This window comes from Xenopus tropicalis, chromosome 9, assembly GCF_000004195.4.
Source record: "Xenopus tropicalis strain Nigerian chromosome 9, UCB_Xtro_10.0, whole genome shotgun sequence".
Lineage (NCBI taxonomy): Eukaryota > Metazoa > Chordata > Amphibia > Anura > Pipidae > Xenopus > Xenopus tropicalis.
Window position 1 is genome coordinate 4702959 of NC_030685.2, and position 113832 is coordinate 4816790.

The 113832-nt window shown below is 47.0% G+C and overlaps 18 protein-coding genes and 1 pseudogene across 19 annotated transcripts; 10 read left to right on the top strand and 9 right to left on the bottom strand.

Moving 5' to 3' along the window:
• Positions 1 to 791: 791 nt before the first annotated feature.
• Positions 792 to 6485, bottom strand: LOC108648782 (gastrula zinc finger protein XlCGF53.1-like). Its single transcript, XM_031893001.1, has 6 exons — positions 6223 to 6485; positions 3937 to 4059; positions 3689 to 3826; positions 3462 to 3591; positions 3016 to 3213; positions 792 to 2880 (listed from the first exon to the last, which is right to left on the bottom strand). Exons 2-6 carry the CDS (start codon positions 4051 to 4053, stop codon positions 1208 to 1210), a joined length of 2256 nt encoding a protein of 751 aa, XP_031748861.1. The 5' UTR covers positions 4054 to 4059; positions 6223 to 6485; the 3' UTR covers positions 792 to 1207.
• Positions 6486 to 7090: 605 nt separating this feature from the next.
• LOC108648856 (zinc finger protein 271-like) lies at positions 7091 to 20073 on the bottom strand. Its single transcript, XM_031893336.1, has 4 exons — positions 20066 to 20073; positions 19594 to 19720; positions 17171 to 18750; positions 7091 to 10933 (listed from the first exon to the last, which is right to left on the bottom strand). The coding sequence occupies exons 3-4, from the start codon at positions 18479 to 18481 to the stop codon at positions 9296 to 9298; spliced, it is 2949 nt and encodes a 982-aa protein (XP_031749196.1). The 5' UTR covers positions 18482 to 18750; positions 19594 to 19720; positions 20066 to 20073; the 3' UTR covers positions 7091 to 9295.
• A 5472-nt stretch (positions 20074 to 25545) lies between these two features.
• Positions 25546 to 27407, bottom strand: LOC105947141 (gastrula zinc finger protein XlCGF17.1-like). The gene is made up of 2 exons (XM_031893069.1): positions 27280 to 27407; positions 25546 to 26956 (listed from the first exon to the last, which is right to left on the bottom strand). The coding sequence occupies exon 2, from the start codon at positions 26823 to 26825 to the stop codon at positions 25701 to 25703; it is 1125 nt and encodes a 374-aa protein (XP_031748929.1). The 5' UTR covers positions 26826 to 26956; positions 27280 to 27407; the 3' UTR covers positions 25546 to 25700.
• A 4561-nt stretch (positions 27408 to 31968) lies between these two features.
• Positions 31969 to 36044, top strand: LOC100487628 (oocyte zinc finger protein XlCOF7.1-like). The gene is made up of 5 exons (XM_031892994.1): positions 31969 to 32200; positions 32591 to 32711; positions 32822 to 32959; positions 33102 to 33186; positions 33789 to 36044. Exons 2-5 carry the CDS (start codon positions 32598 to 32600, stop codon positions 35894 to 35896), a joined length of 2445 nt encoding a protein of 814 aa, XP_031748854.1. The 5' UTR covers positions 31969 to 32200; positions 32591 to 32597; the 3' UTR covers positions 35897 to 36044.
• A 2211-nt stretch (positions 36045 to 38255) lies between these two features.
• LOC100498222 (transmembrane protein 248) lies at positions 38256 to 41582 on the top strand. Its single transcript, XM_002939879.4, has 6 exons — positions 38256 to 38362; positions 39087 to 39295; positions 39377 to 39590; positions 39713 to 39845; positions 40451 to 40592; positions 41373 to 41582. Exons 2-6 carry the CDS (start codon positions 39143 to 39145, stop codon positions 41505 to 41507), a joined length of 777 nt encoding a protein of 258 aa, XP_002939925.2. The 5' UTR covers positions 38256 to 38362; positions 39087 to 39142; the 3' UTR covers positions 41508 to 41582.
• A 1454-nt stretch (positions 41583 to 43036) lies between these two features.
• On the top strand, positions 43037 to 43783 carry LOC101734707 (annotated as a pseudogene).
• Positions 43784 to 44355: 572 nt separating this feature from the next.
• On the top strand, positions 44356 to 44852 carry LOC116406469 (histone H3). Its single transcript, XM_031893093.1, has one exon. The coding sequence runs from the start codon at positions 44388 to 44390 to the stop codon at positions 44796 to 44798; it is 411 nt and encodes a 136-aa protein (XP_031748953.1). The 5' UTR covers positions 44356 to 44387; the 3' UTR covers positions 44799 to 44852.
• Positions 44853 to 45686: 834 nt separating this feature from the next.
• LOC100497984 (histone H4-like) lies at positions 45687 to 46120 on the top strand. Its single transcript, XM_031893118.1, has one exon. The coding sequence runs from the start codon at positions 45702 to 45704 to the stop codon at positions 46059 to 46061; it is 360 nt and encodes a 119-aa protein (XP_031748978.1). The 5' UTR covers positions 45687 to 45701; the 3' UTR covers positions 46062 to 46120.
• An 822-nt stretch (positions 46121 to 46942) lies between these two features.
• LOC116407581 (histone H2A type 1-like) lies at positions 46943 to 47408 on the bottom strand. Its single transcript, XM_031893102.1, has one exon. It carries the CDS (start codon positions 47391 to 47393, stop codon positions 47001 to 47003), a length of 393 nt encoding a protein of 130 aa, XP_031748962.1. The 5' UTR covers positions 47394 to 47408; the 3' UTR covers positions 46943 to 47000.
• Positions 47409 to 47748: 340 nt separating this feature from the next.
• LOC116407588 (histone H2B 1.1-like) lies at positions 47749 to 48427 on the top strand. Its single transcript, XM_031893109.1, has one exon. The coding sequence runs from the start codon at positions 47802 to 47804 to the stop codon at positions 48180 to 48182; it is 381 nt and encodes a 126-aa protein (XP_031748969.1). The 5' UTR covers positions 47749 to 47801; the 3' UTR covers positions 48183 to 48427.
• Positions 48428 to 49178: 751 nt separating this feature from the next.
• LOC105947139 (histone H4) lies at positions 49179 to 49595 on the top strand. The gene has a single exon (XM_012962051.3). The coding sequence runs from the start codon at positions 49225 to 49227 to the stop codon at positions 49534 to 49536; it is 312 nt and encodes a 103-aa protein (XP_012817505.1). The 5' UTR covers positions 49179 to 49224; the 3' UTR covers positions 49537 to 49595.
• Positions 49596 to 51815: 2220 nt separating this feature from the next.
• On the top strand, positions 51816 to 67061 carry LOC101734910 (oocyte zinc finger protein XlCOF6.1-like). The gene is made up of 4 exons (XM_018097406.2): positions 51816 to 51846; positions 56511 to 56555; positions 65075 to 65134; positions 65808 to 67061. The coding sequence occupies exon 4, from the start codon at positions 65828 to 65830 to the stop codon at positions 67016 to 67018; it is 1191 nt and encodes a 396-aa protein (XP_017952895.2). The 5' UTR covers positions 51816 to 51846; positions 56511 to 56555; positions 65075 to 65134; positions 65808 to 65827; the 3' UTR covers positions 67019 to 67061.
• A 6336-nt stretch (positions 67062 to 73397) lies between these two features.
• Positions 73398 to 79559, top strand: LOC100487959 (oocyte zinc finger protein XlCOF7.1-like). 2 transcript variants are annotated; one of them, XM_031893011.1, is made up of 5 exons: positions 73398 to 73545; positions 74096 to 74236; positions 74347 to 74484; positions 74627 to 74702; positions 77217 to 79559. In XM_031893011.1, exons 2-5 carry the CDS (start codon positions 74120 to 74122, stop codon positions 78809 to 78811), a joined length of 1926 nt encoding a protein of 641 aa, XP_031748871.1. In that variant the 5' UTR covers positions 73398 to 73545; positions 74096 to 74119; the 3' UTR covers positions 78812 to 79559. The 2 variants fall into 2 exon arrangements, with proteins under 2 accessions (XP_031748871.1, XP_031748872.1); XM_031893012.1 differs by lacking the exons at positions 74096 to 74236; positions 74347 to 74484; positions 74627 to 74702 and having other exon boundaries at positions 73410 to 73545.
• A 6898-nt stretch (positions 79560 to 86457) lies between these two features.
• LOC101731177 (zinc finger protein OZF) lies at positions 86458 to 90288 on the top strand. Its single transcript, XM_031893043.1, has 3 exons — positions 86458 to 86492; positions 86635 to 86713; positions 87374 to 90288. Exons 2-3 carry the CDS (start codon positions 86680 to 86682, stop codon positions 88834 to 88836), a joined length of 1497 nt encoding a protein of 498 aa, XP_031748903.1. The 5' UTR covers positions 86458 to 86492; positions 86635 to 86679; the 3' UTR covers positions 88837 to 90288.
• A 4032-nt stretch (positions 90289 to 94320) lies between these two features.
• Positions 94321 to 97273, bottom strand: LOC101735065 (gastrula zinc finger protein XlCGF53.1-like; the record flags this gene model as incomplete). Its single annotated transcript, XM_018097396.2, has 4 exons — positions 94321 to 96484; positions 96688 to 96817; positions 96915 to 97052; positions 97163 to 97273. Coding segments are annotated over 4 exons (2451 nt in total), but the record flags the coding sequence as incomplete, so codon positions are not given.
• A 990-nt stretch (positions 97274 to 98263) lies between these two features.
• Positions 98264 to 102838, bottom strand: LOC108645245. The gene is made up of 3 exons (XM_031893337.1): positions 102514 to 102838; positions 99927 to 100264; positions 98264 to 98640 (listed from the first exon to the last, which is right to left on the bottom strand). Exons 1-3 carry the CDS (start codon positions 102818 to 102820, stop codon positions 98317 to 98319), a joined length of 969 nt encoding a protein of 322 aa, XP_031749197.1. The 5' UTR covers positions 102821 to 102838; the 3' UTR covers positions 98264 to 98316.
• LOC108648862 (histone H2B 1.1-like) lies at positions 101328 to 101880 on the bottom strand. The gene has a single exon (XM_018097421.2). The coding sequence runs from the start codon at positions 101826 to 101828 to the stop codon at positions 101448 to 101450; it is 381 nt and encodes a 126-aa protein (XP_017952910.2). The 5' UTR covers positions 101829 to 101880; the 3' UTR covers positions 101328 to 101447.
• Positions 102839 to 103701: 863 nt separating the features above from the next.
• Positions 103702 to 104195, bottom strand: LOC101733224 (histone H3). The gene has a single exon (XM_031893098.1). It carries the CDS (start codon positions 104164 to 104166, stop codon positions 103756 to 103758), a length of 411 nt encoding a protein of 136 aa, XP_031748958.1. The 5' UTR covers positions 104167 to 104195; the 3' UTR covers positions 103702 to 103755.
• A 694-nt stretch (positions 104196 to 104889) lies between these two features.
• LOC100498235 (histone H1B-like) lies at positions 104890 to 105623 on the bottom strand. The gene has a single exon (XM_002942855.5). It carries the CDS (start codon positions 105606 to 105608, stop codon positions 104943 to 104945), a length of 666 nt encoding a protein of 221 aa, XP_002942901.2. The 5' UTR covers positions 105609 to 105623; the 3' UTR covers positions 104890 to 104942.
• Positions 105624 to 113832: the final 8209 nt, after the last annotated feature.

The following is a 113832-nucleotide window of genomic DNA, read 5'->3' on the forward strand; positions in this document are numbered from 1 at the left end:
TCCTCACGGCAGGGGGGATTAACCCATTGGTGCCCACTGCCATGTTCCAGTCCAGGAAACGAAAATCTCGGTAAGTATGATATGATTTTCCGTTTTATTGGCCATAAGCCTTATGAGCACTTCCTGCCACACAGTAATATAGTGTTTAGCAGGGGGTGGAACTTCCTCTGAGTGCGGGACCAACAGGGCCCCAGTAGCTGCGCTGCCCCAGAGGGACCAGTTCCTACGGTGAAGTTGGGGAGCAGGGACCCTAAGAACGAGGAATAGTAAGAGCAGGTTTGTTCTTTCATAGCACTTTCTAGGAACACGCTGCTTTAGTGTAGGGGCTGCTTTAGTGACAAGGGGATCAGGCATAGTCTTCTCCCTGATTCATGTCTTCTGTTTGGGATCCGGTCCATGAAAGGAGACATATAGGATAAATTAAAAACCCCTAACCCTGTAGGCAATTATGAATAATATCCGGTGCTGGTTTCCCTTTGGGCTAAACATTAATCCTATCTGTAACAATGGCCCCTTTATTGGAGGGTGATGTTATTGACTGTGAGACAGAGGGGCAGGGGAAGTTGTTGGAGGAAATATAATGAATTCTGTTTCAGATGGTGCTGTGACACCCAGGAGGGGAGAGCAGACAGTCTGTAACTTGGGAAAGGACAGGAGGAGAGAGGTGCGGAGGAGACAGGTAGAGTTGGCTCTCATTGGCATACAGGTGGTACTGAAACCCAAATGAATGAATACGTTTCCCTAGAGAGGTTGTATAGATTGAGAACAGGGGCCTAAAGCAGAGCCTTGGAAGCTAGAATTAGAAAAGGCAACTTTTAAGAAACAGGAAGATAAGATTTAAACCAAAGAGCAGTTTGAGTACAGAATGTGTGGGAGGACTGGATGGTCAACTGTGTCACAGTAGGGAGTTAAATGTGGCAAATAATGGCTGCAGTTTAGAGGACACGGAGGAGAGTAAAGAAGAGAAGATGTTTCGCTATTGATAGAGATTGTAGCAGGAACCTGAAGTGGTATCAGCAGTGTAAAACTATACAAAATGCAGTTGGGTGGGGAATTCTCTTCACGCAGTGGCTAATGTTTTCTGTAACTGACACTATTTTTTATACAAAATATTCAGTGTAGTTTTACCTCTGAAGATTAAATATTTATTGAAGATTAAGAATACATTAACCAAAAGGAATCTGATAGCATCATAATCATATGTTACTCACTTGGTATCAGTACAGTTACTGTCAGGCAATGGTTCCTCCCCTGTGTGTAACTGGGAATGTGCAGTGAGCTGATAACGATACATAAAACATTTCCCACATTCATTGCAAGCAAATGGTTTCTCCCCTGTGTGAATTCTTGTATGGAATTTAAGGCTTGTGCGATCACGGAAACATTTCCCACATTCACTACAACTGAATGGTTTCTCCCCTGTGTGAATTTTTATATGGTATCTAAGGCCTCCGCCCTCAGAGAAACATTTCCCACATTCAGTGCAAGTGAATGGTTTCTTCCCTGTGTGAATTTTTTTATGAGAATTAAGGCAAGCCCGATCAATAAAACATTTGCCACATTCAGCACAAGTGAACGGTTTCTCCCCTGTGTGAATTCTTTTGTGTACAGTAAGGTATGAGGAATACTTAAAACATTTCCCACACTCGGAACAAGAGTACGGTCTCTCTACTGAGTGAACCTTGAGATGTACATTAAGCTGTGAGGTAGACATGAAATGTTTCCCACATTGAGAACAAGCAAATGGTTTTTCTCCTTCGTGAGATTTCAGGTGTCTGTCAAGATGTGAGCGATAAGGGAAACATTTCCCACATTGGGAACAAGAAAATGGTTTTTCTCCCTTATGAGATTTCAGGTGTCTGTTAAGATCTGGGCGACAAGTAAAACATTTCTCACATTGAGAACAAGTGAATGGTTTCACCCCTGTGTGAATTCTTCGATGGGCACGGAGAGTCCAGCTATCTTTAAAGCACTTCCCACATTCGGGACATGAATAAGGTCTCTCTCCGGTATGGCTTCTCTGATGCACAGTAAGTCTTGAGGGAAGTTTAAAACATTTCCCACATTCAGAACAAGAATATGGTCTCTTTCCCACGTGACTACTTTGATGCACAATAAGCTCTGAGTGAGACGAGAACTGTTTGTTACATTGGGAGCAAATACATAATTTCTCTAGTCTGTGAATTCTGCAGTGTCTGTTGAAGTCTGAACTGTGCGAAAAACGTTTTCCACAGTCAGAACAGGAATAGGGTTTCTCTCCTGTGTGGGTTCTGTAATGCTCAATAAGATGTACATGCCGGGTAAACCTTTTCCCACATTCAGAACAAGAGAACGGTTTCTCCCCTGTGTGACTCCTCTGATGTAAAATAAGTTTTGACTGATACTTAAAACGTTTCTCACACACAGAACAGACAAATGGTTTTACCCCTGTGTGAGTTTTCTGGTGCTTGAGAAAACCGACCTTAGTTTTACAACGTTTATTGCACTCAGAACAGTTATACGTCTCTGTGTTGGGAGTAGGTGTGTCTGTTCCCTGTATCTGTTCTGTAAGGGGGTTAATGCTGCAATCTGATTGGTTTCCTCCTTCCCATGAAGATTCTTCCTCTTTAATAACTACCGATATATAATCCTCTGCCGAGCTGTTATTCAGGCTGCACCCCATGATAGGAGTAGGTGTGTCTGTTCCCTGTATCTGTTCTCTATGTTTATTAATTGTGCCATCTGAATGGTTTCCCTCTATACATAAACTTGGCTCCTCTCTGATAGTGTCTGTTAAAACAGCAAATGAACTGTAATTGCCACTGCAGTCCATGTTGGGAGCAGGAGTATCTATTTCCTGTATCTGTTCCGTAAATGAATTAATGCTGCAATCTGATTGGTCTCCCCCTTCCCATGAAGCCGCTTCTTCTTTAATCCCATTTGATACATCGCTGTCTAATAAGCTGGTATTTAGACTGGATCCTATGATCGGAGCAGATGTATTAGTTTGCTGCATTGACTCAAGGTCAAGAAAGTTTCCTTCTTCCCATGAAGCCGCCTCCTCTTTAATCCCATTGGCTGGTGGGGGCTTCGCTGGAGAAATTTCAGGGTTTGTGAGATTTCCGTCGGCACAAAAATCTGCTCCTTCAGCCCCAATCTTGCTTGGCTCATTATTATAACATAATGTTCCTCCCAGATCAGCTGGAATCTCTCTCTTATCTTCATATTCACCGTCTGGCAGAGATACAAGCATGAGAAATCATTATCACATTTTATACATATATGTAGGGATTCATTGTGTCAGGGAATGCAGGAATAGAAGGAGCAGAGTCCAATCTCACTGTGACTCAAGCAATGAATAAGAGCAGGAATGATACTGGCACAGGAGTCAGACTGACCAACCAAATGGATTGGATAGCTCTCTAATGCCAACAACACTCAAGAGATCAACTGGATCTGTCTGGTCCATTTCTGCAACTTACCTGGTGGACGGACTTGCTGGGGCTCCTCCTCCTCCTTCATCATTATTCTGAGAAGGGCCTTGTTTCCTTTTATATACTCCCACTCCTCCAAGGAAAAATAGATGGAAACATCCTCACACCTTATGGCAACCTGGCACACACAATGTTACAGTCATCCCCCAGCCAGAGAAAGGGATTATCATACACTGTTACTAAACAATAAGGGGGGATTGGGGGGCCGCACCCACCTCTCCAGTCAGCAGCTGGATGATGTTGGAGATGAGTTCCAGGATCTTCTTGTCATTTTCCTTCTGTATGACGGAGCCAGGGGCATGCAGGGCCCCCAAACCCACAGTTGGGCTCTTCTTCTTAGGGATGACGTAGCCCTATGTATTGAGAGGGAGAGAGAATGATGAGTGTGTAACGCAGCAGAGAGACCCCCTTTGTACAGACAGACAGTCTCTTCTCACTGTGCCACTCACAGTGCCCCCCTCACCTCTCCAGTCAGCAGATAGATAATCTCCAGTGTGAGATTCAGGATTCTCTCCTTCCGCTCCTCATTTTTATCCTTCTTCCCCATCACTGGGTCACTCGCTTCCTCCCACATTCCCATTGGCTCCTTGTGGGAGGGACTGGCCTGGAATTAATGGGTGCAGATATGGGTGATTTAGAAGCATAGTATAAACACATATATTAGTTGCTATCAAAGAACACACATTATAGAATGGGACACCGGCACAGAACTGCTGGGTTTATAGAAAAATTTTATAGGTCGTTCTACTTGCCAGGGTCCCGGCACAGAAAAGACCCCCCAGTTGCTCTCTCCAGTTATAACATTCCTGTTTTAACTGTTACATCCCACTGCCATTTAAATTTATGATCATAACCTTACCCAGAAACTGTCTGAAGGAATAGAAACATAAATTCAAGCCGAGGGGGGGAAGGGTAGGCCTATTATTAGAGATGTTTTGTGGTGAATAAGGTTATCATATATTTATATGTTAATGTTCCTTTAAAGGAGAAGGAAAGGTACAAACTCAGTAGCTTTATCAGAAAGATCTATGTAAATACAGCCATAAGCACTCACAGAAACACTGAGTCCTCTATCAAATGAAACAGGATTTCTGTCTCCTTTTTTCCTGTACCAGCCTGCATTGCTCTCTCTCCTGATCCGCCCTCCCTCAAGAACCAAGAGCTCTCTCTCCTCCTTAGGAATGTGGCTCAGAGCCAATGAGGCTTCTGATGATCTGAACAGGCGAACAATGAGGAGACTTAAGGGCACTATTGAGAGAACTGAAGGTATGCCTGCAGCTTGGGATTAACTCTTTACTAGCCTTTCCTTCTCCTTTAAAGAGCTAAAATTCAGGGTCTTTGTTGACTCAGTGTATTTTTGTTTCCGGGACCCAACATCAAATAAAATATTATGGTCACTATCCCCAGGGGTTCAACCACTTTTGTGTAATTAGAGATCACTAGATCCAGTACAGCCTGTACTTATTTATGTACTGACAATTATTATAGAATTGGCATCACTGAGACCTGCTGGGATGGAGCATGCGACTGGGTGGGGAATTTAAACCCAACTAGTGGGGGGGATGTTTTTTCCACATAGTAAAAAATACAACAAACAAGCAGCAGCTCCCACCAACCCCCAGTCCCACAGCTCCCGCCGACCCCCCAGTCCCACAGCTCCCGCCGACCCCCCAGTCCCACAGCTCCCGCCGACCCCCCAGTCCCACAGCTCCCGCCGACCCCCCAGTCCCACAGCTCCCGCCGACCCCCAGTCCCACAGCTCCCGCCGACCCCCCAGTCCCACAGCTCCCGCCGACCCCAGTCCCACCGCTCCCGCCGACCCCCCAGTCCCACCGCTCCCGCCGACCCCCCAGTCCCACCGCTCCCGCCGACCCCCCAGTCCCACAGCTCCCGCCGACCCCCAGTCCCACCGCTCCCGCCGACCCCCCAGTCCCACCGCTCCCGCCGACCCCCCAGTCCCACAGCTCCCGCCGACCCCCCAGTCCCACAGCTCCCGCCGACCCCCCAGTCCCACAGCTCCCGCCGACCCCCCAGTCCCACAGCTCCCACCGACCCCCAGTCCCACCGACCCCCCAGTCCCACAGCTCCCGCCGACCCCCCAGTCCCACAGCTCCCACCGACCCCCAGTCCCACCGACCCCCCAGTCCCACAGCTCCCGCCGACCCCCCAGTCCCACAGCTCCCGCCGACCCCCCAGTCCCACAGCTCCCGCCGACCCCCCAGTCCCACAGCTCCCGCCGACCCCCCAGTCCCACAGCTCCCACCGACCCCCCAGTCCCACAGCTCCCACCGACCCACAGCTCCCGCCGACCCCCAGTCCCACAGCTCCCGCCGACCCCCCAGTCCCACAGCTCCCGCCGACCCCCCAGTCCCACAGCTCCCGCCGACCCCCCAGTCCCACAGCTCCCGCCGACCCCCAGTCCCACAGCTCCCACCGACCCCCAGTCCCACCGACCCCCAGTCCCACAGCTCCCACCGCCCCCCAGTCCCACAGCTCCCACCGACCCCCAGTCCCACCGACCCCCAGTCCCACAGCTCCCACCGACCCCCAGTCCCACAGCTCCCACCGCCCCCCAGTCCCACAGCTCCCAGCAGGAGTAACCCCAGTGCCACACACACAGCCCATAGTACAGGAGAGTGAGGGGGGTAAATGGCGGTCGGTCGGTGCCACACAAGGTAGGAATAAGGGAGGCAGCAGGGGATTTAGCAGCACATATGGGCTCAGTATATTGTGGGGGGTCAGTACCTACCTGTGCGGAAGTTCCCAGAGTTCCCTGCTCCGGCTACAAACCAATGGTCCCGGGGGCTTGGGAGGTGGGAGTGAGAGCTGCTCAGTAAGGGATGGGAGACAATTCCCTACATATCTATGTACCGCACAGATATCTCCCAGCTCCCCTCACCCACACTGTATCAATCTACTGTATATCCCAGGGTTAATCAGATACCCGCCAGTCCCAGCGGCCCCATACTAACTAAATGCGACTGATTCCTTATGTCTGCGGGTAGATAAAGTTATCCTCAGTCCCAAACTCACCGTCCCGCCCCTGTGACTATTTATCCAATCATGTCGTTCGTTCTTCATACGGAGAGTGTGAGGCGGCAGTGACGCTTTCAGGTTGGAATGGGAGGGCACATTCCGTGCAGCTTGCACTCTGTCCCGCCCACTTTGCTCTTACCCAATGAGTGAGTGTGCCCCGCCCCCTACTAGCAGCCTGGCATGATTCGTCACAGAAAAACTAGGGAGCATGTTCCAAATTCCATTTTCAAGAAAAGCAAAAAGGCCACTGTAAAAGCTACTTTTTATTCCTGTTACATCAGTCATTCTGCATGTCTAATTAGTTTTATAAAGGAATGGAAATGGCCTACTGAGAACTTCCTGTATGCTTACATCATCACGTCTAGGCGTTGCCCGTACTTTTTCCCTATTGGACATTAATACTGCCCTTCCCCTAGTTAATTTTTTTAGTAACTTGTGCAATATAACCACTTGTATAAGCACCCAGAGCTCAGGTTCATTCAGACCTGCCTATACCCCCTGTGTCCGGTTTCCCTTTCTTCACCTCCATGTAAAATTTCCTTGCAGAGTGTGGGCAGGGGCAAGAGTAACCCCCATGCAGCTGACAAGAGGGCAGCACTGAGGGGCCTTTACTGAAGAGCAGGCAGGTTATGTGCCCCTTGTTGGGGAGCTGAAATGGGTCGGATCCAGGGAGTAATCAGGAATTAATATAATTTCCCCCCCAGGGAGGCTGAATTGACAACAGGAGTGTTTGGCTGCTTCCATAGGATGAACATGTAGAGGGATATGGAAGGGTTGAACTTGGTTCTCGTGTATTTATTCAGCCTGACTTACTATGGAGCTGAATGATCCCCAGGCAAATCCATAGGTGAGTGCAGCAGGGAAGAGCCATAAGCAGCAACAGAAAGGAGCTACAGGGGAACACACAGAGTAGTGATGTGTAGGTTGAGTTTTACTGGACCCGCACGCTCCCAGCCCTAACCCTACCCGACCTGGCTAGCCCCCTCTATTTATAGACCTGCACCTATAAATAACAGAGTTGGAACTGGGAAGCCGGCAGTGGAAGTGCCGCAACCCCAAAATAGCTCATCTGAGAAGTCAGAATATTCAAATATTTCATTATCTCAACAACCTACAGATGAGGGACGATTTAACACCCAGCTTCAGTCTCATGTAGGGAAGGTGTTTCAGAATCAAGGATGGATATTAAGCCAAGAGAAGAGTAAACTGAAACCTTCTCAGAGATTTCTTGGGGCTAAGGTGGATACAAGGCAAATGTTTCTGTACTTATCAGATGAAAAGAAGATCAAAATAGAAGTAAATCTCACACAGTTTCTCACACCTCCATTAGTGAAACTGATCATTTAGATATTAGGTTGAGGAAGTCTTGTATCAAGCCAGTCCCTTGGGCCCAATGGCACCACAGACGTGTTTCTTAAAGAAATGGGATAGGACCAACATTTACCAAAAGATAAAGCTACCATCCATTGTCTGTCAAGAACTGAATTGGTGGAGAGGTCCAGAGGATTTGGCCAAGGGTTGGCCAGTAAGGAGACCTCACTGTTTTTCACATTGGGTTCAAGGTACTTGGAATCACCCAAGACCAGACTTATCGTCAAATATACTACAGATGAGAGTTCTTTGGCAAGCCATTCAGAGTTTTGCCCTGAATCGGGGGTCACTCTCATATTGTCCATCTCAGGCAAATAAATCAAATTTTTTATGATGTTCCTGTTCTCCATAAAATAAGAAGGTATCTTGAACTCTGTTGTTTTTGAAGGGTAAGTGAAATCACCCCCTGCCTGTGGTTATTTGCTTGAAACGATAGTGGCCCACGGCTGTGCATAATGATCTGTCTAATCAACAGGAAGGCCATAGGTTCATAGCGGTGGAAGTTGGGTTGGAAGGGCTTTCCTGGTCAAAACTGCTTGCCCGATATGGGCAGGACTCTTCAAACCTGACGAGGTGATCGCAGAGCTGTCAGCCTTGGCACATGCAAAAAGTCGTCACTGAAGTCGAAAAAATTCTACCCACGCATGCGCAGATGTATCAAATGACATCACCGAATGCTTACTACATATGCACACCCGGAATCCATCGAAGGAGTTCTGGACAATTTGTAAAAATCGGGAGATTGCTGCTGGGGTATGGAAAACCAGGGGAGAACCACCAAAACTGAGTAATTCCCAAACAAATTGGGGGGGCTTTGTGATTAACATTATTATCCCATCCCCTGCAACGCTATGTCTCCACCCACTGACGCCACGTTTCCACCCCCCCCCCCCATCACTCAGAGTTAAGTCCTCAGAAAGGTGGCAAACTTAGGTAGAAGAAGAGTAATACTGGGGTATTAGAATATCAATGCCTACATCAAATTAAAAGGAAATTTAAAGATCACTTGCAAAAGCTGCTGCTATTTGCATTTTTACAAATGGCAGTTGGGAGGTGCCCCATACAGATTACATAAAGTAAGGAGGAAAGGGGTGAGCCTTGTCTTGTCCTATGCCTATGTTCTAATCCAACAGTTATTGTATTTTAATGAGGAAAGTCAGACTCCATCACACCATATTGTGTTGGATAAAAACATGGGAAGCAGTGTCCCTTCCTGGCAGTTGTGTCGGCTAATGTGTTTTCTGTTTTTAGACCTGCAACACTACATCTGACTTGTAGGATGCGATCTGTCCATCCAACCCCTTATACAAAATATTCTGTGCAGTTTTTCCTCAGTTGCTTAAACGTTTATTAAAAATGAAGAATACACTGACCAAAAGGAATCATAATTTAATAGCGTCATAATCGTATGTTACTCACTGTGTATCAGTACAGTTACTGTCAGGCAATGGTTCCTCCCCTGTGTGTAACTTTAAATGTGCAGTGAGCTGATAAGGATGCATAAAACATTTCCCACATTCAGTACAAGTGAATGGTTTCTCCCCTGTGTGAAATCTTTTATGGTATCTAAGACCTGCGCTATCGCTGAAACATTTTCCACATTCAGTACAAGTGAATGGTTTCTCCCCGGTGTGAATTCTTTTATGCAAATTAAAGCCCGCGCGAGCACGAAAACATTTCCCACATTCAGTACAACTGAATGGTTTCTCCCTTGTGTGAATTTTTTTATGGAATCGAAGGCATGCGCGGTCATGGAAACATTTCCCACATTCAGTGCAAGTGAATGGTTTTTCCCCTGTGTGAATTCTTTGGTGTGTAGTAAGCTGTGAGGGTTGTTTAAAACATTTCCCACACTCAGAACAAGAGTACGGTCTCTCTCCTGTGTGAACCCTGAGATGCACATTAAGGTCTGAGGTAGAAGTGAAATGTTTCCCACAATGAGGACAAGAAAATGGTTTTTCTCCGTTGTGATATCTCAGGTGTCTATTTAGATCTGAGCTATAAGCGAAACATTTCTCACACTGAGAACAAGTGAATGGTTTCTCCCCTGTGTGAATTCTTAGATGGGCATTGAGAGTCCAACGATCTTTAAAGCCCTTCCCACATTCGGAACATGAATAAGGTCTCTCTCCAGTATGGATTCTCTGATGTACAGTAAGTTGTGAGTGACGTTTAAAATGTTTCCCACATTTACAACAAGAGAATGGTCCCTCCCCTGTGTGATTTTCTATACACTGGGAGCAAGTACATGATTTCTCTCTTCTGTGTATTCTGCAGTGTCTGTTAAAGTCTGAACGATATGAAAACTTTTTTCCGCAGTCTGAACAAGAATAGGGTTTCTCTCCGGTGTGAGTTCTCTGATGTACAGTAAGTTGTGTGCGATAATGAAAACCTTTCCCACATTCAGAACAAGAGAACGGTTTCTCCCCCGTGTGAATTCTCTGATGTTTAATAAGTTCCGACTGCCACGCAAAACGTTTCTCACACACAAAACAGACATATGTATTTGCTCCTGTGTGAGTTTTCTGATGCCTCCCCAGACCGGTTCTAGTTCTAAAATGTTTATGGCACTCAGAACAGTTATACATCTCCATGTTGGGAGTAGGTGTGTCTGTTCCCTGTATCTGTTCTGTAAGGGGATTAATGCTACAATCTGATTGGTTTCCCCTTTCCCATGAAGCCACCTTCTCTTTAATAACAAATGATACATAATCGAGTGGCGAGTTGGTATTCAGGTTGCAGCCCATGGTGGGAGCTGATTGGTCCGTTCCCAGGGGCTGCTCTGTATTTATGTTGCAGTAATTATGGTCTGTTTCCCATGAATCCGATTCCTCTTCAGTACCACTGGCTGTATCCTTAGGGAAGCCGCTGCTATTCAGGCTCCGCCCCATGAGAGTCGCTGTGTCTGTTCCTTGTGTTCCTTCTGCGAGGGGCTTTTCTTCCTCCCATGAACTCGCCTCCTCTTTCATAACAACCGATTTATAATGCTCTGCCGAGCTGTTATTCAGGCTGCACCCCATGATAGGAGCAGGTGTGTCTGTTCCCTGTATCTGTACTGTAACAAGCATGAGAAATCATTATCACATTTTATACATATATGTAGGGAATTGTTACACAAACATGACATATGACATGATCCAATTTCACTGTAGCCTAGAAGCACATACAGCTCTGAGGGGAATAGAGACACGAGACTGACCAGCTGAGGAGTCTGGGTTGGTCTAAATGGCTACAACACTTGGTATATCACTGGGTCCATTTCTATCCATGGGGGACATTTCTCTCAGTTTCTTATAAGCTTTCCTTATGTGCAAACTGCTCCTTAGTATCCTGTCCCCATATCCTCAGTATCACTGTGCCGCCATCATATGTAACTCACTGCCCCTGCTCTACTGTCAGCAGCGCATTTGTCTTTCTATTGTTCCCTCACAGCCCTTGTACTGTTCCTGTTAATAAGTTCCGTTACACACGGGGTTCTGATATTTTTGAGCCCTGCACCCATTACTCACCCAGTGGGCGAAGCTGCTGGGGCTCCTCCTCCTTTATCCCTTCCCTGTAAAGGGCCTTGTTTCCTTTTATATACTCCCACTCCTCCAAGGAAAAATAGATGGAAACATCCTCACACCTTATGGCAACCTGGCACACACAATGTTACAGTCATCCCCCAGCCAGAGAAAGGGATTATCATACACTGTTACTAAACAATAAGGGGGGATTGGGGGGCCGCACCCACCTCTCCAGTCAGCAGCTGGATGATGTTGGAGATGAGTTCCAGGATCTTCTTGTCATTTTCCTTCTGTATGACGGAGCCAGGGGCATGCAGGGCCCCCAAACCCACAGTTGGGCTCTTCTTCTTAGGGATGACGTAGCCCTATGTATTGAGAGGGAGAGAGAATGATGAGTGTGTAACGCAGCAGAGAGACCCCCTTTGTACAGACAGACAGTCTCTTCTCACTGTGCCACTCACAGTGCCCCCCTCACCTCTCCAGTCAGCAGATAGATAATCTCCAGTGTGAGATTCAGGATTCTCTCCTTCCGCTCCTCATTTTTATCCTTCTTCCCCATCACTGGGTCACTCGCTTCCTCCCACATTCCCATTGGCTCCTTGTGGGAGGGACTGGCCTGGAAGTGCTCCTGGAACAATTATATTAGTTGCTATTTAAGATTACAGAATTGGACACCGACCCCCAGTCCCCCGGCTCCCACCGACCCCCAGTGCCACAGCTCCCACCGACCCCCAGTCCCACAGCTCCCACCGACCCCCAGTCCCACAGCTCCCACCGACCCCCAGTCCCACCGCCCCCCAGCTCCCACCGCCCCCCAGTCCCACCGACCCCCAGCTCCCACCGACCCCCAGTCCCACAGCTCCCACCGACCCCCAGTCCCACAGCTCCCACCGACCCCCAGTCCCACCGACCCCCAGCTCCCACCGACCCCCAGTCCCACCGCCCCCCAGTCCCACAGCTCCCACCGCCCCCCAGCTCCCACCGCCCCCCAGCTCCCACCGACCCCCAGTCCCACCGACCCCCAGTCCCACCGACCCCCAGTCCCACAGCTCCCACCGCCCCCCTGTCCCACCGACCCCCAGTCCCACAGCTCCCACCAACCCCCAGTCCCACCGACCCCCCAGTCCCACAGCTCCCACCGACCCCCAGTCCCACAGCTCCCACCGACCCCCAGTCCCACAGCTCCCACCGACCCCCAGTCCCACCGACCCCCTGTCCCACAGTTCCCACCGACCCCCAGTCCCACAGCTCCCACCGACCCCAGTCCCACAGCTCCCACCGACCCCCAGTCCCACAGCTCCCACCGACCCCCAGTCCCACAGCTCCCAACGACCCTCAGTCCCAACGACCCCCAGTCCCAACGACCCCCAGTCCCACCGACCCCCAGTCCCACCGACCCCCAGTCCCACCGACCCCCAGTCCCACCGACCCCCAGTCCCACCGACCCCCAGTCCCACAGCTCCCACCGACCCCCAGTCCCACAGCTCCCACCGACCCCCAGTCCCACAGCTCCCACCGACCCCCAGTCCCACAGCTCCCACCGACCCCCAGTCCCACAGCTCCCAGCAGGAGTAACCCCAGTGCCACACACACAGCCCATAGTACAGGAGAGTGAGGGGGGTAAATGGCGGTCGGTCGGTGCCACACAAGGTAGGAATAAGGGAGGCAGCAGGGGATTTAGCAGCACATATGGGCTCAGTATATTGTGGGGGGTCAGTACCTACCTGTGCGGAAGTTCCCAGAGTTCCCTGCTCCGGCTACAAACCAATGGTCCCGGGGGCTTGGGAGGTGGGAGTGAGAGCTGCTCAGTAAGGGATGGGAGACAATTCCCTACATATCTATGTACCGCACAGATATCTCCCAGCTCCCCTCACCCACACTGTATAAATTTTGTTTGCGGTTAGAAAAATATCTTCCTCAACCCCGAACTCCCTTTCCCTCCCCTATCACTATTTATCCAATCATGTCGCTCCTTCCACACAGAGTGTGAGGCTGCAGTGACGCTATCAGGTTGGAGTGGGAGGGCACATACAGTGCTGCTTGGCTCTCTGTCCCGCCCTCTCTGCTCTTAGCCAATGAGTGAGTGTGCCCCGCCCCCTCATACACAACTACATGCAGCCCGGCACTTTTATTCACAGGAACACAGGAGCTTGTCAGTGGGGGGCGGAATGTGCATTTTACTGGGAGATGGATATTGGTGAATGGGCCACTTTATTCAATGGGAAGAAATCTGAGGGGCAGAAAACTGGTATAAAGGGAACGTATAGTCTCAATGGGTTAGAGATGTGGGCGGGCCTCAATGGAAAAGAATCAAAGAAATAGTGAGGGGAAAGGGCCACTCCCAGGGCAGGCATGTTCTCCCTGATTTGCCCCTCACCCTGTCACCCACAGTAACAGCCCCCACCTTACAGCCAACCCTGCCATTAGAAAGCATGGGGGAAAGCAATAAACCCCCAGAAGCAGCAGAGTGTGGGCAGGGGCAAGAGTAACCCCCATGCAGCTGACAAGAGGGCAGCACTGAGGGGCCTTTACTGAAGAGCAGGCAGGTTATGTGCCCCTTGTTGGGGAGCTGAAATGGGTCGGATCCAGGGAGTAATCAGGAATTAATATCATTTCCCCCCCAGGGAGGCTGAATTGATAGCGGGAGTGTTTGGCTGCTTCCATAGGATGAACATGTAGAGAGATGTGGAAGGGTTGAACTTGATTCCCGTGTATTTATTCAGCCTGACTTACTATGGAGCTGAATGATCCGCTGGCAAATCCATAGGTGAGTGCAGCAGGGAAGAGCCATAAGCAGCAACAGATAGGAGCTACAGGGGAACACACAGAGTAGTGATGTGTAGGTTGAGTTTTACTGGACCCGCACGCTCCCAGCCCTAACCCTACCCGACCCGGCTAGCCCCCTCTATTTATAGACCTGCGCCTAGAAATAACAGAGTTGGAACTGGGAAGCCGGCAGTGGAAGTGCCGCAACCCCAAAATAGCTCATCTGAGAAGTCAGAATAGTAAATTTTTCATTATCTCAACAACCTACAGATGAGGGACGATTTAACACCCAGCTTCAGTCTCATGTAGGGAAGGTGCTTCAGAATCAAGGATGGATATTAAGCCAAAAGAAGAGTAAACTGAAGCTTTCTCAGGCAGTGAGATTTCTTGGGGCTAAGGTATTACTGGTACTTACCAGATGAAAAAAAGATCAAAATCTAGAAGTAAGTCTCTCACAGTCTCTCACACCTTCTTCAGTGAAACTGATCATTTAGATCTTAGGTTGAGGAAGTCTTGTATCAAGCCAGTCCCTTGGGCCCAATGGCACTACAGCCGTGTTTCTTACAGAAATGGGACAGGACCAACCTTTACTAAAAGATAAAGCTACCATCCATTGTTTGTCAAGAACTGAATTGGTGGAGAGGTCCAGAGGATTTGGCCAGTAAGGAGACCTCACTGTTTTTCACATTGGGTTCAAGGTACTTGGAATCACCCAAGACCCGACTTATGGTCAAATATACTACAGATGAGATATCTATGGCAAGCCATTCAGAGTTTTGCCCTGAATCTCAGGGGTCACCCTCTGTTGTGCACACTGGACAATACTGTGTGTACATTTATGTAACGGTAGTCTGCTATAAAAAAAAAACAAAAAAAAAAAACAAGGTGGTACCAGGAGTAGAGCCCTGAAGGAGGAGTTGTGCCAAATTATGTAATGGGGAGAACAAAATCTGACCAGTGTGTCAGCTACCAGTAGTGTCTTACTACGCAGACTCTCTGAGCCGGGACCCTGAGGAATGGGAGCTGAAATGGCCAGCCTTTCACTTGATAACACAGATCTGGGGGAATCCAGAGATAGACTTACTTGCCACAACAGGAAAGTCAGCATATTTATGTTGAGATATCCAATAAGGGAGTCAGAAACAGTCGATGCTCTAATAGCACCTTGGATTTTCAGCATAGGGTATGCCTTTCCCCTCATTCCTCTGATTTTGCCAGAGCAAGCAACATCTCAATCACTCCTTACTGGCCTTGCAGAGTCAGAAAGAATCATGTTGTGTTCGCCAATTCATCTTTCTCAGGTCAAGGTTTATCACCCAGACCCATTTTTTGGCTTTCAGGAGAGCTTCTACAGAGAATATTATAGAATCTGGAAATGATCTGTAGGATGGTGTCAAGAGAGACAGCTAAACCCGACTGATGCCAAGATACCTGACATATTGGAGTTCTTACAAGTTGGCCTGCGCATCAGTGCTCTAAGTCAGTGCTGTTCAACTTCTGTTGTACCGAGGGCCGGAATTTTTCCGACGTACGTGGTGGAGGGCCGATAATGGAAGCCAGTTTTGACCACTCCCCTTTTTGAAACCGCACCCACTTGAAACCACACCCATGTTATCACATGACCATACCCATATTAATGGTTGTAGTACAGCAAAAACCTGCCATACTCTGTCTGCCCTACCCTGCCTGTGTGTGCCATACTCTGCCTTCACTACCCTGCCTGTGTGTGCCATACTCTGCCTTCCCTACCCTGCCTGTGTGTGCCATACTCTGCCTTCCCTACCCTGCCTGTGTGCCATACTTTCACTGTGTGTGCCATACTTGGCCTGTGTGTGCCATACTCTGCCTGCCCTACCCTGCCTGTGTGTGCCATACTCTGCCTTCCCTACCCTGCCTGCGTGTGCCATACTTTCACTGTGTTTGCCATTTTTGGCTGGTGTGTGCCATACTCTGCCTGTGTGTGCCATACTCTGCCTGTGTGTGTCATACTCTGCTTGCCCTATGATGCCTGTGTGTATGGCACACACAGGCAGCCTACAGTGACACAATGCTGGCACTGCTCCTACAGTCTGCACAATAAATATATATTAAAAAACTTTTTAATTGAAGTACCACCTCAGTATATGTTCTTTTTGTAGTGTGAGGAGATTATTTGTGGGTTTCTACTGCTCCTGAGGTGTGAACAGGGGAACAATATGGGTGATTACAGCCTGAGCCTGAGGTGTGAACACTGCAGGGGGTGAACAATGCAGAGATTAAAAGGTGTGAACAACACAGGGGATTACATATTTAAACAATACAGCCTGATTACAGCCTGAATCTGAGGTGAGAACCATGCAGGGGGGCAGTTAATCTCAGTACTGATACCATTTAAAGCTTACACAAGAGTAAGCCATCAAAGCAGCCAGACAGGTGGGGGGCCACACAGAGGGGGGTCGCGGGCCGCCAGTTGGACAGCACTGCTCTAAGTGTTCAGAAATCGGCAATTTTAGCCCTGACGGGTGCATCCCTGCTTTGCACATACACTTGGTGTGACACCCCTCTTTTCCTTCCAGTAGTGGCCCTGGCTACAGAAAGTGTCTCCTGACTTCTAATATATTTAGATAAAACAAGTGGACAGGAGCAAAAGAACTGAGGAGAGGGAGTCAGGAGAGGCTTCATTTTAATTACCCATAGGCTAGACCAAGCAGTAAGGGCCAGTCTTGAAGTATACATGAAATAAGTAGTGTGTAAGAGGTGCATTTTCATGCATTTAAACCCAACTGTCAATGTATTTCAACGAGGAAAACCTTTCAGACCTTATTGAGTTGGATTAAAACATAAGAAGCAGTGCCCCTTCCTGGCAGTCATGCCGGCTAATTTGTTTTCAGCTTTTTGACCTGCGGCACTACATCTGATGTAATCCATCCACCCCCATTATACAAAATAGTCTCTGTAGTTTTACCTCTGAGGCTTAAAAGTTTATTGAGGATTAAGAATACATTAACCAAAAGGAATCATAATTTAAAAGCATCATAATTGTATAATACTCACTGTATCAGTAAAGTTACTGTCAGGAAATGGTTTCTCCTCTGTGTGTAACTGATAATGTGCAGTGAGCAGGGCACAACGCATAAAACATTTCCCACATTCAGTACAAGTGAATGGGTTCTCCCCTGTGTCAGTTCTTTTATGGAATTTAAGGCAGGCGCGGCTATTGAAACATTTCCCACATTCAGAACAAGTGAATGGTTTCTCCCCTGTGTTAATTCTCGTATGAAATCGAAGGCAGCCGCGATCACGGAAACATTTCCCACAGTCGGTACAACTGAATGGTTTCTCCCCTGTGTGAATTCTTTTATGGACTCTAAGGCATGCACGGTTATTGTAACATTTCCCACATTCAGAACAGGAAAATGGCTTCTCCCCTGTGTGGGTTCTTTCATGTACAATAAGACGTGAGCGATCATTAAAACTTTTCCCACATTGAGAGCAGGAAAACGGTTTCTCCTCCTTGTGACTTCTTTGGTGAGTAGTAAGGTGCGAACGATGTTTAAAACATTTCCCACACTCAGAACAAGAGTACGGTCTCTCTCCAGTGTGAACCCTGAGATGCACATTAAGGTTTGAGGCACAAGTGAAATGTTTCCCACACAGAGAACAAGAAAATGTGTTTTCTTTTTTGTGAAATCTTAGGTGTCTGTTAAGATCTGAGCGATAAATAAAACATTTCTCACACTGAGGACAAGTAAATGGTTTCACCCCTGTGTGAATTTTCTGATGCGCGTTGAGACTCGAGCGTTCTTTAAAGTCTTTCCCACATTCGGAACATGAATAAGGTCTCACTCCAGTATGGATTCTCTCATGAATAATAAGTTGTGAGCGACGGATAAAATGTTTTCCACATTCAGAACATGAGAATGGCCACTCTGCTGCGTGACTTCTTCGATGCACAATAAAATCTGAGTGAGATGTGAACTGTTTGTTACACTGGGAACAAGTAAATGTTTTATCTCTTCTGTGAATTTTGCAGTGTCTGTTAAAGTCGGAACGATATGCAAAACTTTTACCGCAGTCCGAACAAGAATATGGTTTCTCTCCTGTGTGGGTTCTGTGATGCTCATTAAGTTGTGAGCGCTGATAAAAACATTTCCCGCATTCAGAACAAGAGAACGGTTTCTCCCCTGTGTGGCTTCTCTGATGTAAAATAAGTTGTGAATTACAAATAAAACGTTTCTCACACACAGAACAGACAAATCGTCTTACCCTTGTGTGAGTTTTCTGATGCTTGAGAAGGCTGCGTTTAGTTCCAAAGTGTTTATGGCACTCAGAACAGTTATACGTCACCATGTTGGTAGTAAGTGTATCTGTTCCCTGTATCTGTCCTGTAAGTGGATTAATTCTGCAATCTAATTGGTTTCCCCCTTCCCATGAAGCCGCCTCCTCTTTAATCACATTGGCCGGTGTGGGTTGTTTCACTGGAGAAAGTTCACGGTTTCTAAGATTTCCGTTGGCAAAAAAATCTGCTCCTTCAGCCCCAATCTTGCTTGGCTCATTATTATAACATAATGTTCCTCCCAGATCAGCTGGAATCTCTCTCTTATCTTCATATTCACCGTCTGGCAGAGATACAAGCATGAGAAATCATTATCACATTTTATACATATATGTAGGGATTCATTGTGTCAGGGAATGCAGGAATAGAAGGAGCAGCAGCGCAGGAACTGTCACCCCGACAGGCTCTGATACAGGATGAAAAGTCACATATAAATCCTTAATGTGGCGCTGAGTCCAATCTCACTGTGACTCAAAGGCATGAATAAGAGCAGGAATGATACTGGCACAGGAGTCAGACTGACCAACCGAATGGATTAGATTGCTCTTTAAAGGGGACATTGTGTGAAAAACAATATTGTGCCAATGTATTGTACTCATCTAAATATAGAAGGATTGTGCTTAAAAAAGTTGTGTTTCGGACTGATTTATTGGGAAATTCCCCCAAAACGCCACTAGACCCGCCCATTTTTCCCTATTTCCTGCTGCCTCCTTTCCCAGGCTGTGGAGGGGGGGGTGCACTCAGCACACTGCAGTTTAATATAAGAACCAATCAGCAGCTAGGCTGACCTGATAGGGAACTGAAGCCTGTCTGTGCTTTTGTGACTGCAGGGCTGCGATTGGCTATCCCCCTCCTACTGTGCTTCTGGCAGGGACCGTTAGGACACGCCCACCCCTCATTTGAAACACAGACAGGGACCTGTGAGGATCTATAGGGAGCTCCAATAAAGGGGCCATTGTTACAGATAGGGTTAATGTTTAGCCCAAAGGGAAACCAGCACCGGATATTATTCATAATTGCCTACAGGGTTAGGGGGTTTTGTTTATCCTATATGTCTCCTTTAATCCCAATGACACTCAGGATATTAAATGGCCATCAGTCTGTCTGGTCCATTTCCATTACTCACCCAATAGGCAGAGCTGCTGGGGCTCCTCCTCCTTTATTGTTTTTCTGAGAAGGGCTTGATTTCCTTTTATATACTCCCACTCCTCCAAGGAAAAATAGATGGAAACATCCTCACACCTTATGGCAACCTGGCACACACAATGTTACAGTCATCCCCCAGCCAGAGAAAGGGATTATCATACACTGTTACTAAACAATAAGGGGGGATTGGGGGGCCGCACCCACCTCTCCAGTCAGCAGCTGGATGATGTTGGAGATGAGTTCCAGGATCTTCTTGTCATTTTCCTTCTGTATGACGGAGCCAGGGGCATGCAGGGCCCCCAAACCCACAGTTGGGCTCTTCTTCTTAGGGATGACGTAGCCCTATGTATTGAGAGGGAGAGAGAATGATGAGTGTGTAACGCAGCAGAGAGACCCCCTTTGTACAGACAGACAGTCTCTTCTCACTGTGCCACTCACAGTGCCCCCCTCACCTCTCCAGTCAGCAGATAGATAATCTCCAGTGTGAGATTCAGGATTCTCTCCTTCCGCTCCTCATTTTTATCCTTCTTCCCCATCACTGGGTCACTCGCTTCCTCCCACATTCCCATTGGCTCCTTGTGGAAAGGACTGGCCTGGAAGTGCTCCTGGAACAATTTTATTAGTTGCTATTTAAGATTACAGAATTGGACACCGACCCCCAGTCCCACAGCTCCCACCGACCCCCAGTCCCACCGACCCCCAGTCCCACAGCTCCCACCGACCCCCAGTCCCACCGACCCCCAGTCCCACAGCTCCCACCGACCCCCAGTCCCACCGACCCCCAGTCCCACAGCTCCCACCGACCCCCCAGTCCCACCGACCCCCAGTCCCACCGAACCCCAGTCCCACAGCTCCCACCGACCCCCCAGTCCACCGACCCCCAGTCCCCACAGCTCCCACCGACCCCCAGTCCCACCGACCCCCAGTCCCACAGCTCCCACCGACCCCCCAGTCCCACCGACCCCCAGTCCCACAGCTCCCACCGACCCCCCAGTCCCACCGACCCAAAGTCCCACCGAACCCCAGTCCCACAGCTTCCACCGACCCCAGTCCCACAGCTTCCACCGACCCCCAGTTCCACAGCTCCCACCGACCCCCAGTCCCACCGACCCCCAGTCCCACAGCTCCCACCGACCCCCCCAGTCCCACAGCTCCCACCGACCCCCAGTTCCACAGCTCCCACCGACCCCCAGTCCCACCGACCCCCAGTCCCACAGCTCCCACCGACCCCCCAGTCCCACCGACCCCCAGTCCCACAGCTCCCACCGACCCCCCAGTCCCACCGACCCAAAGTCCCACTGAACCCCAGTCCCACAGCTTCCACCGACCCCCAGTCCCACAGCTTCCACCGACCCCCAGTTCCACAGCTCCCACCGACCCCCAGTCCCACCGACCCCCAGTCCCACAGCTCCCACCGACCCCCCAGTCCCACAGCTCCCACCGACCCCCAGTTCCACAGCTTCCACTGACCCCCAGTCCCACCGACCCCCAGTCCCACAGCTCCCACCGACCCCCAGTCCCACCGACCCCCAGTCCTACAGCTCCCACCGACCCCCCAGTCCCACAGCTCCCACCGACCCCCAGTTCCACAGCTTCCACTGACCCCCAGTCCCACCGACCCCCAGTCCCACAGCTTCCACTGACCCCCAGTCCCACCGACCCCCAGTCCCACAGCTCCCACCGACCCCCAGTCCCCACCGACCCCCAGTCCCAGAGCTCCCACCGACCCCCAGTCCCACAGCTCCCACCGACCCCCAGTCCCACAGCTCCCACCGACCCCCAGTCCCACAGCTCCCACCGACCCCCAGTCCCACAGCTCCCACCGACCCCCAGTCCCACAGCTCCCAGCAGGAGTAACCCCAGTGCCACACACACAGCCCATAGTACAGGAGAGTGAGGGGGGTAAATGGCGGTCGGTCGGTGCCACACAAGGTAGGAATAAGGGAGGCAGCAGGGGATTTAGCAGCACATATGGGCTCAGTATATTGTGGGGGGTCAGTACCTACCTGTGCGGAAGTTCCCAGAGTTCCCTGCTCCGGCTACAAACCAATGGTCCCGGGGGCTTGGGAGGTGGGAGTGAGAGCTGCTCAGTAAGGGATGGGAGACAATTCCCTACATATCTATGTACCGCACAGATATCTCCCAGCTCCCCTCACCCACACTGTATCAATCTACTGTATATCCCAGGGTTAATCAGATACCCGCCAGTCCCAGCGGCCCCATACTAACTAAACCCGACTAATCCCTTTTGTCTGCGGTTAAAAAAATTACCCTCAGCCCCTAATTCCATATCCCGCCCATTTGGCTATTCAGCCAATCACGTCCTCTACAAAATTCTTCCCGCCTCTCTTAGGAAGGTGAAGCGTCTCAAATGACGTGTGTTGATTGGCTGACGGAACGCGGACATTTTAGTGGCTGTCTGTCCCGCCCCTCCCTAATTAGCCAATGAGTGAGTGTTTTCCTTCCCAGTTACAGGCAGCACCTTTCCCTCAGGGAATCAGAGGCGGGCAGTAGGAGCAGGTCAGTAAGGGACAGAGTGCTGAGTCTATGGGGGAAGTCACACAGTATCCTGTACATTACAAGCTATAGAATGGGGCACACAGGTAGCACAGACAGGCTGCTGTGGCTCCAGAAAGGTAACATTAAGGGGCCTGGTAAGCTCAGAGCTTTCTAAGTGCTTTTTAAAGGCAGGACTATTATACTGTGTACATTACAGATCATTCATTCTGATACTTTTTTTTTTATACCTGTAATATTGTTTTTTGTTCATCCAACTCAGGCCATTATGCCTGATCCTGCACCATAGCACAGTGGAACTCCTTTCAGCCGGCTGTTTGTGGGTTCCCCCTACAATGTGTACCTCATAACCAGCATTTCTGCCTTTGCCTTATATATGTATCAGATTATAGAATTTCTCCATACAAAGCTCAAACCTTAAGCCTCTGGGTAATCTGCTTTTTATAAGGGTTAGGGGCATCTGAGGAACCATTTCCTCTCATTGTGTTTCATGTGTTTGTTTGGGGCTAAAGTTCCCACTGCCTCCCTGAGGTCAGAACAAATACACACACAGTGCACAACGACCAGAGCAAGGCCCAGCCTCATCTCAGCCAACAGACCAAACAGCCTCTCTCGAACCCTCCCCAGATGATCTACCAGGTGTCATTCTGGAGAATTATACCACCGCCACTGGTCGTTTCAGGATCTAAAGATTTATATGTCCCTGATTAGGCAAGAGCTGCCGGCCAGCTGTGAAAGAACCACTGTGGTGAAAAGCAGGGTGTCAGTGTTGGAAGACCAGGTAGCCCCAATCCCTAAGGGCTGTGACAGACGGGGAGATTAGTCGCCTGCGACAAGGGAGATTTGTTGTGCAGCGACTAATCTCCCCATCTGTCACAGCCCTAAAGGTTGCCATACATGTTACAGTTACGATCTTTTGTACCCTCCGGGCTAAATCGTCAGATATGGAGGTTGAAACGGCCTTCATCAGCACCCGATTAAAATCTTTTGTTCCTGCCTGGTCGATGAGATGACCAATATCCAAGGCTTTTGCCATTATCAAACAAACTTATTAAGCCGCACACCCGTAAATTTCACATCCACTGCCCTAGTGGTGCAAGCCTTCCGTAGGACTGGCAGGTCCTTATCCTCAGTGATACTGTTTTTGTAACGGAGCCGCATACACAAATATATGCAGTCGGGGAGCTTACCCCATTCATTGTGACCACCTTGATCAACGTTTCGGGGGGATACACCCTCCCTTTGTCAGGACAAAGCAAAGGAATTTTGGGAGATTTGTTGCCTGCAGGTAAGACAAATTTCCTGTGGGCAGTTTTGCCAGCTTCTCCTCTTGCTAAAATACAGGATGGTATCTCCCCCAGAATATACTATTAGCACCAGAGTAGGGGCCCCAGCATAGAAACATGGAGGCAGTTTAGGCAGCTTAATCCTTCAGTAGAGGTGTCAGGCAACAGCTATCTTGTTTCCTGATCATGGTTCTGCTGATTGGCTGCTGGGGTGAGGGGTGAAGTTTATCAGCGCTCAAGTCACATGGCTAAGAAAACCTGGGAAATTAAGAATAAGTCAAGCCCCATGTCAAATTTCAACATTTAAAGAAGGTAAAAACTCACTAAGCTTTATCAGAAAGGTCTATGTAAATACAGCCATAAGCACTCACAGAAAAGCTGCACTGGGTCCTCTATCAAAAGAAACACAGGATTTCTTGTCTCCTTTTTTGTAGACATGTTCTTCATTATCAGACTTCCTGCTCTCAGTTTGCTCCTCTCCCCCCTCCCAACTGTGCTGTAAACTAAGCTCCCAGCAGCCAGAGCTGCAGCACAGAGGTTACTGAGACCAAGCTAAAATAGTAGCTGCTATCTTAAACAAACACATGGAGCTTCTAGGGCTGATTACTCAGGCAGGTAAAGCTTTCTGCAGAATAAATATAGGTTCTAATATATAGGTGGCACTAATATGGCAAATCTATTGGCAGTAAAATGCCTTTCCTTCTCCTTCAAACCTAAATATATATTTTAAATATAAGAAAATGAGTATTGCCTGATGCTCCTCGTCAGGTTGTTAAATCAAAAGGACAGGAGCGGAAAAAACTGAGCAGAGATGAGTCAGAAGATGGGTCCTTTACATGGCCGGCCAGACTAAACAGTAAGGGTCACTCCTGTAGTAAATCCATGATATCAGCAGTGTAAAGAAAAATAAAAAGCATTTAAAGAAGCCCCCAGTGATTTTACTTTTCCTTTACATCCAGTAAAGTGTTTCAGCGGGAAAAGTATGGCTACACCGAATCCAGGACTCGACAAAGATTCTGCCTTTTTCAGCAGGAATTGGATTTGGTTGAATCCAAGTTTCTGAATAAACCGAATCCGAAAAATCACGTGACTTTTGGTTACATGAACACGGATGTAGAAAAATCTTTAATCACGCTTCTATTTAAACGCTTCAAATTAGGATTCGGATTAGTATTCACCTGAATCTTTCACAAAGGATTCGGGCGAATCCAAAAATAATGGATTCGGTGCATTCCCTAGAGAAAAGTCTTTCAGACTTCATTAGACCTTGTCTTGTTGGATAAAAACATGGGCGTTCCTTTCCAACTGTTATGGCATCTCAGATGGCAAAAGTTTTTTTGTAGTTGATGCTTCAGATTTTCTTACCTGTTCAATTATGGAAGTACATCTGACACGTAGGATGCAATCTATTCATTCAACCCCATCCTACAAAATCTCCTCTGTCGTTTTTCTCTGAGGCTTCAATATTTATTGTAGATTAAACATACAGAAATCATAAGAAACTGTAATTTGATAACATCATAATCGTATGTTACTCACTGTGTATCAGTACAGTTACGGTCAGGCAATGGTTCCCCCCTGTGTGTAACTGGGAATGTGCAATAAGCATATAACGATACATAAAACGTTTCGCACATTCAGAGCGCAAGTGAATGGTTTCTCTCCTGTGTCAGATCTTTTATGGCCTAAGAGATCATGGAAACTATTCCCAAAATCATAACAGGAAAATTGTTCTTTCCCCCTCCCCCATTCAGAACAAAAATAGGGTTTCTCTCCCGTATAAGTTCTTTGATGCGTAGTAAGGTGCAACTGACATATTGTGTAAAAATCAAGAATGTGCCAGTGCATTATACTCCTCTAAATATATAAAGAGTGTGCTAATAAAACCTTGTGTCTAATGCGGATTTATTGGAAATTTCACCAAAAACCCCACTATCACCGCCCATCTGTTCCACTTCCTGCTGCCTCCTTTCCCAGGCTGGGCAGGGGGTGGCGGCACTGTAGGATAGGAACCAATCAGCAGCTAGGCTGACCTGATAGGGAACTGAAGCATGTCTGTGCTTGTGTGAGTGCAGGGCTGTGATTGGCTCTCCCCCTCCTACTGTGCTTCTGGCAGGGACCGTTAGGACACGCCCACCCCTCATTTGAAACACAGACAGGGACCTGAGAGGATCTATAGGGAGCTCCAATAAAGGGGCCATTGTTACAGATAGGGTTAATGTTTAGCCCAAAGGGAAACCAGCACCGGATATTATTCATAATTGCCTACAGGGTTAGGGGGATTTTAGCTATCCTGTTTGTCTCCTTTAAAGCTTTTCCCACACTCAGAACAAGAGTAGGGCCTCTCTCCTGTGTGAACCTTGAAATGTACATTTAGTTCAGAAACACAAGGGAAATGTTCCCCACACTGAGAGCAAGGAAATGTTTCTTCTGCTTTATGATGTCTCAGGTGTTTTATGAGATTTGAGCGATGAGCGAAACGTTTATCACACTTAGGACAAGTGAATGGTTTCTCTCCTGTGTGAATTCTCTTGTGGACAGTAAAGTGAGAGCGATGTTTAAAATTTTTTCCACATTCAGAACAAGAAAACAGTCTATTTTCCGAGTGAATCCTTCGATGCACAACAAGATCTGAGTGGGATGTAAATGGTTTGTTACATTGGGAGCAAGTAAATATTTGATGTCCTTTGTGTCTCTTGCAGTGTCTGTTAAAGTCAGAACGATATGAAAACCGTTTCCCACAGTCTGAACAAGAATAAGGTTTCTCTCCTGTGTGGGTTCTCTGATGCTCAATAAGATGTACACGACGAGCAAAGCATTTCCCACATTCAGAACAAGAGAATGGTTTCTCTACAGTATGAATTTTCCGATGTACAAGAAGATCTGAATACCACGCAAAGCATTTCTCACAAACAGAACAGACAAATGGTTTTACTTCCTTGTCAGTCTTCTGACCGCCCTTACTTCTAAACTGTTTACGGCGCTCAGAACTCGGAGTAGGTGTGTCTGTTCCCTGTATCTGTTCTGTAAGGGGATTAATGCTGCAATCTGATTGGTTTCCCCCTTCCCATGAAGTCGCCTCTTCTTTAATCCCATCTGATCTGTCTGACAAGCTGTAATTCAGGCTACAACTCATGAAAGGAACAGACTTATTGCTTTTCTGTTTTGATTTTGAAAAAATACGGTTTCCTTCTTCACATAAAGCTGCCTCCTCTTTTATATCATCCGATACATAATTGGCTGCTGAGCTGTTATTCAGGCTGCACCCCATGATAGGTGTAGGTGTGTCTGTTCCCTGTATCTGTTCTGTACATGGATACAAGCTGCAATTTGGTTGTTTTTTTCGTTCACATGAAGCCGCCTCCTCTTTAATCCCATTGGCCGGTGGGGGCTGTTCCGCTGTAGACATTTCAGGGTTTGTGAGATTTCTGTTGGCACAAAAATCTGCTCCTTCAGCCCCAATCTTGCTTGGCTCATTATTACAACATAATGTTCCTCCCAGATCAGCTGGAATCTCTCTCTTATCTTCATATTCACCGTCTGGCAGAGATACAAGCATGAGAAATCATTATCACATTTTATACATATATGTAGGGATTCATTGTGTCAGGGAATGCAGGAATAGAAGGAGCAGCAGCGCAGGAACTGTCACCCCGACAGGCTCTGATACAGGATGAAAAGTCACATATAAATCCTTAATGTGGCGCTGAGTCCAATCTCACTGTGACTCAAGGCATGAATAAGAGCAGGAATGATACTGGCACAGGAGTCAAACTGACCAACCGAATGGATTGGATTGCTCTCCAATGCTAACGACACTCACGAGATCAACTGGGTCTGTCTCGTCCATTTCTACTACTTACCACCCAGTGGGCGGAGCTGCTGGGGCTCTTTCTCCTTTATCGCTTCCTTGAGAACGGCCTTGTTTCCTTTTATATACTCCCACTCCTCCAAGGAAAAATAGATGGAAACATCCTCACACCTTATGGCAACCTGGCACACACAATGTTACAGTCATCCCCCAGCCAGAGAAAGGGATTATCATACACTGTTACTAAACAATAAGGGGGGATTGGGGGGCCGCACGCACCTCTCCAGTCAGCAGCTGGATGATGTTGGAGATGAGTTCCAGGATCTTCTTGTCATTTTCCTTCTGTATGACGGAGCCAGGGGCATGCAGGGCCCCCAAACCCACAGTTGGGCTCTTCTTCTTAGGGATGTAACTCTATGTATTGAGAGGGAGAGAGAATGATGAGTGTGTAACGCAGCAGAGAGACCCCCTTTGTACAGACAGACAGTCTCTTCTCACTGTGCCACTCACAGTGCCCCCCTCACCTCTCCAGTCAGCAGATAGATAATCTCCAGTGTGAGATTCAGGATGCTCTCCTTCCGCTCCTCATTTTTATCCTTCTTCCCCATCACTGGGTCACTCGCTTCCTCCCACATTCCCATTGGCTCCTTGTGGGATGGACTGGCCTGGAATTAATAGGTGCAGATATTGGGGATTTAGAAGCATAGTATAAACACATATTAGTTGCTATCAAAGACCCCCAGTCCCACAGCTCCCACCGACCCCCAGTCCCACAGCTCCCACCGACCCCCAGTCCCACCGCCCCCCCCCAGTCCCACAGCTCCCACCGACCCCAGTCCCACAGCTCCCACCGACCCCCAGTCCCACAGCTCCCACCGACCCCCAGTCCCACAGCTCCCACCGACCCCCAGTCCCACTGACCCCCAGTCCCACCGACCCCCCAGTCCCACAGCTCCCACCGACCCCCCAGTCCCACAGCTCCCACCGACCCCCAGTCCCACCGACCCCCCCAGTCCCACAGCTCCCACCGACCCCCCAGTCCCACAGCTCCCACCGACCCCCAGTCCCACAGCTCCCGCCGACCCCCAGTCCCACAGCTCCCGCCGACCCCCAGTCCCACAGCTCCCACCGACCCCCAGTCCCACAGCTCCCACCGACCCCCAGTCCCACCGACCCCCAGTCCCACCGACCCCCAGCTCCCACCGACCCCCAGTCCCACCGACCCCCAGTCCCACAGCTCCCACCGACCCCCAGCTCCCACCGACCCCCAGTCCCACCGACCCCCAGTCCCACCGACCCCCAGTCCCACAGCTTCCACCGACCCCCAGTCCCACCGACCCCCAGTCCCACAGCTCCCACCGACCCCCAGTCCCACAGCTCCCACCGACCCCCCAGTCCCACAGCTCCCACCGACCCCCAGTCCCACAGCTCCCACCGACCCCCAGTCCCACAGCTCCCACCGCCCCCCAGTCCCACCAACCCTCAGTCCCACCGACCCCCAGCTCCCACCGCCCCCACGACCCCCAGTCCCACAGCTCCCACCGACCCCCCAGTCCCACCAACCCCCAGTCCCACAGCTCCCACCGACCCCCAGTCCCACAGCTCCCACCGACCCCCAGTCCCACAGCTCCCACCGACCCCCAGTCCCACAGCTCCCACCGACCCCCAGTCCCACAGCTCCCACCGACCCCCAGTCCCACAGCTCCCACCGACCCCCAGTCCCACAGCTCCCACCGACCCCCAGTCCCACAGCTCCCAGCAGGAGTAACCCCAGTGCCACACACACAGCCCATAGTACAGGAGAGTGAGGGGGGTAAATGGCGGTCGGTCGGTGCCACACAAGGTAGGAATAAGGGAGGCAGCAGGGGATTTAGCAGCACATATGGGCTCAGTATATTGTGGGGGGTCAGTACCTACCTGTGCGGAAGTTCCCAGAGTTCCCTGCTCCGGCTACAAACCAATGGTCCCGGGGGTTGGGAGGTGGGAGTGAGAGCTGCTCAGTAAGGGATGGGAGACAATTCCCTACATATCTATGTACCGCACAGATATCTCCCAGCTCCCCTCACCCACACTGTATCAATCTACTGTATATCCCAGGGTTAATCAGATACCCGCCAGTCCCAGCGGCCCCATACTAACTAAACCCGACTAATCCCTTTTGTCTGCGGGTAGGAAATTATTATCCCCGATCCCTTAATCCCTGTCCCGCCCCTGTGACTATTTATCCAATCATGTTGTTTGTTCCTCAAACGGAGAGTGAGAAGCTGCAGTGACGCTATCAGGTTGGAATGGGAGGGCACATACCGTGCTGCCTTCAGCCTCTGCCCCGCCCATTCTGCTCTTAGCCAATGGGTGAGTGTGCCCCGCCCCCTGTATATGCCTTGTAATTAGCAGTGTTTATATTCTCAGGCAGTTTCACCCAAGTTACATTACTTTGGTGATAATTTAGAGCATAAACAAAGTGCAAACCCCACAATTACTATATATACATAAGGCTGGACTCTGTGGCAATTTTAATAAGACTTTGTGGGTCAGAATTTGCTGATAAAATTGCCCCATCCGGGCTGTAATGTTCTGTGAGATCTGATGGGGTCGGGTGGTGCTCATTTTTCATGAATTTAAATCCAACTGTCTTTTTAACAAGTGATTATCAGAAAGAATATTCTTATTTCTGCCTTAGGCGTCAGATGTTTTTTTGTAGTATAAATGTCCCATTATACTTTGTGCAACTGCAGCCGACAAGATCTCCCATATAGTTTAGCTCTGAAGCTTTATTATTAACTGATCATAATTAATTTATTGACCAGAATGAATTGTAATTTGGTAGCGTCACAATTGAATTTTAACATACTCTGTATATGTACAGTTACTGTGAGATGATAATTTCTCTCCTGTAACTGGGAATGTGCAGTGAGCGGGGAACGTCATGCAGAACATTTCCCACAGTCAATATGAGATAAATGGGAAACCCCTAACCCTGTAGGCAGTTATGAATAATATCCGGTGCTGGTTTCCCTTTGGGCTAAACATTAACCCTATCTGTAACAATGGCCCCTTTATTGGAGCTCCCTATAGATCCTCTCAGGTCCCTGTCTGGGTTTCACATGAGGGGTGGGCGTGTCCTAACAGTCCCTGCCAGAAGCACAGTAGGAGGGGGAGAGCCAATCACAGGCCTGAAAGCTGCTATTTGTAACAGTGTGGATATATTTAGTACAAATGATGCACTTTGGGTGAGGGAAATGTGGGTTTATATGACCTTTTAAGTACGATGTGACCTCCTTTGTGTGTATATAAGAGAGAGGAGAAGCCTACATGTGTCACATGTAGTGATGGGCGAAATGTTTCGGCAGGCATGGATTTGTAGCGAATTTCCGCGTTTCGCCATTGGTGCATTGTTTCGTGAAACAGATGAAGAAAAATGGGCACGGAAAAATTCGCCGCACGTCCAAAAATTGTCGCCGGCATCAAAAAAGAATTAGTCGCGAGCGTCAAAAGAATAGCCGCGCAACTAAATAATAGCCACGGGCGACAATTTTTTTTGCTGCACAACATTTTTGCCGTTTCGCAAATTGTTTGCCGTTTTGCGGATCTTTTGAAAGATTTGCGAATTTTTTGGCGAAACGGAACATATTCGCTCATCACTAGTCTCATGTTTTTCCCATCATGCCTGAGGGTGGCTGTATGAGGTGTAAGGCTTCAGCTTGGGACCCTATGAACGAGGTTTAGGCAGTGGAAGTTTAGAAACTATGCTGAGCTTATCAACACTGAGGGGCCTATTAGGGTACGGGCAGCCTTGTGCTCTCAGGAAGAAATTTGTTTGAAGAATAAAAAGGTGCTCTTAAGGCTGATGTCAGACGAGGCGCAGGGCGGATATTTTCGGCAAGCGGAAAAGTCTGGCATTAGCCTTATAGTGTGTAAGCCAATATCACTGGTAGTGTTGCCCATAGCAACCAATCAGCAATTAGATTTCAACAGTCATCCGCAAGTTAGAAAACAAAAGCAAAAATCTGATTGGTTGCTATGAGCAACATCACCAGTGATATTGGCTTACACACTATAATAAATAGGCCTCAACAGTATTGATTGCAAAAGGGACCGCGGCAGAATGCCATGCCCACCACACTAATATGGCACATGAAACAGAGAAGGGGCTAATATTATACCCGCCCAACCAGTAAATATAATACTTGGGGGCCAGTGTTGCAAATAAAGGGGGGGAGCAACCCTAGTAACAGAGCTGCAGGCTGGGGGGGCCAGTGAATCTCATTACCCTCAGATCCCCTGTACGCTCCACACTTGCTGCAGTGCCAATACCTTCCCTTCCTGCCCAGGGCTGGACCGGCCTGTAAGTACAGGGGCTCTTCCGGGGGCCCCAAGCCAAGGACAGTTCGCATCATCCCTGTCTTATTCCTACCAGGAAACGCCAGTTACTAGCACAGTCTATGAGCAGCCCTGCACCCACTTATATTCATTTATTTAGGCAAAACCAGCAGTTCCACTGTCACCCTATCAGGAATCACAACTACGCTCCTCTGAGTTACTTTCTACTTTCCACACGCAGCAACAACATTTGTCCACAACCCCTAACTCTCCCCGCCCCTCCCTGTGGCCTTCCATCCAATCACTTCCCTTTACGGCGCTCTGCCCCGGCTCACCCTGTTTTATAGCCAATTAATGAATTGCAGGAAACACAGCCCCTCCCACCCCACCGCTAATGCAACTAGGGGAGCAGGAGCGGGTCAATCAGGCACAGAGGTTGCACGACACTATCAGGTTTGGTTGGCTTGACACAGCGGCTACTATTGGCTGTCTCTGGCCTGCGTAGTCCCTTCTTAGCCAATGAGTGCGTGTGTCCCGCCCTTTGTGGACAGCTTCCGGGAGAGCAACGCTATTCCCCCTAGGAAACAGGAGCAGGTCAGTAAGGGACACAGGCTCAACCTACACCTTCACGTTTGATTAGCAGGGCATGCTGGGTAGGTGTGTTCTTTAATTTGCTAAAATGTGAGCTTTTGTCTGTATATAGCACTGTTTTTACAGATAAATAATGGGGAACTATGAAAGGTAGTTGCAGGCATATTTATACTGTGGCCCTAAAGCTGTTGAATAGCACCTAGTATGGGGGGGGGGATTGAATGGTTTAACATTTCTTTGGGTCAGTCTTAATTCCACCTAATCATGGGGATTCTTTTAGGACCCCCAACTGCAATAAGGGACTCTGGCTGCATTCCCCCATACCTTGTTTATTTTTAACCCCTACTTCCCCAGACTGAATGTATGTGTTATATATATACACATTAGTCTGAGAAAATGGGGGTTAAAAAGAAATATATAAAACATTTATATATATCCCAACACTTTTGCAGGGATCTAATGGGAATGACGGAGGAGCCGAATGAAACAGTCTGTTGGTTCAAGAATAAAGAGCAACGGAAGGAGAGAATCCTGAATCTCACACTGGAGATTATCTATCTGCTGACTGGAGAGGTGAGGGGGGCACTGTGAGTGGCACAGTGAGAAGAGACTGTCTGTCTGTACAAAGGGGGTCTCTCTGCTGCGTTACACACTCATCATTCTCTCTCCCTCTCAATACATAGGGCTACGTCATCCCTAAGAAGAAGAGCCCAACTGTGGGTTTGGGGGCCCTGCATGCCCCTGGCTCCGTCATACAGAAGGAAAATGACAAGAAGATCCTGGAACTCATCTCCAACATCATCCAGCTGCTGACTGGAGAGGTGGGTGCGGCCCCCCAATCCCCCCTTATTGTTTAGTAACAGTGTATGATAATCCCTTTCTCTGGCTGGGGGATGACTGTAACATTGTGTGTGCCAGGTTGCCATAAGGTGTGAGGATGTTTCCATCTATTTTTCCTTGGAGGAGTGGGAGTATATAAAGGAAAACAAGGCCCTTTACAGGGAAGGGATAAAGGAGGAGGAGGAGCCCCAGCAGCTCCGCCCACTGGGTGAGTAATGGGTGCAGGGCACAAAATTTTAGAACTGTGTTTCCGAGAGGTGCATTAAACAATATGTTGATACTTTTACAATTGCAAGAGAACAAACTTCTTTACCTTTAGCTAATGGTATTAAGGTGGCCATACACATTAAGCATTTGCCAAAGTTGCCAAATGAGCAGATCTTGTTCCAATATGCCCGCCTAAGGCAGCTGATATCAGGCTAATTGGATTGTTTGGCCTTAGGGCCGAATGATTGAATTAAAATAGTGGCTATATGGGCCCTCAGACTGAGGACCACATCAACAAGCCGATCAGGCCAGATAAATCAAACCTGCCCGATCAAGATCTGGACAATTTTAGGCCAGATGTCGGTCAGGTAGGCCCATTGGTGGTGCCTATACATGGGCAGATAACTGCTGAATTGGTCTGAAGGACCTGAATTGGCAGTTGAAATCTGCCCGTGTATGGCCACCTTTAGTTAATGCTACTAATTTCAGTTTTTAGGTTGAGTTCTAATTATAGACACACCCAATGTATTTGTGTTCAGACAGACGAACCTGTGGTTATATAAAAACACCCGTTTGACTGTCACTGCTTCTTATCTTTGCCAGATTGTGTAAGTGAAGATATCCACAATATTGAAGGTAATCTAGTCACATTATACTGTGATAATGACCCAAACAAGATCGTCTCTGCTGAAACAGATTCTTGTCTAGATGATCATTTCCCCAAAACTGAAATTTCTCCAGTGGAACAGCCCCCTCCAACCAATGGGATTAAAGAGGAGGCGGCTTCATGTGAAGGGGGAAACCAATCAGATTGCAGCATTAATCCCCTTACAGAACAGATACAGGGAACAGACACACCTACTCCTATCATGGGGTGCAGCCTCAATAACCACACAGCAGAGGATTATACATCAAATGGAATTAAAGAGACAGCTTCATGCAAAGGGGGACACCATTCAGATGTCAGCAGCAGTTTTGTTGTAGAACAAATACAGGAAGCAGATAGACTTACACCTGTCACGGGGTACAGCCTAAATAACAACCCAACAAGTAATTATATCCCAGATGCTGCTATGGAGGAATCTGTGTCGTATGAAGAGAAAAACATTTCAGATTGCAGCATTAATCCCCTTACAGAACAGATACAGGGAATGGACACACCTACTTCTATTATGGGGTGCAGCCTGAATAACAGTATATCGGCTAATGACATAATCATAGCTACTATTAAACAGGAGGCCATTTCTTGGGAAAGAGGACATTCTTCATATTGCAGCATTAATCCCCTTACAGAGCAGATACAGGGAACAGATGCACCTTCTCCTATTATGGGGTGCAGCCTGAATAGCAAGTTTGCAGATAATTTTATATCAGATGATATAAAAAAGGAGGCGGCTTCATGGGAAGGGGGAAACCAATCAGATTGCACTATTAATCCCCTTACAGAACAGATACAGGGAATGGATACACCTATCATGGGGTTCAGCCGGAATAACAGCTCGGAAGATAATTATATATCATATAATATGAAAGAGGAACCTGTATCATGGAAAGGAGAAAACCATTCATCTTATGGAACAAATCCACTTGCAGAACAGACACACGAGACAGAGACAGTCATGGGAAACATTTTAAATAATAGTTTAACGATGAAGTGCAGCGACTATGGGAGGAACCTTAGTAATAAACTCTTGCTTAAGCCTCCGTTCAGATCAAGGTCCCTGCCGGGGATGCACAGCTGCACTGTGTGCCACCGGATATTCCATAGCGAGAGCACGCTCGGCAGGCACCAGAGAAAAATTCACAAAATAGACAAACCCTTCGGTTGCTCAGAGTGTGGGAAACGCTTTAAGCTGTGCTCGAAGCTCGCGACGCACCAGAGATACCACACGGGGGAGAAACCGTTCTCTTGCTCCGACTGCGGAAAGTGTTTCACGCATCGCTCCGACCTGAACCGACATCGCAAAACGCACAACGGAGATAAACCTTTCCCATGTCCCGATTGTGGGAAACGCTTTGCGCAGCGCTCCGACCTCAAGAGACATTATAGGACTCACAATGGGGAGAAACCGTTCTCTTGCCCGGAGTGCGGGAAATGTTTTTCTCAACGCTCCCTGCTGAATAAACATCTCACGACTCACGGGGAGGACGCGTTTCCTTTGGAATTCGGGAAATGTTTTAACCATCTCTCAGACTTTGGGCAACAGAAAACCGATGCGGCAGAGAAGCAGTTTTCCTGCTCGGAATGTGATAAGTGTTTTAAGCATTACTCCGACCTGAAGAAGCATCAGCGAGTTCACACGGGGGAGAAGCCGTTTAGCTGCGCCGAATGTGGCAGATCTTTTACGCAGAGAGCCAACCTTAATAAACACAACCGGATTCACACGGGAGAGAAACCGTTTTCCTGCTCTGAATGTGGCAAATCGTTTATCCAACGGGCGCAGCTCATCCAGCATCAAAGGAGCCACAACGGGGCCAGGCCTTTCTCTTGCTCCGACTGCCGGAGATCTTTCAAGTACTACGCGGACCTTAAGAAACATCAGCGGATTCACACGGTGGACATGCCATTTTCTTGCGCTGAATGTGGGAAAGGTTTTTCACTCAGCACCCAGCTTTATAGGCATCAGCTAAATCACAGCCAGCCAAAGCCGCAGCTCAGTATTCAGCTACCGAGCCATGCGACAGGCGACCCATTCTCTTCTACAGCTTGAGGGCTGCGCTCCGAACTGGACTTCACTAAACTCCCCAGGGTTTTATTGTTTTTTAAATGAATCTGCATAAGTTATTTGGTTTTTTATCATCGTTTTACTACAAAGTCCGAGATTGCAGCACAGTCATTTTGAAGGAGACCCCTAACCCTGTAGGCAATTATGAATAATATCCGGTGCTGGTTTCCCTTTGGGCTAAACATTAACCCTCTCTGTAACAATGGCCCCTTTATTGGAGCTCCCTATAGATCCTCTCAGGTCCCTGTCTGTGTTTCACATGAGGGGTGGGCGTGTCCTAACGGTCCCTGCCAGAAGCACAGTAGGAGGGGGAGAGCCAATCACAGCCCTGCAGTCACACAAGCACAGACAGGCTTCAGTTCCCTATCAGGTCAGCCTAGCTGCTGATTGGTTCCTATCCTACAGTGCCACTGGCCCCCCTGCACAGCCTGGGAAAGGAGGCCGCAGCAAGTGGCACAGATGGGTGGGGCTAGTGAAATCAGCCTGAAACACTACTGTTTAAAGCCCATTCCTTCTATATTTAGGTGAGTACAATTCATTGGCACAATATTGTTTTTCACACAATATGTCCCATTTAAGGAAATACAATTTCCATTTTAGTGAATGTATGTAAAAAGAACTCCTGGCATGGGAGACGGCCGGTCCTTTTTATGGTTTCTCATTATAGGTTTATTTATCTTGACTGAGGTCTGTAAAAGAACTCAATAAACTAGCAATTGCATTTTTAAAACTGATCTGCATTTATTTCTATTCAGTGTCAGTCTTCATACTTAGCAAATACAGAGACCTTCTTATCCCCAGAACTCACTTTACTTCTCCCCACGGCAAATTGCATTCTAGCAGGCTTATGACTTCTCAAAGCACCTTAATAATGGAATTCCTGCTTGGAACATGTGTCTTGTCAGTGCATCTCTTGCATTCTCCACACCCAGCATGGGTCTGCAGGGTTGGAGTGGGATTCTGCAAGTACATTCATACATGAGTGATACTCTAGTGCCCTGTATAACTCAGCCTACAGCTTTGTGCCTTTATATGGGCACAGAACCCCTCAGTGACTGCTAATATCCTTATCATTTACAGTAGGGGGTACATTATCCCTTATAATACATGAGTGATACTCAGAGTTCCCTGTATAACTCAGCCTGCAGCCTTGTGCCTTTATATGGGCACAGAACCCCTCAGTGACTGCTAATATCCTTATCATTTACAGTAGGGGGTACAGTATCCCTTATAATACATGAGTGATACTCAGAGATCCCTGTATAACTCAGCCTGCAGCCTTGTGCCTTTATATGGGGGGCACAGAACCCCTCAGTGACTGCTAATATCCTTATCATTTACAGTAGGGGGGTACATTATCCCTTATAATACATGAGTGATACTCAGAGTTCCCTGTATAACTCAGCCTGCAGCCTTGTGCCTTTATATGGGCACAGAACCCCTCAGTGACTGCTAATATCCTTATCATTTACAGTAGGGGGGTACATTATCCCTTATAATACATGAGTGATACTCAGAGTTCCCTGTATAACTCAGCCTGCAGCCTTGTGCCTTTATATGGGGGGCACAGAACCCCTCAGTGACTGCTAATATCCTTATCATTTACAGTAGGGGGTACATTATCCCTTATAATACATGAGTGATACTCAGAGTTCCCTGTATAACTCAGCCTGCAGCCTTGTGCCTTTATATGGGCACAGAACCCCTCAGTGACTTCTAATATCCTTATTATTTACAGTAGGGGGCACGATATCCCTTTTAATAGATTAATTATACGCTTATTGCATTTGATGTTGACCATAGTGACCTGTTGAACGACACACGTCTCATGATTAAAGATAACAAGCCGCAACATAACTAGTGTTTTGTGTATTTAGCATATAGAATAGTTCTGTCACCTACTAGTTTATAGGTGGGACTAAACTACAGCTCCCAGCATCCCCTGCCAGCAAAATACTGTATAGAGATTCTGGGGGCTGTAGTTCAGCAAAAGGTGTAGGGTCACGACTGGTTGCACACCCCTAAAACATTAAACTCGCAATGCAGACTTTTGTTGCCTTATGACCCGCTCTATCCAGGCCTGTCCATCCCCTCTGAGATCGCTGAGTTTGCTTGTTGCGCCTTTGGCAATGCAAACCTGCACACAAAAAAATGCCTAACAGGTAGCAGATATACTCCCATAACGTAACCTACATAAGAAGCATCGCTTATTTATTAGCTATAAGAATACATGCGTGCCAACCAAAGAAATGGCCGTGCTTCCGGCTGAAATGAGAGAAATAGGGGAGGGGCTCGGTTTCCTTGGGAACACAGGCCACGCTGGAGTACGTAGGCGCCAGCTCGACGTCCTTTTGTAACTGTCATCAACTGTGAGTTGCGCATGCGCTTGTTTCACTTCCGGCTTTGCCAACGGTCACACATGCGCAGTTATAGAGAGGGAGTCGCAAACGGGTAAGGATGGTTATAAATTCAAACTGGGGACGGAAATTATTGGTGAACACTAGCGGTATCGAGTCAGACTACTAGGGGCAGTGGCTGCCATGGGGTTATCCTATCAGGCATTGTTTTTAACCTTTTATGTGAAGGGACTTCAAGTCCCAGCATCCCCTAGTATGTAGCCAGTAGCCGTGGCATGCTGGGATTTGTAGTTTAACAACATCTGGAAACAAAACAGTGCCGTTATAAATACACATGTTACTGTTTAGATTTCAGCCGTATAATTTCATGTGTGGCCCTTATTTAAATGGTCGTATTGTCTATGGGGAAAATGCAGCGACCAACTGCAGGGAAGCATGATAGGTCCTATAAAAATGAGCTACATGTCTGCCAGTTGGACTCTGGGACTGTGCCGCCTCACCCCTCCTCCCCTTGGGACCTGACACGCTTTAAATGTGTATATTAATCCTACATGTTATGCGGCCAATTAGCAGGGGATTTACATGCAGGCTGCAGGCTCTACTGATTTCTATGCTGCTGTGTAGGATGCAGAATTGCCAATTAGCTGTCCCGTATGAGGGTTTATTATGGGTCTTAATTACAAGGGGTGAGGTAGAACTGCGCATTGGGTGGCCGCCATGTCTGGCCTCTTGTCCTGTAGCTTTCTGGCAGGTAGAACAGCCAGGGTAGTGTTATCAGACATTGCATTAATCATTGTCTATCCTTTCTCCGTACACAGATGTTATGAGGACAATGGATTGAGTTTCCTTTCTGGAGGGTCCTGAACAAATCACCATGGCTGGGGGCTGCTGTGCCCTACGGACGTTTGTGAGGAATAATCCACCGATGTTCTCTTTCCTACTGTGCTTGCTGATTCTTGCTGTGACTGTTTTAGCCCTGTCAGTATATGTAGCGCTCACGGGTGATAAAGATGAGGCCGTCTCTGAGGTAGGGGGTCCTTATCATTACTATGGGGGTACAACTGCTCCTGTACTGAACTCTCATTATCGTCCCATCTATGTGTTCCAGGACTGGCAAGCCCTGCTGTATGGCATTAGCTCACTGATGGTTTGCCCCATGGGTACGGTTACAGGAGTCACACCTTCCCCTCCTCTGGCTGAGCATTCTGGGAATATCAGTACGGTGACCACTCTGGTCAGGTTGAATATGACTCCATTTGACACGACCATCTTGGACTCTGCTATGTGGATATCTGTGACAGGCGCTAAGCTCGGACTGGGAGGTACTAAGTCTGGGTAGGGGCCACTTATTGGTGTGAGTCTCCTCTCCGATAACAGCAGCAGTCAGATAATAACGATTAGATAAATAGATTGTCCTGCTAACTGGCTATTCCTTATTTTCCAGGTAGAGGGGCAAATGCTAATATGAGCATCACTGTATTGCCGGTTAGTAGCAGAGAAGAATGCAGTGGCACAGGCTGTTTAAGGAGATACTGTGTCTCTATCTCTGGGCCTAAATCTATGCTGCCTCAGACCAGGTGAGTGCTAGCTGTGTGTCCTTTCCACAGAAACCCCCCAGCGCCATGTAGCACCATCACTGGGGCACGGATACCCACCGGCGCCATGTGGCACCATCACTGGGGCACAGATACCCACCGGCGATGTAGCGCCATCACTGGGGCACAGTGCTACATGGTGCCGGGGGGGTATCTGTGCCCCAGTGATGGTGCTACATTGGCGCCGGTGGGTATCTGTGCCCCAGTGATGGTGCTACATCGGCGGTGGGTATCTGTGCCCCAGTGATGGTGCCACATGGCGCCGGTGGGTATCTGTGCCCCAGTGATGGTGCTACATAGCGCCGGGGGGTATCCGTGCCCCAGTGATGGTGCTACATTGGCGCCGGTGGGTATCTGTGCCCCAGTGATAGATACCCCCTGGCACCATGTAGCACTGATACCCACCGGCGCCAATGTAGCACCATCACTGGGGCACGGATACCCACCGGCGCCAATGTAGCACCATCACTGGGGCACGGATACCCACCGGCGCCATGTACATAAGGAGCATTTTCTCTACCCCAAACCCAATCTTGGTTTATTTACCTAGAGGACCATGTCCCTGTCCTGTTTTGCTCTTGACACAGATCCCTACAGTGCCCTGTGACTGACACCAAAACCCAACTGCTGGCAGAGGTGAAGGTTATGGACCAGGAAGCAACGCTCCCTTCCAACTGCTATAGGATAGTGTATAATGCCGACTCTACCATGAATGTCACCGTGTCCCAGGTAAGCCACATGCATCATGGCTGTGACCCTGCAGTTATGTTGGACTTAAAGGAGACATATAGGAAAAAGGAAAACCCCTAACCCTGTAGGCAATTATGAATAATATCCGGTGCTGGTTTCCCTTTGGGCTAAACGTTAACCCTATCTGTAACAATGGCCCCTTTATTGGAGCTCCCTATAGATCCTCTCAGGTCCCTGTCTGGGTTTCAAATGAGGGGTGGGCGTGTCCTGAGTGCATAGTCCTGCAGTGGTACAATCTGGGTATGAGGTGGGTAGTAGGTAGATTAAGGTTCAGGTACAGCTGAGCATTTTACTCTTCAAGCAGTAGCTCCTCCCCTTCTATCTGCCCTCACATGATGGCACTTTTTGGTTTCAGGCGGGCTGCAGCTAACACGTGGGGTTGTGGGAAAATGTTTTGATGTTGCAGGCTGGGTGCTGACCGCTGGGCCCATTCAATTCCACTAGAATTGCGGTTAAATAGTGTAATAGATTCTTTCCTTCCAAGGGGCACAGCTCTGTGTTGGGTACATGGGATATAGATCCTTGGGGGAAAACATCTGCAATATTGGGCGTGTATTTATTAACATTGGAGACAAATGTCACTGGTGATGTTGCCATAGCAACCAATCAGATCTTTGGTTTGGTTTTCTAACTTGTAGGTGACCATTCAAATCTAATTACTGATTGGGTGCTATAGGTGACATCACCAGTGATGTTTGTATTGTATGTTTCTTGTTTGCTTGTATGTTGTGCATTTAGTTTGGTTTCCTCTCTCTGCAGGGGGACCGGTCCCTATGTGCAAGGCGCCTGATGTACAGCACCTTCTTTGTGATGACCTCTTGCGCCATCATCATCTTGGCCGTCATGATCTTTGTACCGGCTGGCGAGGACATGAAGTCCAAGGAGCTCCTGTAACAGCGGCGGTGGGACTGTGCCACCACTCAGCCCTGTATCTCTGTGGCACAATAAAATCACTAGTTTTATACCTTAGCCATGGAGGCTGTGATTTGTTGTGTGTAGCGCTGACCAGTCTGTGGGAGAGCTGGGAGCCCTGGGTGTATCGGTGGCTCCTAAGGGCAATATCTGTATAATGGGCAAGTGGAGCACCTCTCCTGCCATTTTAGTTAGTTATAAAGAGCCAACATAGGCTGTAGTGCTGTACATAGTAGCAGTACTGAAACAGAATACAGGCATTCAGTTGGCACTGAGTTGGGCAGATGTCATGGCAACATTGCTTTATGTTACTGTTGGGAATTGTCAGCTACAGAGGAACGGCCTCCACTTCCAGTTAGCAGCGATGTTCCTTATAAATAAGCTTTTTATTGGGCCCCGTCCCTTTTCCCCACAGAGGCACTGCCAAACATTGTGGAGTTTTTTACCCAACTCCCTAACTTTATCCGCTCCTATATGCTTCCGGGATTTTTTTTCTAAATATTACTGGCCTGTACTGACAGCCGGGTTCAAGTTGAAGTTTCTGCTATGGACCCTGTTCTGTTTCAAATGAGGGGTGAGTGCAAATATGAACAATCAGTAAATTGCAGAAGAGCTTCAAGCACTACCCAACACAGGAGTCCACTAAAAAGCGATCTTTATTCTTCCATTTAAAAACAAAGTGCCTATGAACAATCAGTGTTCAGCTCGTCAAATACTTCAGTCTTCCAGATAATGAGTTCTGGTGAATGTTATCCAAGCCCAGGGCATTCATTCATCCAGCATCTGCCCTAGCCCAGTGGGGGGATCTCTGGGCTTTAATAGGGACACAAACCCAGTGACCCCCCCCCCCCCCCCCCCCCCCCAAATACAAGGCTTGGGCTGTGTATCTATCGAATTCCCTACCTCTCTTCTCCCTGCGCCCAATAATAAGGGAACAGTAAATGATGGAACGGAACCAATAACCCAACCCCCTGTACTGTGCTACTTGCCTGGGACTCCGACCCCCCCACACTCCCTTTATAGCCTCCCCCTCTCTCACTCACCTGCCCATATTATACCCGGGGCCCCCTTATTTCTCTGGGGGAACAGCGGGAGGGGAAGGATTTCTATTCATCCCCAACAATTCCCACAAATGGGAAGGAGAGAAATGAAGCGGAGCCTTTCCGGGGAGCGGGACTGAGTTCCCAGGAGCTGCTCTGGGCAATATATGCAGCCAATAGAATGGGAATTAGTGGCACAGACCCGGGCACTTACTGGGGCAGCTGATCCCATACAGACTGGGGCACATTTATACTCAGAGCCGAGAGAAACAGCACAATATTCCGTCTCTGGAAACACACGGACACCGGGCTACAGGGGAGAGAGGGAGAGAGGGAGTGGGCGGGGAAATAAACATTTACCCAATAGAAAGGGACGTTTAGCTAGAGAAGTGACCAATCGGTGCAAAGGGGAAATGTATATAAGGCGGATTTACACGAACAAAACTTATAGTTGTTTCTTACTTGTGACTGTACGCGAGTTTAGCGCTTAGAATGTCTGAGACCGCTCCCACCCCTCCCCCGGCTGAACCCGCCGCTGCCAAGAAGAAACAGCCCAAGAAGGGAGGCGCTAAAGCCAAGAAACCCGCCGGGCCCAGCGCGTCCGAACTGATCGTGAAAGCCGTGTCCGCCTCTAAGGAGCGCAGCGGGGTGTCCCTGGCCGCTCTCAAGAAGGCTCTGGCTGCCGGAGGCTAAGATGTGGAGAAGAACAACAGCCGCCTCAAGCTGGCTCTCAAGGCCTTGGTCACTAAGGGGACTCTCACCCAAGTCAAGGGGAGCGGAGCCTCCGGATCCTTCAAGCTGAACAAGAAGCAGCTGGACAGTAAGGAGAAGGCGGCCAAGAAGAAGCCAGCGGCGCCCAAAGCCAAGAAACCAGCGGCGGCAAAGAAGGCGCCCAAGTCCCCTAAAAAGCCCAAGAAGGTCTCGGCAGCAGCAAAGAGCCCCAAGAAGGTGAAAAAACCGGCAAAGGCCGCCAAAAGCCCCAAGAAGCCCAAAGCGGCCAAACCCAAGAAGGTGGCCAAGAGCCCGGCTAAAAAGGCCGCCAAGCCCAAAGCTGCCAAGAGCCCGGCTAAAAAGGCTTCAAAGCCTAAAGCTACAAAGAGCCCCGCAAAGGCCAAGGCAGCCAAACCCAAAGCGGCTAAAGCGAAGAAGGCGGCGCCCAAGAAGTAATTCGGCCCCGGGGCCCCTGCGCACTGACCCAAAGGCTCTTTTCAGAGCCACGACTTTTTCTTTCAAAAGAGCTGATACCTGGGTTCCCTCCAGATACATTTGATTTTATAATGTAGTGAATTTAGGGGAAGCCAAACAATATATAATTCCTACACGTACAGGGATAGTGCCCGGTCTGTGCGAGCCCTGTAACCTCCCCTCTCTGCGGGAATAAATGTGCCCATAAAATGCTTGTGAAACCCCAACCCCCCACTAGGTGGCGCCCAAACGCTACGTGAATTTTTACAATCAGATCTGTGCAGTGAAGCGGGTTTTATGGTTTCATTTGATAAATCCCAAACCGGTCTGTGAATCGCTTGTGAAATCAGGCAGAACCTGAGATGTTCGGGCTCAGCGGGCGGTGGTTGCAGTTTAGAACTCAGGGGTATTTTGATCTCAGCCTGAGCTGTAACGCGGGACAGGAGAGAAGAGATTAAATTGGCCAATCAAATTGAACTTTTTAGGCGGGATAAATGTGGGCGGTGGGATTAGCTGGGGAAGCAGGGGCGTGTTTATGGTAAGGCAATCCCATTGAAGCAGCGCAAATAAAAGCCCGCGCATTGCTTATTATAGTTCATAGCAATTCTGTGTTTTGTACAAAGAAGGCTGATTCATAATGGCCCGTACCAAGCAGACCGCCCGTAAGTCTACAGGAGGGAAAGCTCCCCGCAAGCAGCTGGCAACCAAAGCAGCCAGGAAGAGCGCTCCGGCCACCGGTGGAGTGAAGAAACCTCACCGTTACCGGCCCGGCACAGTCGCTCTCCGTGAGATCCGCCGCTACCAGAAATCCACCGAGCTGCTCATCCGCAAGCTGCCTTTCCAGCGCCTGGTCCGGGAGATCGCTCAGGACTTCAAGACCGACCTGCGCTTCCAGAGCTCAGCCGTCATGGCTCTGCAGGAGGCCAGCGAGGCTTATCTGGTCGGTCTCTTTGAGGACACCAACCTGTGCGCCATCCACGCCAAGAGGGTCACCATCATGCCCAAGGATATCCAGCTGGCCCGCAGGATCCGAGGCGAGAGGGCTTAGATCATCGGCAGCTTCTCTCCCAGCAGCACAAAGGCTCTTTTCAGAGCCACCAAATCCCCAATCAAACGAGCTGAGACTTTTATCTCTACGTGGCGCTTCCCTTTCTACTCTTCCTACTAACGGCCGGCCATGCAAGGGTTACTCAACGGGAGTGTGGGGGTGAGGCACAATCCTACTAAGCTATTAACCCCTCAGCGTGTAGAGCCCCGGTCATTCTGGCCTTGTCTGATACTTTTCTGTACGGAAAGTAGGTGAGTGACCGAGCAGAACAGGGAAAAGAACAACGCCTTGAAGATGGCGCTTAGAAGGTTGAGCAATTCAAAGAAAGCGACATTGCATACAATATAAAGTATACAGTTTATCACCCAGCATAATATATAGTAAAATCAAGCATAAAATAATTTTCTTCCACTTTATTGTAGCCTTTTTTTCTCCAGTGTCCAAATTACAACTCCCACTGCCCCAAATAAGGAAACGATCTCCCGCTCTGCACTCGATTCCTTCAGCCTGATCCACTAACGCAGTAAAATTGGTAACAGTGCAGTGTATGGTAACAGTGCAGTGTATGGTAACAGCGCCTCCAAGTGGCATGTTAAGGGAATAGCAGAACTAACAGAGGCTCCTAGCGTGTAACCCTCTCCCTGCCAGTGGCTCATACAAGCTCCTTATACAAAATTGCAGCTGTCATTATCAAGCGATACCCGGGATGTGGCGATAGAATGTTGCCCGGTATCCTGCTATTAGGTTCAGTTCTCGGTGTAGATGGAAGGTATAGGGGGTGGTCTCAAATTATAATTTATTTCCATTAGCCAATCAGAAATGACGCGACTAACACGCCACTAGTGGACTCCGCCCATACGCCTTGAGTTCTCTTTCAGGTCCTCTCCAGCTGCATATAAGGCGATGGGACGGGCTGGTAATCACATTTCGTTCGTAGAAGCTTTAGTGATTATGTCTGGACGCGGCAAAGGCGGGAAGGGTTTGGGGAAAGGAGGCGCCAAGCGGCACAGGAAGGTGCTGCGGGATAACATCCAGGGCATCACCAAGCCCGCCATCCGCCGCCTGGCACGGAGAGGGGGAGTCAAGCGCATCTCTGGCCTCATCTATGAGGAGACTCGGGGGGTCCTCAAGGTTTTCCTGGAGAATGTCATCCGGGACGCCGTCACCTACACCGAGCACGCCAAGAGGAAGACCGTTACCGCCATGGATGTGGTGTACGCTCTCAAGCGCCAGGGCCGCACTCTCTACGGCTTCGGGGGCTGAATCTGAATAATATCCCGGCTACTGATCTATCGCACCCAAAGGCTCTTTTCAGAGCCGCCCACTCACTCAGTTATTTAGAGCTGTTACTGCTTGTTCCAATCTGTAGCCATTATCTCTAGTTATGTGTATGTAACTATATCTCCTTTCTGCGCTCACACACCCACCGTAAGGTTATGCGAATTCTCAGGGGAATGCCGGAAGCTCCAGACAGTTTATATTCTATTAATTTGGAACGTTTTATTTGGCTGAAAATATCAGCATTGCGTTTAAACCACCGAGCAAATACAATAATTGGTTCAGTATAAACCCACCCAGTGTTCTCTGACCAGTTATAAATACAGAAATCCCGCCAAAATGCTTTCTACGATTAAACCGTTGAACATTCCCCTTTAGGTGCCACAATAGCGGTAGAAATGGCTCCTTATCTACATCCTGTACAGCAGCCTCTCTTTGTTCTGCCCCTGATCGGCTATGGGATCCCCGCTTCCCTCTCCGAGCCTCCCAACCTGCTAATAACGTGTCTCCCTCTGCCCGGGAGCGGCCCCTCTCTGAGTAACTAGAATTATAGTCCCTTCCGTGCCAGACATTCTAATAGATCCGCATTGACGGGCTGTGCCGGGGGCTAAATAAAGGGACACGGAGAATCATAATCCTCAGTATTAGAAATTCGCGTCCCTTTATCTTATTCCACACACGAAATTTATAAGATCTGTACAATAGAAGGCGGAGCGGATACACTTGGATAGATTAACCCAAACCTCAAGGAACGATATAACTAATCTGAAAGTAACGAGATCTCACTGTGTTTCATAAGTTTACCTAAAAAAAGAATTTACTTTCTATACATCGTGTGTGCCATGCAGCCCTCTGTAGCCGGTGTGGGGGCTCTGAAAAGAGCCTTTGTGTTGTTTCCAGATGGGGGCGCTGTGACCGGGCAGCTCACTTGCTCTTGGCCGCCTTGGAGCTCTCGGTTTTCTTGGGCAGCAGCACGGACTGGATGTTGGGCAGGACCCCGCCCTGAGCGATAGTGACTCCTCCGAGCAGTTTGTTCAGCTCCTCATCATTGCGCACAGCGAGCTGCAGGTGCCTGGGGATGATACGGGTCTTCTTGTTATCCCGGGCAGCGTTCCCGGCCAACTCCAGGATCTCAGCGGTCAGGTATTCGAGCACTGCGGCCAGATAGACCGGAGCTCCGGCTCCCACCCGCTCAGCATAATTGCCCTTTCTCAAGAGCCTGTGAACTCGACCAACTGGGAACTGCAGCCCAGCCCGGGATGAGCGGGTCTTGGCCTTAGCCCGAGTCTTCCCGCCTTGTTTGCCTCTTCCAGACATCTCAGCTTACGTCGTTAAATAAACGAAACAGTTTCAAATCTACTGATTTCCCACACTTTATAGACGGTTAGTGGCCCGCCTCTCTTCTCTCACTGGCTGAGTCTCAATTCAACCAATCACATAGCGGGTTCAAAAAGCACCAATAGATGACTAAGAAGCCGACTCGCCATATCATTGTTTTCACAAGTTGGATTTACTGCAGCCAATTACAAAGACGCTTTAGCAAACGCCAATCATTTGCTGCCAGAGTCTCAAGGAGGACGGATTTCATACCATGTGACAAATCTGGCCAGTTAGAATCTGTAATTTCAGGCTCCCCTATTTGCATGGGAGGGCTATAAAAGCAGCAGCCCAGGAGGCGGAGGGAACAGGTTTCTCGTTGATCGGAAAGCGTAAGGATAGTTGATCATGCCTGATCCAGCCAAGTCCGCTCCAGCCGCGAAGAAAGGCTCCAAGAAAGCGGTGACCAAGACCCAGAAGAAAGATGGGAAGAAGCGCAGGAAGACAAGGAAGGAGAGTTACGCCATTTACGTGTACAAGGTGCTGAAGCAGGTGCACCCCGATACCGGCATCTCCTCCAAGGCCATGAGCATCATGAACTCCTTTGTCAACGATGTGTTTGAGCGCATCGCAGGGGAAGCCTCCCGCCTGGCTCATTACAACAAGCGCTCCACCATCACCTCCCGGGAGATCCAGACCGCGGTCCGCCTGCTGCTGCCTGGGGAGCTGGCCAAGCACGCCGTGTCCGAGGGCACCAAGGCTGTCACCAAGTACACCAGCGCCAAGTAACTGCTGCCCCATCTCCTGCCCTACTCCCGGCAACACAAAGGCTCTTCTAAGAGCCACCCATTTTCTCACTATAAGATCTGTATAATGTGAGTTTACGTTAGTTTGTGTGGAAGCTGTATAACAGCCGGTAACACTAACCTTGGCACCGGGAAGGGTTTCTGAAGCATAACTAATTTTGGCGGGGGCTGTTCTGCTGTAACACGGAGGGAGAGGTGGGGCTGTGGGTACAATATACAGAGGGATATTTCTGTACCTCCAATGGGGTTTTTTCAGTTCGAAAGCTCGTCTTATCCTTAGTAACAAACCTGGCAGCCCCAGGGACTGTCACTCATATGTACTAATCTGGGAGCAGATTGGCTGACACACGGGGTTATACTGATGCTATTCTGTATCAGGCAAACAGCGCTGTAGAACCGCAATAGGGATTATTTCTTCCAGTTTCCAAGTGTCCCTTTTCTCTGATACTATGAGCCAGACAGGAAAGTGTCAGACCCTACGGTACAACCCGACCTCTTGACAATTGATATTCCAACAGTGAGGGGAAGGGGGGTTGTATGGAAATGCAGCAACTAATGTGATGGGATCAGTCACAGCCCGACACCGCCCCCTCTGCTTATACCTGGTACCATCTATGCAAAGTACAGTCACTTTCCCGCACAGAGTAGCGCAGTGACGCTTTGCTCGGTATAGGGGTGAGTAGCCAAATAAACAAGGTGCCACAGTATAGATTATATACGGGCCGATCATATCCCAATAAATCTAGTAATAATAATAATCTCAATATTTTTGCAAGTGCGGATACAAATCAGATCAAATTATTTGGGCGGGCGATTTGAAATTATTAACGGTTTTACTTATGTTTCAGTCATTGGCTTTGAGAATACAAAGGAACGTTTGTATTGTCCAATCAAGAGCCTAGTTACCCAGAGCCCTAAACTCCGCCCCCACCCAAGTTCCCGCTCAGGTCCTGTGCCTGTGTATATAAGCGGGTGGCTGCGCTACAGAAATTATTCTCTAACAGAAGTGAGAGAAAGATATCATTATGTCTGGACGCGGTAAAGGCGGGAAGGGTTTGGGGAAAGGAGGCGCCAAGCGGCACAGGAAGGTGCTGCGGGATAACATCCAGGGCATCACCAAGCCCGCCATCCGCCGCCTGGCACGGAGAGGGGGAGTCAAGCGCATCTCTGGCCTCATCTATGAGGAGACTCGGGGGGTCCTCAAGGTTTTCCTGGAGAATGTCATCCGGGACGCCGTCACCTACACCGAGCACGCCAAGAGGAAGACCGTTACCGCCATGGATGTGGTGTACGCTCTCAAGCGCCAGGGCCGCACTCTCTACGGCTTCGGGGGCTGAATCTGAATAATATCCCGGCTACTGATCTATCGAACCCAAAGGCTCTTTTTAGAGCCGCCCAAAACTTCTCAAAAGTGTTTGAACAACTTTTCCTTATTATTCCTCTTTCCAAGACTCGCTTATTGCAACTGTTTTTTTGTTTTTTTTTCGCCATAAAGCAGGGCAGGACTGCTGCTTACAATGGGGGGATCAGATAGGATCTGTGCCACTGTGACAGAATGCTCTGTTATACAGATAGCTAGAATCTCAGCCATAAAGCAGGGCAGGACTGCTGCTTACAATGGGGGGGGGATCAGATAGGATCTGTGCCACTGTGACAGAATGCTCTGTTATACAGATAGCTAGAATCTCAGCCATAAAGCAGGGCAGGACTGCTGCTTACAATGGGGGGATCAGATAGGATCTGTGCCACTGTGACAGAATGCTCTGTTATACAGATAGCTAGAATCTCAGCCATAAAGCAGGGCAGGACTGCTGCTTACAATGGGGGGATCAGATAGGATCTGTGCCACTGTGACAGAATGCTCTGTTATACAGATAGCTAGAATCTCAGCCATAAAGCAGGGCAGGACTGCTGCTTACAATGGGGGGATCAGATAGGATCTGTGCCACTGTGACAGAATGCTCTGTTATACAGATAGCTAGAATCTCAGCCATAAAGCAGGGCAGGACTGCTGCTTACAATGGGGGGATCAGATAGGATCTGTGCCACTGTGACAGAATGCTCTGTTATACAGATAGCTAGAATCTCAGCCATAAAGCAGGGCAGGACTGCTGCTTACAATGGGGGGGATCAGATAGGATCTGTGCCACTGTGACAGAATGCTCTGTTATACAGATAGCTAGAATCTCAGCCATAAAGCAGGACATTCTAGCAGTTGCACAGATCCATTTTTACATGGTTGACATATCAGACATACCCCCACCTCCCCATTTCATGACACACTGGGAAAGTTTATCAACGCTATGATTGGTTGCTATGGGTTACTACCCATGGGCCAATTTGTAGTGACTAGCAGTTTTTCAGGCAGTTGCAGGTAGAGCAATGAACACAACAATTTGGTTGCTATGCGTCACACCATAGGCAAATTCGCCCAGTTTTGAAGGTCCAATCAATGCCCTCCCCCCAATACTAATTTCAGTAAAAAGATGTTCCGTGTGGGTTGCAAAGGGGACTGAAGTAACAGCTGCTTGCTGTGCCAGTATCAAACCTGCAGCCAACTTGTCTACTTTCCTTCCCCTCTCTTTTTAACTAGTTTCTACAATCCCCCTCTCTTGACCAATGAGTGTGAAGCTTGGAGTTAGGGACGGGCAGTATCGCCCAGAGGGCGTATACCTTAACCAGGTTTGGTTGGCAGGGCACGCTGGCTACTATTGGCTATATCTCTTCCGTATCCTCCCCTCTCAGCCAATGCGTGAATGTCCCGCCCCTTCCTGCTCCGGTCAGTGATGCTGTAAATATAGAACAGTAAATAGTGTAACATAAAGCTGAGAAGGAAACTGTCCCTAATGGATAAGCCATTTCCTACACAGTGTGGGGGACAGATAGCCCCATAGCCATACGAAGTCCTGACTGTATATAAGGGACCGAGTTCCCTTTGCTTTGTTAAATGCTGTCCTTATAGCCATGTATTGTGCTTGTTATGGGCAGAATGAAAAACCTAGTAGCACAGTGAAAACAGAGCTGAACCCCCAACATTCCATCCCCACACCCCCTAATTCTGTATTACCTTTAGTTCTTTCCTTAGTTCCCCAGAGTGACACAGGAAAAACCATCCGCACCCCCCCCCCCCCCCCCCCTCCTGCAGGGACACAGAGCTTTTATTGGATTTTATGGATCTGGGCCCCTGTAATTGTTTTGGGGGATATTGCTGGGAATAATCCCCTATAGAAATGTGTAAGTGCTTAATTCCACTTCCAGGCCCCTCCCTCCCACAAGGAGCCAATGGGAATGTGGGAGGAAGCGAGTGACCCAGTGATAGGGAAGAAGGATAAAAATGAGGAGCGGAAGGAGAGAATCCTGAATCTCACACTGGAGATTATCTATCTGCTGACTGGAGAGGTGAGGGGGGCACTGTGAGTGGCACAGTGAGAAGAGACTGTCTGTCTGTACAAAGGGGGTCTCTCTGCTGCGTTACACACTCATCATTCTCTCTCCCTCTCAATACATAGGGCTACGTCATCCCTAAGAAGAAGAGCCCAACTGTGGGTTTGGGGGCCCTGCATGCCCCTGGCTCCGTCATACAGAAGGAAAATGACAAGAAGATCCTGGAACTCATCTCCAACATCATCCAGCTGCTGACTGGAGAGGTGGGTGCGGCCCCCCAATCCCCCCTTATTGTTTAGTAACAGTGTATGATAATCCCTTTCTCTGGCTGGGGGATGACTGTAACATTGTGTGTGCCAGGTTGCCATAAGGTGTGAGGATGTTTCCATCTATTTTTCCTTGGAGGAGTGGGAGTATATAAAAGGAAACAAGGCCCTTTACAGGGAAGGGATAAAGGAGGAGGAGCCCCAGCAGCTCCACCCAGTGGGTGAGTAATGGGTGCAGGGCACCAAATATTAGAACCCCGTGTGTAACGGAACTCATTAACAGGAACAGTACAAGGGCTGTCTGGGGATAAAATAAGCACAAAAGTTTATTTCTTACAGCAACTGCAGTGTATATAAGATTCCTATAAATAGTCAGATACAGGTTTGAAGAATAATTTTTTCAGATTATGCTCAAATCACATTAGTAAATTATACAATTTATATACCACATTGTATTACTGAGATTATATATCCTTCACACCACTTCCTGACCCAGTGCTCAGTGCTATCACATTCACACACCATATGGTCAGTTTTATCAGGAACCAGGTAACCTGCCCAGTGCTTGGGCAACAGGTGAGGGCTCACAAGGCAAGCCATCATAATCTCCCCAGTGTCCCATGCCCCATCCCACCCTTTGCTCATAACCACCAAGCATTCCCAAACTTCCCACCATTGTCCTCCTCCCTTCAGAAACAAATTGAGCAACTCAAACTTCGCCACTGCTAACGTGCAGGGCCAGAGTTAGGAAGGCCAAATAGGAACATTCAAACCATCTTAGCAGCCGCCCTTCCACTCTTGCACCCTGGGAATGGGCTGTGGGTAGTGCTAGTTGTAAGTGATGTTCCCAAAGCTCTGTTTGAATCTGGTAGTCAATGAAGGGTCTTTCAAAGAGTTTGATTCATTTTTCTTTTGTGGCCACGTGTATGAAGATAGCTTGAGGCAGAGAGTGAGAAGCTAAGCTAATTCCCCAGCAGTGCCTGTGTGGTTGCTTGAAAGGTGATGTTATTGACTGTGAGACAGAGGGACAAGGGAAGTTATCGGAGGAAATATAATGAATTCTGTTTTAGAGATTCAGTTTCAGATGGTGCTGTGACACCCCGGAGGGGAGAGCAGACAGTCTGTAACTTGGGAAAGGACAGGAGGAGAGAGGTGCGGAGGAGACAGGTAGAGTTGGCTCTCATTGGCATACAGGTGGTACTGAAACCCAAATGAATGAATACGTTTCCCTAGAGAGGTTGTATAGAGTGAGAACAGCTAAGGTGTACAAATAGCATTTTGTGATTCATGTACAAATGCCTATAAACCAGTGCAGTGATCCCCAACCAGTGGCTCTGAGGCAACATGTTGCTTCACCATCACCTTGGATGTTGCTCTCAGCAGCCTCAGGTACTTAATTTCTGACTTGGAGGCATAAACACCATGGGTACTGCCAAACAGAGTAAGCTGCTAGTGCACATTGGGCTACCAAATAGCCAATCACAGCCCTTATTGGTCACCCCTAGGAACTTTTTTAAAGGTTGGGGGCTCCTGATCCAATGCTCCTGTGCGCAAAACACGTACAGCACCTTGTACACCTTATGTTTCTATAATAAAGGAATACTTTTTTTATTGGATCTGTGAGTGCACAATAATGGGTAATAACATGGTGGGTACAGGAACTTTTGGGTCTCTTGAGATGGACTCCTATCCTTGAGATTGCCATGTTTTCTTACAATTTCCTTTAGCACCCTTTCTTTAAAGAGTGAAAACTGTTGTTCCTGAAGGTCAGGTTGGCCCTCAGCACATTGCACTGTAGGATAGGAACCAATCAGCAACTAGGCTGACCTGATAGGGAACTGAAGCCTGTCTGTGCTTGTGTGAGTGCAGGGCTGTGATTGGCTCTCCCCCTCCTACTGTGCTTCTGGCAGGGACCGTTAGGACACGCCCACCCCTCATGTGAAACCCAGACAGGGACCTGAGAGGATCTATAGGGAGCTCCAATAAAGGGGCCATTGTTACAGATAGGATTAATTATTATTCATAATTGCCTACAGCAGTGCTGTCCAACTTCTACGGTGCCAAGGGCCGGAATTTCTCTAGCATACATGGTGGAGGGCCGCTAATGGAAGCAAGTTTGACCACTCCCCTTTTTGAAACCACACCCACTTCAAACCACACCTATTTTATCACAATGGTGGTAGCACAGCAAAATCCCAAATGCTTGGTCCTTACTGTGGGGATATCAACCATCATTCATATGTGAAAGAATTATGTCATATTAAGATATACCCTTAAATTCCATATGCCGCCTCCTCCTCCCCTGTGGATAGCAGAGCAACCCCCAGTACATAATTACACACCTTAGGGACCATTTAATGGCTATTTCCAACTGCTAACAAACTCCCACAACAAACCCCTGCCAGGTTCACCTCCCACAAGCAGCATAGGGCAACCAGAGTATGGCACACACAGGCAGCACTCTGCCTGTCCTATGCTGTCTGTGTGTGCCATACTCTGCCTTCTCTATGCTGCCTCTGTGTGCCATACTCTGCCTACCCTGCCTGTGTGTGCCATACTCTGCCTGCCCTACCCTGACTGTGTGTGCCATACTCTGCCTGCCCTACCCTTCCTGTGTGTGCCATACTCTGCCTGCCCTATGCTGCCTGTGTGTGCCATACTCTGCCTGCCCTACCCTGCCTGTGTGTGCCATACCCTCCCTGACCTATGCTGCCTGTGTGTGCCATACTCTACCTGCCCTATGCTGGCTGTATGTGCCATACTCTGCCTACAGCCTATGTCTGAGGTGTGAAGAAGTGAACAATGGGAGTGATTACAGTCTGAGCCTGAGGTGTGAACACTGCAGGGGGTGAACAATGCAGGTATTAAAAGGTGTGAAAAACACAGGGGATTACATTTTTAAACAATACAGAGGGATTACTGCCTGAATCTGAGGTGAGAACCATGCAGGGGGGCAGTTAATCTCAGTACTGATACCATTTAATGCTTACTCAAAGGTAAGCCATCAAAGCAGCCAGACAGGTGGGGGGCCACACAGAGGGGGGTCGCGGGCCACATGCGGCCCGCGGGCCGCCAGTTGGACAGCACTGGCCTACAGGGTTAGGGTTTTTTTTTTTTTTTCATTTATCCAATATGTCTCCTTTAAGATCTCCAGAGATGGACCAGTAGCCTTAGATCTTAGTCCATGCTTTCTAACAACTTTCCCTCTCATCTCCCCAGACAGTTCTGTGCTTTTCTTTCTTTTTCCATGTTCAAAGTGGGACACACAGGCAGTGCTAACTGGCTAAATGGGAACTTCTTTTTTTTTTTTTTCAAAATCTTTCTTTATTGATTTTGCATTTCAAAAAAAAGGGGGTGGGGTACAGAAAGAAAGAGGGGGGGAAGGGTTCAGCGTTTTGTTACAAAGTTCTTTGTCCTTCACATCTTAACCGGGTTAACAGCGAGTTTTGTTATACAGAGGTATTAAAATACATCCTAAATCCAGTACGGCCTATGCCAATGACTAGTGTTTGACTCTTTTCCTATCTCAGTGTCATGATACCAGGACATTTTCTCCTTTAATCTTTTACCAAGTTTAACCAGGGGTTCCAAATGCTTTGGTATTGGTGAATCTTATTGTGTATCAGAGCTGTGATTTCTTCTAGTTTCCTAGTCTCCTCTACTAGGTTGACCCATTCATTTACCGTGGGGGGATTTGTTGATTTCCACCTTTTGGGGATAAGTGCTTTAGCTGCGTGCAGTAAATGAAGTACCAGTTTATCATTTACAATTGACATGTTGTTGCTATCATAGTGAAAGAGAAGCAGGGTGAGATTAGAGGGGTGTATACTAGCATTGGTAATTCTACTTGAAATTTCGCACACTTTGCTCCAATATTGTGACATAGCTGGGCAGGAGAACCAGATATGTTTGAAGGTTCCCACCTCAGAGTTACATCTCCAGCAAAGGTTACTAGTGTTTGGGAAGAGCTTGTTTAGTTTCTCGGGCACATAATACCATCTAGTAGTTACTTTATAGAGCATTCCCCATATTCTGGAGGCTCGAGAGGCTTTGTGGATATTTGTTAATATTTTTTCTCTGTAGTTAGGGGGGATTTTTGTAGTTATTTCTTTTTCCCATGCATCAAAATATCGCAGCTGAGGGGGGTCTTGATTTATCAGCATAAGTTTATATGTAACAGACAGTGGTCTTTTGGGAAGTTTCTGGGTATCAAGGATTGTTTCCCATATGGTTGTTTGGTTTCTTGATGATGTGCCCTTGAATTTGTTTAGGTAATGGTGTAGCTGGTTATAGCACCATGTATCTCTGGGGTGGGTTCCCCAAATCCTTTGGATATCGGCCAAAGTCATGATTTTACCTTTTTTATAAAAGTCATTTATTCTAGTTTCTCTGTCTTCGTATGTTCCCCATCTTGCAAAAACTTTGTTATCTAAACTCGGAGGGAAGTCTGGATTCGCTATCAAAGTTATAAATTTGGGAAATGGGGTAGTTGTAATAAGTTGTTCTTTGTATTTATTCCAAATTCCTAGTGTTGCTGCTATAGCTGGGTGTAATAGCATTTCCTTAGGAGTGTTTAAGGGGTGGGACCATAGTAGGTTGCTTAAAGGGATGTTGAATAGTGCTTGTTCTGTTTCTACCCATATTTTTTCTTTACTTTGTAGGTACCAGTGGAGAGTACGTACTAGGTGGCTCGAAACGTAATAGCGGTAAGTATCTGGGACTGTCAGGCCCCCTTTATGTTTTGGGAGAATAAGGGTTTCATATTTTAGTCTGGGAGTTTTATCCCCCAGATAAAATTCGATATAATTCTCTTAATAGAGTAAAAAAATAGTTTGGGTAGCCTAATAGGAATGGTTTGAAGATAGTAAAGAATTTGTGGCATTATGGACATTTTGGTTGCCTGGATTTTCCCAAACCATGAGAGACCTAGGGGCACATTTACTAACCCACGAACGGGCCGAATGCGTCCGATTGCGTTTTTTTCGTAATGATCGGTATTTTGCGATTTTTCGGAAAATTGTCGCAACTTTTTCGTAGCCATTCCGAAAGTTGCGCAAAATGTTGCGATTTTTTCGTAGCGTTAAAATGTTACGAAAGCGTTTCGCAGCTTTCGCGCCGAGTACGAAACATTCGGATTCATTCAAGCTTCAGTATGGTGACTTTCCTTGGGCCGGGTTGGAGCTGCAGAGTGCCATTGAGCCCTATGGGAGACTTTCCTTGGGCCGGGTTGGAGCTGCAGAGTACCATTGAGCCCTATGGGAGACTTTCCTTGGGCCAGGTTGGAGCTGCAGAGTGCCATTGAGCCCTATGGGAGACTTTCCTTGGGCCGGGTTGGAGCTGCAGAGTGCCATTGAGCCCTATGGGAGACTTTCCTTGGGCCGGGTTGGAGCTGCAGAGTGCCATTGAGCCCTATGGGAGACTTTCCTTGGGCCGGGTTGGAGCTGCAGAGTGCCATTGAGCCCTATGGGAGGCTTTCCTTGGGCCGGGTTGGAGCTGCAGAGTGCCATTGAGCCCTATGGGAGACTTGGGCCAGGTTGGAGCTGCAGAGTGCCATTGAGCCCTATGGGAGACTTTCCTTGGGCCGGGTTGGAGCTGCAGAGTGCCATTGAGCCCTATGGGAGACTTTCCTTGGGCCGGGTTGGAGCTGCAGAGTGCCATTGAGCCCTATGGGAGACTTTCCTTGGGCCGGGTTGGAGCTGCAGAGTGCCATTGAGCCCTATGGGAGGCTTTCCTTGGGCCAGGTTGGAGCTGCAGAGTGCCATTGAGCCCTATGGGAGACTTTCCTTGGGCCAGGTTGGAGCTGCAGAGTGCCATTGAGCCCTATGGGAGACTTTCCTTGGGCCAGGTTGGAGCTGCAGAGTGCCATTGAGCCCTATGGGAGACTTTCCTTGGGCCAGGTTGGAGCTGCAGAGTGCCATTGAGCCCTATAGGAGACTTTCCTTGGGCCGGGTTGGAGCTGCAGAGTGCCATTGAGCCCTATGGGAGACTTTACTTGGGCCAGGTTGGAGCTGCAGAGTGCCATTGAGCCCTATGGGAGACTTTCCTTGGGCCGGGTTGGAGCTGCAGAGTGCCATTGAGCCCTATGGGAGACTTTCCTTGGGCCGGGTTGGAGCTGCAGAGTGCCATTGAGCCCTATGGGAGACTTTCCTTGGGCCGGGTTGGAGCTGCAGAGTGCCATTGAGCCCTATGGGAGACTTTCCTTGGGCCAGGTTGGAGCTGCAGAGTGCCATTGAGCCCTATGGGAGACTTTCCTTGGGCCGGGTTGGAGCTGCAGAGTGCCATTGAGCCCTATGGGAGACTTTCCTTGGGCCGGGTTGGAGCTGCAGAGTGCCATTGAGCCCTATGGGAGACTTTCCTTGGGCCGGGTTGGAGCTGCAGAGTGCCATTGAGCCCTATGGGAGACTTTCCTTGGGCCGGGTTGGAGCTGCAGGGTGCCATTGAGTCCTATGGGAGGCTTCCAAAATCATGCTAAGTCTGAAAGTTTCGCCCGCCACTTACGAGCGCTCAATACGAAAAAGTCGCGACAAGATACGAGTGAATCGTAATGGTTACGAAAAAGTTGCGACAATTTCCGAAAAGTCGTAAAGGCAACGAAAAAAATCGCAAAAAATACGAAAAAGTCGCAAAATGTTCGTTTTCCAATCGGAATTTTTCCAATTCGGATACGAATTCGTGTCTTAGTAAATCAGCCCCCTAGTGTTTTCCAGGTTTTTAGTTGCTTGTCCACCTTGTCAATTAGTGGGGTAAAATTTCTTTGGTATAGTTTGGAGAGGTCGGCTGTAAGCCAGATTCCTAGGTATTTTATCTTGGTGGGGGACCACTGAAAAGGGAAGTTTTGTTCTAGAGTGGATTTGGTTGATGTGGGTAGATTGATATTCATAGCTTCCGATTTGCTTACGTTAACCTTAAAATTTGAGATCTTTCCAAACTGCAAAAGTAGCTGCATTACATTGGGTAGTGTTATAATTGGTTTTGTAATAATAAGTAGCAGGTCGTCTGCGAATGCAGCACTTTTGTGTTCGGTCTTACCCATTATTAATCCTGAGATGTCAGGGTTTTCCCTTATATGTGCTAGAAGGGTTTCCATCACCATTACGAAAAGAATCAGGGAGAGGGGGCACCCTCGCCTGGTGCCGTTACAAATGTGAATCTGAGGGGAAAGTAAGCCGTTAACTCTTATACGGGCCGTCGGTTCATGATACAAAGCCATGATTCTGTTGATAGTTGTTTCCCCCAGTCCAAAACCGGACAGAGTGTGCCTGAGAAAGGGCCAAGAAACCCTGTCGAAGGCCTTTTCTGCGTCGGTCGTTAGAATCATTGCTGGGATTTGTCTCTTTTTGGCATAATGAATAAGGGAAATGATTTTGTATGTATTATCTTTCCCTTCCCGACCTGGTACAAAGCCGGTCTGATCAGGGTGAACTAGCTGTGCGATCACTGTTTTCAGCCTGTTTGCTATTATTTTTGCATATATTTTAATATCCACATTAATAAGTGATATGGGCCTGTAGCTAGCACATAATTGGGGGTCCTTTCCTGGCTTGGGAATAACAGTAATGTGGGCCTCTTTGGCCTGTGCTGGGAAGTTGTTATCTCTACTAATGTCGTTGAAGTATTGAGACATAAAGGGGATAAGTTCGTTTGAGTAGACTTTATAGTAGAGGGAATTAAAGCCATCCGGACCTGGGCTCTTATTGGTCGGGATGGATTGTATGGTTTCTAATATTTCCTTGGCAGTAAAAGGCTCATCTATCCATTGTTGCTGTTCTTGTGAGATAGTCGGGAGGTTGGCTTTTTGGATACATTTTTCAATGGCTACTTGGTTGGAGATTGGGTCTTTTGGCTTTTGGAGACTATACAGTTCTTGGTAGAATTGTTGGAAGCTAAGTGCTATCTGGGGGGAGGTGTGGCAGAGGGTTTGGTTTTTGTTTTTGATACTGGGAATGTATGAGTTTGGTTGAATTCTTTTAAGGATGCTAGCAAAATGTTTAGTGCTTTTGTCGCCCAATTCATAGGATTTTTGTTTGCAGCGTAGGTAGGCCTTGTAGGAGTATTGGTCCAATAAGGCTTTTAATTGGGTCCTTGTTTTTACTAGTTGGCTCAGAGTGTTGGCAGCAATTGTTTGTTTGTGGGTTTGTTCTAATTTCCCTGTTTCTATTAATAATGTTTTAATTTGACTTTCTCTTTCTTTTTTAAGTTTGGAACACAGAGCTATCAATCTGCCTCTTAGGACACATTTGTGTGCCTCCCAGAGAGTGGCCGGCTTTGTACCGGGAAGGTTATTTTCCGTAAAATATTCTTCTATCATTGTCTTTATTTGGTCTTTAGTTTTGATATTTAGTAGTACAGGTATGGGATCCCTTATCCGGAAACCCGTTATCCAGAAAGCTCCGAATTACGGAAAGCCTGTCTTCCATAGATTCCATTTTAATCTAATAATTCAGAATTTTAAAACTGATTTTCTTTTTCTCTGTAATAATAAAACAGTACCTGTACTTGATCCCAACTAAGATATAATTACCCCTTATTGGGGGCAGAACAGCCCTATTGGGTTTATTTAATGGTTAAATGATTCCCTTTTCTCTGTAATAATAAAACAGTACCTGTACTTGATCCCAACTAAGATATAATTACCCCTTATTGGGGGCAGAACAGCCCTATTGGGTTTATTTAATGGTTAAATGATTCCCTTTTCTCTGTAATAATAAAACAGTACCTGTACTTGATCCCAACTAAGATATAATTACCCCTTATTGGGGCAGAACAGCCCTATTGGGTTTATTTAATGGTTAAATGATTCCCTTTTCTCTGTAATAATAAAACAGTACCTGTACTTGATCCCAACTAAGATATAATTACCCCTTATTGGGGGCAGAACAGCCCTATTGGGTTTATTTAATGGTTAAATGATTCCCTTTTCTCTGTAATAATAAAACAGTACCTGTACTTGATCCCAACTAAGATATAATTACCCCTTATTGGGGGCAGAACAGCCCTATTGGGTTTATTTAATGGTTAAATGATTCCCTTTTCTCTGTAATAATAAAACAGTACCTGTACTTGATCCCAACTAAGATATAATTACCCCTTATTGGGGCAGAACAGCCCTATTGGGTTTATTTAATGGTTAAATGATTCCCTTTTCTCTGTAATAATAAAACAGTACCTGTACTTGATCCCAACTAAGATATAATTACCCCTTATTGGGGGCAGAACAGCCCTATTGGGTTTATTTAATGGTTAAATGATTTCCTTTTTCTCTGTAATAATAAAACAGTACCTGTACTTGATCCCAACTAAGATATAATTACCCCTTATTGGGGGCAGAACAGCCCTATTGGGTTTATTTAATGGTTAAATGATTCCCTTTTTCTCTGTAATAATAAAACAGTACCTGTACTTGATCCCAACTAAGATATAAATAATTCTTATTGGATGTAAAACAATCCTATTGGGTTTAATTAATGTTTTATTGATTGTTTAGTAGACTTAAGGTATGGAGATCCAAATTACGGAAAAACCCCTTATCCGGAATACCCTTGGTCCCAAGCATTCTGGATAACGGGTCCTATACCTGTACCGTATTGTTCATTTTGCAGTTAAAGTCTGGCTTAGTGGAATTGGGGATTTTAAGACCAACTACTACCGGTGAATGGTCTGAGAGGGTGCATTGTGTGATTGTTGCGGTGTCGCATAAATGGAGCCATTTTTGGAAGGTGAATATATAGTCTATTCTAGAGTAGCATGAGTGGGTTTTTGAGTAATGTGAGTAGTCATTGTTGTTTGCATTTATGCTCCTCCAGACATCCACCAGCTGCAGATTGGTTAGGGATATTTTGACTTTCTTTAAGCCTTTGTATGATATGTTGCATTTTTTGTTTGAGGTGTTGACCAGGGGATTAAGAGGCATGTTAAGGTCGTCTCCCAAGAAAATAATACCTTCTGCAAACATTTCTAAAGTAGCTAAGAATTTGCTTAAAAATTGGACTTGATTCGTATTGGGAGCATAGACATTGGCAATTGTGACTGTAGTGTTAGCCAGTTTACCTTCTGCATCCTTTTTCTGGTCTTGTATGACCAGGGGGAGATCCTTATGGACTAATATCATTACCCCGCAGCTTTTTTTGTGTGGGTTGTTACTAGCAAAAACTGTTGGGTAATGTTTATTTTTGATAAGAGGTGATTTATTTTCCTGAAAGTGGGTCTCTTGGAGCAAGACCAGCTTTGCTCCCTCTCTTTTGCATTCTCCCAGGATTTGAGACCTTTTTACCGGTTCATTGAGACCATTTACGTTATAGGATATTATTTTGCAATCCATAAAGGTTTGTGTATTAGTTTTTTGCTCGTTATGATTGGATCGTAACTCCAGGTACCTTTTAGTTCTGGTTTAGGAGTTGTACAACTCGTTGTTGCCCTTTTGGGGAGAGGGGTACAGAAAGGAAGGGATATAAACTTGGAGTACAACTGGGTAACTGATTATTCCCTTATTGCCATTCCGAAAGGTGATTTGTATTCTTTCCACCTTTGGGATATTATAATTTTGGCCAAATTTCTGGGGGGATTGTGATTGTCAACCGAGGAGGGTATTGCCATATTCCGTTTAGACAAGATACTTAGCTCTCAGGCAAGCCCTGTAGCCCTTACACATATTGGTGGTGGGGTGTAACATAGATTAATACTAGAGTGTAACCGATGTATATGTGACACACTTAACTGTGTGAACTGAGCTAGAGTAGCACAACATTAAAACATTTCAGTACTTTAGTCAAGATATTCTACCCGATCAGTTGTCTTGGGTAGCTGATAAGAATAGTTGTTTTAGTGGTGAGAGAAGAAAGTCAGTTGAATCCTTCTTTTGGTGAGCGCAGTCTTTCTCTTGAACTTGTTGGTCGCGGTGTTCTAGGTGTTCTTCTTGGGGTGCGCATCGGTGTCCACGCGCCTTGTAGTTCAAAGTCCATCTGCTGGTTAATGCATGCTGGCTAATGCGCGTAGCTTGTCGGGAAAAATAGGGGAGCTGCAGGCTATTGCATGTATTGAAAATTATGACTTAATTGGTATCACTGAGACCTGGTGGGATGAAAAATGCGACTTGGCTGTGAATTTAAATGGGTATACGCTTTTTAGGAGGGACAGAGGGATTAAAAAGGGTGGAGGGGTTTGTCTTTATGTAAAGTCAGATTTAAAGCCATGTAATAAAGACATTACCAATGAAAACGTTGAATCTCTTTGGGTAGAAATTTCAGTAGGGCTGAAGGTCACAAAGAAAATGATCATTGGTGTATGCTATAAACCACCCCGTATAGATGAGGGGGATGAGGCCCAGCTATTGTTGCAAATGGAGGAGGCTTCAAAATTGGGTCAAGTTGTTATTATGGGGGACTTTAATTATCCGGACATTGACTGGAGTAATGGGGTGGCTAAGTCAGAAAAAGCTAGTAGGTTTGTAAATATGCTAAATGACAACTTTTTATTTCAGGTGGTTCAAGAACCTACTCGGAATGAGTCTATTTTGGACCTGGTAATATCTAATAATACTGAACTCATCTCTAACATTTGTGTGGGTGAGCATTTGGGGAACAGTGATCACAACATGGTCTCCTTTGAGATAATGCTGCAGAGACAGCGCTAAAAACTAAAATGCTCAATTTTAGACGTGCAGACTTTGCCAGTATAAGGGCATCTCTGCAATGTGTCAACTGGGAAAGGCTTTTCATGGGGTTAGACACAGAAGGAAAATGGAACATCTTTAAAACATTGCTTTGCAGGTATACACAACAGTATATCCCCCTTGTAAGCAAGGAGAGGCATCGCAAAGCAAAACCCTTATGGCTGAATAAAAGAGTTAAGGTCGAGGTTGGTAATAAAAAACGTGCTTTTAAAGCATTCAAGTTAGCTGGGACAGCGGAAACTTTCATCAGGTACAAGGAAGCAAATAAAGCATGCAAAAAAGCTATCAGGCAAGCTAAAATAGAAATGGAAAGGGATATTGCAGCTAGGAGTAAAAAGAATCCAAAATTATTTTTTAATTATGTGAATAGTAAAAAAATGAAGCAAGAAGGGGTGGGAACTTTATTATCACGGGGAGGTACGTTGGTTGATGAGAACGGGGAAAAAGCTGAAATTTTGAACTCTTATTTTTCATCTGTCTATACATCTGAGGAGCCAGATAATGAAGGCTTCCCTTGTAATATGCCCAGTTCTAGTAATTTAGCTACTGGCGCATGGGTCACTCGGGAGGAAATTCAAAAGAGACTTGAACAAGTAAAGGTAAACAAAGGTCCAGGGCCGGATGGGATTCATCCCAGGGTATTAAATGAGCTGAGCGCTGTGATTGCCAAACCTCTTCACTTAATTTTTCAGGATTCGTTGAGGTTTGGCATGGTGCCAAGAGACTGGCGGATTGCTAATGTGGTGCCGTTATTTAAAAAGGGATCTCGTTCTCAGCCTGAAAACTATAGGCCTGTTAGTCTGACATCAGTAGTAGGAAAGCTTCTGGAAGGGGTAATAAGGGATAGGATAGTTGAATACATTGCAGTTCACAATACTATTAGTTTGTGCCAGCATGGTTTTATGCGTAACAGATCTTGCCAGACTAATTTAGTTGCCTTTTATGAGGAGGTGAGCAGGAACCTTGATGCTGGAATGGCAGTTGATGTCATCTACTTAGATTTTGCTAAAGCGTTTGATACAGTACCTCACAGAAGGTTAATGATCAAATTGAGGAATATTGGCCTAGAACATAATATTTGTAATTGGATAGAGAACTGGCTGAAGGATAGAGTACAAAGAGTGGTGGTAAATGGAACATTTTCTAATTGGGCCAGTGTGGTTAGTGGAGTACCGCAGGGGTCAGTCCTTGGTCCTTTGCTTTTTAACTTGTTTATTAATGACCTGGAGGGGGGCATAGAGAGTACTGTTTCTATTTTTGCTGATGACACTAAATTGTGCAAAAGAGTTTGTTAAAGATCTGTAGTAAAGAGGGGAGGATTTCTTCGTTTTTAATGGATTCAGGCAAACCTCTTACCCTGATGTTGTTCCGTCTACCGCGGTTCTCCAGATCCTCCAGTTGCCTTTGCATTTCTGCCATCACGTGAGATTGTGTGGTTATTTGAGTATGCAGTACTTTTTCGTTTTGTAGAAGTTTGTTTTGGTTGGTCTCAATGTCATAAGTGCGTGTTGCAATAGTAAGCATGTCTCTTTTAATATCTTGCAACTCCTCTTTCAGCGTCGCGGCCATATCCTGGAGCATCGATTTCAACTCTGTGCGAGAGGGAAGGTTCGCCAGGTAAGCTTGTATATTGGTGTTCGTATTTTCCTCAGCATCACTCTCTTGGTCTGAGGTGTCGTGTGCTTCTTCGGTGCAACTCTCCCTATCCACGCCAGCAGGCGCCATCTTGGGAAGCGCACGATCGGCTTTTTTACGTACAAACAGAGGAGCTAACTCTTGTTGTGGTGGTAAATGCTTCCTTGCCGATGTTCTTTCCGTCTCCCCTCTGCCTTTGTGAGGGGGAGAGCCAATCACAGCCCTGCAGTCACACAAGCACAGACAGGCTTCAGTTCCCTATCAGGTCAGCCTAGCTGCTGATTGGTTCTTATCCTACAGTGCAGGGTACGGAGGGCCGCCGGCTCCCCAGCTCATCCAGAGAATTCAGCCAGCAGGAAGTGGAACAGATGGGCGGGGCTAGTGGGGTTTGGGGGAATTTCTCAATAAATCAGTCAGAAACACAACTTTAAGCACAATCCTTCTATATCTAGAGGAGTATAATTCCCTGGTACATTCATCATTTTTATAGGATATGTCTCCTTTAAAAAGGCAGTAGAACACGATGATCTGGATTTTTTTTAATTGAAATAATAGTTTAACAACTTTATGTAATTCATTTCACTACATGTTGTGTTAAAGTATATTTGTGTGTGTATTCATACTAAAGTGTTCTTTCGTCTTGTATCTTTGCCAGATTATGATGATGAGGGGGATATGAAACATAATGTAGAAGCACCATTAAGTTATAATAATAAACCAAACCAGATTGGGGCTGAAGGAGCAGATTTTTGTGTCGACAGAAATTTCACAAACCCTGAAATTTCTCCAGCGGAACAGCCCCCACCGGCCAATGGGATTAAAGAGGAGGTGGCTTCATGTGAAGGGGGAAACCAATCAGATTGCAGCATTAATCCCCTTACAGAACAGATACAGGGAACAGACACACCTACTCCTATCATAGGAAACACTCTTGATGATACTTTGCCAGAAAGCCAAAACAATGGCAGAAGATCTAATAATAGGAGAAGAACGGGAGCGTTACAGAGGATGTATAAGTGCTCTGAGTGCCACAGAAAGTTTAGTAGCAAAGGCACATTTGTCAGGCATCAAATAAGCAGCCACAAAATAGAAAAATGGGTTTCTCCCTCCATAGATGGGAAATTAATGGCACGGCGCTCAGACCAAGTGGGATGTAAAAGCAATGGAGACAAATCCATTACGTGTTCTGAATGCGGGAAAAGTTTTACACGACGTTCAAGCTTTAATGTGCATCGCAGGGTTCACACAGGGGAGAAACCGTTTGCTTGTTCCGAGTGCGGAAAGTGTTTTAGGAAAGCGTCAGACCTTCATTTACACAACAGGATTCACACAGGAGAGAAACCATTCACTTGTTCCGAATGTGGGAAACGTTTCACGCGGAGCTCACACCTGCGTTCCCATCTGAGAACTCACCTAGGGCCGAAGCCGTACTCCTGTTCCGAATGTGGGAAATCTTTTACACAACGTTCCGCCCTTTATGCGCATTACAAAAGTCACACCGGAGAGAAACTATTTTCTTGTTCTGAGTGCGGCCAAAGCTTTATGCAACTGTTGGACCTTATTGTACACAGCAGGACTCACCAAGAAAAAACGTTCTCGTGTCCCGAATGCGGGAAACGTTTCATCAACCGCGCACTCCTTAGGAGACATCATCAAATTCACACGGGAGAGAAGCCATTCACGTGTTTACAGTGTGGGAAAGCTTTCACCTATAGGTCGGACCGTAACAGGCATCAAAAATGTCACTTGGGAGAGAAACCGTTTTGTTGTTCTCAGTGTGGGAAACGTTTTACACGTCAGTCAGACCTTAAGAGACATCACAGGAGTCACGCGGGAGAAAAGAAAGGAGAACTAAAGCCTAACTAATGAAATAGGGAAGAAATGTTGTACATTATGTTTTGGGTTTCTGTACCAGCCCAAGGCACTCACGACCCTAGTAGGGAAGATCTGTGCCCCCAAAGATGCCCAGTAACTCACCATCTTCTTTTCTGCTGATTCCCTGCACTGTGCTGCTGTTAGTTACTGAGCTTAGGGGCCCACTCATAATATACTTCAAAAATAGAGTATAAATGTAAAAAGTAAAAAGCTGATTAGTTATTAATTCAGATTCACATTACATAAGAGATCTAAAACTAGGGCATTTCCTTCAGAATTGAATAATTAGCCATGAAGCATCAGCTTATATGACAGACAACCCTCGTTTTCTGCTTGATAATTTGAAACGACCCCTAAGCTCAGCTTCCCAACAGCTGCCCAGAGCCAACTGAGTATGTGCTACCCATAACTCACTGCACTGGTCTCAAGACTGAGACACATACACAGTACAGGTACAGGACCCCTTATCCGGAAATCCATTATCCAGAAAGCTCCGTATTACGGAAAGCCTGTCTCCCATAGACTCAATTTTAATGAAATAATTCAGAATTTAAAAACCAATATCCCTTTTCTCTGTAATAATAAAACAGTACCTGTACTTGATCCCAACTAAGATATAATTACCCCTTATTGGGGGCAGAACCGTCCTATTGGTTTTAATTACTGTTTAAATATTTTTTTTTTAGCAGACTAAAGGTATGAAGATCCAAACTACAGAAACATCCTTTATCCAGAAAACCCCAGGTCCCAAGCATTACGGATAACAGGCCCCTTATTGGGGCAGAACAGCCCTATTGGGTTTATTTAATGGTTAAATGATTCCCTTTTCTCTGTAATAATAAAACAGTACCTGTACTTGGTCCCAACTAAGATATAATTACCCCTTATTGGGGGCAGAACAGCCCTATTGGGTTTATTTAATGGTTAAATGATTCCCTTTTCTCTGTAATAATAAAACAGTACCTGTACTTGGTCCCAACTAAGATATAATTACCCCTTATTGGGGCAGAACAGCCCTATTGGGTTTATTTCATGGTTAAATGATTCCCTTTTCTCTGTAATAATAAAACAGTACCTGTACTTGATCCCAACTAAGATATAATTACCCCTTATTGGGGCAGAACAGCCCTATTGGGTTTATTTAATGGTTAAATGATTCCCTTTTCTCTGTAATAATAAAACAGTACCTGTACTTGATCCCAACTAAGATATAATTACCCCTTATTGGGGGCAGAACAGCCCTATTGGGTTTATTTAATGGTTAAATGATTCCCTTTTCTCTGTAATAATAAAACAGTACCTGTACTTGATCCCAACTAAGATATAATTACCCCTCTTTTGGGGGCAGAACCGTCCTATTGGTTTTAATTACTGTTTAAATATTTTTTTTTTAGCAGACTAAAGGTATGAAGATCCAAACTACAGAAACATCCTTTATCCAGAAAACCCCAGGTCCCAAGCATTACGGATAACAGGTCCCATACCTGTAGTATTAATTATTTATTTTTTTTAGCCCAAAGGGAAACCAGCACCGTATATTATTCATACTTGCCTACAGGGTTAGGGGTTTTCCTTTATCCTATACGTCTCCTTCAAAGCCACAGTGTTATAAATCAAATGGATTATGCATTCAGAAATGTTACATCGAGGAGGGAGGCTTCTGTAGGGTAGAAATTGGACCAGTGGTTCCTACCTTACTTTCCTCTGAGCCTTGTATCCTTTACTCAAATCCTGGTTTGGGTCTTTAGAAACTTCTGGAAAGGACCAGTTCCCTGGACCTAAATGGGTGAGTGCAGGGATATGATGTTCCACCAGGTCGGTGGTGCAGTGCGTTTTAGGGGAAGTGTCATACAGATATAATGCAACCTCATTATAAGCTACCTCGGGTAGAAATACATTGCATGGATTTTTAGGGTATGTCTCTTTCTTCAAGTTGAAAGAAATGACTGGTTTATGTGATGTTAGACAGATGTATTAGAACTTTATAGGACATAAAACTGGATACGTCATGGCTGAACTGGGTATGGCTGAACTGGGTATGGCTGAACTGGGTATGGCTGAACTGGGCATGGCTGAACTGGGTATGGCTGAACTGGGTATGGCTGAACTGGGTATGGCTGAACTGGGTATGGCTGAACTGGGCATGGCTGAACTGGGCATGGCTGAACTGGGTATGGCTGAACTGGGTATGGCTGAACTGGGTATGGCTGAACTGGGCATGGCTGAACTGGGCATGGCTGAACTGGGTATGGCTGAACTGGGTATGGCTGAACTGGGCATGGCTGAACTGGGCATGGCTGAACTGGGTATGGCTGAACTGGGTATGGCTGAACTGGGTATGGCTGAACTGGGTATGGCTGAACTGGGTATGGCTGAACTGGGCATGGCTGAACTGGGCATGGCTGAACTGGGCATGGCTGAACTGGGCATGGCTGAACTGGGCATGGCTGAACTGGGCATGGCTGTGGTTTTGTTAAAGGAGACATATCCTATAAAAATGATGAATGTACCAGGGAATTATACTCCTCTAGATATAGAAGGATTGTGCTTAAAGTTGTGTTTCTGACTGATTTATTGAGAAATTCCCCCAAACCCCACTAGCCCCGCCCATCTGTGCCACTTCCTGCTGGCTGAATTCTCTGGATGAGCTGGGGAGCCGGCGGCCCTCCGTACCCTGCACTGTGGGATATGAACCAATCAGCAGCTAGGCTGACCTGATAGGGAACTGAAGCCTGTCTGTGCTTGTGTGACTGCAGGGCTGTGATTGGCTCTCCCCCTCCTACTGTGCTTCTGGCAGGGACCGTTAGGACACGCCCACCCCTCATGTGAAACCCAGACAGGGACCTGAGAGGATCTATAGGGAGCTCCAATAAAGGGGCCATTGTTACAGATAGGGTTAATGTTTAGCCCAAAGGGAAACCAGCACCGGATATTATTCATAATTGCCTACAAAATTACCTTTTTTTCCCATTTATCCAATATGTCTCCTTTAAATAAAGCACCCAGTTCGGAAGACTTCCTGGGGCCCAGTTAATCCCCTGCCTCGTGCTTGTGGGATTCCATACAGTGGAGGTTTGAGTTTGAAGGCCCGTATTCTTTTACTGTTTTGAACTAGCTGTTACAAACAGAACACTCTGGGGCCGATTCACTAATGTTCGAATCTGAATCACAAAATCCAATGTTTGTAAAAGTCCTGAAAATTCTGTTCATTTGAATACGAAGATAATTATAATAATACCAATGATCTAAAAGTTTCTAAATTTTCGTACTGAAACTGTCGTTTATGCTTGGCAATCTGAAAGTCATGAAATTATTGTATCCCAACAATCGTAAATGGCGCAAAACTCTGACTTTGAAACTTCAATGGATAATTTTGGAAGCCTCCCATAGGACTCCTTAGTACTCTGCAGCTCCCACCTGGTCAAAGGAAAGTCATGATAATGAAGCTTGAATGAATCCGAAACTTTCATACTCGTTGCGACAAATACAATTTTGTCGCACAAATTGTCGTAAATTAATAAAAATATCGTAGAAAATACGCAAAAGTTCTAAAATATGAATTTTTTGTAATTGGACCTGTCGTACGGTAATGAATGTGCCCCTCTGTGTGGGGGATATCTGCCTTACCATTACCTGCCTCACTGGATAGAAATAATGCCGTTTGCCACAACAGGGAATATGATTAAAGACCACAAATCTTCCTTTTATCTACATCTCCATAGAAAATGCCAAGCCCTGAGTAACCCAATTCACAGTTTGTAGAAAGGAGACACAAATGTAGAACTCGGGATCTTGTAAGGAGAACATGGGTTTGCGCAGACCCAGGGGGTACTATGCTCCCCTCACTCACACCATCTCACTCACACCATTACTGCATCATTACATTATTATGTAACAGCTGCAGATACGGCACAATTGTTACGGCACTTCCTTCCTTTGCTGCGGTTTTGTGAAAAAAATTGCCAATGCCGAACTCCGCACTTTCGCTGCTATTCCATGCCTACTGAAATATTCACTCATCGCTACACTATAATAATAGTTACAAAAAAGATTTTAATTGTAAAAACCCAAACTCTAGGCCACAAAAAGAATGGGAAAAGCCATACCTCCCAACATTCTGAAAACGGAAAGAGGGATAAAAATACGAATTTGACACATTTCTTGACCACGCCCATTTTGTGACCACACACCCCAAATACCACTCCTATTTGACAAAATAACCTGCCAAATTTAAAGTTTGAACAGGGGTCATGTTTTATGTGTTATTACAGTTTGGGTGAAATTGCCCTTTTTTTTTTAGCCGCGAGTCTCAGTTCCCCCAAGAGACCTGTTTAGCTTATTAGTTACACTTGTATCTCAGTGCGGGGGGGGGGGGGGGGGGGGGGGCGTTTTACCTTTCTGGGCTCTCTGCCAAAGGCTACTTATTTAATAAAATGTGAGAAACACTGTATCCAGTGGCGTAGCGAGGGGGGTGCCGAGGGGGCCATGGCCCCGGGCGGCGTATAAGAAGGGGCGGCGGCGGCTCCTTCTCTCTTACAGGCAACAGGCGCTTCTATAAGGTTGCGCCCGTGCGTATGACGTCACACGTCAGCGACGAGGCGCAACCTTATAGAAGCGCCTGTTGCCTGTAAGAGAGAAGGAGCCGCCGCCGATGGTCTGTTGGGGGTATGTACTATGGGGGAAATTGGGGGCACTGTGTGGGGGCTACTGTCTATGGGGAAATTGGGGCACTTTCCATGGGGGGGGGCCAGGTCTTTGTGGGGTATTGTGTATGGGGGCACTTCCTATTGGGGGCACTGTGTATGGGGCAATTGGGGCTCTGTGTATGAGGGCACTTTCTATTGGGGGGCAAGGTCTTTGGGGGGTATTGTCTATGGGGACACTGTGTATGGGGAAATTGGGGCACTGTGTATGGGGGCACTTCCTATTGGGGGCACTTTGTATGGGGCAATTGGGGGCACTGTTTATGGGGGCACTGTGTATGGGGGCACTTTCTATTGGGGGAACTGTGTATGGGGCAATTGGGGCACTGTGTATGGGGGCACTTTCTGTGGGGGGGCAAGGTCTTTGGGGGGTACTGTCTATGGGGGAACTGTGTATGGGGAAATTGGGGCACTGTGTATGGGGGCACTTCCTATTGGGGGCACTGTCTAAGGGCAATTGGGGGCACTGTGTGGAGGGGGCTGTCTATGGGGACACTGTGTATGGGGCAATTGGAGGCACTGTCTATGGGGAAATTGGGGCACTTTCTATGGGCAATTGGAGGCAATGTGTGTGGGGGGCACTGTGTATGGGGGTACTGTCTATGGGGCAGTTGTATGGGGGGACCGTGGCCAGAATAGCGTTAGGGGGGCCTGGCCAGCATAGTGTTAGGGGGCACTGTGGTAGGGTGACCCTAATACTTTTTATGTCTGTGTGTCCTGTACTGATGGGAGGGGCCCCGTGATTTCTGATGGCGGCCCTGCCACCATGGGCAGCCACGGACGCACAGCTGAATCCACTTTTGACAATTATGACATGCGCACCGCATTTCAAATTCAATCAAAAAAAAAAAAAAATTTAATGCTGCTTTTTTTATTTTGTCTATTTTTTTTAAGAATAACTAAATAGAGGGGCGGCAAATTTCCGGTCGGCCCCAGGCGACGAAAGCCCACGCTACGCCACTGACTGTATCTAAGTGCAGGTGATGCTCGTTAAGATTTCTGGGCTCTGCCAAAAGCTACTTTTAATTAAATTGAGGGACTTTTCAGTGAGAATCCGGTACTGCGAGTTGAGCTGTCAGAAGAGGGACTGTCCCCCAAAAATCTGGCCAGTTGGGAGGTATGGATAAGCATGCAGGGACCCCAGTGATCTTCCCACATATTTAATACTCGGTTGATATAAAAGATGACACAGTGGGTTCTGCCAGTCATTACTGTTGGTACAATGCACGGTTGGTTGGCGCAGTGGAAAGACAATTTGAACCAATGGCCACATACATTACAAATAACACTTGAGGCTGCAGGTCTGAGTGGGACAAACGTGGATGGGTGAAGGGGAATAAGCAGCTCTATCCTTTATTAAGCTTGGTCACAGGCAATAACTACTTAAGGTGAGACTTGCACTAAAAATTGCTCTTGTTGTGCATTTAATAGGGCGTTTTTCCTGGCAAGAAATGAAGGCAACTTTAATTACCACAGAAGCAACACTTTACCTGCGCTTTTTGCGCTTTACCTTTTCCACAAAATACATTGTCTACAGTCCCTAACTCAATCTGCCCCTCCGCCATCCACTGATCCAATCAGCATCCAACAGGATTCTGTAGCCAGTAAGAGAGCATGTCCCGCCTCTTCCTGTACTGCTGTAGGCAACACGGAGGAAGCGCAGAGCCTGTTACGTTCACGATTGGTTGACAGGGCGCAAGTGGGCGTTTCATCTCTCCTTTGTTAGCCAATGAATGAATGTGTCCCACCACCTCCTGCGCGACTACGGGCAGAACAGCTGAGCCCCAGGGAGTTGTCGCAGGAAAATAAGAGCGGGTAAGTTTCTATCCGTATTCCCTTCCCGGCTATAGTTCTGCTTTACGTCTGCTGCTAAATTGTGAGAGGGCGGAAGTACTATGTCTATGGTAGTTTCTATGTTAGTCTTCAGTCTGTACTTGCTTCCTCCCAATGGGTTCTGTTCCCTAGAAACAGGGTCCAGTCTGAGGGCCCAGGGTGAGATTTAGGGAGAAATGCTGTTTTGCTATCCAGGGTGCAGCTGAATGTTTAATTTTTATGCAGCCCCGGAGACAGATAATACAGTCATGTGTAATATGGTTTATAGGGGCAGTCCTGGATCTCAGAAAGGGGAATTTAACCCCAAAATGTCTACTGTCCAACTGTGTCTTTGAAATCACAGCATGAAACAGGCAGAATCACTCTGCACACTCAGTCCTACATGAGAATAAGTGAAAGGCTCCCCAGCAGGGACACAGAGTCAGGGAGATTTAACGGGATTCTATGGATCTGGGCCCCTGGAATTGTTTTGGGGGATATTGCTGGGAATAATCCCCTATAGAAATGTGTAAGTGCTTAATTCCACTTCCAGGCCCCTCCCTCCCACAAGGAGCCAATGGGAATGTGGGAGGAAGCGAGTGACCCAGTGATGGGGAAGAAGGATAAAAATGAGGAGCGGAAGGAGAGAATCCTGAATCTCACACTGGAGATTATCTATCTGCTGACTGGAGAGGTGAGGGGGGCACTGTGAGTGGCACAGTGAGAAGAGACTGTCTGTCTGTACAAAGGGGGTCTCTCTGCTGCGTTACACACTCATCATTCTCTCTCCCTCTCAATACATAGGGCTACGTCATCCCTAAGAAGAAGAGCCCAACTGTGGGTTTGGGGGCCCTGCATGCCCCTGGCTCCGTCATACAGAAGGAAAATGACAAGAAGATCCTGGAACTCATCTCCAACATCATCCAGCTGCTGACTGGAGAGGTGGGTGCGGCCCCCCAATCCCCCCTTATTGTTTAGTAACAGTGTATGATAATCCCTTTCTCTGGCTGGGGGATGACTGTAACATTGTGTGTGCCAGGTTGCCATAAGGTGTGAGGATGTTTCCATCTATTTTTCCTTGGAGGAGTGGGAGTATATAAAAGGAAACAAGGCCCTTTACAAGGAAGGGATAAAGGAGGAGGAGGAGCCCAAGCAGCTGGGTGAGTAATGGGTGCAGGGCACCAAATATCAGAACCCCGTGTAACTGAATTTATTAACAGGAACAGTACAAGGGCTGTGCCATCAAGTCAGATAATCATACATCAGCTGATAATAAAGAGGAGGTGACTTCAGTTGAAGTGGGAAACCAATCAGATTGCAGCATTAATCCATTTACAGAACAGATACAGGGAACAGACACATCAACACCTATCGTTAGATGCAGTTTCAATGTTTGTCAGAAATCCAAAACAATGGCAAAAGGTCTAATAACAGAAGAACGCGTGTATTACAGTGTATAAGTGCTCCGAGTGCCACCAAAAGTTGAAGAAGAAATGCACACACATCAAAAAAGGATCCACAAAATAAAAAAACCTGTTTCTCCTTCTAAAGGCAGAAAACGAATGGCACATCACTCAGACTTCACTGGTAAAAGCAACGGAGACAAACTGTTCAATTTCTTTGAATGTGGGAAATGTTTGAAACAGCTCTGCCAATGTCACACAGGAGAGAAACCATTCTCATGTTCCAATGCAGGAAGCGCTTTACATGAGCCTTAATGTACGTAACAGAATTCTCATGAGAGAGAAACCATCCTCATGTTCTGAACGTGGGAAATGTTTTGCACAAAACTTGCTGTAGTCGTGCCGGGGACCATGCAAACTCGTCTCCTTGATAGAAATATAGGATATAACGCCCTTTCCCTTCTGGACGTTTTATACAAGAGAGAAAGTAAATTTTTTGTTTTCTTGCTTTGAGAATTTTAAATAGCGCTTTCACCTTATTGCTCACCATGGATTCTTGTTCCTCCGTTATAGCTGAGGCCCATCTATTTATAGTGAATTCTAAACGGAGAACCTCAGCACTAAAATACTACAGTATTGTTCTGCTGTAATTGTAATTCTCAATCTGTTTCCATTCTACCAACAGCCACAACATCATCTAATTACATGTGTCTCTGTCCCACAAAAAACATCTCTTTAGAAATCTTTAAAATGCATTTTTCTTGCTGAGCAAATTCTTACCATATGCACGATGGGCAAGGGGCAACCAGCACTGCAGTTCTGGAAAAATCCCTTTCTCAGGGCTAAGGCGGGAACGCTTATCATTACAATACCAAAGAGTTTTTGGCTAAACATGCCAGTATTTCTATTGGCTTAAAAAACTCAATTATGATATTAGATAAATAATTTGAGCAAGGGGCCCCTTGTGTCTCGCAGTAACTAAACTCTCAGTTTTCAGAAGCAGTGATAGTCTTCGGTAAGGAACCAGCTAGTAAGGCTAATGCCACACGAGGCGTAGGGCTGAAATTTTCGGCAAGCGGATAAACGCTTGCCGAAAAAATCAGCCCTACGCCGCGTGTGGCATCAGCCTAAGACTGGATAAGTCCTAGTGCGTCTGTGTATGGACAGGTTGGAATGGTGCTATAGTAAACCTTTCTTCTCCAGCTGCTCACTGCAACCCTCCCTCTCAGCCAAACCATTGCATATAAATGAAAGAAAGGTTTTTAGCTGAACTACAACACTTTAGTACAGTATACAATGACTTGGGTACCAATGACTCTTAACCAAACAGAAGAATTATTAGGCTATGCAAAGGTACTTGCCCGAGTACAACAATAGGTGGAGAAGCAAAATAGAGAATTAGTGGTAATACACCTTGCATAATGGGGTCCCTGTTTCCCAACTTTACGAAGGGGATGGTTCCCTTAGTGCCTGCAGGCACATCCATCCCCAGTAACAGGTAGAGAGAGTCAGAGAGAGTCATTTCTTCCCTCCCGTTATATGGTCCTATAGACCACAACTACAATTTCAACATCCAGTGCCAGTTGGGAAAACCACCCTCCCACAGGACTTAGAATCAACTTCATTGCGTTTCACCAATGAAGAATGTGGTTCTCCTCAGGGAAGGTCTCAAACCTCAGCTGCCAATGTGAAGACACTCAAACATTTTTTTTGACAGAAATAAGGTTCATACCTTTTTAATTTTTCTTCTTTTTACCAGGGGTGAATTATTTTTTGGTTTAGATGCCAATACTCCATTACACCAATACTCGTATATAATTGTCTACACCTTATTTTATTTGTTGGTCGCCATGCTGTTTATGGTGAGTCCCATAATGTTTTGAAAGCAATGTTTGTGTCACCGAATACTTGTTTTGTGTTATTATAAGTTGTGTATTTATGGGTATGTAGGAAAGTGATACACACACACACATGCGCGGGTATCGGGACAGTCTGTCCTTGGATGCCCCTCATTCCCTTGCTAAGTGTAAGGGAAGTGATGCAACAATGTTCCACCTGTTAGATGTTAAGGTGACATGATTACTACACCTCAAACAAGTCCAATGCCCAGTGAGAAATGACAAGACCAGGATGTTAGCCCTCTCCAATAGCCCCCACTGGGGGAGAGGGGTTAGATTAAAAATGCCAGTAGAACACATTAAATCTAAAGAGGCATCTCATATACCTTTTTTGAATAAAAATAATAGTTCTTTGTTTTTGTATCTTTGCCAGATTGTAAAGCTGAGGGTGATATGAAAGCTACTGTGAAAGAAACAATGTGTTGTAATAATGAGCCAAGCAAGATTGGGGCTGAAGGAGCAGATGTTTGTGCCGACGGAAATTTCACAAACCCTGAAATTTCTCCAGCGGAACAGCCCCCACCGGCCAATGGGATTAAAGAAGAGGAAGCAACTTTATGTGAACGTGGAAACCAATCAGATTGCAGCATTAATCCCCTTACAGAACAGATACAGGGAACAGACACACCTACTGCTATCATGGGGTGCAGCCTGAATAACAGCTCGGCAGATAATTCTATATCAGATGATATAAAAGAGGAGGCGGCCTCATGGGAAGAAGGAAGCCTTTCTGATTTTAGGATTATTACTGTTTCGGAAATACAAGAAACAAATACATCTGATCCTATCATGGGATGCGACCTGAATAATAGCTTGCTAGATAATTATATATCCGTTGTTATTAAAGAGGAAGAAGTGTCATGTGAAGAGGACAACCAATCAGATTGCAGCATTAATCCCCTTACAGAACAGACACAGGGAACAGATACACCTACTCCTATCATAGGAAACAGTCTCAATGATAATTTGTCAGAAATCCAAAACAGTAGCAGAAAATCTTATAATAGAATGGGTGTGTTACAGGGGATGTATAAGTGCTCCGAGTGCCATAAAAGGTTTAGTAGCAAAAGCACATTTGTCAGGCATCAGAGAAGATACCACAAAATAGAAAAACGTGTTTCTTCTAAAGGTGGGAAATTGATGGCACGTCGCTCTCGCTCAGACCTTAAGGGAAGTAAAAGCAACGGAGACAAGTTATTTACCTGCTCTGAATGTGGGAAAAACTTTAAACACCGTTCAAGCTTTTATGTGCATCGCAGGTTTCACACAGGAGGGAAACCGTTTTCTTGTACCGAGTGCGGAAAATGTTTTTCGCAAGTGTCAGACCTTGATATACATCACAGAATTCACTTGGGAGAGAAACCATTTACATGTTCCCAGTGTGGGAAATGTTTTGCGCATCTGTCAGACCTCAAAGTCCATCAGCGAATTCACACGGGAGAGAAACCGTATTCATGTTCTGAGTGTGGGAAATGTTTCACGCAGCGCTCACACCTTAGCGCACATCTGAAAAGCCACACGGGAGAGAAGCCCTTTACCTGTTCTGAATGTGGGAAATGCTTTACACATCTGGGAGACCTTAAAAGACATCTTAGAAGCCACACGGGGGAGAAACCATTTACCTGCTCACAGTGTGGGAAAGCTTTTATTCGCAGGGCACACCTCAGCCGGCATCAAAAATGCCACTTGGGAGAGAAGCCGTTTTCCTGTTCTCAGTGCGGGAAGTGTTTCACGCAGCGGACGCACCTCGAACGGCATCACAGAAGCCACACAGGAGAGAAGCCCTTTTCTTGCTTTGAATGCGGGAAAGGTTTCGCTCAGCGCACGCACCTTTTAAGACATCACAAAGTTCACACGAGAGAGAAAGCGTTTTCCTGCTCCGAATGCGGCGAATGTTTTGCTGAAAACATCGAACTTGATTTGCATCAACAAAGTCACGCTAGAGACGAGCCCAACTCCTCTCCATGATACAAATGGTGTACAGTGCCCCTTCCTTTCTGGCTGTTACAGGAGAGACAAATATGCATTTAAACTTGTACATAACCTTTATTGAGTATGTTCTGCTGTTAATTGTATTCCAAATCCAACTACATGTGTCTATTTCCCACATAACCATCTTTTCAAGTCTTATATATCCACCCATGATGGGCAAGGAGCACCGGCACTGCTGTCCTGGAAAAGTCCTTTTGCAGTTTCAGAAAGTTGGGAATTATTATCTTAACCTGGTTGTATCGCTTTACAGTATCAAAGAAAGTCGTCTGGACTCACATTTTAGTAGAAACATTGGGTTTGAAGCCAACTGGTACTGTAGACTTTTTTGATGAAGTGCTAAGAGCAAAGTATTCCTTGTTTCTCACAATAGCCGAACTCATCTGACAGTTTGAGGAGCACTGTCATAAGGAAGGGACCAGAAGCCCAGTGAGTCTGCAGATAGACAGATTAGGATGGGCAGTACTGGGTTTCACCAAGGACATAATGGGCTTCTCCTCAAATGAAGTGTGAAGATGCTCAGACCTCATCTGTTTATTGCTACAAATAAACTTCATATATTTTCAGGGTTTCTTTTATTAAGAGGCAAATTAGTTGTTGGTTTACATGTCAAATATATATGATCTTTGTGTATATACAAGGGATTTTTAATGTATGGGTTGGAATGCAAAAGTTTGTGTAACCCTTTCTTGGCAAACTCCTGCAGAATAGAATCACATTCACTTCTCTGGGTTGTACTTGTGTTTGGGATCCAGTAGGCCTGTGAAAACCTCTTTGCTATGTTGAAAGACTGGGAAACTGGGATTTAGAGTGTAGTGTCTCCCCCTAGTGGGCACTGAAGAGCACACCTCAGGGAATTGCCACTAGGATAATAATCACACACACTGCAGTAACATAACTTTATGTAAAAGTTGAAATAAACATGAAACAAACAGTATTTGTTATAACCCCCAGGGGCACGTGGGTCTCTCTAAATCCAAGCACTGTCTCTCAATGTGCCACACTCCATACCGGGCAGACAAACCAATTGCTCAGTTCAGTCCCTGGCAAAGTTTCCTTTCCTCAAGAGCTCCTTTAAAACCCCAGGCAAGGCTGCCATCAGAAACTTTGGGGCCCCATACAAGCGCAGTACCAAAATTTTAGCCACACCCCTTGTGTGTGCAATAAAAAATACTGATGTTGATAATAGCTGATAGTTGATATAAAGAGTTCCAGTGATTAATGTGCTAAGTAACGGTCAGTTCATTGGGGGTCAGAGGAGTTTACCCTAAGTTTAACCCCTTCCCACCTATCTGCCCCTGTGCTATCATTGCTTGATATGGAAGTTATGTAAGTATTAGCATAAGTTATGTAAACTGCGTAAGTTTAGGGGCCCAATAATCTTGCTGTGGGGCCCAATAACCGGTCAGTAGTAGTTCATATAAATAGTAAAAACAATTAATGTGCTAGTAAGTCAGTATTTTAATTGGAGAGTCAGTGGAGTTCATATGTAAGTTACATAAAATGTGTAAGCGTAGGGGCCCAATGATATTGCTGTGGGGCCCAATAACGATTCTGCTGGAAAGTTCAAATAGTAAAATAGCTTCCAATATAAACAACTGATGTTACTCTATAATAAGCAGTTCATATAAAGAGTTAAAATGAATAATTAACTAGCTAATAAGTCAGTCAGTTCATTGGGGGGCAGTGGGATTTCCCTTCAGTTTATTAATTCACTGGGGTTTGTCCCTGCAAAGCTTCTCTGCATTGGCTTTTGCTTTATATGCAAGGTACTTATGTTTCTAGGCAAGTTACGTAGCTTTCTAGGCAGTTTTGCGTAAGCTTTGGTGTAACTTTATAGGTAACTTACACAACTTGTGTAACTTTAGCAGCGCAACCAGGCCCCCTTACCTAAGAGTAAGGCACAGCTGTACCCCCCAATCCCCCCCAATGGCGGCTCTGACCCCAGGTACCTGCCCCAAAGTACCTCTCCCTTTGGAATAGGCAGTTGCTCCCACATAGCAGGCCATGAGAAACACCTGCCCTCACCCAGGGGACACACAAGGATGTAAAGAAATTTTCTCTGGAGACTTCTATTGTTGCCGGTGGAAACCCTGTTCAGAGAGGCAACTCGCTCCCCTTAAGCATTATCTTTCCTCAAATATTCATACAACATAGAACAGTCTTTTTGGCTCAAGATCTGTAACACTTGGTCCCCCCCTTACCTCATAAGGTTATAGCTATATAAAACTGCAGTAGCAGACTTTCAGCCATAGTTCCAAGATGAAGGAAAAGAAAAGAAATGTTTTCCCACAAAATCTCAACCAAAAGTATTTTAAAAGCAAATAAGCTTTCTCTCCAAATCTCTTCTTAATTTATCTTCACAATGTGCCCCCCCCCCCCCCCCCCCCCCCACCCTCTGTAGGGTTTTGGTGACCACAGCCGCATACATATCTCCCAATACAAAGAATAAAAAAGCCTACAAATATTTTAGACTTATTTTTGCTGGACCACTATGGTTTCAAATTTGCCTCACTTTGTGGAACCTTATTGGAGTTATTGTGTATTAATAAATCACCTTTCTGGTTAAAGGGGAACTCCACCCAAACAAAACTTAAGCTTATTGAAAAGTAACAGTAGGTAACAGTAGTCGCCTGTCCTCAGCCTGCAGCCTCCCAATCCCACAATTCCCTGCTGCACACGTGATGCCAATAAGGAAAGGAACATCCCAGTGCAATGTATTGTGGGTTATGTAGTTCCTGCATGCTGTCTGTAAGCTGTGGAGAAGTTGTTGCAATCTGTAACATCAGTGTTTTAGTCCCTCCTCCCCTGTCAGGATTTCAAATGATGCAGAAAGAGAAGAGCTGTTTTGCAGCTGGATTTCACTACATAAACACGGTATCAGTTCCTACTTTTTGAAGGAACATATTACAGTGATAGGGATATTAGGGGCTTCTCTGTGGTGTTTGGGGCACTTTACAGCACCAGTCGTTCTTAAAGGGGAATTCCAGCTTCCCTATCAAAATTTCTTATTCTTCTTTTCAACTGTATAGTGGGAGTTACAGTTCATGTGGATCAAACCATTTCTCCAACACACTGGGAGAGCCGAGCCAAGAGAGGAAGTTGTAATGTAATGGTTTTGTTAGAAGCTGTGGTTTTGAAGGGAAATCGTTCAGTCCCCCCCACCCTTTCTTTCATCAGGTTGTGCAACCTTTCTATTACGAAAGAGGTTCTGTCAGTCTGTCTTACCAGATCCTCACATGATTATAGCTGAATATATTCCCCTTCCCCCAAACTGCTGCAGCAAATGGTACAGACATTCTTAGACTGTAAATTGTAGCCGCCATGCATTCACCCTCCTGCTCTGATAACATCCCCCTCGGGTGAGGGGCAAACAGAACCCGGACCCTGTGCCAGTGAGCTCCCCCCAGTCACAGCCAGCAGTCAGCTGCATGGAATAGATAAGATAAAGGAATACAGGAATAGCAGGCAGGGACACAGGGGGCTGGTGTTGCTTCCATTGGAACTACTGTATATGGCTCAGCGCCTGGTATTGCCCAGCAGTGAATCTCATTTCGCTTTGCGAAACTGCTGAAAAATTCACAAAACACATTGATGACAACAGGAGACATTTTTTCTCACTGCAAATGCATTATAGTCAATAGGCGTTTTATGGCGGCAACTTTTTTTGTCTCGGCAACATTCTTGTCTTGGCGACTTTTTCGCCTCAGCGAATGTTTTCTCTGCCAATTTTGCCGCAGTTTCGGAAAATGCCTATTTTCACTGCAAATCCATTCCTAGTGAAAACATTTGCCCCTCCCTATTGCCCAGGCAGCGCCGGATTTGTAGTGGAGACACCTCGAGGCCGCCCCCATTTGGCGCCCCCTATCCCCCCCCCGCCGCGCCAATACGCATGCGTGAAGCCCCCCTTCCCCCGCCCGCCGAGCGAACGCGCATGCGCAAGCGCCAAAGTTGAAGCTCCCATACGGAGCTGTGGGGAGAGTTCCCCATTGCTCCGTATGGGACCAAATGTTAAAATTTGCCTGCAGCGGGGCGGCATGCCGCCCCTATGCTTGTGCCGCCCTAGGCCCAGGCCTTTGTGGCCTCGCCACAAATCCGGGCCTGTGCCCAGGAATGTGCCATGGGGGCAGTTTTTCCTCACCAATAGCAGCTTCAGGCTGTGGGCAGACCCCCTCATTCTATGAGGTAATACAGTTTTGGAATTGTCTGGCTGCCATTAAGGGCCAGAGTCCCAGAACCAAAGCTGTCTGTATGGGCCCCATGAGCCCTCATTTTCCAATAAATTCACCAGAAACACTGCATTCTCCCTCTATATTTGGAGAAGTCGCATTTTTCACACAACAGGTCTCATTGAGATCAATAATTATGGGTTTAGTCCAAATAAGTAATAACATACGCTGGCAGGTTCAGTTGGGTGAGGGGTATAGTAACTATGTGCCAGCTACATATTTTTCTCTGAACATAAAAAACAGGTATTTGTCTCCAGTCCCTTAATTCATTTAAGTCCCCGCCTCTCGACCCATTGATCCAATCATTCTTCTCTACATAGCAAGTCCCGCCCCTTCCTGCCCCACAATATGCAACACAGCATTTTCCCTCAATGAGAAACACGGAAGAACTGGTAAAACGCTGACAGTTTCAGCTTTGATTAGCAGTGCAGGCTGCGTACTATAGGCTGTGTTTGTCTCGCCCTTCTTCTCTCAGCCAATGAGGGTGTTTGTCCCGCCCCTCCTTCACAGCTACAGGCAGCACAGCGCTTCTCCCTCTGGGAAAAGAGAACTGGCAAGCTGGAGCAGGTCAGTAAGAGACCGGGGCTGTGTTTTTCAATTTGTGTGTTCTCTATGTGTAACTAGTAATGTGTGTGAGGTGTGAGGGCTCTAAGTCTCCTATAGAATAAAGGTTACTAACGTATCTCTTTAACAGGGGGATTTTTTTTGCCACATACAGAGCTTGTGTCTATGATTCATTCCATTCAGCATTAGGGACTTTCCATTGGTGCCCAGTCTTAAAGAGATACTGTTATAGCAATAGATCTGTGCCACTGTGACAGAATGCTCTGTTATACAGATAGCTAGAATCTCAGCCATAAAGCAGGGCAGGACTGCTGCTTACAATGGGGGGATCAGATAGGATCTGTGCCACTGTGACAGAATGCTCTGTTATACAGATAGCTAGAATCTCAGCCATAAAGCAGGGCAGGACTGCTGCTTACAATGGGGGGATCAGATAGGATCTGTGCCACTGTGACAGAATGCTCTGTTATACAGATAGCTAGAATCTCAGCCATAAAGCAGGGCAGGACTGCTGCTTACAATGGGGGGGGGTGGATCAGATAGGATCTGTGCCACTGTGACAGAATGCTCTGTTATACAGATAGCTAGAATCTCAGCCATAAAGCAGGGCAGGACTGCTGCTTACAATGGGGGGATCAGATAGGATCTGTGCCACTGTGACAGAATGCTCTGTTATACAGATAGCTAGAATCTCAGCCATAAAGCAGGGCAGGACTGCTGCTTACAATGGGGGGATCAGATAGGATCTGTGCCACTGTGACAGAATGCTCTGTTATACAGATAGCTAGAATCTCAGCCATAAAGCAGGGCAGGACTGCTGCTTACAATGGGGGGATCAGATAGGATCTGTGCCACTGTGACAGAATGCTCTGTTATACAGATAGCTAGAATCTCAGCCATAAAGCAGGGCAGGACTGCTGCTTACAATGGGGGGGGGATAGGATCTGTGCCACTGTGACAGAATGCTCTGTTATACAGATAGCTAGAATCTCAGCCATAAAGCAGGGCAGGACTGCTGCTTACAATGGGGGATCAGATAGGATCTGTGCCACTGTGACAGAATGCTCTGTTATACAGATAGCTAGAATCTCAGCCATAAAGCAGGGCAGGACTGCTGCTTACAATGGGGGGGGGGGGTGGATCAGATAGGATCTGTGCCACTGTGACAGAATGCTCTGTTATACAGATAGCTAGAATCTCAGCCATAAAGCAGGGCAGGACTGCTGCTTACAATGGGGGGATCAGATAGGATCTGTGCCACTGTGACAGAATGCTCTGTTATACAGATAGCTAGAATCTCAGCCATAAAGCAGGGCAGGACTGCTGCTTACAATGGGGGGATCAGATAGGATCTGTGCCACTGTGACAGAATGCTCTGTTATACAGATAGCTAGAATCTCAGCCATAAAGCAGGGCAGGACTGCTGCTTACAATGGGGGGATCAGATAGGATCTGTGCCACTGTGACAGAATGCTCTGTTATACAGATAGCTAGAATCTCAGCCATAAAGCAGGGCAGGACTGCTGCTTACAATGGGGGATCAGATAGGATCTGTGCCACTGTGACAGAATGCTCTGTTATACAGATAGCTAGAATCTCAGCCATAAAGCAGGGCAGGACTGCTGCTTACAATGGGGGGGATCAGATAGGATCTGTGCCACTGTGACAGAATGCTCTGTTATACAGATAGCTAGAATCTCAGCCATAAAGCAGGGCAGGACTGCTGCTTACAATGGGGGGGATCAGATAGGATCTGTGCCACTGTGACAGAATGCTCTGTTATACAGATAGCTAGAATCTCAGCCATAAAGCAGGGCAGGACTGCTGCTTACAATGGGGGGATCAGATAGGATCTGTGCCACTGTGACAGAATGCTCTGTTATACAGATAGCTAGAATCTCAGCCATAAAGCAGGGCAGGACTGCTGCTTACAATGGGGGGATCAGATAGGATCTGTGCCACTGTGACAGAATGCTCTGTTATACAGATAGCTAGAATCTCAGCCATAAAGCAGGGCAGGACTGCTGCTTACAATGGGGGGGATCAGATAGGATCTGTGCCACTGTGACAGAATGCTCTGTTATACAGATAGCTAGACTCGCAGCCATAGAACATGGGCTTACCTAATGTCTCTGGGTCTCAGTAGGTAGAAACCTAAGCTGGAAGGTGCTGGGTAAGGAGTATAGAGGGTTGCTTTAAAATATATTGTATCTATGGGTGGTCAAAAATTTCTCTATGCCACATTTTGCTCCATAATAAAGAGGGTATTTAATAATGAGGCTGAAATTTGGTCAGTAGAAATGACACACCTAGGGCGACTCTAGAGCAGTTGCTGGGTCTCTACGAAAGAAAGGGACATACATTATAGAGGGATTTAATTGTATTCCTTTGATCTGGGCCCCTGTAATTCTTTTTGGGGGGGATATTACTGGGAATAATCCCCTATAGAAATGTCTAACTGCTTAATTCCACTTCCAGGCCAGTCCGTCCCACAAGGAGCCAATGGGAATGTGGGAGGAAGCGAGTGACCCAGTGATGGGGAAGAAGGATAAAAATGAGGAGCGAAACAAGAAAATCCTGAATCTCACACTGGAGATTATCTATCTGCTGACTGGAGAGGTGAGGGGGGCACTGTGAGTGGCACAGTGAGAAGAGACTGTCTGTCTGTACAAAGGGGGTCTCTCTGCTGCGTTACACACTCATCATTCTCTCTCCCTCTCAATACATAGGGCTACGTCATCCCTAAGAAGAAGAGCCCAACTGTGGGTTTGGGGGCCCTGCATGCCCCTGGCTCCGTCATACAGAAGGAAAATGACAAGAAGATCCTGGAACTCATCTCCAACATCATCCAGCTGCTGACTGGAGAGGTGGGTGCGGCCCCCCAATCCCCCCTTATTGTTTAGTAACAGTGTATGATAATCCCTTTCTCTGGCTGGGGGATGACTGTAACATTGTGTGTGCCAGGTTGCCATAAGGTGTGAGGATGTTTCCATCTATTTTTCTTTGCAGAAATGGGAGCAATTTAATATAGGCACTCCCCCAAACACCGAAGGAATGAAGGAGAAACCACAGCAATTCTGCTCTCTGGGTGAGTAATGATTGTAGATACAGAAAACATCACTGAACATGTATTGAAGGGGCAGAAAGAACTACAAGGAAGAGCAAAAACAATAATATAGCGGAGTATATTTAGGAGGTATTTTGCCTTTACAGACATTTACCAACATCTTGTGCCTGTAATCAAAAGTACAAGGGGCAAAAATATTCATTGTGTTATGCTGTAAATAGTGAGCCAAACTGCCCACTAAGGTTCCTGCTGTTGGGGATCATGACAAAACACATAAAGGAGTATGTAACAGGCATCTCAAAAATTCTACGTTAGCAGCATAAAACTTTGTATTTCAAAGCAATGCAGCCCAACGCGTTTTACATGGTAGCGCCATGTAGCGAATTGTGAATAATATCCGGTGCTGGTTTCCCTTTGGGCTAAACATTAACCCTATCTGTAACAATGGCCCCTTTATTGGAGCTCCCTATAGATCCTCTCAGGTCCCTGTCTGTGTTTCAAATGAGGGGTGGGCGTGTCCTAATGGTCATGAGTAGAAGGGCTGTTATTGTAGCCCCTCACACTGAAGGAAGGTTTGGTACTTTATATTATAGCTACGCCCTTTTAATATTTAGTTCAAATCTTCATGGATATGAAGGCATAAAGGCACCAGAATGACTTTCTTGCTTGCTTCTTTTTCAGATAATGAAAATGATGATAAGAATAACATTACGGCCTGTGAGGAATCAACAGCGTGTAATAATGAGCCGAGCGAGACTGTGAGTTCTCTGCCTGCTCCAGAAACTGTTTCTTCATCCACAAATACTGAGAATTATCCAACAAATGATATTAAAGATGAATCAGATTCATGGGAGGGGGGAAACCAATCAGATTGCAGCATTAGTCCTGTGAGAGATCAGATACAGGGAACTGATACGCCTACTCCTATCATGGGGTGCAGCCTGGATGACAGCTCAGCGGCCAATGCTTTATTAAATAGTGTTAAAGAGGAGCTGGCTGTATGGGAAGAAGCAAAACTGTCGGGTTACAAAATGATTACGTTTGCAGGAGAAGAACAGGAAGGGGATGCACCCAGTCCCAGCATGGGATTCAGCCCAAATAACAACATGTCAGATGCAGTTAAAGAGGAGCCAACTTCATGGGAAGAGGGAAACCATCCAGATGGCAACATAGGAATGGAACAAAGTATTGATACCTCTGCGTCTCTCGCGGAATGGTCAGAAATTAATGAATACGGTATTAACATCAACGCTATATCCACTTTTACGTCTCACCCAAGTACATATTCCATGCAGGGGAAGTACAGCTGCAAGGACTGCCACAAACATTTCTATAGCAAGGCCACTCTCCGTAAGCATCAGAGAAAGAAGCATGAAACAGAGGCTCCATCTTCTTCTGGTAAATCTCTTGAACACGGGCCGAATTATAGGATTCCCCAAAACGGAGAGAAACGCTTTGCTTGCTCCGACTGCGGGAAGTGCTTCAAGCAACGCTCTAAGCTGTATATACATTGCCGGACTCACACAGGGGAGAAACCATACGCTTGCTCTGTGTGTGGGAAGCGGTTTATACAAGTCCCGGAGCTGAATATTCATTACAGAATTCACACGGGGGAGAAACCGTTTTCTTGCTCCGAATGCGGGAAATGTTTCACCCAACGCGCACACCTTAGCATGCACCGCAGAGTCCACTCCGGAGACAAACCGTTCTCCTGCACTGAATGCGGCAAATGTTTTAAGCAGAGGTCGGACCTTCACAAACACCACCGAAGCCACACGGGAGAGAAACCGTTCGCTTGTACGGAATGTGAGAAGCGCTTTGTGCATCGCTCCGATCTCACGGCGCACAATCGGATTCACACAGGAGAGAAACCGTATCCGTGCTCCGAATGCGGGAAGTGTTTCGCGTACCGCTCGGCGCTAAAGAGACATGAGAGAAGTCACACGGGAGAGAAACCTTTCTCTTGTTCCGAATGTGGGAAATTTTTTACTTCTCTCTCTGACCTCCACAGACATTACAGATGTCACACCGGGGAGAAACCATTTACGTGTTCTGTCTGTGGGAAGTGCTTTAGGCGATGTTCCGACCTCAACTCCCATGTCAGGAAACACCCTGGGCAGGAGGAACACTCGCCGGTTCCATGATGCACATATGGCAAACAAAGCTGTTTCCTTATTGGTCATTACAGACCTCACTGAGAAACAAGCAGGCCCGGACTGGCAATCTGTGGGTTCGGGCAAATGCCAGAGGGGCTGCTGCCATAGGCACTCACTATTTATTGGCCCTGGCATTCCCAGTACCCAGAGGCCCAGTTTTGAAATACAGTCTGGACCTGGAAACAAGCATTCTGATTCTGAACTGATACTGTTTTCGAAATGCGAAGTGTTTATTTAACATATATATATATATATAGAGTTAAAAAAAATGAAATTGTAAAATGACATTTGAAAAACTTATATTCACTTTTCAACCTTGCACAAATTAATTTCTGTTCCTTTTCGGGATAAAAATGAACCCTGTTCCTGTGGAAGGGATTCTAGATATGCACAAAATTTGGGTTAGTTACCCTTTATCTAAAAGTCTCATTTATACTCTCACCCTGCTGCTTGTTGTCCAGTGGTAATTGGAATAAAACTATAAACTTAATGTGCCAGAATAACTTCATGCAACTATTAAAGTGTATATTATAGGGATGCACCAACCCCATTATTGCAATTACAGTTAATCTATTTGTCTCCTTTAACGAATGGCATCACTCAGCTTTCATTGTGGTCATAAATGAGCCCTTTAGAATTTGTCCAAGAAAAGTGCCAGAATTCAGCCGAATCCCAAATCGAACACTAGATCTGGTGCGGCTGTAGGGTGACAGTAATTATTAAGTATATGACTGCAATATCCCTTTAAACTGCTGTTGCTTAAGAGATTTACCTTTGTTAGAGGTATAAAAACCATATTCCCCCTGTCCCTGCTACAGGAGAGAGCTTGACTTGCTCCACTTGTAAATAGGTTTTATTATATCTGATCAGCAGTGTTTACCCTGTGACCCCGGATGATCCAAACCTTCTGCCTGTTCTCCCAGAAGGCCCAAGATACTCAGTCTGAGTATAACCAAAGCCCTATGGGGACAAGCAGCTATGGAAATCTCCCCTGCATGGCTCATTAAACTCAATGTTATGTACAGACAAGCAGTTACTCCTGATTCCATTGCATGGTCCCTTCCCCATTATGTGCCAGTGTTGGTCAGTGAGTCCGGCCCCCAGCCAGTGAGCCAGAGAGGAGAAGATCTCAGTCCGTATAACAGTAAAGGCAACTCCCCCCCCCTTCCTTTCTTGGAGAGGAAAGTTGTACAAGTGGGTAAGACTGAGGCAGGTACAAGCCTGTAGTTGCTTTGGGCATGGAGTTGTCAGACACTTCGTTAGTTCATGTAACACCTTTGGGTTAAGCTATGAATCCCTGCATAACAATGCTGTGTATATATATATATGTATAGATGGATGTACTCATGTACTGTAAATGTGCCGCTATGGACTCCATATGCTTTCCAACAACTCATTTTCCACTTGTGAAGGAATAATTAAACTGCTTTTCAGATCTCACTGGTCTCGGAATTGTCATTGGCCCCAGTTCTGTGATGCTGTTTGTATGATGTTGTTATGCTGTTAGCAGTTGTTCTAAAAAATCAGATGGCAAAGCAGTTAAAAGAGGTTAAAACACAGCTAAGAGCTCTGTATTCCTCAGTGTCTGCAGCAGAATGAGGAGTGGGTGTGTATCTATCATCTGTCTATCATCTCTATCTATCTATCATCTACTGTATCTATCTATCTATCTATCTATCTATCTATCATCTACTGTATCTATCTATCATCTACTGTATCTATCTATCTATCATCTACTGTATCTATCCATCTATCTATCTACTGTATCTATCTATCTATCTATCTATCTATCTATCTATCTATCTATCTATCTATCTATCTATCTATCTATCATCTGTCTATCATCTATCTAATCTATCTATATATCATCTATCTATCTATTTAGCATCTATCTCTCTCTATACACCCACACTTACACAAGCAGTGCTGCCATGATGTTTGCCTTGCTCTTCATCCTGTGAATTGTAGACTCCTGTAAAGCAAATGAAAGACCGCCATGCTTTCCACAGTGGAACACACGGCCAGCTTTATTCATGTAGCCCACCCGTGGGTGTGTAGCAATGTGTGCGCGCTGTGTGCAGAGTAACTTGGGCACTGACTGGTTAGGGTCCTGGCGATTCCCGGCAGGCTGTAAAATTAATATTGTCTTTAGTTATTCTTCCTCTTGTGGGTAGTAGCCAGAAGGTTTAATGGGTCACCTGGAATATCTGTCAGTAATAGACTGAATAGATGAATAAAGCAACAAGGATTTCTTCTAACAATAAACTTTGTTTATTCACTCCAGGCATCTAGTGGCATCAATATGTGACTCACGTTTCAAAAAAGACATATTGGATTAAAGGAAACCCCCTAACCCTGTAGGCAATTATGAATAATATCCGGTGCTGGTTTCCCTTTGGGCTAAACATTAACCCTATCTGTAACAATGGCCCCTTTATTGGAGCTCCCTATAGATCCTCTCAGGTCCCTGTCTGGGTTTCACATGAGGGGTGGGCGTGTCCTAACGGTCCCTGCCAGAAGCAGAGTAGGAGGGGGAGAGCCAATCACAGCCCTGCACTCACACAAGCACAGACAGGCTTCAGTTCCCTATGAGGTCAGCCTAGCTGCTGATTGGTTCCTATTTGTGATGAGCGAATCTTTTTCGCTTCGCCGAAAAATTAGCAAATCTTTCAAAAGATCTGCGAAACGGCGAAAAATTCACAAAACGGCGAAAATGTGCAGCAAAAAAATTGCCACCCACGGCTATTGTTTTGTCGCCAGCAACAATTTTTGGATGTGCGGCGAATTGTTCCGCAGCAAATTTTTTCATCTGTTTCTCAGAACAATCCGCCAATGATGAAACGCGGGAATTCGCCGAGAATCCATGCCTGGTGAAACATTTCGCCCATCACTAGTTCCTATCCTACAGAGCCACCGGCCCCCTGCACAGCCTGTCAAAGGAGGCAGCAGGAAGTGGAACAGATAGGCGGGGCTAGTGGGGTTTGGGGGAATATATAAATAAATCGGCCCATTTAACCTTAGCACTCTTTATGTAACTGTACTTCATATTAATTTGTATTTATTATTGTATTGGCCCCTGTTAGTTTTATTAATCTGTAATCTACCGTACAGTGCTGTGTGCATAAGTAGCTCTTTATAAATAACAATATACATACAGGGGCTCAGATCATAAGAACCCCATGAAATCTCCCTACTCTCTGTGTCCCTGCAGGGGGGCCTTCCCCTTATTCTCATGCTGAAGTGAGAGGGCAGAGTGGGGATGGTTCTGCTGGGGTCACACTGAGGAAGAATGGGGAGACTACTATGTATTTAGGGGGGGGGGCAGGTGGGGAAGGTTTTCTGGAAAAAACTTATCAGGTCACAGGCAGCAGTTATTGATTTCCTGCAATGACAAGGGGGAAACTGTGAGGGGCGCTGAATAGCTTGGCATTATGTTTCATTATTAGCAGTAAATTGGCTTTTACTGATGTGATGCCAACATACCTAACTTGCCCCGGGGAAATTATTGCAACACATGGCCAGAACTCAGTCCCACTCTTTCCACTGTATTATCCTTATGGAATCAAAGTGCCACCCTGGGGCCCTAGGGTCCCTCTTACTTCACACCACCACACCGACACAGCCCAGTCACCTATAATGGGCAACTCTGTGTGAACCCCCATCCTATATATTAAAATAAACTCCCTCTATGTCCTATGTCTACGGCTCTCATGTGCTGCCTGATTGCTCAGGGAGATGACACTGCCCCTAGAGACCCTTTTCAGAACACCTCAGCCCCCCGTAATGCTGTAACAAGCCACAAAATGAACAGCCCTTATCTTGCTGTAAGGCCCGGATGTGTGGCGAGGCCACAAAGCCCTGGGATGGCACAAGTTTAGGTGCTGTAATTAGCTACCTCCCCTCCCCACCCTACAGCAGTGGAGAAAACCTAGAGAAAAAAGAAAGAAATGGGTTCAGTCCCGCACTTCCTGTTTTGACCCCCAATCAATTCCTGTCCCGGGCAGTCACATTATATAAACTTCTACTCAGGGACTGGAGGCAGGAACTGGTGGGGCTGGAGAGGAAGGAGATGCTGCAGGGTTAGGTCAGCGGTGTTGCACCCCTGTTGCCACAAACATTATAGTCTATTCTCTGTGGGAACGTACCTTTCAGAGCCCTAATAGGGTGTCAGCTTCAGAAACCTCCCAAGTGAGACCAGAGAAATTCCCTAGGCAATCTGGCAATCATACGGTATCTTCCTCCTTCCCACACTGTGAGGCTGGACACTTCCCCTAGAGAGAAAGGCAGCGCAGCTCCATATCAATATGAGTATCGATTAGCAGTAATTTGTGGGCAGTGTGTGGGGCAGACAAGCTGGAAGGTTTTGTTTTGTAATAGTGAGTGCTGGAGCTTCTACATGTACCTTGTGTCATAAGGAGTCCATTATGTGATATGGGCAGAACCATCCCCACCCTCTCACCTCAGCTTGGAAGTAATGGAAGGGCCCCACAGCAGGGAGATAGGGGACATTGTGTGAAAAACAATATTGTGCCAATGAATTCTACTCCTCTAAATACAGAAGGAATGGGCTTTATAAAGTAGCGTTTCCGGCTGATTTATTGAGCAATTCCACCAAAACCCCAGCAGTCTTTCTATATCTATAGGAGTATAATTCCCTGGCACATTCTTAATTTTTATATGATACTGATGTCTCCTTTACAGTTATCAAGAACCCTACTTTGGGAATCTGTCTTGCTACCTGACTGCTCGTCTGTTGTGGTTTCCCTGATTTAACCCTTGCTTGACTCCTTCCTGGCCCAATCTTTTCTTATCTAACTGCTTCTGAACCTTCACTGCAAGCCTTTGACCTCAGATCCACCATATTATGATTTATTCCTCTGCCTCTGGTTCTGCCCTGGCCTTGGCCTCATCAGCCTCTTTTCACTTTGCCGACCACCTGTCCCCATCCCAGATAAGTGTGAGTTGCGAGTCTTTTCCGCCTCTTATCTGTGTGTGACAGCTGCATCCCTGCCCACAGAGCTGGCACTTCATTTATCTCAGCCATACACATACACATCAGCACTGACCGGCTGGAATAGAAACTTGGGCTGACTGATAACTTAATTTCCTGAGTCAATGGTGTTTTTGGTTGCCCTGAAAGATTACTACCCGCAATTCCGTGTAATGATCTGTATAATCAGTGAGAGGGTCTCTCAGATAAATCATTCCAATCAAGCCACCAAAGTATCCCCCATACAGGTACTGAATCCCTTAGGCACAGCTTTCTGGCACACTCTGGCTCCTGAGTAATCATAAAGGGGAAAAAATGAATGTAAAATTGCAGTTATAATTGGCAGTAGGGACATCCCATAATGTTCTGCTGTTACTGATGCAGGAAGCTGTATAAGACTGCTAATATGAGAACGAAAAGTAAAAATATAACATATACTAGTAATTATATATAAATGAATATAGAATAATACGAACGCAAAGTAAACATCAGAAGAGCATGAACATTTTATTAAGATGAGCCATTCATGAACCAAAGGGAATGGTTATTTGGCAGCCTCATGACTGTATGTTACTCACTGTGTATCAGTACAGTTACTGTCGGGCAATGGTTCCTCCCCTGTGTGTAACTGGGAATGTGCAGTGAGCAGGGAACGTCGTGCAAAACATTTCCCACATTCAGTGCAAGTGAATGGTTTCCCTCCCGTGTGAACCCTGAGATGTTCGTTGAGGCTTGAGATACGGGTGAAACATTTGTCACACTCCGTGCAAGTGTAGGGCCTCTCCCCGGTGTGACCTCTGAGATGGACTTTAAGGTCCGAGGGCCAGGCGAAACACTTGCCGCATTCAGAACAGGAGAATGGTTTCTCCCCTGTGTGGATTCTCTGATGCACTTTAAGATGGTAGCGATCTTTAAAGGATTTCCCACACTTGGAACAAGAGTACAGACTCTCCCCTGCGTGAACCGTGCCGTGTACAGGCAGCTCCGAGGCAGCTGTCAGCGGTCTCTCCCTTGAGTGAATTCTCTGATGAATTTTGAGGGTGGAAAGTTCTTTAAAAGTTTTCCCACATTCGGTACATGAATAAGGTCTCTCCCCGGTATGGACTCTCTGATGTACAATAAGTTGCGACTGATATTTAAAACATTTCCCACATTCACTACAAGGGAGCAGTCTCTTCACTTTGTGACTTTTCCGATGTACAGTGAGATCTGAGCGAGACGTAAAATGTTCCCCACAGTGAGAGCAGGTGAATGTTTTCCCTTCTGTGTGGAGTTTCTTGTGTTTATTAAATTGTGCCCGATATGTAAACATTTCCCCACATTCAGAACAGGAGAATGGTTTCTCCCCTGTGTGAGTTCTTTGATGCTCCACAAGATGCATTCGCTGAGCGAAACATTTCCCACATTCAGTACAAGAGAACGGTTTCTCCACTCCGTGACTTTTCTGATGCCCAGTGAGAGCTGCCTGAGAGGTAAAATGTCTTCCACACTCAGGGCAAATAAATGATTCCCCCCCTTCTGTGTGTATTTTGTTGTGTCTAATTAAAAGTGAGCGATAGGCAAACCTTTCCCCACATTCAGAACAGGAAAATGGTTTCTCCCCTGTGTGAGTTCTTTGATGCTCGGTGAGTTTCGAGCGCTGAGCGTAACATTTCCCACATTCGGAACAAGAGAACGGCTTTTTCACTCCGTGTTTTTTCTGATGCGCAATAAGAGCTGCGTGATGTGTAAAGTGTTTCCCACACTGAGAGCAGGGAAATGGTTTCTCCCCTGTGTGTATTCGGAAGTGTCTGTTAAAGGTTGATTGATATGAAAACTTCTCCCCACACACAGCGCAAGAATACGGCCTCTCCCCTGTGTGAGCGCTTAAATGATCAGTGAGGTATGAGCGACGAGCAAAACCTTTCCCACATTCAGAACAAGAGAACGGTTTCTCCCCTGTGTGTTTTCTCTGATGTACAATAAGATCTGAGCGACACACAAAACGTTTCTCACACACAGAACAGACAAATGGTTTTGCTCTTCTATGAGTTTTCTGGTGCTTGAGAAAACCGGCCTTAGTGCTAAAGTGTTTATGGCACTCAGAACAGTTATACGTCTCTGTGTTGGGAGTGGGTGTGTCTGTTCCCTGTATCTGTTCTGTAAGGGGATTAATGTTGCAATCTGATTGGTTTTCCACTTCCAGTGGAGGCACCTCCTCTTTAATCCCATCTGATACATTTCTGTCTGACAAGTTGGTATTTAGGCCACGCCCCATGATAGGAGCTGATATATTGGTTTCCTGTATTGATTTTAAACCAACAAGGTTTTCTTCGTCACATGAAGCCGCCTCCTCTTTTATATCCTCTGCCGAGCTGTTATTCAGGCTGCACCCCATGATAGGAGTAGGTATGTCTGTTCCCTGTATCTGTTCTGTAAGGGGATTAATGCTGCAATCTGATTGGTTACCCCTTTCCCATGAAGCTGCTTTCTCTTTAATCCCATTGGCTGGTGGGGGCTGTTCTACTAAAGAAATTTCAGGGTTTGTGAGATTTCCGTCGGCACAAAAATCTGCTCCTTCAGCCCCAATCTTGCTTGGCTCATTATTATAACATAATGTTCCTCCCAGATCAGCTGGAATCTCTCTCTTATCTTCATATTCACCGTCTGGCAGAGATACAAGCATGAGAAATCATTATCACATTTTATACATATATGTAGGGATTCATTGTGTCAGGGAATGCAGGAATAGAAGGAGCAGCAGCGCAGGAACTGTCACCCCGACAGGCTCTGATACAGGGTGAAAAGTCACATATAAGTTCTGTTACACACGGGGTTCTAATGTTTTGTGCCCTGCACCCATTACTCACCCAGTGGGCGGAGCTGCTGGGGCTCCTCCTCCTCCTTTATCCCTTCCCTGTAAAGGGCCTTGTTTCCTTTTATATACTCCCACTCCTCCAAGGAAAAATAGATGGAAACATCCTCACACCTTATGGCAACCTGGCACACACAATGTTACAGTCATCCCCCAGCCAGAGAAAGGGATTATCATACACTGTTACTAAACAATAAGGGGGGATTGGGGGGCCGCACCCACCTCTCCAGTCAGCAGCTGGATGATGTTGGAGATGAGTTCCAGGATCTTCTTGTCATTTTCCTTCTGTATGACGGAGCCAGGGGCATGCAGGGCCCCCAAACCCACAGTTGGGCTCTTCTTCTTAGGGATGACGTAGCCCTATGTATTGAGAGGGAGAGAGAATGATGAGTGTGTAACGCAGCAGAGAGACCCCCTTTGTACAGACAGACAGTCTCTTCTCACTGTGCCACTCACAGTGCCCCCCTCACCTCTCCAGTCAGCAGATAGATAATCTCCAGTGTGAGATTCAGGATTCTCTCCTTCCGCTCCTCATTTTTATCCTTCTTCCCCATAACTGGGTCACTCGCTTCCTCCCACATTCCTATTGGCTCCTTGTGGGAGGGAGGGGCCTGGAAGTGGAATTAAACACTTACACATTTCTATAGGGGATTGTTGGGGCTGAGGTGGCTGTTACTGAGTTTATACACATATATTCAGGGCTGTACAAGGATAAAGAACAAGCATGACACAGAAGGAATCACAGCTGCTTCAGTAAGAGCCCATTTAGGCCAAGTGGCTACAGTTCCAGACTGAGATTAGAGAAAGGCTCCAGCACACTCACTGCAGGGAAGTACAAACAGCCATAATACACAGTAAGGGAGCATGAGAACATCATTTGCAGATTTCCAGACCCCTTTAATACAGACAGGCACCACATCCCGTCAACTAAATCAGTATCCGGGGAGCTCCAGGCTGGCTAGGGGGCAGTGTGACTGAATACAGCAGAGAACGATTCCCAATCAGAGGAAAAGGGGCACATTTTATATGTGAATGGGACTGAGCTCTGTACAACCGGCCGGTACTTCCCGCTACACAGAGTAACACTCACTCAGCTCAGGCGGCTCCCCTTCCCCTGCCGGCAGCGCTGAGATAAACCGGAAGTTATGGCACATTTGCTTCCTTCTTCTCAATCTAAACTACGAGTAAGGGAAAAAGACTGCGCTGAAAGGGATAACGTCACTTCCGGGTAAAATCTGCTGTTGGTTACTACTTTGTGGCAATCCTGAGTGCAGCAGCGCCACCGTGTGGTAAGTACCCGGCCAGACACAGGAACTGAGAGCCGATACATTTGTGCGCTCACTTCCGGTATATGCACCTCGGGTACTATTGTACCGTCGGTGGGACCCGGCCCATATTAGTCTCAGTAGCTCCCGTAAATATAACGGTGACCTGGAAGGTTAATGCGCCCTCTGTGTCGTTACAAGGTACAGGGAAGGTATATAAACTGCTAGAAGTGCAAATGGGAAAGGAAGCCCGTAAAGAAACCATTTGCTAAACACGTTATACGAGTGGTTCAACCCTTAGAGAAGTTTTGGGCGGCTCTGAAAAGAGCCTTTGGGTTTATATCGGTTTATGAGCAGATTCAGCCCCCGAAGCCGTAGAGAGTGCGGCCCTGGCGCTTGAGAGCGTACACCACATCCATGGCGGTAACGGTCTTCCTCTTGGCGTGCTCGGTGTAGGTGACGGCGTCCCGGATGACATTCTCCAGGAAAACCTTGAGGACCCCCCGAGTCTCCTCATAGATGAGGCCAGAGATGCGCTTGACTCCCCCTCTCCGTGCCAGGCGGCGGATGGCGGGCTTGGTGATGCCCTGGATGTTATCCCGCAGCACCTTCCTGTGCCGCTTGGCGCCTCCTTTCCCCAAGCCCTTCCCGCCTTTACCGCGTCCAGACATAATGATATCTTCCTCTCACTCCTGTTCGAGAATAATTTCTGTAGCGCAGCCACCCACTTATATACACAGGCACAGGACCTGAGTGGGAACTTGGGTGGGGGCGGAGTTTAGGGCTCTGGGTAACTAGGCTCTTGATTGGACAATACAAACGTTCCTCTGTATTCTCAAAGCCAATGACTGAAGCATAAGTAAAGCCGTTAATTTCAAATCGCCCGCCAAAATAATTTGATCTGACTTGTATCCGCACTTGCAAAAATATTGAGATAATTTTAGTTACATTATTATTACTAGATTTAATGGGATATGATCGGCCCGTATAATAATCTATACTGTGGCACCGAGTCTATTTGGCTACTCCCCCCTATACCGAGCAAAGCGGCACTGCGCTACTCTGTGCGGGAAAGTGACAGTCAGTATAAGGGAGCGGCACCAGGCTGGGACTGATCAGCACAATACGCGCCCCTCCACTTCATGGATACGTCACAAACATAGAAAAAGGCAGGCACTCCGGGATTTCAGTGAAAAAAAGGAAGTAGTACATGAAAAGGTGAAGTAAAATCACAAGATGTTTATTATACTAACACATGATACAATAAACCTAACACTTCAGATACGATGCTGCATTTCTGTATAAAACCCCCGAACCCCCTCGGTTCCTATCGCTATTCCGGAATAATTGTAATTTGCACCGTTGGTTTTAGCTCTTTTCCGTCTCACTCAATAGGGAAAAGGAAAAACTATTCTGAAATTAGTAGAAATAATCCATATTGCAGTTCTGTAGCCGTGTGTCACCGACCAATCAGCTCCCAGATCGCTACATATGAGCTGCGGGTTGGGGCAATGTATCGGCCTCAGGCTGTAACCTCCCCGCAGTGTCACAGAGTAACGAACTGTTATTGTTCTATTTCTCCTCAGTAACGTTACTGCGAATGTCGGGTTAATCACTAAAGTCACTAATGATTTACGAAAAGTGAGATCAGGTACCCAAACGCCCCTACATATTGTACTCACAGCCCAACCTGCGCCTCAGAGCAGCTTCAGCCCCCGCCCTAAATACCCCAGATTCTTCCCGGTCCCAATGTTAGATTTACTGGCTCTATAAAACTCCCCAACACTGCAAGGAATTTGGCCCGATAATAAAGAGATTCAGCTCGTTTGATTGTGGATTTGGGGGCTCTGAAAAGAGCCTTTGTGCTGCTGGGAGAGAAGCTGCCGATGATCTAAGCCCTCTCGCCTCGGATCCTGCGGGCCAGCTGGATGTCCTTGGGCATGATGGTGACCCTCTTGGCGTGGATGGCGCACAGGTTGGTGTCCTCAAAGAGACCGACCAGATAAGCCTCGCTGGCCTCCTGCAGAGCCATGACGGCTGAGCTCTGGAAGCGCAGGTCGGTCTTGAAGTCCTGAGCGATCTCCCGGACCAGGCGCTGGAAAGGCAGCTTGCGGATGAGCAGCTCGGTGGATTTCTGGTAGCGGCGGATCTCACGGAGAGCGACTGTGCCGGGCCGGTAACGGTGAGGTTTCTTCACTCCACCGGTGGCCGGAGCGCTCTTCCTGGCTGCTTTGGTTGCCAGCTGCTTGCGGGGAGCTTTCCCTCCTGTAGACTTACGGGCGGTCTGCTTGGTACGGGCCATTATGAATCAGACTTCTTTGTACAAAGTGCAGAATTGCTATGAACTGCAAAATTCACTGCGCGGGCTTTTATTTGCGCTGCCTCAATGGGATTGGCTTACCATAAACACGCCCCTGCTTCCCCAGCTAATCCCACCGCCCACATTTATCCCGCCTAAAAAGTTCAATTTGATTGGCCAATTTAATCTCCTGTCCCGCGTTACAACTCAGACAAACAAAATACCCCTGAGTTCTAAACTGCAACCACCGCCCGCTGAGCCCGAACATCTCAGGTTCTGCCTGATTTCATTGCTATTATTTCGGTACCGGGCAACTGCGCGCTGTAATCTGAGTTACAGAATCCGAATTGATCCCACTGAGCCGGTCACAATGGCGCCAGAAACTGATTAGGGGCCATTTTTCACTTGTGTCGGGGGCAGAGAGTCTTCACAGACCGGACTGGGATTTATCAAATGAAACCATAAAACCCGATTCAACGCTCAGATCTGATTGAAGAAGAATTCACGTAGCGATTGGGCGCCTCCTAGTGGGGAGTTGGAGTTTCACAAGCATTTTATGGGCACATTTATTCCCGCAGAGAGGGGAGGTTACAGGGCTCGCACAGACCGGGCACTATCCCTGTACGTGTAGGAATTATATATTGTTTGGCTTCCCCTACATTATAAACTCAAAACATTCCCAATGTATCTGGAGGGAACCCAGGTATCAGCTCTTTTGAAAGAAAAAGTGGTGGGGGTGGTAGGAGGAACCCTCCCTCATCAGTATATTTTTGCTAAGGAGCGAGTGTAGCAACAGTTGCTTTGATCTGAACAGCGTAGATACAACGAGTGCAACAATGTATCCTGTGAGACAGCAGCCAATTAGCACTTAGATATTTATTCTTTCAACTGGGACATTGTATCAATCTCAGGATGGAAGGGGGGTTTCATTTCTTTGGCATTGTAGCTTGTGCTGCTCTTGCTAGCATTAGTAATTGATTATATTCCCTATAGCAGCTCCCAGCAGGAGTCACAAGCCTTACTTTTCCAGTTATATCTGCTATTCAGCAATAATGAAAGGTGGAAAACTGGGACAGCGCAAAGTAGTTTATTCTATTACACAAAGCCCGTTACAGATCTTATAGGGAGGGAGTGGGGGCTCTTAGAAGAGCCTTTGTGTTGCCGGGAGTAGGGCAGGAGATGGGGCAGCAGTTACTTGGCGCTGGTGTACTTGGTGACAGCCTTGGTGCCCTCGGACACGGCGTGCTTGGCCAGCTCCCCAGGCAACAGCAGGCGGACCGCGGTCTGGATCTCCCGGGAGGTGATGGTGGAGCGCTTGTTGTAATGAGCCAGGCGGGAGGCTTCCCCTGCGATGCGCTCAAACACATCGTTGACAAAGGAGTTCATGATGCTCATGGCCTTGGAGGAGATGCCGGTATCGGGGTGCACCTGCTTCAGCACCTTGTACACGTAAATGGCGTAACTCTCCTTCCTTGTCTTCCTGCGCTTCTTCCCATCTTTCTTCTGGGTCTTGGTCACCGCTTTCTTGGAGCCTTTCTTCGCGGCTGGAGCGGACTTGGCTGGTTCAGGCATGATCAACTATCCTTACGCTTTCCGATAAACGAGAAAACTGTTCCCTCCGCCTCCCGGGCTGCTGCTTTTATAGCCCTCCCATGCAAATAAGGCTGCCTGATAGCTAAACCTATTACTGGTTATTTATGTCACATGGTATAAAGACCGCCCATCTACAGCTATGGATTGGTGTTTCTGAAAAATCTGTGTGATTGGCTGCAATTAACTCACCCAATACAAAACGGAGGAATGCATATAGAGCAATTGATTGGTGCTTCCAAAACCTACAGTTTGATTGGCTGCATTGTTATGCCAATTATGGGGAGTTAATGTTAGTCTTGAGTTTATCTGCAGAATAAAGTAGAGTTTGTCCCGCAATCAGTCGGATTATTATCCGATAGGGGATTCCCGGGAGTAACAAGTACAGGGGCTGAGAGCTCGGAGGGACCTGCAGCTCAGTCCGTGTATAAATAGGGATCAGTAATGAGCCGGTTCCTATTACAGAGCCCGGGGGAGATGGAGCCGCTTCCGGTGCAAAGGGAGTCAGTAACTTGCCTGTGGGTGTCAGTGAGCGGGAAGTTACACACACAGAACTAGAGATAATGGCTACAGATTGGAACAAGCAGTAACAGCTCTAAATAACTGAGTGAGTGGGCGGCTCTGAAAAGAGCCTTTGGGTTTATATCGGTTTATGAGCAGATTCAGCCCCCGAAGCCGTAGAGAGTGCGGCCCTGGCGCTTGAGAGCGTACACCACATCCATGGCGGTAACGGTCTTCCTCTTGGCGTGCTCGGTGTAGGTGACGGCGTCCCGGATGACATTCTCCAGGAAAACCTTGAGGACCCCCCGAGTCTCCTCATAGATGAGGCCAGAAATGCGCTTGACTCCCCCTCTCCGTGCCAGGCGGCGGATGGCGGGCTTGGTGATGCCCTGGATGTTATCCCGCAGCACCTTCCTGTGCCGCTTGGCGCCTCCTTTCCCTAAACCCTTCCCGCCTTTACCGCGTCCAGACATATTCACTGAAGCTTCTACGAACGAAATGTGATTACCAACCCGTCCCACCACCTTATATGCAGCTGGAGAGGACCTGAAAGAGAACTCAAGGCGTATGGGCGGAGTCCACTAGTGGCGTGTTAGTCGCGTCATTTCTGATTGGCTAATGGAAATAAATTATAATTTGAGACCACCCCCTATACCTACCATCTACACCGAGAACTGAACCTAATAGCAGGATACCGGGCAACATTCTATCGCCACATCCCGGGTATCGCTTGATAATGACAGCTGCAATTTTGTATAAGGAGCTTGTATGAGTCACTGGCAGGGAGAGGGTTACACGCTAGGAGCCTCTGTTAGTTCTGCTATTCACTTAACATGCCACTTGGAGGCGCTGTTACCATACACTGCGGCTTATTGAGCCTTTTACTGCGTTAGTGGATCAGGCTGAAGGAATCGAGTGCAGAGCGGGAGATCGTTTCCTTATTTGGGGCAGTGGGAGTTGTAATTTGGACACTGGAGAAAAAAGGCTACAATAAAGTGGAAGAAAATTATTTTATGCTTGATTTTACTATATATTATGCTCGGTGATAAACTGTATACTTTATATTGTATGCAATGACGCTTTCTTTGAATTGCTCAAGCTTCTAAGCGCCATCTTGAAGGCGTTGTTCTTTTCCCTGTTCTGCTCGGTCACTCACCTACTTTCCATATAGAAAATTTATGAGACAAGACCAGAATGACCGGTGCTCTACACGCTGAGGGGTTAATAGCTTAGTAGGATTGTGCCTTACCCCCACACTCCCATTGAGTAACCCTTGCATGGCCGGCCATTAGTAGGAAGAGTAGAAAGGGCAGCGCCACGTAGAGATAAAAGTCTCAGCTCGTTTGATTGGGGATTTGGTGGCTCTGAAAAGAGCCTTTGTGCTGCTGGGAGAGAAGCTGCCGATGATCTAAGCCCTCTCGCCTCGGATCCTGCGGGCCAGCTGGATGTCCTTGGGCATGATGGTGACCCTCTTGGCGTGGATGGCGCACAGGTTGGTGTCCTCAAAGAGACCGACCAGATAAGCCTCGCTGGCCTCCTGCAGAGCCATGACGGCTGAGCTCTGGAAGCGCAGGTCGGTCTTGAAGTCCTGAGCGATCTCCCGGACCAGGCGCTGGAAAGGCAGCTTGCGGATAAGCAGCTCGGTGGATTTCTGGTAGCGGCGGATCTCACGGAGAGCGACTGTGCCGGGCCGGTAACGGTGAGGTTTCTTCACTCCACCGGTGGCCGGAGCGCTCTTCCTGGCTGCTTTGGTTGCCAGCTGCTTGCGGGGAGCTTTCCCTCCTGTAGACTTACGGGCGGTCTGCTTGGTACGGGCCATTATGAATCAGCCTTCTTTGTACAAAGTACAGAATTGCTATGAACTGCAAAATGCAATGCGCGGGCTTTTATTTGCGCTGCCTCAATGGGATTGGTTTACCATAAACACGCCCCTGATCTGCAGCTAATCCCACCGCCCACATTTATCCCGCCTAAGAAATTCAATTTTATTGGCCAATTTAATCTCCTGTCCCGCGTTACAACTCAGACAAACAAAATACCCCTGTGTTCTAAACTGCAACCACCGCCCGCTGAGCCCGAACATCTCAGGTTCTGCCGGATTTCATTGCTGTTATTTCGGTACCGGGCAACTGCGCGCTGTAATCTGAGTTACAGAATCCGAATTGATCCCACTCAGACGGGCACAATGGCGCCAGAAACTGATTAGGGACCATTTTTCACTTGTGTCGGGGGCAGAAAGTCTTCACAGACCGGACTGGGATTTATCAAATGAAACCATAAAACCCGATTCAACGCTCAGATCTGATTGAAGAAGAATTTACGTAGTGTTTGGGCGCCACCTAGTGGGGGCTTGGGGTTTCACAAGCATTTTATGGGCACATTTATTCCCGCAGAGAGGGGAGGTTACAGGGCTCGCACAGACCGGGCACTATCCCTGTACGTGTAGGAATTATATATTGTTTGGCTTCCCCTAAATTCACTACTTTATAAAATCAAATGTATCTGGAGGGAACACAGGTATCGGCTCTTTAGATGGAGGAGGTGGTGGCTCTGAAAAGAGCCTTTGGGTCAGTGCGCAGGGGCCCCGGGGCCGAATTACTTCTTGGGCGCCGCCTTCTTCGCTTTAGCCGCTTTGGGTTTGGCTGCCTTGGCCTTTGCGGGGCTCTTTGTAGCTTTAGGCTTTGGAGCCTTTTTAGCCGGGCTCTTGGCAGCTTTGGGCTTGGCGGCCTTTTTAGCCGGGCTCTTGGCCACCTTCTTGGGTTTGGCCGCTTTGGGCTTCTTGGCGGCCTTTGCCGGTTTCTTCACCTTCTTGGGGCTCTTTGCTGCTGCCGAGACCTTCTTGGGCTTTTTAGGGGACTTGTGCGCCTTCTTTGCCGCCGCTGGTTTCTTGGCTTTGGGCGCCGCTGGCTTCTTCTTGGCCGCCTTCTCCTTACTCTCCAGCTGCTTCTTGTTCAGCTTGAAGGATCCGGAGGCTCCGCTCCCCTTGACTTGGGTGAGAGTCCCCTTAGTGACCAAGGCCTTGAGAGCCAGCTTGAGGCGGCTGTTGTTCTTCTCCACATCGTAGCCTCCGGCAGCCAGAGCCTTCTTGAGAGCGGCCAGGGACACCCCGCTGCGCTCCTTAGAGGCGGACACGGCTTTCACGATCAGTTCGGACGCGCTGGGCCCGGCGGGTTTCTTGGCTTTAGCGCCACCCTTCTTGGGCTGCTTCTTCTTGGCAGCGGCGGGTTCAGCCGGGGGAGGGGCGGGAGTGGTCTCAGACATTCTAAGCTCTAAACTCGCGTACAGTCACAAGTAAGAAATAACTATAAGTTTTGCTCGTGCAACTCCGCTATATATACATTTCCCCTTTGCACCGATTGGTCACTTCTCTAGCCTGACGTCTCTTTCTATTGGGTAAATGTTTATTTCCCCGCCCACTCACTCTCTCCCTCTCTCCCCTGTAGCCCGGTGTCCGTGTGTTTCCAGAGACGGAATATTGTGCTGTTTCTCTCGGCTCTGAGTATAAATGTGCCCCAGTCTGTATGGGATCAGCTGCCCCAGTAAGTGCCCGGGTCTGTGCCACTAATTCCCATTCTATTGGCTGCATATATTGCCCAGAGCAGCTCCTGGGAACTCAGTCCCGCTCCCCGGAAAGGCTCCGCTTCATTTCTCTCCTTCCCATTTGTGGGAATTGTTGGGGATGAATAGAAATCCTTCCCCTCCCGCTGTTCCCCCAGAGAAATAAGGGGGCCCCGGGTATAATATGGGCAGGTGAGTGAGAGAGGGGGAGGCTATAAAGGGAGTGTGGGGGGGTCGGAGTCCCAGGCAAGTAGCACAGTACAGGGAGCCATTGCTGGGGGAGTTTGGCTGCAGATTCAGGGAGGGCTTTGTAGAAAAATTTGCAAAACGGAAAATTGTTCGTTTGATGTGCAACAATTCTTTAGACATGCTCAACAATTGTTGGATGCGTTGCGAATTTTGTTGGCAATTTCGCGAAAAAAATCTGAAAAATAATTTTTTCGCCCATCACTATTTGGTCCCACTGACTGATCAGTCGCTAGAATAGATCCAATAACCAAACCCAACCCACTTACTGTCCCCCCAACATGGGCGCAGGGAGCAAGGGAATAAAACAGGATGCGGCTGCTCCCAGCAAAAGGCTCATTACATATCCCAGAAACACTCATTCTTTATGCAGAGACTATTTTGTGTGAGAAAATCTAATATGAATGTTCAATAGTATTGTAACGCTTTTCTGACCAATTAGGAATAAACCCAGGCTAGTAGTAACTAGAGAGCATGGGTTACATTGCGACACTTAATACAAAGGGGTGAGCCTCCGCTATATGGGAGAATCTAGATGGAGCGAGGGTGTAGATGCACTACAACTAGCTGAGATGTGTTGTGCAGATAGTAATTAATGGATGCCAGAGGATTCTTGCTTATGAACTATAGTACACTTTATTGGACAAAGGCACAACTGGATAGTGCAGCAGGGTATACTCACAGACACAGCAGTATATGATGGTCACAGATAATACAGCAGAGGTGACACTTAGGCACAGAATAACCCACTTGGAGGATGCACAGAGGATTAGTTGACACCTGAGATATAGACCTTTCAGAAGGGAGTGTTCCGGCCGACTGTGGTCCAGGGGAGAGCTCCTAACACTGGTACCTGGCGTCTAATAAACCCGGTCCCTAAAGAACGACTACAGAGCCGGGGTGAACTAAACCCTTTGTTACAACTCCTGGTTGGGGCTATTAACTGCCCTTACTAGATAAGCTGGCTACAATCACCACTCCTAGAGGGTGCTATTAATAAATCTGACTGTGCTGGCTTTACCTCGTTCACGGGGCCCTGTCCCCGACTTACAAATTAGCAGTTTCTTTTTACTGGGGCCTACTTGCCTCAGGCTCAGTGACGTGAAGCCTTGAGACATCAGCAGCCAAAGAGGAAGACACTTCCTTGTGCCAGACACTATATAGTCTGCACAAGGGGAGTGGTCAACCTGGCCAAACCTATAGGGGGTAGCCTAATAACTGAAATCTGAGTGTAGAGGGCTCTGCCCTATTACAGCACAGATAACATAAAGATAGGGGACAACACCATAGGGAGCTTAACCCTATGGGTCCCTACAGTATCTTATGTTCTAGGAAGATTTCAGTGAATGAATAGGTTAAAGGAGACATATCCTATAAAAATGATGAATGTACCAGGGAATTATACTCCTCTAGATATAGAAGGATTGGGCTTAAAAAGTTGTGTTTCTGACTGATTTATTGAGAAATTCCCCCCAAACCCCACTAGCCCCGCCCATCTGTCCCACTTCCTGCTGGCTGAATTCTCTGGATGAGCTGGGGAGCCGGCGGCCCTCTGTACCCTGCACTGTAGGGTAGGAACCAATCAGCAGCTAGGCTGACCTGATAGGGAACTGAAGCCTGTCTGTGCTTGTGTGAGTGCAGGGCTGTGATTGGCTCTCCCCCTCCTACTGTGCTTCTGGCAGGGACCGTTAGGACACGCCCACTCTCCATTTCACACTAGACAGGGACCTGAGAGGATCTATAGGGAGCTCCAATAAAGGGGCCATTTTTACAGAGAGGATTAATTTTTAGCCCAAAGGGAAACCAGCACCGGACATTATTCATAATTGCCTACAAAATTAGCCATTTTTCCCATTTATCCAATATGTCTCCTTTAAAGGAGACATATTGGATAAATGGGAAAACCCCTAACCCTGTAGGCAATTATGAATAATATCCGGTGCTGGTTTCCCTTTGGGCTAAACATTAACCCTATCTGTAACAATGGCCCCTTTATTGGAGCTCCCTATAGATCCTCTCAGGTCCCTGTCTGGGTTTCACATGAGGGGTGGGTGTGTCCTAACGGTCCCTGCCAGAAGCACAGTAGGAGGGGGGAGAGCCAATCACAGCCCTGCAGTCACACAAGCACAGACAGGCTTCAGTTCCCTATCAGGTCACCCTAGCTGCTGATTGGTTCCTATCCTACAGTGCCGCCGCCCCCCTGCACAGCCTAGGAAAGGAGGCAGCAGGAAGTGGAACAGATGGCCAGGCTTAGATTCAAATTCCCGCGTTTCCGCCATGAAGGATTATTTAGCAAAAAAAATTGTTGGCAACATTCACAGGCAACATTTTTGCCATGTCACGGATTTTTCACCGTTTCGCAAGTCTTTCTAAAGATTTGACATTTTTCGGCAAAGCGGAATGGGACAGATTCGCTCATCACTAGCAAGAAACGTCTGGGGCTGGTGTTTCCCTGCTGGGATGGGGAGGCCTTTGAAGCCTATTGGCATCCAGGGAATAGTGCAGTTTCTCAGTAGAGATGTAGCAAACTGTTCGCCGGCGAACTTATTCGCACGAAAATCGGGTGTTCGCAAGTTTGCGAACTTTTAGAGAAGTTCGCAATTTTGGGTTCGCCTTAGCTGGAGCCAAATTTTGACCTCTCACCCCAGAGCCAGCAGATACATGGCAGCCAATCAGGCAGCTCTCCCTCCTGGACCACCCCCGGACCACTCCCTTCCATATATAAACCGAAGCCCAGCAGCCATTTTACATTCTGCCTGTGTGTGCTTGATGAGTTAGCATAGGGAGAGAGCTGTGCAGGGATTTGAGGGACAGTTTAGGTAGCTTTGCTGACTAGTAATCTACTTTCTACTGCTCTGTATGTAGCTGCTGGGGACAGCTGTCCTGCTGATCTCATCTGCTGTAACCCAATAGTCCTTGTAAGGGCTGCTTTTATTTTCTGATTACTGTTACTCTTCTTTTCATTGTGTACTGCAGCTCCATCTGTCTGTGTTGGAGACAGGTGTGCTGCTCATAGTAGTGCACTAAGCACCAACCACACATTGAACCGGCTGTAACCTTTACACGACTTGATTGGCATGTAGACGCCGGACGTTTTAAAGCAGTTTTTTACACAAGTTTAGAAATGTAGTGTGATTTCTGCCCTTTACAGCACAAAACGCAACGCTGTGTCAACAACGTATTTTTCAGAGACATTTTTGCCCTTGATCCCCCTCCTGCATGCCACTGTCCAGGTCGTGGCACCCTTTAAACAACTTTAAAATCAGTTTTCTGGCCAGAAATGGCTTTTCTAGGTTTTAAAGTTCGCCTTCCCATTGAAGTCTATGGGGTTCGCAAAGTTCGCACTTTTTGGCGGAAGTTCGCAAACGGGTTCGCGAACTTTTTTTGTGAGGTTCGCTACATCTCAATTTCTCAGCAGAACGTAGGACTAGTGATGGGCGAAATAATTTGCCAGGCATGAATTTGTGCTGAATTTCATTGTTTCACCATTGGCAGATTCTTTTGCTAAACGGGGCGTCAAAATTTGCAGTGGAAAAATTCACAGTGTGTCAAAAAATTGTTGTGCGTAAAAAACATGACTTGCGTCAAGCCAAAAGTTGCGCATCTCATTTTGTTTCACAGCGAATTTTGTTTTGCAAATTTTTCACCGGTTCGCTCATATGGACCAAAGAAAAAGAACATTTTAGGAATCGTCTGTTCTTACCCTTGTAGCCTGTGAATTATAGGGGATAAATAAGACCTGACTTCCCCAACACATTAGTCGGCAGTAGTGATGGGCGAAATGTTTCGCCAGGCATGGATTCGCGCCATGGATTTCCGTGTTTCGCCATTGGCGGATAGTTTCATGAAACAGATGAAAAAATTTGCCACGGGAAAAATTTGCAGCATGTCCAAAAAATTTTTTGACGCACAACATTTTCGCCATTTCGCAAATTTTTCGCCGTTTCGCGGATCTTTTGAAAGATTTGCTTATTTTTCGGTGAAGTGTAACGGAACAGATTCGCTCATCACTAGTCGGCAGGGAAACCACTGCAAGATCTGAATTAACTGCCAAAGGCTGCAGCTTGACTGTAATGGGATCATGATGAACAGATAGTGATGCGCGAGTCCTGTTTTACTTTGCCGAAAAATTCACAAAACTTTGGGGGAAATTGTAAAACTACAGAAGAGCAATGGCAAAGAGAAGAGTGTGGCAAATCTTTCCACCGCAAATTTTTGCACCTGTTTGCAAAAAATTCAGCTAGGCTGACCTGATAGGGAACTGAAGCTTGTCTGTGCTTGTGTGAGTGCAGGGCTGTGATTGGCCCCTCCTACTGTGCTTCTGGCAGGGACCGTTAGGACACGCCCACCCCTCATTTGAAACCCAGACAGGGACCTGAGAGGATCTATAGGGAGCTCCAATAAAGGGGCCATTGTTACAGATAGGGTTAATGTTTAGCCCAAAGGGAAACCAGCACCGGATATTATTCATAATTGCCTATCCTAATCCTATTATCCTTAAAGGAGACATATCCTATAAAAATGATGAATGTACCAGGGAATTATACTCCTCTAGATATAGAAGGATTGTGCTTAAAAAGTTGTGTTTCTGACTGATTTATTGAGAAATTCCCCCCAAACCCCACTAGCCACGCCCATCAGTTCCACTTCCTGCTGGCTGAATTCTCTGGATGAGCTGGGGAGCCGGCGGCCCTCCATACCCTGCACTGTAGGATAGGAACCAATCAGCAGCTAGGCTGACCTGATAGGGAACTGCAGCCTGTCTGTGCTTTTGTGACTGCAGGGCTGTGATTGGCTCTCCCCCTCCTACTGTGCTTCTGGCAGGGACCGTTAGGACACGCCCACTCTCCATTTCACACTGGACAGAGAAGTGAGAGGATCTATAGGGAGCTCCAATAAAGGGGCCATTTTTACAGAGAGGATTAATTTTTAGCCCAAAGGGAAACCAGCACCGGATATTATTCATAATTGCCTACAAAATTAGCCATTTTTCCCATTTATCCAATATGTCTCCTTTAATTTATCCTATATGTCTCCTTTAAAGTACATGAAAAGTCTAAATATGATGAATCCAGGGAAAGCCGTACCTCATTACAGCCTGTCAGTGCCAGAGTTTTGCCCCTGTTTAAAAGATCTTTATCCATTGATTTGCCAGAAGCTGGAAAAATAGAACGAGCACTCCCCATAACTCACTGCGCTGCTCTCAAGACCAAGACTGAGACACATACACAATACACATTGTTGGTGTCGCTTAAAGTTCTCACAGGGTGAAGCGATCCTGGTAAAGATGGCTGGTTAGTTACCCTGACCTTATGTCTTAGCCGCCCTCCCTTTTAGAATGTCAGCTCTTGTGAGCAGGGCCCTCCCCCCAGTGTCTCCGATCCTCAGCCAATAAAACTGTAACCCATTTTTGTGAATTGTTTATATGTACATGTTAACTGTCCTGTCTTGTACCCCTCTATTCTGTAAAGCGCAGTGTAAACTGATGGCGCTATATTAATAATAATAATAATAATAGACACAAACTCCTAATGGACCAAATACATAAACGGATCAATTATTCACATTCCAGACGGTTTTTCAAAAAAAAGGGATTTAGGGATCTGGGAGAGGGAAATAAGACTCATGTAATGAGCCCCTTTATAAAAACTGTGTTTCCTTGTCCTTTCAATAAAATATATTTATTAACAGTTACTGACAATTCTGTCTCTGCAGGAGCCTTTCATACCAGAAATGCCCATAGGGACAAACACAAATATAAAGCAATTCATGTAAAAACACAGACAAATTGAAATATTCAAAGTGAAATCTGATTAACAAAGTAAATGCACTGGAAATGAAACAGTCACAATGATTTCCCCGTATCTAAACAAGTGCAGCTGTGGGAGAGCGAGTGGAACATTGTATCCCGCTGAGCCAATGTGTATATTTACACTTTGTAGTACTGGAGAGGACAAGGACCTGAGTTCTGACAGGAGAAGGACAGAGAAAGACACTTTGTTATGGTTCTGAGAGACCACAGGATAAAAGGCTTTATGTACAGTTAGTATAAGGGAGGGAGGCGGATTGAAAGGGATTAGGAGGCCATTGCTCTGCAGCGGGATAGAGACAATACATCCAATGAGCTTTAGGGACAGGGCAAGACTGAAAGTGGCCATTTGATCCCAGACACAGGTCAATAAGCTTCAGACTTAGCAGCGGCCAAATTAAGATCTAATTTTGCTTGCCTAGAGCCGTCCAACTGTATTTGATGGTAGGATTAGACCAGATTCATGCAAACTGTAGATTCCATAGACAAATGTAACCCTATCCTCACCGCTACTGGCAGTGACAGTGTTACACTCCCCGAGTGGCGCTTACCTGATGGCACGGGACAAACCTGAATCACTCGGCAGTGGTATTTTGAGAGACTGGGTACCTGGTACTTATTAGCGCAGCGCCCCCTAGTGGGATCCGGGAGTGCACCTACGGGGGCCCCACTAGGAACAATTATAATGCACACACAGTACTTAAAGGAGACATATTGGATAAATGGGAAAACCCTAATTTTGTAGGCAATTATGAATAATATCCGGTGCTGGTTTCCCTTTGGGCTAAACATTAACCCTATCTGTAACAATGGCCCCTTTATTGGAGCTCCCTATAGATCCTCTCACTTCTCTGTCCAAGTTTGAAATGGAGAGTGGGCGTGTCCTAACGGTCCCTGCCAGAAGCACAGTAGGAGGGGGAGAGCCAATCACAGCCCTGCAGTCACACAAGCACAGACAGGCTTCAGTTCCCTATCAGGTCAGCCTAGCTGCTGATTGGTTCCTATCCTACAGTGCAGGGTACGGAGGGCCGCCGGCTCCCCAGCTCATCCAGAGAATTCAGCCAGCAGGAAGTGGCACAGATGGGCGGGGCTAGTGGGGGTTTGGGGGAATTTCTCAATAAATCAGTCAGAAACACAACTTTTTAAGCACAATCCTTCTATATCTAGAGGAGTATAATTCCCTGGTATATTCATAATTTTTATAGGATATGTCTCCTTTAATAAATGAAATATTTTTTTTATCTGAAATAAAGGGGAAACTAATACACATAACACTAACACATAACAAAGTGGTAATAAGGGCCTTACTAACTACCCCTGCCCGCGCAAGCTGTCTCACTAACTGTGTAAAGTCCTTTAGCTTAGTCCAAAGGGAACAGTCTATATACTGTAAATCTTCGAGTGCTCCTTTATTACTGTCACTTTAATTATACTCACTCCAGGGATCTCTGTGGGTGCTTCACACAGAACCTTCAGGCGAGTCCGGCACCTACAGACATGCAGTGAGACTACTCGCCCCTTTAGCTACTCAGATGGGCTCCCCCTGCAGGTGTTTGTTCCCCCAGTCAGGACTCCTCACAGGATCTCTGTCTCTCCAGGTGCAGGATCTGCCTTCCCTGTACCAGCCTGTTCCAAGGGACAGCTTCTCCTTGAGCTGCTCCTCTCTCTGAGCCCACGTGCAGCTTCCTGAGCTCTGGAACTTTCTCTCTGCCAGGCTTTCCAGCTTCCCTTTACTTTTAGTGGCTCACAGGCTGCTTTGCAGCAAGGATTGTGCTTAAAAATGTTGTGTTTCAACCTGATTTTTTGAGAAATTCCACCAAAACCCCACTAGCCCCGCCCATCTGTTCCACTTCCTGCTGGCTGAATTCTCTG

Bases quoted from the DNA above. Each gene is read 5' to 3' on its own strand.
- LOC108648782 (XM_031893001.1), bottom strand. From the start codon at position 4,053: ATGGGAATGTGGGAGGAAGCGAGTGACCCAGTGATGGGGAAGAAGGAT. The intron at 3,827-3,936 runs GTGAGGGGGGCA...CTCAATACATAG, and splicing joins TCTATCTGCTGACTGGAGAG to GGCTACGTCATCCCTAAGAA. The intron at 3,592-3,688 runs GTGGGTGCGGCC...TGTGTGTGCCAG, and splicing joins TCCAGCTGCTGACTGGAGAG to GTTGCCATAAGGTGTGAGGA.
- LOC108648856 (XM_031893336.1), bottom strand. From the start codon at position 18,481: ATGGTGACGTATAACTGTTCTGAGTGCCATAAACACTTTGGAACTAAA. The intron at 10,934-17,170 runs TTATGATGCTTT...CTTGTTACAGTA, and splicing joins ATACAGTGAGTATTATACAA to CAGATACAGGGAACAGACAC.
- LOC105947141 (XM_031893069.1), bottom strand. From the start codon at position 26,825: ATGTCTACAGCGGAACAGCCCCCACCGGCCAATGGGATTAAAGAGGAG.
- LOC100487628 (XM_031892994.1), top strand. From the start codon at position 32,598: ATGGGAATGACGGAGGAGCCGAATGAAACAGTCTGTTGGTTCAAGAAT. The intron at 32,712-32,821 runs GTGAGGGGGGCA...CTCAATACATAG, and splicing joins TCTATCTGCTGACTGGAGAG to GGCTACGTCATCCCTAAGAA. The intron at 32,960-33,101 runs GTGGGTGCGGCC...TTTTCCTTGGAG, and splicing joins TCCAGCTGCTGACTGGAGAG to GAGTGGGAGTATATAAAGGA.
- LOC100498222 (XM_002939879.4), top strand. From the start codon at position 39,143: ATGGCTGGGGGCTGCTGTGCCCTACGGACGTTTGTGAGGAATAATCCA. The intron at 39,296-39,376 runs GTAGGGGGTCCT...TATGTGTTCCAG, and splicing joins AAGATGAGGCCGTCTCTGAG to GACTGGCAAGCCCTGCTGTA. The intron at 40,593-41,372 runs GTAAGCCACATG...CTCTCTCTGCAG, and splicing joins TGAATGTCACCGTGTCCCAG to GGGGACCGGTCCCTATGTGC.
- LOC116406469 (XM_031893093.1), top strand. From the start codon at position 44,388: ATGGCCCGTACCAAGCAGACCGCCCGTAAGTCTACAGGAGGGAAAGCT.
- LOC100497984 (XM_031893118.1), top strand. From the start codon at position 45,702: ATGGGACGGGCTGGTAATCACATTTCGTTCGTAGAAGCTTTAGTGATT.
- LOC116407581 (XM_031893102.1), bottom strand. From the start codon at position 47,393: ATGTCTGGAAGAGGCAAACAAGGCGGGAAGACTCGGGCTAAGGCCAAG.
- LOC116407588 (XM_031893109.1), top strand. From the start codon at position 47,802: ATGCCTGATCCAGCCAAGTCCGCTCCAGCCGCGAAGAAAGGCTCCAAG.
- LOC105947139 (XM_012962051.3), top strand. From the start codon at position 49,225: ATGTCTGGACGCGGTAAAGGCGGGAAGGGTTTGGGGAAAGGAGGCGCC.
- LOC101734910 (XM_018097406.2), top strand. From the start codon at position 65,828: ATGAAACATAATGTAGAAGCACCATTAAGTTATAATAATAAACCAAAC.
- LOC100487959 (XM_031893011.1), top strand. From the start codon at position 74,120: ATGGGAATGTGGGAGGAAGCGAGTGACCCAGTGATGGGGAAGAAGGAT. The intron at 74,237-74,346 runs GTGAGGGGGGCA...CTCAATACATAG, and splicing joins TCTATCTGCTGACTGGAGAG to GGCTACGTCATCCCTAAGAA. The intron at 74,703-77,216 runs GTGAGTAATGGG...TATCTTTGCCAG, and splicing joins GGAGGAGCCCAAGCAGCTGG to ATTGTAAAGCTGAGGGTGAT.
- LOC101731177 (XM_031893043.1), top strand. From the start codon at position 86,680: ATGAAGGAGAAACCACAGCAATTCTGCTCTCTGG. The intron at 86,714-87,373 runs GTGAGTAATGAT...CTTCTTTTTCAG, and splicing joins ACAGCAATTCTGCTCTCTGG to ATAATGAAAATGATGATAAG.
- LOC108648862 (XM_018097421.2), bottom strand. From the start codon at position 101,828: ATGCCTGAACCAGCCAAGTCCGCTCCAGCCGCGAAGAAAGGCTCCAAG.
- LOC108645245 (XM_031893337.1), bottom strand. From the start codon at position 102,820: ATGTCTGGACGCGGTAAAGGCGGGAAGGGTTTAGGGAAAGGAGGCGCC. The intron at 100,265-102,513 runs GCTGAATCTGCT...AAGAAGTCTGAT, and splicing joins CACTCTCTACGGCTTCGGGG to TCATAATGGCCCGTACCAAG. The intron at 98,641-99,926 runs GCCATCCACGCC...CAGGAGTGAGAG, and splicing joins TTGAGGACACCAACCTGTGC to GAAGATATCATTATGTCTGG.
- LOC101733224 (XM_031893098.1), bottom strand. From the start codon at position 104,166: ATGGCCCGTACCAAGCAGACCGCCCGTAAGTCTACAGGAGGGAAAGCT.
- LOC100498235 (XM_002942855.5), bottom strand. From the start codon at position 105,608: ATGTCTGAGACCACTCCCGCCCCTCCCCCGGCTGAACCCGCCGCTGCC.